Genomic DNA, 144,179 nt, shown 5'->3' with positions numbered 1-144,179 from the left:
TGGGAAGGCTTGCATAGATATCACTTTATCGATTCCTAGATTGGTGATCACTTTATAAAAGTGTCTAAAAATGGGTCATTCTCCACTGATTTCAATGAAATCAAGCTAATCTGTTTTAAATTTCCTCCTTAATTCGCAGTTGAAGGATCTTAATGCAACAAGTTATATGTGTTATATATATCTATATATTTCTATATATGTATTTACAATATATATATATATATTTCTATATATATATATTATATATATATGTATATATATATATATATATATATATATATATATATATATTTATACTTCCTGTATTATTTCACTCATACTATGGTAGGTATATATACTCAAACAAGTCTCCTTCAATCTGCAGGGGAAAAAAAAATCAATTCAGTTGTGTTTTATTTCCATCCAACGAAAGGTAATAGAAATACAAAGTACACATTTTATTTTATTTTTTTTTTTTTTTTACATTTTTGGTTATAATTAGTTAAGTAAGTCTTAATAAAATCTCCGGGCAATGTTTCAGGGTTTCAATGGATGCCAATTGTACAGACGTTACAGTGTCGAATTTGCCCCCTCAAAACGAGAAAAAAATCCAAACTGGCTTATACCATCACATGTCTTTTGGAGGTAGGGTTCTTGCTTATGTAAAACCTGAGCAGTTATCTTTTGTCAGGTTGTACGAGTAATCTCGAATTTCAGTTTGATATATGTCACTTCTTGCTTCTATTGGTACGGGGTAAAAATACAAAGAAAGCGCGTTCGTGTTTGCAGACGCCCATGCTCTGCCATGATATACATTTTTTGAAGTACGAAGATCTCTTTTTTTCCCCTAAACGATTCTTCCAGCTTTGTTTCCGAAAATCATATCTACTGTTAGAAAAATTAAGTTGCACACGAGAAAATATGTCATTTTATGTAAACAATCGCAAGTGCGGCAGCCATGAGAGAAACAGTCAAACCGTTTACCTTTGTGCAATTATCCCTGTATGAGCACGTTTAATTTCAACGATAACACACACACACACAATGGTGTGATACTATCTCCAGCATTTACATGTTTAAAGTGTAAATAAGCAAACTATTCAGATTCAAGCGTACGCGGCAGAACCATTGTACGGAGGGAAGGTGCATAGCAAGGGGGATAGGAAAGGGAAGAGGAGTACGAACCCACATTTCCATTACACTTACACTAAAACAAATTTACCTAGGAATCTTCAGCATATCACAACACAAAACACTCAAAGGGGATTTGACGAAGATGTAGGTCAGCTGAAAAGGAGATTTGAAAGGCCTTTTTTCCCCCTAAAAGTCCTCAAAATACACCTGTCCTTTGGTCACATGATACGCAGTGCAGGCACGGTATACAATGTACTAGAATTTGAAGCAATAGATTGCAAAAAAAAATAAACAGGTTTGTATTTTATATGAGGAAATTACCAGTTAATGCCGTTAACTCAAGTGGCTAATGTGAGAAGTAGGAAGGCCGTATCACTTTTTCAGTAAACCAGGGAGAAGTTTTGACAGAAATGTGTAAACAGCTATAAATGCTTTTACGACATAACCAATCATTCATGTTTTTATAACATTTTTACGATTGAGAAAGTGTTTGTAAATAACATACTTTCGTTTCTTTTCATGTTCTTTTTAGGACATACTTACCTTAATCTCAAGTGTTATATGAAATATTATGTCGTGACAAAGTTCTCTGTTTTACTCTAGTTGGTGTAAAATGTTTATTTGGAAGGTTAGCGATGAGTTACCTTCCCTCCTATTTTGCGCTAATGTGGAGTCTATTTCTGAACTTCAGCACGTGCCCTCAATGCTGTCCTTCTTTTCTGAGTTTTAAGTAATGGTGTTGTTGATACTATCTTTCAATGAAGTAAACATTACGTGCGAAGAGTGATAGAGCTACTTTATAGCATAAAATGTTCTTCATTAGGAGTCGCAGTATACAGTACAGGCGCGACAATGATGGATGCCCGCACCTTTCGTGTGCGGCTGGCAAAATAGCATCGTGAAAGCGTGCCGAGAATACGTCGAGTTGAATTCGTTTCTTTCTTTTTTTCTTTCTCTCCCTTTCTCACTCCGGCACTCCATTGATGACGTGACTTGGTAGCCGCTGTCCTCTAGTAGTTCAGTCCCAACTGACGAGTAACTCAATATAAACGATGAGGTGGAGGTGGGGTGGGGGTGGGGCTAGTTTTAGGCTAGAAAGAGAGAGGGAGAGATGAATGTGAGAGATAGCGAAGAAGGTATACGCGACGGTGCTCTGTTGCTACTTTTTAATTGAATGGAAATCTGATCGATCGGTAAGCAATGAGAGCACATCTGCTTCGAGGAATGAGCTACTTTTAGTCTGAAGAGAGAACCAAACAATACAGGAAGTGGCGTAACTACAATGGTATCGTTTTGTGTTAATGAATAGTGTATTGTCTTTCACTTGAAAGGTCAAACTTCATTCACACAAGGCGACAGACCTATAAAAAGAAAAGGAAAGAAAAGATAAACCCTATTTTGTCCAAAAGAGAATCATTTGTCCGCAAATTGCTCTTTCGTTTAGTTCGTGTCTTCAAAGACAGCCAGTGAATTCGAATTTCATACCGACGTTGTTATTATTGTTGTTCACAAATGGCGTCTATCCAAACCCTGATTTATTTTACAGAGATTTGTTCGAGACTTGCCAGACTAACACCAGTCATTTTGAGGGTTATCAATTTAAGCCAAACAAAGATAAATTGAGACAAACATAAAAAATACATACCGAGGACATTGATTACAGATATTAATACATTTGAATTGTGTTATTTCATAATCGTGGCCCTAACGTACGACCCCATTCATGTCCCACCGCGCTATATTTCAGCATCATCAATTTCTTTGTTACCTTTTCTGCTACTGTTGTTTTCTAAAGGAATTCGATGATTAGTTATGCAGTTACATATCATTGTCCATTGCACCCGCAGAGTGCTTTTTATCATCCTATCTAATACAATCCGTTACTTTTATATATTGTATGCACCAAAATGAGTTGTGCGAACTGAATTGTGTGTATGTGTTTAAGTGTGTTAGCTCGTAGCATGGTGTATGCACGTAAATAATAGCGTGTACAGAAGTCTACATAAATTTATAGCAATGGATATTTTATGCATAAAATGAAATAATAAATAATGAAATAATTTTGAGACGGCACCCTGAAAAAAAAAGCAAAATAAATTAAGATCCACGAAAGCATGAATTTACTTTTGAAAGTGAAAACTATAGCCAACCACTTGAATAAAAGCTCCACGGGTCTGCTGACTTGTTTACATGGGAAAACTCTTCTTTTTTTTTTCTGGGGGGATGAGAAAGAATATTCCGTACTTATATTCTCATAGTCTCTTTCCGTCTGGAACGAGAAACCTTGATGATTGTATCATGTGTAGGAGTGTTGTTGTTGCCAACAAAGGTCCCAGAACTCGAAATTAAACCTTCACTTTGTGGTGTAGCCCGCGGTGAGACAATGTGGTCGGTCAATAATCACCTACTCTGCGGTGATCACGTCCAATTATTTGTCTCATTCGGGTGCAAAACAGCTCAATAGCCGACTCTCCCTGAAACAGAAAAGGAAAGTACAGGAGACAGTCACACCATTCTTCACACACAGAGAGATAGTTATTTTACTTATTGCTCCTTTTCGATTATGATACTGAATAATCTCCTTCCGTAGATTAGTCAGTATCATAATCGAGACGCCGCCCTCGCAGACTCGCTTCCATTCAGTTCATTCGTGTAACAATTACGCAATGAGTTGTCATTATAATGAGTTGATTCAAGGTCTACATACGACTTTCCAGAAGATGCCGTCCTCTGCATGCATCAATGTTAATAATCCATGATGTAATAATTACGTCTTACGCAATATTTCTTTTTCATTCTCCCCCTCTCTCTTGTGTATATTGCACCATAGTAATTACAACATGTCTCGTTCTTCTTTGCCTTTTTCTTCAATTTATTGTTTATTTTTGAAAGGATTGCAACAAAATCACTTGTTTGTTCTTTTTCCTTTTATCTGGGAAGACAACTTTTGTGTAAATATTTTGTCTTTCACCATACATCAAAATGCTTATGTTTATGATGTCTACATCTCAGTCGTGAGAGGCATGAATTTTGTTGTCGAATGTCAGACTATTAATAGTTCTCGACTTTCTTTCCAGACTGCATCTTTCTTTTTCTCTGAGGTTGCAGCCGCAAGCTTTTTAATCATCTTATATTTCTCTACTAACACTTCAAAATACTCAAGCCATCTCTGTTTCCATACCTGCTTTAAACCCAACATCCTTCCTGTCGTATTCATAGCCCCAGTTGCTTGATGTTATCATGTTCAATGATTACTGGATTCACAGTGAAATCTGTTTCTGTCTTATCTCCCCCAATTGCTCTTCAATACCACTTAACTCGAGTATAAATCTCCCAAAGCTTTATCATTCTGATTCTGCCAATCTTAACAGGTCACTCCACTTGACAGGGGGTAACACGCTAAATCTGCAATTCTAGTCATGACCCTCAATTCGACTTAGATAGCATTACCATCGCGTGCGATTTCTTACACACTCCATGATATCCGTTCGTATACGTGATTCGTTCATGTGAAGTAGTTCGAGTCACGCGTACTTCCTTCCTAACGCGTTTTGATTTCGTTGCAAACTGTACTTCAATTTGCTGTTCAAAGAGAATCATGCATTTTCTTCGCAGTGAACTGTGCATATGTATGCGGGCATGTTGGCATGTAACCAATGAAGTATTTCCTCACTTTTGCTTTATCAGTCCTCTTAAAATCTGAATTACAGAGAAAATAAAGATACATGGGAATGGTTCCCGGCTTCTGCTTTTGTGCACAACCACTTTGAAGCTGCCTGTCTTTTTTTTTTCCCGAGCACACTACAATCTGTCCCTTCTGTCGTCATCATCTTGACAGTGAATTCGTTTGAAAAAAAAATATTATGCTTACTTTAATCATCATGGCACTTGAGTGCACGCTGTATAGGGTGGGGCGGGGGATGAGTGATGGACTTGTGTGTTTTGCTTTTATTGTTTAATCCTCTTAAGCTCGGATTTCATAGTTATTTTCTCATTCTGACGTCAGATACAGATTTACACATTAGTTTGCTTTGTGCAATTACAACGCATGAAGTAATCCAATGCATTCAAATAAAGAACGGAGAACAGAAACGGGTGCGGGCAGTGCAATACTTGAGAGGATGAAATGATTTTTTTTTTTTTGGTGTTTCCTTTTTAATTCTGAAAACACTTTATTTCGATTATAGGAGTTGAGGTACCTAGTCCTTTTATATGGTATAAATTTACCTGTGTCAACTATCCGTTAGAAATATGGGTTGTATATTTTTCAGAATTGCGCAAACCCATACACACAAAAATACAACGAAAGACACAGGAAAAACTGCGGTTGAAAATGATATTGTTTCTTATAATGATTTACTTTCAAAGACATTGTTCGAATGACTGTGTTTTTTTTTTGTTTTGTTTTTTGCTTTATTTTAGTATTTTCTAGAAATGAAGCTATGGAATGGCATGCAAACGTTGTAAATAAATAAACATTACCAAAATCCAATGAATATTTGGACATACAATGTTCATTTTCATTGGACTAATTTTATAAAACGTTATACATGTTTATCATGACTTGTGAAATATTTTGCCTCCTAAAAAAACAGAACAAAACAAAACAAAAAGCGTAAAGAAAAATGCAGACAGTACTAATAAATGACATATTTCCCGAAGCACTGGAACGACAATTAATCATTGTCATATTGATAAATTAAGGCAATGTTGGAATTTGTCATTAAATTCTGGAGTCACTTATATGCTTTGTGATTTTGCTCTCCACTAGGCGACTGTTCTTTCAAGTGCGCAATCATAAAATATTATAATGACGAACCGAGCAATTTCAGCTCTAGATATACAAGTGAAGCCATGCACCATTATGCCCTTTGTATGTGTGTGTGTGTGGGGGGGGGGGGTATTAGATCTTTCATCCAGTCGTTTTTGTTCGTTTGTTCCAAGATGGCGGATTTATGACTTCATTGTATCAACGATCAGCAGTTGTGACCTTCAAAATGGCAGTGTGTGCCATATACACTGTAAATTCTATAAATGCGATTCCCGAATCCTATCACAACACTGTGCCTTGGATTCTATATACGACAGATGAAAAATCAATGACAAGTATAGTCAACCTAAAGTTAATGAGGATGGATACCTTTACAAAATGCATTCAACCAGTGGGCTGGAGTGCCCCAGTTTTTTTAACAGTGACTCCGGGCAAGAACCGCGAATGCAAATCGACAAATCAAAAGGATATGACATTTTCCCTCCGTGAAACAATAGGAGTAGACATGCAATTGATTAGAAGTTTGCAAAGCACACGCAGTTTCCGCCTCTGACTGATTCAGCTGTTCTTTGCAAAACAGTGAGAAGAGTATATTATACACTGTGAGCAGAACTTTCCCAATGAAGCCATGCACACTTGGAACTTAATTAGTCGGTGATTGAAATCGAGGATAGTGTAGACAAAGCTCTTCTTAATCATCATTGCGACCTGATTGTAGTTGTGATTCTAATCACTTTTGATCGGTATGTATCATTCAGGACAATATAATGTTGTGGGTAAAACACGGGAATGAAAATGAATAGTGGCGCAGTTGTCAAACATATTATTTCTGAAAACGATACAACACCAGCAAAATATAATACACATTATGCATGGAACACAAGGTATACATAGGAGACGGAAAAATGAGGAATTCTGGACGATTCATTTCCATATTGTTATAGTTATTGATCTATCATGTCTACAAAATCAACATTATGATTGAGGTAATGTTTCTTTCCATTCATTCTCGTACCGCGTTTGGATCACAGTGTTTATTTAACATGGCAAATCATAGCTAGACCAATAACCACGATAACTGGGGCATTTTATTCAATGCTGGGATAATCATTCATTGGCGTTAGTAAATTATGCATAATCATGATCCCTCGCCGTGCAGTTCGGAACTAGCAATTCTCAAAATTACATTGGCTAATTATCATTCTTATAATGCGATATATTGAAGCGTTTGAGGGCGGTTTAGCAAAGATCGCACTGCATTATAGGACCTACAACTGAACAAGCTTGATTCCATGTATAGGCTCCGTCATTTTCTCCTCTATACTTTGTAAGGTGAAAGTCATCAATAGTGCTGTAAACAAACCATTATGCTAATTGTCGTATAGAGCCAGTGCTACATTCAGGTGAATTTGTGTACGATATTTTGTAATTCATACATTGTATAATTGTATCTTTTGTATGACATTTTCTTGGAAAATACAAAAATAAATCTAGATTGAAATCGAAATTTAAAATTCTACGATTGCATTGATCGTGCTCTTTTATGGGGCTGGAAAGAAATTGTGATTGCACTGAGAATTCTTAGATAATTTATATCGTCTAATTGCAGAAAATTAGCATGAATTTTCACAAATTTGTGCTATAATGCAACATTTCAGGGAAATAATTATTATTTATAATGATTATTTTCTTACAAATGTTATTCCTTTTTGCCTCTGAAACATTATCTAATTATTTCCTCGTTAGGTATGATGTCTGCGTTGCGCTGCCTCGGATATTACATTATACGACAGGTTAGATGTTAAGTTAGGGACCTAACGATAAAAACATTAATGCCATGCTTTCCTGGCTACTACAAAATAATTCTACACAGGGATGGTCAACTTAAGGCGGGTATTTCGACTCTACCATGGGACACTCTTTCTGTTGATGCATTGAGAGTCAAAAGATCGTAACTTCTTTCCCGTTACATTTCGCTCCAACTAAGCATTGACTCTATTCAGAACATGTGCCTCTTTAAGGTCAATTTCCCCCTTAAGATTCCCTACACGGCCGGCGCCTCTGAGGTTAGTGATTGCAATTTACCTGCTGGTATTTCGGCTTGTAGAGACTGGAGCACGTAATTGGACCTCTAATTACATCTGGAAACGGCTCGTGGTCGAGAAATCAAACTTGTTGCCGTTTGGACAGCACTCTGCGACGCAAAGTCATCTAACGAGGGAAATTCCATAGGCGACACTCGGCCTACTGACCAATACAATGGTGGACCTTGAGAATTGCATTTGGTGCAGGAAATGAGCGCGAACAAGTGAGTCGTTTGGCCATTTGTTTTAAATATGTTAACGACCTCTGGCGACGGTGTCTTGAGAAAAGCAATAATATGACATGCACCATCATGTCCAGTTGACCGCAATTGGTCATCATCAAACTGGATAAACGGTGACACTGACATTGATAAAGAAAAGACCTATAGAGCAGGGAAGATTTTCATCTGACGTTCTTTCTTTACGGGCTAATCAGCGAGCGAAGCAACTTTGTTTCCATCTTTTAAACATTAGTCTTTCGGCTATATAAAACATTGTATTGAGTAGCTTTGTTGATATATCCCATCAATGAAGAGTGACAAAAGTCAAGCTCTCCAATGATGAAGCGATGATGAAAGACCAACCTCGTTTCACAAATGAGCAATGGAAATAAATTCTGTTTCATTAGAGGAACGGTGGTTGCTTTCTTCTTTGTTTCTACGTCGTTTAATTTCGTTGGGACTTTGATCTATAGGCCTATACTCTTTTTGTTTTTCCTATAGTGTCTTATTTTGTTCGTGTTGATTTCTGACTGGGACATCCACTGAACCCGCCAGTTTCTCCCACGTGAGTTTTCTCTGAAACGAAGAAGGCTTGAAGTGATGAAAAATAAAGAAAAGAAAAAAAAAAAACTGAATGAGATGGGGAAAAAGAGGGAAAAGACCCTGGTGCAATAAGCCTGAGTGGAGGCCGGAGGGCGTGTTGCCAATCTTATAACTGTCCGACCTGAACTCAGGATACACCTTACACTTGTTTCTCCATCTTGTTTTTGGTTAATTGTTCGCTGGATTGAGTGCTTAGCGGACGATGCCGTTTCAGAAATTTCCCAGTGGATACCCGCTCTTTGACATCTACCAGTCAGCGATGAAACCTGACTATCTAATAAAGTAACAACAACAACAACAACCAAGTAGGGACAAATATAACATGAAGAACGCCCCCAAATGTCTTGTCGGCAAGTGGGATCTTCGGTTGTTTACTTCTCCTTATCAGATGAGTACAACTACAACAAATACTGGTTAGGGGGGCTTATGAGCGATTCGACTCGGCACGAAAGTGATGAGAGCTTTGGATTTGGTAGCAAAGAATGGGAATTGACCGGTAATGTCACTATCTTTTAAAGAGCGGTTTCTCTGATTGATGGCGGGCAATAGGCTATATCCAAGATTACGCTCGAAGAGTGCCCCGGGCTTCGTCGTGGTTTCCGATCGCCACGTAACCTTATGGAGATGACTGAAACGGGTGAGGGGAAAAATGGAAATAAAGAAAAAACATAATATGCAATCAGTCCAATCAGTTGAATAGAACACGGTCTATTTCTTACGAAAGTTAATAGAGTAGCTACATGAAGTGCATTGTCTTTTGAAACAAAACAGCTTTGAATTATAGTTTCGCGTATTATCATGAATGAGAAAGCCGTCAGCTCTTCTGTTCACTTATCCAGTACAAGTTTATTACATTGCATTTATTTTGTGTGTGCATGTACGCGTAGTGTATTTGTATTTGTGTGTATTCATGCGTGTATATGTAAATGGCGTCTCGGCAACAGGTGTCTGCATTCAGTCATGTCCAATCGGGAAAAGGGATGATTTGAATGACAGCTTCTTGAAAAGTCATCTCCTACTTTTCTGATCCCCTTGAACTCTCCAAAGTATTTCAGCTCTTAAATAGGTGCTACTTCCCAGCGCTAGGGTTTTTTGGAGCCTTGACACGAAAGACAACTGTTGATTGTATCTAAAAAGAAAGCAAAAGCAAATAAAGAGCATCAAAATTGAGAATCTGTGATAGCTGGGATTGCCTACTCGGTGGAATCTGTCGCGCATACAATGCAATCCGTCAGGATCAACAAGCGTACACTAGTAGACAATGACTGTATATCGATTGTTGGAAAATTACACGTGCCAATCTGTTGCCCACTTGGAAATAAAAAAAAAAAATGAATCGGAGGTGAGCGTGAACGTGGGAAGTTACAGTTGAAGCATCCATTGTCTTGCTCTGTTCTCTCTTTGGCTAGGCGAAAGGGGAGAGGGGAGAGAAAAAAAATACATTTATATCTTAGGTAGATGTGAAGTTTTAGCCCAAATATGGCTTATAACGATGTATTTCTTTGTCAAGACGATTGTCCGTGGGATTAGTTGCCATGTAACGATAAAATTTTTAATCTCCTAGGGAGGTAGCCTTGTTCCATTTCGTAGAAAATCCGTGAAGGAATTAGTGCTGATCACTGAAACAGCATGCCGAATTTTTGTGGTCTTTCGATTTCACTGGGGCCCAACTGACCTTACTCTCTATACGTTGGATGGAGACACCAGTAAGATATGTTCCGCACGGCAGCATCCTGTATCAATTTTGTTTAATGCTGTCACTTGCGATATATTTTTCTTTCTGAGATACTTACTTCTTTCTTTCTATTTGTAACATACTGACTTCTTGCATAATATATCTTGTATTTATGAAAATGCTTTGTTGAAATTGTGATCTGTGTTGTTTTAAATCTGTTTACGGATATGCGGAAGGTTAGTGTTGCTGAGGCAATTAACGTATATCTTATCACAAAAAGGTGAAATGATGGAAATGAAATAATGCGTGCTCAAAAGCACTATCTATTCCTTTCTTAAAAATAGAGTCGCTAAGTAGATTATTTTATTATTCATAAGTAAAAGGCGAGTCAAGGGATGGTATAGTATTGGTGGAGTCGAGGATTGGGCTGTTAACTTTTTAGCGAGATACCAAGAAACCACTTATGAAATGATAAAGAGCATGCCATTCTAAGAGGAATTCAAAGTTTAATAGATGAAAATTGGTTTGGAATGGCTGAGACATTCAAAAACAAAGTAATACAACGCAATCCTGAAAGTTGGGTCCCACCATTTATTAGGATTGCTCTGTTTTGGATATGCCAGCCATTTCAAAACCAATTTCCATCAAATGAACGTTGAATCCCTCTTGAAATTACATGCTTTTTCATACTTCGTAAGAGTTTTCTCATTATCTTATCCAAAAATGTTAGAAACCTGAAGCTAGATCCAAACCAAAACTATTAAATCCCTTTAACTCGACGAGGAATTACAATCTATGGAACATGACGGGTAGAATAATAGCGGTGAAGCTTGCTTGAGACAAGAAACAAACGAAACAATTCTGACTGTGTGCAGACGAGTGAAGGTGTAAAAAAAAATCCAATCTAACTCAAAATAGCAACTCACTTGTTGAGGCGATCTTGGCCATTTCTTTCAAATCTACCTAACACTAACGTTATTTCAGCTCTACACTGACACACGCTCTGTATTAGCTGTAAGACCTTCCGGGTATAACATTTCTGCTATAATATTGCTGGAATCGCTCGCAAACATATAAAGGGAAACTTAAATGAAATAAAGTGAAAAAATGAACAGTAATAGATCATACAAAGTTTCAGTCATGGGTCGTATGAGTGCCAGAAATTAGGATAAGTTTAGCATTAGTAACTAACCTATGGCATTAGCAATTTATGAATGACTTAAATAACTTGTGAACACTCATAACACACACTTTGGAATAACTGAAAGTGTGGTTCAGGTCTTGTCTAAATGATAGAATCCAAAGGTTGAGGTTGAGTCTATTATGTCCAAGGAGTCTCTGAAGTTCTCAGAATTAAACACTGTTGAAATATCTCTCCCTCAGGAAAATCAACGACTACCCTTAGTCACAGGCATAGCAAGGCGGTCAGGCATGCTGCCTCGAAATTATGGGGTAATGTCCCTGTGTTTGCAAGGCAAGCAGCTACAGTTAACGTGTTTACGACCAGATTAAAAACTCATCTTTGAAAAATGCTACTTAGGTTTCAATTATGTATGTCATCACTACTACTTTGTAATGCGCAGTTTATATACAGGGTGAGTAAACAAAAAAAAAATGCGCTCAGAAAATGGTCATTTATTAAAAAAAAAAAAAAATCAGCCATGAAGGAACGATTGTCATACATGGTTTGAAAGAATGTTTTGTCTCATATCATTTGGCATTGCTTGCGAGGGTGCAAAAATCGACTTGCCACAGCATAGATGTGTGCGTGAGTGTGTGTTTGTGTGTGCGCACGCACGACTTAACTTCTTTAAAAAAAAAAACCCAGCGCTTTTCAGTTGATAGGGTTCTACACTCAATTTGCTCTCTCACTCTAATAATATTGGCGCAAGATTATTTTTGCACCCTCGGAAACAATGCTTTCTGTTTATATAAGCGTCAAAACAGGTTTTAAATCATGTATGATGATTTTTTTTTTGTGTTCCCATTAGAATAAATTGCAATTTTCTAAGTGTAAACTTTTTTTGACTCACCCTGTTGAGTACTCATATTAGCAGCTCATAATAAATGTCCTTTATTATTAATATCATGAACATAAGGTTCATCTGGCACCTCGAAAAGGCGTTGATAGCTACTTCACGTAACTATGACGTCAAATGTTGTAACAGGCTCGTTCCAGATTCTATGATAGATCGTTTTTGGCATGATTCTTCGTACTTATTGCACATCGAGGTGGCTATTAGATTCACATCCTTAAAGATGGCGAACTCTGATTATCTTGATATTTACTATCATGGCTGATGAGGTGCTACCCTAATCATGCTACGGTGATATGCCGTAATGACTACATCTAGACAATCGAAACAACGATTCGAAAAGAAAAAAAAACACTTTTAAAAGGCAATTCTGTATGACTACGTTTGATAAAATTAGCGCTTTGAAGGTGATGAAGAATATAAAGAAGTAAAACAGAGGTTCAACGAAGAGGAAGACAAAAATCAGTTGTAGTAAAAATTGAGCAGGAAAACTGAATAATCAATTTTGATAATTTTGAACAGATTGCTCACACAACTTGTAAAACACAAAAGAATTGTCCTTACTGTAGTTTTTGATGTGAGTAACTTGAGCTTCAAATGATAATGCTGGTGTTTGCTGTAAATGAAATATTTTCCTGAAACATTTCAAAGATCTAACTTTCGGATAGAGAGAGTTTGTAGATCAGGAAACTTCTAGAAGTATATTCTTGTCAAATTAGGGGCACTTGTTTAACACCGTTCGTTCAGAAAATAGATGTCGACTTTTTTAATAAGTGCAAGAGTTTACAAAATTTACGAATGAATCGTTTGAGTTGTACACAGTCTTTCATTATACGGATCCTGAGGTATATACCAAACTCGATTTGAAGAGTTTCATTGCAAAATGAGCTAAGCGCCAGTTTTAAACACTTCAAAGTTCAGTAAGTCTATCATCAGATAGAGCAAAATTAAACCTTTCCAGTAATATCTCACTTGTAACCTAACAAGGAATATTCTAGAAGTTATTATTAAAAGTATCATGTATATTCTCATTATTTTCTTTGTGTTTTTTTTTAGCAGCTTTAATCACAAATATCTCAACTTAACAAGAATGGATTTAGCTCGTTTTGCGGTAAAGCTCTTCGTTTTCTTTCCCGTTGTTACAGACCGGGGTGACATGCATAACTATGAAATCTGCCAGCGAGCTTTCTTCAAAATAAGTCATTGATCAGCTGACTCCACAGTGAAGCAAAATTTGGTTTGTCTCCTTAACAGTTTCGCTTGAAAGACCTTCGTCATTCTATTCTCTGCGACAAATTAATGTATGTAATTAATGCCTAGGCATCTCCGATGACGCCATAATGTAGTGAGTAGGCAGGGTCTCGTAGCGCTTGGATATTTGATAGAATACTTATACCGCATTAGTTATTTTGTGTGTGTTTTTTTAAACAAGTTTTGCGCCATTGCGTGGAATCCTTAAATACAAGGTATGTGAATCACGATGAGCTAGTTTCTTTGAAACAGCATCGAAAGAAAACGTGGAGATAAAAAGGGAATGACAATTACAAAACCCCTGGTTAGGGATGGGAAAAAAGAAAGAAATCTATAATTATATTGATACATGTGGAATTTGAATCATCGACTATCGTTATGCGTTAAAAAGCTTTTATCTTTAACACAGAAATAGATCACCGACTGCCACCCACGTATTGCTAGAGGCCGTCGCAAGGTAATTACGCATGATATCCTCTTAGGTTTCACAGAATTTGAAAAAAAAAAGAAGGAAAGTACATTTGTATTCTGTTATAGTGTGGGTGGAATAGAATGACCTCAAAGATTGGGATACCCATCAGACCCTTGCGGACCCACCCTTTGCTATTCGAGTCAACGTTTGAATATAACTCCTAGTATTGAGAGATTTACCGAGATTAAGAAAAGCGCAATACCTTGAATATTTTTGAAATCTGAATACTTTATTACGAAAAAAAAATCTAATCGTAGTTGCAATACTCTTTAAAATCATCTGCTATAATTGCAACTGTAAATATCTATGACAAGCGCTGTGACATTTTTAGATTTTAGATTTTTTTTTTTCTGGTTTCTATATATTGCTACTGCCACCTTAGATATAATTTTCCCCTCCCAAACGTCTATCTAAAGTTTAAATTTTTGATTTACGTAGAAAGCTGCAACGTTATTTCTTGACACTGCCAACTTATAGAAGAATTCGTTGATATAATTTTATGAAAGTAAAAAGTAAATGAGAAAAATGGACAAACCGCAGTCCAGTCTAATAATCATAATATCACAAATATACAAAGTTGTATTTACTTTTATGATGCGATGGAATTCGATTTGGGGGCTTTTTACGCCATCTAGAAAAGAATATAGAATATCGGCTAAAGATACACACTGAAGTGTGATAAACGTATTCAGATATCCAGTTCAATGTATTCACATAGTAATTCCCCTGTTAAAGATGCAATATAAAGAAGAGTTGTCCCGAGTTAGGTATTCGCACAGGGCAAACTGGGATAATCGTCCCATAAATTTCTGGGTTAAGCTAAGTCATACTATAAGAAAGAACCTAAAAGGTATTGTTTACCATTGGGAGCGGTGACTTAAAAAATGTTCGAGTTATCACATTTGTTGCATATGTATAGGGCCAGTTGTATCACAAAATATCTGACCATACAAAAATTTAACAATAAAGCGTGAAATATAAGGAGATATTACTATTTTTCTCAATAAACCAAAACTGTAGACAGTATATCCTAGAAACAATCTTATTTGACTATTATTCACGTTTTGTATATTCAACAATACTTAACATTCAATATACTGATGAACATTTTAACATTGGTTATTTCTTTCCCTAACTCACATTTTAGATTTATTTTGAAGCACTAAAGTTGGGTTTTTGTTTCATCTGCGAATGGTAATTACTAGTAATGCCCTTAACATATAATTCCTTGGACACTCATACTGATAGGGAGGTCAACGTAGTTATAAAGGTCGCGAAACTTACTTACGAATGGGAGTTGGAGATCCTTAAAACTGAATAGGTGTTAAAAAAAAGGTTTACTTAATTGATACAGTAGATTTTCAAGAGGTCCCCTCCTCCTTCCTCCCATTCCAAACTTACTCAACCTCCTCTTCTGTCCTTCTATTTCTTACTTTATCCCTTCGTCCTCTTTTGGGTAGCCATGAGTAACCTATTTCGCTAACCATAGTGACCTCACGAAAAATAAATGAATGAATGTATGAATGAATAAACCCAACGGAGGAAAAAAAAAAACACCCTCACGAGGATGTTATGATTATTCTAATTATCTCAACACCTCCTTTGGTTTTGAAAGTGCATCTCAACATTCCAACTGCTACGATCATCATTGCGTAACATTTTACTGATGGCGGAGGAGAGATTTCTTTACATTCCACCTAGTGTATAAATTGATGTCTCTTCATTTCATCAGATGGAAAAGCGTTCGTTTGATACGGCCGTTAAGATATAACAAAATTGTATACCTGAACATTGTATTGGTGTGGAAAATATTCCTCGTCATTGCAGCTGATGCTTTAGGTAATTTTCAACACTGAATTGCAAATATTATATCTCAACATTCGATTAAAACTTTGACAGACATCTTATAAGAATCACTGTCTGTGCTTTTGTGGCGACAAGAAAAAGATTGTATTCAATTTCTCTCGTTCAAACCAAAGGGTAGTTTGTGCTTAATTTTGTTTTGACTTGACTTGACATGAATTTTGACTAGACATAAGGTGGAAAGATTGCAGAAGGTTTTCGTTATCAAAGCAAGGAACTTGTTTGCTAATTATCATCTCCAGCGGTGGGGGAGGGCGCACCGGGCGGGTGCCCCCTTTATTTTTTGTTAGCGTGGTTAGAATAAAAGAAAAAAAATGCCTCTTTATTTCATTTTATTTAGCACTCCACCCCCTTTCCTGGAATTCCTGGATCCGCCCCTGATCTCAAAGTATTTTACATGAGTTTGTGAAATCAGCAATCGGTCAAACCTGATCGCTCAATAGAAAAATGTAATATTTTGTCATTTTCATCCATTTGAAGCAAATTTCAAATGACATCAAACAATAGAATACTGATCATGATGTTGATCTATTATTGCTAGGGATGAAAAACACAAGAATAACATAAATATCAAGACCAATGATTTGCGACACACACGGGGATTATTTTTTTTTTCTCGATGTATAAGCCTCGTAATGAAACCGCAATTCCTCGAAATACCTGCAGGCAATAGAGCCTCACACTCAGGAGGGCTTTCTTGACATTAAACAAGCATGTATGAGCACTTGACTGACCCATATAATATGACAGATGATAACATCCATTGGCGGGAATAAGCAGAATGTGCTTATCCCGGGGCTTGAAATGCCATTCCTTCAAGAGTTTCAACATTTTCTTGACCAAAGCTTATTTCTGCTAATGAAGTTGACAAGTGTAGTGAGGGGGTTGGTGAGGGGTTTGGTGAGGGGGGAGGTTGCGACCATGAAGCACCTGAGCGTATGGCGTCCGCGTCTTCGGTTCCAATGAGCAGGTGCTTTCCCCCTAACCCAGTGAATGATCAATATCGTGTAACTGGCAGCGCACAGACCCAACTCTTGGGCGAGTTCACACACAACCTGATCGATGTTCGATCCATCCTTCTCAGCAATCGCAAAGGATGTTATTGCGTCTTGAATATTGGTCGAAGTTGCAGAGGCTGGTTTCCATTTTACTGATTTTTTTCTCCCCTGAGAATCAATAATGTTAAACTCCAACTTTGTGGTCAATGGATGTCACTTGAGAATATTTACACGTTGTGCTCGATGAGCTCACTGAGTTTCCTCTGGTTACTCTCTGCGAGGCATTGACTCCCACAATATCCTTTACTTTAAAATATGTTGAAGAAATCCTCCTACATTGTATTTTTATGAAGACAGAATGTTCAATAACATCTTACATCACTCAGAGCATTGCTAGCACCCTGATCTCTCCTTCCATGTCATGATTATGCACGAATCCGTCTTTGGAAAGTTGTGCGACAAGAAAATGAAGCATTTACCCTTTGATTACCTTGTGATATTCAGTGAATTTGTTAAGTAGGAAGTGAATGTAGAACATATAAACGGTATGTAACTTAATGTTTTACTTACATTCAACAGTAAAGAGCGTTTTAAGCTGCACACCTATGCGTAGAGTGGTCCAATGCAATGACAAAAACTACACAAAAACAGCTGGGACTATAGGCAGAAGCCGGGAAGTAAGATACAGTGTAGTGAGTCTTGGTGCTTCCAAATTCAACTTAAATCATACTCTAACTGCAATGAAACTTAAGCATATATGATAGTTTTAAAAAAGAACATCTCTATAATATTGCCATTTGAAGATAAAATGGTATTCTCTAAAAATGTTAAGACCCTCTATTATTTGAGTTACGAAGTAGCTTAATCTTATTCTAATCAAGTTTTTTCTTTTCCTTTTTCTTTTTTTACACAGAAATATGTGAAGAAAAAAAACCAACCCGGAAGTGCAAAGTAGGGAAAATGCATATGTCATGCAGTTGTGCTCGATAGTAACGTTCAATCAAAATAAGACATTTGACCGTGCATCATAAACTAGCAAAAAGTCGCATAACCCAATTTTCCGTGAGGATTCAAAGTAGGTGAAAACGGGTCAATCCATTCAATATTCAGTTTTTTCTTTTACATTTTCTGAAAGAGCAATTCTTCTTAAAATGGGAAATTGTATTTTTTGTAGTTTTTCTAGAACACTTTGTTTCTCTAGTAGCGTTACTATGTTTTAAGGGTTCCTTTTCGTTTCTTAAAACCCTTTACACTCTTCACTTTCAATTCTAACAGTTTAATAACTTTTGGAAAGATAATGCTACTGCGTTTAATGTTAGCATTAGTCATGGATAGAACGTGTTTAATGAGTGTGCTAGATTTCTGCTTTATCTAATAATCCCTTCGTTGCATTTTACATCCTGTTTTTGTCTCATTCCATGCATGCGAGCATTGCTAGGTATAATTAAGCACTTTAATAGACCCTAAAACATCAAAGCCTCCTTTTAAATAACACTTTTTCAGAGGGTGTATTTTCGTTCCATTAGTAAGATAAGTTAGGAAAGTATATTTGTTGTGAGTTATATGCTATTCTAAAGCTTAGAGTCTGCTCTTACAAAATCTGCTCTAATCAAAAACTCTATATATCTGGCGACTCTTTGTTGGTTTTGTGACGTAGGGTCACATTACGTAAATTTGAATTGTGAATGATTAATACCTATAGTTGGCAGGTATATGTCTGCAACCAATAGTATCCATTACGCATGTATCAGAAAAATTAAAAGTTTCAGATTTTATACCAAGTAGATTATTAGTATCAGGTGGTTGTTGAAATATAAAACAAAAACCAAGAAACAAACAAAATGTGAATTCCAAATAGATATATAAAAAGAAACGCGGTTTAAAAGAAATCAATGTGCCTTTGCGTTTCAATTTGATTTATGCAAATCGTTTCTTCGGTAATTCATTGAAAGCAGAGATGGCATTTTGCAAGGTCCCTTTATGCCTATCTTCGTTCCTAAGACTTTGTTATGGATGGGGGTTGGAAACAATTAACTTTTGGTCGTGACGAGAATTTTGCTTTAAAAGGATCGTTGCACTGAATCATGATATCGTGACTACGGAGGACTATCATACAAGAAAAAAGAAGAAAAATGAGGAAGTAAAGCAGCCTTTTCCCATCGCCGCGGTAATTTTCATTGAAACCTGACAAGCCATCAAAAAGACCGTGTGGGTATAAGACTGTTCTGTAATTTAAAGAATCAGGGTCTATGTAAGTGGAACAATATATTCAGATAGGTCAACTTTAATCAAGACAGGAGAAGAGATGCGAGAAACGGAGGCACCGACACGCCTTTACCTCTCTCAAACCCCAAAAGAGAAGGAAAACAAAACAGAAACACGTTTTTGTAGAGATTTGGGATGCTGCGGTTACACACATCTTCTCTTTTTTTTTCCAGTTTTGTATGTTAGCATTGCCTTCGTAGCATTTTTCTTTTTGACTCTCCTTAACATGTAACGGTCATCTTTGATTCTGACCATTACGTGACTGACACGTGGTTCGATGACCTTTGTTATATTAGTAGTTTTATCAGTGTTTTTGTTACCTGCTGTTGATCTAGTACAGTAATTTGAATGGCTTGACTACTTTCATTTACAAAGTATTCTCTTTCTTTTCTATTTCTAGGTCGTGTTTTTTTTATTTCACTTGTATAATCAGCAAAATACACATGTGCAGGATGGATCACACTTTTTAAGGGAAGAGTCAACCGCTTTGGATGTCGTTATTTATCGTGAGAGAGCTCATTTCACATTCACAAGCTAAAATTAAGGCTTCTCAGTGCATCTGTGCCTAGAAAAAGTGGTACATGTACATGTGTGATACCATCTACACGCCATCACGTTAGCTGATGAACGTTTATTGTGTATGTATGTGTGTGTGTGTGTGTGTGTAAGTGTGCGTTTGTTGTAGAACATTTTTAAAAAGAGTCTCTATTGTTTCTGCTTCATACTCATTTAAAAAGAATACAGTACGTAGACAATGAATTGAATGGGCACAAGGTAATTGAGAGTATCTGAAAACAAGTGCAATATAAAACAATTTTTTTCTTTTTTTTTTCTTTTTTTTTTTAGGGGCGCCTCAGTCAGCATTTGTTAAATGCATGTTATAGTACATTCATTATGAGGGTACATGTGGAATAACTTATTGTGGAAGTCAGTATATCAGTGCAAAGTGTCATTAAAGAAATACAAAGTACAAAAAAAACTTGCTCCACTCTACGCTTGTATTCGCGACGTTTCTTGGAAATTGAGTGTGGAAAAGATAAAGCGAAATACCAGAGTACACACCTCCGCAACCATTGATATCCGCTAGGAAAGGGGAGAAATTGGGGATGCTAGTTATGCTTGCACTTCGTATATAATGTTGTCTGCACTTTGTAGCCGTCATGTCTAAATGTCATTTTCAAAGATAATATCCCAAGGTAAAACGTTTCCTAGCTGCCGAACTGTAAGCCACGAACCGGCCAACTGGGAAAAAGAAAAAGACTCTAGGTCAGGGAATAACATCCCCACGTCGAGTGGTTGTAAGAGACTTCAGGTATTAGCTCATCAGCTAACCCCATTTCATTTTCGCTCATTTCACCTGTCTCTTTCCCTTTCTCACATCACTCTGTCTCCTCCAAAAAATCTCATTTCGTTGCAGATTTTTCCTCCCTTGAAGAAATGCCTTGAAATGAAATTCTGATGCTATGAAAATGGAAATATTCGGAAGAAATAGCTGGACTGCACGCCGAACTAACTCATGGATATTTCTGGAAGCTGTTTTGAGGTTTACTGTCACTAGAACGCCGACGGGGCTCCATTTCAGAGAAAGAAAAGTCATTATGTCAGAATTTTGTCTTGATACTGCGCCGTTGGTAATTACTATTACGTGGTCATATCTAAACTGCTAAGGGAGATGTATATTTGCTGCTTTAATTTTCATTTTTCTTGACTTTGTCGGTAATTTTTTGTCTGTCTGAAGAGGACACCGGCTTACTCTCCCACGCATCGAGCAGATATCTGATAACATTATTGCCAAATTGTTCAAAACATGCCAAGGTATCTAATTGTAAAGTGTTGTAACGTGTACTGCAGTGCTTTACCTTGGCATTTTCAACTCCCCGCCTACCCTTCAATTCCGTTTTTCTGTTTTTCCTTTTATCATGCTCCTTTCTTTAAGGCTAAAAAAGACTTTTCTGGTCATGTTTACTTTCATTATTCCTCCTACCCTTTTTTCTAATCTTTTTTTTTTCTATCTCATTTCTTATCCCTATAGCTAAATCTTGGTTCATTAAGAGTCTGTCGTGAATCTATTCGTGTGTGTGCGTGTGTTCAATTTTGTTTGTGAATTTCAACATTTATACATAGTAATATGACGTAATATTCTGTATATTTAATATCATATAATAATATGAAATTTACACATGCCATTAACTTTCTTAATGCTGTGTCACATTAACGGCGATTGACTATTATAGCGAAAACAACAAACACTGCCTTAAGGCATGTCGTTTGTCCAGAGATCTTGAAAATGTCAAACCTAATGGGTTACGATTTGGTTTTTATCGAAAAGGCCTCCATTTCCATTCAAAATTCAACCATAACAACGACTTCCACAATAACAACAACGACGCAAAGAAGTTGTGTTATTAACTAAAGCCATGTAATTTTACTGACAGAGAAATTCGAGTGCGTACACTATTTGATTTTTTTTTTCCATCGGCAAGTAAACCTTGATGCGAAGCATTACCAGTCAGGGTCTAGATTGAGTGCACCCTAGAAACGTCATCCCACAAAATGGGTAAACCGTGTTACTCGAGCAAATGAATGAACGGAACACCTGTTGTTTGTCTAGTAACTTTACAGTAGTTAGTCATGCTAGTCATGCATTGTTTTGATGTTCCTTTTGACACAGATAGACTCGCATTCATGAAATATACATCAGAACGTACACGTAAATCAATATTGGAATGACAGGAATCGAAAGCAAAATGTATTATAGTATCCAAGTGTAATGTCATAGCCATTCATTGCCGTGGAAACTGGTTCTAAACAACCTCACCTGGCAGGAGTGTTTATTGCTTGCACCTGGATCTGATCCAAGCTATAACAAAAGACTGCGATATCATGTATGACGTTGGTACTCTATTCCCGTTGCTCATAAGCAAGAAGAAAAGATTGCTGAAGAAAGATAAGCCGTTTAAAACAGAAAAAAGAAAACACAACAAAACATGTACCTAAATAGATGTTACCAAGCAAGCATTATACAGGAGGAATTATAGGTAACTAAACTTACATCTTTACATAAAATTATGCACTAACATAAAATGAACAATATTCAACAAGTATTTCAGTCGCTGAATGTATTGGACGGGCCATTTTGTGCTTTATCTAACGGTTTCAATTCGTAATCTTATTCGAAGGTGGGTTATTCCGCAAGATTCGTTAATTCGACAATTAAAAAAAAATCGTCATTCTAAAAGCTCGATAGTACGCCATCTTCTTTTCATTTTAGGATTAACAAACCTTATTTCATGAACCGTGGGTTATTTGATTTTCGAATTAATGAATCTTATGAATGTCAAGCATCACCCTTTTTAACAAAATTATTGTTGCAACGGTTGTTTCTATAGGTCTTCATGAATTTGTCTTTACCATTTTTCTGGTTCATGATTAAACTTGAGACTTTTGAAATATCTCTGTTCTACAGAACCGTTCCTGCTTCTCTATGCATCTGCTCAGTGCCTCATTTGAGATGAGTTTGTTTCATTTTCATCTTTTCTCCCCTCCAGACTGCAGTGACTGCACCGACCAAGGTTTCTTTGACATGAACCCAAGCCTCTGCCGCAATTTTTGCATGAGTAAGCATCAATTCACTCTTCATTTCACACTTCCAATAAAGAAAATATTAATTTTCAACAGAGATTTTCATTTTTCTTTGAACAGATACGCTGTAAATCACGTCTTTTTAAAGCACACCGTAAATATCAATTTTCGTTGTAGTAACTGATGGCCTCTATCCAATCTTTGATTTTCGTTAGCGCAATTGAAAAGGGTTCAAGGTGAAGGAAGTTGTTCGCAGTAATTGTTTTCTATTTATATATTTGACTTTAAGGTGCGATCACACGCACAAACACACTCACACACACATGGATACATAATTATTGGGAGAAGTGTATCATCAAAATCATATCTTTATCATGTTAACATGATTATTATCATTAAGTACCAAACTCCTCTTTTGTTTTGTTCTTAGTACACTTAGCAACTATCCTTTCTCTCATAGTTTTATGACTAATTCTATAGTCAACTATAAAAAGAAAATCCATTCATCTGTGCACTTGACCGATTATCTCTAGCAGATGAAGTTCAATGTTAAATTCCAGTTGCTGATTACCATTTTGAACAAAGTGTATAAGCAATATATACAGCCAAAAGTTAGAAAAAATATTTAAAAATGTTGGCTTTGATTGTTCATGAACAGGGTCAATGCATGTACCCATTATATTTCACTCCTGGCAGAGTGAAATTGGGACGCCATGAGAATTTCAACGTCTGGTTATTCTATTTAATCCACAAAAGAGGTGCAATCTTCATTTACTTTTAGATTTCGGTGCCCCGTAATCAGTTAAATGATTCTTCGACTTTGTATTTTTTTTTTAAATCAGAAGTTTATCTACGTTTTTATATTTTGCAGATAACTTGGTGAATAAGAGATCAAGTTGTGACCAGTGTTCATCGGTAAGGTGTACGCTACTCTGTTCACGTGAGTATGAAGAAGACCATGCGGTTATCCTTGTCCACTGGTGGTTACAGTTCGTTATTCCGAAGGTTCGTTATTCCGAAGGTTCGTCATTCCGAAGGTTCGTTATTTCGAACACTAGAATGCACATTCGTCTCATTTTTGGATTAACGAACCTTATTCCTATTTTCGATGTTCGGATTAACGAACCTTATTTCATTTTCGGATAAAGGAATATTCCGAATAACGACCCTTAATTTATCGTGGATTAACGAACTTCCGGAATAATGACACAAATGTTCGGATTAACGAACACTGCTTCTTTTTCGGATTAACGAATTGCTATGGGGAATTTGTGTGTTTCGGAATAACAAACCTTCGGAATAACGATCATCACCCTATCTTTGTCTGGTACAGAAACTGATGTCAATACCGACATCGCTTCGCAATTCGACCAAGGATCCTTCAGTTTGTTTTATTGAAATGCATTTTTTCCCCAAAACACTCCCGTTCAATCCTGCGCCATCATCGTGATATAATGACCTTCCTAGAGGTCTCATATTCTGTAGGTAATTCTCCTTCACTGACACACAATAATAATAATATATGAAAAATACAATATGAAAAAAAAAATCAAAGACAATACACGAACTATTCGATATATTTTGTGTTTCATCTTATCTAAGTAGACCAATTTATTTCACTCCAGTCCTTGCAAGAGAAGTTCATCTGCTCAAACTTCGCTCAGAGGTCCTTGAAGAAAGACTGACTCTAAGCCGAAAGAACTGTAGTTTCTCTGAATTTAAACAGAAAGCGTGTCCAGAGGGATTTACTCTCATCAACTACGCCTAATTACTTTTTGACAAGCTTCTGTGGATTATGTTTCATAGCTTTTTCCCCCAAAAGTTAGATTAGTATCTTTGGTACGAAGAAGTAATTGGGGCTTGGGCTACTCAATTCTCACTTGTGAGACCTATAGAGCCATTTGAAGTGTTAAGATACGGGGTTTTATCATGTCTGTTCTTTCTTATGACAAGTCCTATTATAGATGAGAGCGCAATGAGTGTTTTTATTCGTGTTTGTGTTTTTACGTGTTTGTATTTGTATGATAATATGCATTTATGCATTTTCATAAGTATGCGTAAGCAATGAACTCGCTTGTGTTGCGTGTTCAAGGGTTTGTTTTTGCGTATAAAAGTCCACACGTGGAGGAAAATTGAGCTGTGAAATACTCGTAGTCGCCATAGTCTCTAACATCTGGAGGGATTTGGAGGCGCGTCCGAGTCGCTATGCTGTCCAGTGATACCAAGAGCAAAGCGACCGGAACCGCCCCCGAAACCCTCCTCAGCCACGAGTCCGGTCACTGAATTTACTCCTGGCAGCGAGGTTGTGATCTGGTCTATCCCGGATAAGGGAAATGCATGTATATATACCTGCCTGCTTGTTTCACCAGTGATTTTACTATACATTTTTAGCACTATAGGTCCCCTACTTATTTTGTTAAAAGGCTCTTGAGGCCTTTTAAAAGGCAATGAATCCTAAACATAATTGTGGATTGAGTGAATGCAGCAATATTAGCAGAACACATTAGTCATGTCAGTGAAAGCTTGAGGAAAATTGGAGAATCCGTTCAAAAATGTTTGAGTTTTTCAAGTTTCTTTGCTGCCGTCGCTGGATGAGAAGACTAGTGCAGTTGGTGACATCATGTATGGAAAATGATACATAGAAAATATGAAGAGAAACCCACAAAATTTCATGTTTTTTTAGATAAAAAGTAAACATTCCCTCGACTTGTTACTGACACACTTCAGATGATATCATTTTCCCTTCTTTCTGAAAGAGGTAATTCAAGTGCTCTTTCATTATGCTAGAAAAATAAAGATATGTTGAATATTCTTGCATTTCCTAAGTTCATTATGTTTGGGTTTCATTCTTTTTTAAACAAGAGATCGCAGGTTCGAATCTCCGATAGGGGCGTACATCTTCAGACAAGATGATTGAGTCACTTTGTCTCTCTGGTATACACCGGTATGAATTGGTGATGGGGTAATAAGTATGGTCATAATGACCCTCCTGCAATATGACCCTGCATTAAGCCCATAAACTCAGAAACAATCATTACCAACGAGGGAACATTTCCACTTATGAAATGATAAAAGGTCTTAAACAATGCTCGAAGATGTTACACGCAACCGTGATGATGCTTACAATAGGTAATGCTTTCAAAATGTAGTGTCACTTGCAACTTTGTGTTGTTGGTGATATTTACAAATAGATGCAATGCCTACAATTTTGTAACGCCCAGGAATGCAGTGGCGTCTACGTATAATACTTATCAACTCAATAATTCTTTTTTGTCGTAATGATTCAGCAGACAGTTGTTAGAACATCTGAATAGTTTAATTGTTTTTTCGAAGTCATTTTGGCACTATACTGGACGATTAATGTATAGTTCAGTGATTCATGTATTGATTGTTGCCAATAATGCCAATTGTCCTATCTCAGTTAAAATTCTCGTAACTAGTCGTATTTTTCGGAAATACGTTGTACTTTTGTTATATATTAGATAATGCCAAGTTTCCAAGAGAATTCATCTTGACCAAATTATTGACCACTAAGTTTGTTGACTGACATCTCTTTTATTTTCTTGAACCAAAATCGCAATCTTTCATTTTCTCCTCATTGTTCTGTAATTTACCTTTGCAGGAAAAAGAAGTTATGATCCGAACCAGGAGAATCATAGGGAGGTTCAGAAGAGAACGCAAGTGGTGAGAAATCAAGAATTAATGCATTTTTCCGAGATTCAAGACTGGTATTAAGGAACCTGTTGTCATTACCTTTTCTTCCTGCACTCAAATATCAAACTTACGCGCACCCGTATGAATTATGCATGTGTATAATAAATCCAACTCTGTGGATCTCCCGCTTTCCATTCACTTCTGCTTACTCTAGTTGTAATGATGGATGCAACAAAAATAGGAGTAAGTGCTCCAAATTTCGACACGTTAACTTATCGAAGTGTATGGTTACCCATTTTCTACGACATTGCAATTTAGGGAATTCAAAGGAAACAAAGAACGTTTCAAGAAACAATTTAGTAGCAACCAAACAAATATTTTGGCTGCATGGATAATCATTTATCTATCAAATCCATGCATATAAAGGTACATGTAGGATGTGTCTTCATATGACGGATCACAACATACTAGCTCTTACAGTCCAGTTTTATAAGCACAGCAACAACGGACGAAGGGATAAACAAATAGCAAGAAATCTTTGCAGCAAAGTAGAACTTTTGCCACATAGCGCAGAAAAAGAACCATTTAGGTAACTGTTGTTTCATGATATACTCACAACATTGAGATCGTTACCTCTCGCTTTTATCTCCTTTCCTTCAAGTTTGTCCAGAATTTCCAAAGATATCTTAAATAAAATTTATGGCTAGATAATCAGAGTGTACGGACTTAAACATTTTGCAAAATATTCATATTTTCCACCTGCGCGCATCAGCATTCATTCATTACTTGATGTCTATTGGCGTATAGGCGATATGTCGCGCGCATTACCGCAGTCGAAATTTGCACATTCCATGGACTGATAAACGACCTTTGTTAATTCTGGCCTTTCAGTCTGTCTCATGTTCGTTTGTCTATTCATCCTGGATCAGATGTTAAAATTCTTTATTTCTTGTCACTGTTGCCTGTATGCCTTCTCCTGCCTCAGTATTCCTGCACTATATTTGTCCACAATGTCTCGTATAAAATGTGTATCTTTTTTTTCTCCTCTTTTTCTTCTCAGAGTCAGATGTGTATTCTAGACGATCTTTACCAAGACTTACCAGAAGAGGGCAAAACAGAAGTCATCAACGTAAGACGAACATAAATTCATAATTGAGCGAATACAAATAAGGCTATGACACTGAAACAACCGTTCGCTAAAGTTGGGGTGGAAAAGTTCTCTCCCATACCTCCCATGTACAATGATGTATGGTTAAAGTTAGGGGAGTTTGCGCTTCAAAAATAATATGATAATATTATACTGATTTACTTGGGTGTTCAGAATTGCTTTTTGTTTTTCTTTCTGGTTTTCTTCCCTCGCGCTTTAAAAGCGTGGATTGGGGGGGGGGGGGGAAGAAATTGAGTCGAAAGTACGATGGCCTACATGAGTATACGAACATGTTTTATTTGGCGTTCAAACGTTCGTCACTCACTCTTAATTTCTTGTCATGAGAAGTGTGATGCTTTTGTGTATAACCTGATTCAGAGCCAGGGAACACTTTGAGTATATATGTATGTCAGGAATGATACATAAATATTTTGGATTTATTCTTGTTTTTTAGATACATACATAGTAAAATCTAATTCAAAGGAACTTGAAAAAAAAAACACAACTGCTTCGTTGCCATAAAAGCAACCCCCATTGTTAAAAAACAAACAAGCAAACAAACAAACAAGCACACTATATAACAAACAAGTAGACACATACAATATTGCCGCCTAACTCAATGTTCCATATCCTCGCATGATTTTTTTTTTAAATTTCAAATATGACAAATATGACAAATAATGTAACATTGAATTGAAATACGTTCACTTCTTTCTTTCTCCCTCTGTAGACGTTCGCGCGATGGATACATTTCGACTGACAGTCCTTCCCTGTAGCATAGTAAAGCCATGCCTCGATAACACCAGCCTATAGTCATGTTGACTGCCTCCTCATATTTTACTATGCCCCTCTCTGGCTTCAGCAATCTCATCGGGAGAAAAAAAAAACACAATACAACAAAAACAAGCAAAGCGTGGTATTGTTCAGGTGCAATGAACTTTTTCCGGTTAGCGTCCATTCGCGAGGAGATGATGACCACTGGAGCGAAACATTATCGGGCACTGGTATGCAAATAACGTGTAAATGTATCCAATTAATCATGGTAATGAATAGCCGGTTACAGTGTGACCGACAAATCGTTTTACTCCATCCGGGACTTCGGACTGCGAGCCCGCAAAAGCCCCTTTACGCTTTCTGCGTGTGTGTGTGCGTCGCACACTAACACGCACGTTCTCACATTGTAGTGTCATTATATTTTGCTTCTTATTTCATGTTCATTTATAAAAAAATTAATCACCTTATCAACGGACATCGTGCTGCGATGTTCTTTACTCTATGTTGTTTACTAGTTATCATGATGTTCTTTACTAAACATGATGTTTTGAAAATTTACGATGATAAGGTCGAGAGCGACAACTGAGATTAGATTTTGTGACTACATGATCCCAATCCTAAGATATGCTTTCAGAGCTACCTGAATTGTATTATCCCATCAAATTTGTATTCTGCAGATTAAACTGTGGGGTTTTGTACTTCTAAAAATTCTTAGTCACCTACGCCACTTTAAAATGAAAATGTAATACCGTTCCTTTTTGGGGGTAATACGTTTCCTTCCTAGGTATATTCGGCTGTCTTATACACCTTTTACCACTATAATCCCACTTGATCACAATGTCATACTCGACGTCCTAAATAATTGATTTTCAATTTGTTGTAAAACCTGGTAGATTCTGTGAAAACAAGAAGAAAACAACGAGACTGAATACAGATAATGTCAACAATGAAAACCATGAATATTTTGATCGTTAACTGGTATGCTCGAGTGTTTTGTCCTTCGAGTGAAAGTAATAAATCCGACTGGAAGTCGTGACGATTATTAATAACAACTTGTCAACACTGCTGTACAAAACTATTATGCTTCTGTCAGAGGAACTCTATACGTAATCGGAGTTTGCATTTTGATCAGAGTTTATGACTTTGCATCAGTAGGCCTAAACAGCGGAAAATTTGTAGGCGGTGTATTCCAGAAAAAAGAAAGAAAAAAGATAGGAGTATAAACAAAAATACCTCAAATCTAATCGGGCTCAATTTGAATATTACGTAAATCATCTCCTTAACGGAAGAAGATAATTAGATGATACTGGTTATTGGTATATGATGTAAATGTCATAATGGGAAATCAAATGTCATTTTCCGGAAATAATTGTACGTACATTTCAGAATCGAACCCCAATAAGGAGAGTGGAGTGTCTGAATACTTATGGCTGGACTATTACTATTATTTCGTCAGTATATGAGGAAAACATTTAACTCTCACAAAACGGCATTATTATCATTCAGTAAGCATACAATGACTTAATCTAATTAAATCGCTCGTTTATTATATGTATCTCGTGACTTTAGGCATACTCATTCATTTACTGTGTGTCATCATAATTATTTTTAGTGAAGTGGTAAATATAGTTTAGGGAAAATTTTATGATTACTGTTTCATTGTTACGTATACGCATCGATGAATGGGTACCGAAAATCGCACTCCTCAGCCAGAAAAGAGGCAATTCGGCCATGCATAAAGTGGCTATAAATGAAGTTTGTCCAGTAAAAGATATGTATTCTGCTGATTTAAACATGAATATGGTGATTCCTGGGAATGAATGAGAGAAAGAGAGAGAGAGAGAGAGAGAGAGGGAGAGAGAGAGAGAGAGAGAGAGAGCTGAATAATGTGACTCTGATATGTTTATTTGGCTCCTCTGTTGTAGCATTTCGACTCAAGTTTAATTTCGTGTGTTTGTTGTGCGTCGAGTCTTGTGGATGATTAAGAACGATGATTCAATTCACAAAATGATTCGCATCTTGTACCAAGTGTATATAATATATCACCAGACGTTTGTGCGTAAATACTACGATGTCCAAATAATGAGAAGAAACCAGCATGTGATTAATTGGCTAGGGAAGGAGAGATGGATCTGCAATCTAACAAGGTTCTGTAGGATTCCAGTATATAGGAAGCAGTTTTATTTAGGGATGGAAATCACGACGATATTAAGTTTTGGCATGTGGTTAATAAAGTGACTACCGTCATGTATTGTGAATTCAGCGTCCTTTTCAGTTTGTTCGATTCGTCACGCGCACAAACACAAACAATACACACGCACATTCACACTCATACACAATTCACGAACGCATTATCAAATTTTCCCTACAAATTTCACGATTGCCACATAGTGGCGCTTGATTTTTGAATGGCATCCCAGAAGACTCTATTAATTGTCATGCCACCAAGTCAAACCCAGAGTAAAAGAGAAAATAAAATGGATCTACAACATTTAGGGCCATGTAGAGTGACAATCAATGGACTCTGTATTATTTAACGGAAAGTAGATCATCATGCCTGATAAATAAGTTCAAACATTTCGACGCACGGCTGACGAATATATCCAAGGATCTATCACGGAAACTTAATATTCAGTTGTTGTGTTTTGTTTTCTACAGAAACTGCTAGTGTCAGTAAAATCGTTCTATAGGGTAGCTGGCCTTTAAAAAAAAAAAAAAATGACTCTATCAGCGAGATTAAGTAAAATAAAATATTCAAGAGCATCGTAGATTTCAAAAAGTGTGCACTCCCGGAATCTCTCTTCTCCCGTTGGCAACCAATTACAAAAAGATGAATTGTCGATGTGCATCCACACTCTGAGCTGTGATTCTATCACGATGGATTCGTCAATCCTGTTGTGAATGAAGTAATGATTCAAATATTGATACTGGTGTTCGTCATGTAGTTGTGCTACTTCATGTAAAGTCAAATTTGCCATTAAAAAAAAAAAAAAAATGAAAGCTTTATTCCTCGTCATTCTAATGATTTTGCCACTATGAATAGGGCCAAACAAAGTATGAGACAAATTCCTCAATAAAATTGAAATTGTATGAAAAAAAGCCTTTTCCGTTTGATTTTGTGTGTTGATTTTCTTTACAATATACAAAGTTGGATAAGTTGACTGATGTACAAAAATATCGTAGTTTACAAGCTGTTTTGGATGTGTTATGATCTCGTTTATTTCCGTACAAACTACACATCATTATCATCGAAGAAATACGAACAGATGTAGCATCCACGTAGTGTTTATAATTACTTTACCTTGCAAATTGCAAAACAAAAGGTTATTGAAATTTCTGTGGAATTACTTCCATCTACCACGTAGACATCGCTTTCTATTCACAATATAACTCGGGTTATATAGTTTGACGCAAGATACGTTTACAAGATTTGTTTAATTAGAACTTCCTTCTATCGTGTTCTCATCTTAATGCTTTCTGCAGCGGTGAGCTTTCAACAAAATTCTTGTGAATGCAAGGCAGATTGAGAAAATAATATAGGTTAGATATTGCATCAAAGTAAGCAAAAAGATATCTATTGACATGGTATGCAGGAAAAAAACAACAACTCGACAAAATCTTCATCTACTAGCATTCACGGGTGTGAAGGAAAAAACCAACACATTCACATTTCAACTTTGTGGTAATTATTTTCCACACACATTAATACAAACGATATTTAGAATTATTTTAAGACATGGTGGTCTATCACCCATACTGCTTCTGGGGACTAAACTAAGATTTGATGCTGAAGGAGGGTATGTGACCTTTGTTTTTTTTTTTTTTTAAACATCATTCATATTGAAAATCCAATCTTGACAAAAGTGATACAAAAATTAATGCTACTCATCAACCGGTTCATAATCAACTTCAATGTATTTGTCAAACTTTTCTTCACATCAATTCTTTAATTCCTTTTATTGAGGTGGGTAGGTAATAGGCTTACGTACCTTAATGTGCACAAGTTACAATCTGCATAAATCTAAATCTTATGGTAGCTGCAGCATCATTGACGTAGGTTAAACAAATCTGAACTAGGCTCGGGGATACATCAAGATGGATATCTAACAGTACACTTATTATGTCAATATTTTCCTTTTCTAGTTGAGGAAAAGTCCAAGAGCATTCACTTATCTCTCTAATGATACCTCAGCACTGGTATAGGACAGCTACAAAGTGATTATACACAGATACAGGGAGTATTACCCTATGCCACAGGAGTTTTATGACCTCCACAATGTCTATCGTCTTTGCTTGCAAACGCCTAAATATACATATGAAATCTACTGAAGCAATGGATGTCATCCTCGGTACATATAGAAAAATCATTTGGCTTGATTCAATTCTACACAAAGTTTGTGAGCAAATCACGCCATTAAAAATAAAAAGATGAGGGGATAAAAGACACAAAGTTTAAACTTAAGAATCATATTATGATCTGGCATATCATGTACATACTCCACATAGCTATATGTGTATTCTTTGAGTATAAATCTCTCTGCAATTATAAGGTAATAAAGTCTCATTAGATAATGATCTCATAATCGGTCAACAAAAGCATACAACATACATTTATGCACAAATGCATTTCAATCAAGTCATATCTTTGTTACACATTTATAACACAAACTTCAGCTGTTTTTCTTCTGTTTCAATTAAAGTCATGATATACACATGAGATCATAGTATGTATGTTTTAATTACAATTATTGTAGGCACATTGGAGATACATAGAAGAAAAGATACACAGCATTGTAAGGTGACAACTTGGTGTGTGAGAAATGTCGCTGTGGTTTACTCACCAAAACACCACCATAAACAAGACTTGAATCTAGTAGCCTACATTGTAAGCAATGCTTGAACTACCACAGCTAGATCCAATCAACTTTCAGGATTTCTGCTTGTTGTTGTGTTACTTACTCCTACAAGTCTGTTTAGGTAATGGGTAACATGCAACCATCAGGTTCTAGGTTCAATACCCCTTTGGATCCACATCATCCCACAGCGACTGACACAGTGGTAAAGGTCACTGTACTCACCATGCTTGCATGAAAAAAAACATATAATTAATATGGACAAAACATCTTCTGAACAGGTATGAAAAAAATAGTCTTGACCAACTTTAACCCGTTGAGGACGAGTCCCGAGTATACTCGGGCAGGTGTCTATGGGAAATGCATGTTGTAGCAAAATCAGTCCGTCCTCAACAGGTTAAAACAGAAAAATGCCAAGAACCAGCACAACCTGGGCACATTTCATAAAAAGTTGCTATGACAACAACTCTTGCAGGAGTGACAAATGCCACGGTAACAACAAGAATCGAGATTTCTATCTGGTTGTTCTTAAAGTTACTATTCCAGCAAGACTTGCTATCTAGGCATCTTTTATGTAATAGGGCCCTGGCCTGCCTCATTCTACCAGCCTACAGTTTTGATATCGAACCTAATGATATATTCAACATTATATTCGGCTTCGAACATTTCACACACACAAACTTCTACACAGTAACAAATATATCCTCAGCTTTGCACAATCAACATGTGTCTGGGGCAAACGATTCTTGACAATGCGTTTATAAGAAACACATTATAGTACTAGCCTAAACAATAAACAACTTGATTTCAGTAATCTACACTAAAGTCTTCTCGTCTCTTCCAGTGGAAGTGTAAGTAATATTCTCATTCCTCAACGTTATCTACTTGATAGGAGATATTCAAACTGGTGTTAGTGGCATACATACAGCAGGCCAACTAAGCAAATCTGTATATTCAATTATTGCAAGACAATAATTACAAAGAAAAGAAAAAAAGATGTTACGTCCAACACTTGCAGTCCTTCAAATTAGCTCAGTCATTGTCTCACAATGAATGTATTAATGCTACTTTGATGAATTTCTATTCTTTCAATACCAGCACATATATAGAACATAGATATCATACTTGTATAATCACTTTGAGTCATAACGGTGCACACATTGCAAACCACTTAAAGCAACACTCATCGTATCGCACTTCAGCTAAAAACACACACCATCTATTTTCTCTGGTCTTCGTGCACAGCGTATCACTTTAATTTGACTCAGCAAGAGCCATTACCCTATCTAGCTAAATCAAGAGTGAAATTATGCTCACTTGGAATGTGTAATGATGATCATTTAACTCTTAATCACCACGTTCGCATGTCCGACTCAGTCGACGGCGTGCAAACTCTCAAACGCAAAAACCCACCCAATCTGATCGATAAATCGCCAAATGCAGCAGCTTGCATTTTATGTGGTGATTGACTATTCAGCAATGTCCCCTACTGGATTTGAATGTAAATTGTCACTGTTTTGTGTGTTAAAGTCATGCTTTTACAGTAATGTAGCTACTGGTCAATTGAAAGAAAAACAATCATAGATGTGTCATACAATTTCCATCAGAGCGAAGCCTGGCATTTTCTTTACAACTTTATTCACTCCTTGTCGAGCTTAATAGAAATCTATTGAAGTTACATAGACTTGAAAAACCGAATGTTTTCGCAAAGCATAACTACGTTAGTGTCTCAGAATAATGTGGCACACAGGGGGTTTCCCCCATGGCACATAAAGAGTTAAATGACAAGGAGATGATGCACATTGTAACCATGCATATGAAAAATCAGCTGGACAGCAAACAAATGAGTCTTTGTGAGAGTAATAATTCCTACTCCTATACACAGTTGCAAAGAGAGGTCAGTCTACTTCCTGGGTGCACCTGTCTTCCCATATACAAGTTTTTTTGGGCTACGCTGCAAAATAGTACACCTCATAAAGATGTGTAGATTAAATAAAAGTCAAGTTCAGGTACTGAAAGCAAGGTAGGTGGGCATAACCAATGACTCCTCACATCCTATCCTACCACATTCTGAAACTGTTACAGTTTCAATATCTGCTCTGTCACATTGCAAAAAAACTCCACCAAAAACAGTCCTTCGCAAAAGAAAACAGGACCAAAAATGACATCAGGCCACGTGTCTGATATTAATCTTACATTGTGGAGCGCCTGTGTATTTAGCTTTTCCTTGGATGAACCACAGACTCTATCTCTGCTGTGATTTGCTCTTTATACAGATTATATGCCACATGCATAATATCTTCTGTGCACAATTTATCTCATTTCTATCTCTACATGGGTCTGCTCTGTTTATTATAGCATCCAATACTTGACCATAATCCAGCATTTCCAGCTTTGATAGTCTGAGTTTATTCATTTCTCGTGTAGTTGAGCTAGATTAAAAGAATGTTGCTTTAAGAGCTTGACTCCAACATACAACAAATCACATGTAAATTCTGACTCAAAGCAGAGAGGATTCGCTGCAAAAATGAATAAGTGGAATTAATGGGGTGAAGAAGTGTCTGAACTATGCTTTCCTTATGGATTTCTCATTTCCACTATTTGGTGTTCAGACGATGTCAAAATAAAAAAAAAATAATTATGCAGAGAAAGACAATTAATGCGGAGGCTGCTGCCCGTAAGGGTTATACCCTGGCTGGCCGTATGGCTGTGCTGGATACCCTTGTGTGGGGTAGGCTTGCTGCGGGGGAGGTTGGGTGGGGTAACCCTGGGGGGCCTGTTGGTATCCATACCCCATTTGCTGTCCATAGGGAGGTTGAGTTGGGTACTGCTGGCCATACTGCCCATACGGTGTGGGCATTGGTGTGGGGGCACCATAGGAGGGGGCGTAGGAGGGCATGGGTTGGTAGTAGGGGTTGGCTGGAGGGTGCTGGCCGTAACCGCCGGGCGCAGGTTGTGGGGGAGGTGCGGAGGCGGCGGCTGCAGGGGGTGGGGCCTGAGGTGCAGCAGCAGGCGGAGCTTGAGTCCTGGGTGCTGGCTGTGGGGTGGAGCGCGGCGCTGGTACGGGCGGAGTCGGTGTAGGCTGGGTAGTCTTGGGCGGAGGTGGTCTCTCAGGAGGGACTTTGCCTGTATAAGGGTGGAAGAACAAGAGGATTAAAAAAATGGAATAAGCTTAACATGTGCTCAAGAAACCACCAGCAGTAAGAAACTGTACATTGTCTCATGCCAAGCAGAAGGGCGCTAAGCCTTGTGAGCTTGAAAAATCACAAAATATAATGGGCACATCACATGAATCACATGAATGAGCTTTCAAAACTCTGTTGAATTATGTCACAAACCAAAATTTCTTGCTTGGGCCTTTCTGCCAGGCAATAACACCAAAATTAGCAGCCCAAATGACGATGACATAAAGTACTATGAAAGGAAGCTTTCTCTTCCTCAAGACTTAGCCGGTTAAATTTCCTATGACATTCTCCTTACAGATACAAAATTATGTCCACAGATTAATCCTGTTGAATGAGATATAAAAATTTCATAGGATAGTACACACATTTCATAAACTTCCAGAATTCTGGAAAAAACAAGTTCTGTGATGACACGTTCACATGGAAGTTCTGCAGCTGAACCTACAGCTTTGACTTGCAAGACTTCAAACAACAGCAAATATTGAGAGGCTTGCTGTCTACTATGCTAAACAGAGAATATGGAGCATTTGCATGTCAAATATGCTACACTCGAAAACCAATTTGAGGAGAGTGAGAGGCAAGCTATTTGATTTACAGACAAGCTTACAGTCTTGCAGCAAATTACAGAATTAAGAGAAATTAGGTTTTGAAAAGCAGTTAAAAGAGACAAACAATTTACCAGAAAAGTTGTGTCGTAGAGCGACATGTACGTACATGTACAATGCTGTAGATTGACATTTAAAGGTAGGGGATACCTTTTACAGACCTCCCAAAATGCAGCAAAACATTAAATATGAACCTCAGGGGACTTGTTTAGGCCACTGGTGAGAAATTTGAAAGTCAACAGTTATCTACAATTTGAATAATGCACAAAACTCAACTACTCAGTAGTTCTGTGTGTCAGCCACCATTACGCCTTTTTGTTGCAGTCTTCTGTATTTTTTTTTATCTATAAACACAAATCTAAAAGTATAAGAGCTGATGTAATAACATATAGAGTGTGTAGCAAGAATGTATATAGAAATGTTTGTAAGTTTTGATGAACTTTCTTCACAAAATATACATGATGGACACACATGTACTGCATGGGTCTGCAAAGGTAGCCTAGTAATGTACTGGAATTTACGGTGAGCCCCCAAAAAATTCAATTCAAAATCTAACGGTCAATAAAAATGTACTAAATGTTACCTTCCACTTTCAATACTTTATGGGAGTTTCTAAAATGATACTCTCTTCAACATACCACTGTATTTATACAACTCTTCATTTAAGGCATGCAAATGGGATTCCCTACCTTTAATACTAACAAAACTACAGCACTTTGACCGCAGCATGGAGTTGACCAGAATGCCTCTACTTTCTAAAGCAATCACCATATGTTGTTAGAAGTACATGGCCCTTTATTTACATTTTCATGAAGTTCACTGACCTTGACCACTGACCTCAAGAATTGACCATACCCCTCCCCACCTTTGTTTGTACAAAGGAATTATTTCTTAATTCCATTATCTATCATGCCAAATCTTTGGAATTTCTTTGCATTAATTATTGCCAGAAAATGACATTTATGCCTAAATTTAGTTAACCTTTGATCTTTTTCAGCTCTGCATCTAAAGACATCTCACTGTTAATGCCCTTCTTGCCAGATGATATCACCATTGACATTCCCAGCTGAAGCAATGGCTAGTGAATGACATTTTCAGTTACTACGTATATAGCAATATTTGACCTGTCACGTCATGAAAACAACAGGCTATGCGTTACTGAAGTTATTGCTGGGAAATGGCATTTTCAGCCAAAGGTCAATGATCCACCACCTTTGACCACAAGGGATTGATTTTTTTTTTTTTTTTTTTTTAAGCGTCATAACAAAATGTTTACGTAATGTTGAATACCTGGCCCAGGTGTTATGAAAATCTATCAAAGAGGTTTTCTTCATCATGTTAACAGTATCTGAGGAGCATGGAGGGATGAATGTATAATGTATGCACCAAAATCAAGTCACTTTCATCACTTGATATTGTGGAGGCATACAAAAATATTGGCTCAATAAAACAGATTATGAGGATTGATACCAGTGCTGTATATCATCAGCAATAGACATACACATGCAGAATATATGCCACAAAACATAATACATATGTGACCCTGCACAACAAAACACACAAAAAGTTGCCAGATATGGATTTTTAGTTAAGGGCAGATTCTGAAAGAGCAGACTCTAAGCTTTAAAGTGATATGTAACTCAATTCAAATGGATTCTTCTAACCTACATAAATATTGGAGAGAAAGCGCACACTCTGGAAAAGTTTGAACTGAGAAAAGACGCTGTGAAGTACAGGGTCTATTCAAATGCCTAATCTTTACTAAGCCGTGCTACTAGTGCCATGAATGGGACAAAAAAACTTGATGTAAACCACTGTAGCAACAACAATGAAGGGATTATCAGATTAAACTGAAATTGAGCATACTCAATTAACACATTCTGTTCATAATAAATGTCAGCTTTCAAAGCAGTAGCATCATCCTTTAAAAGTTATTAGAGTTGAAAGTGAAGAGTGTGCAAAGGATTTTCAAGAAATTAAAAGGGACTTCTAAGAAAAACCTGATCACTTACTTTACCAAAAAAGGGTTGTAGAAAAACTGCTGAAAACCCATTTTCCCATTCACTTTATGATCCCAAACTTCAGGATAATGTAGAAGAAGAATAGCTCTTTCAGAAAATATGGAAAACTCAAAACTGACTCTGTTGACCCGTTTCTTGTGTCTTTCTTGTGTCCTCACATAAAATCAAGGGGTGCGACTTTTTGTTTGTTTTGTGATGCATGGTCACATATCATGTCCCTGGGACTAACCATGGACCTATAGCACAAATCAAATTACTACATAATACCAGGGACATGCAGATGAGAATAAGTTACATGTAAGCAAATACCTTGTGAGATACTACATACTCATCAACAAAGATACTCATGGGTATTGTAATGGCAGTTGGAACACCCCTAATACGTAGTGCATGTTAGTTTGTCAGTTGCTCTCTGGGCTGCGAATGCACATCTTTAGTTTATCTTGCACTGTGCACCTCCACAAATCTGACTTGTTGGTGCCTTTAATACCACTTGAAATAAGCCTAGCATTCAAAATTTGGTACTCTGACAATATAACTCTACACTTCCATTCTTCTGCCAACTGTTGGTTGACAGAGGCAGTAATTAAGATTTGCCTTTATAATGAACTTATAAGGCCCAGATTTCTTACAACTGAAAGGAAATGGAAAAAGGTATCAGAAAAGCCCATGTCATTTTTTTTCTCTCTCTGTGAATTACAAATTATAGCTGTAACTCCATGCAAAATGCAAATAAACAATTACAAAAAGAAGAAATGAGGAGAAGGTAAGGTCTTTCAAAAGGACAATAAAAGTTGTCAAAATATAAACTTCTTATCCCACTCTAAATTCTGATTGGAAAACTAGATGACAAGTGTCAGCATGAATTTAACTCCCTAATAAAGAATTTAGTGTAAACAGCGTTGACTGGAGATAGTCATAAGTAGGTTTACAAATGGATTTGAGCTTATCACTGGTAAGTCTGTAATGGAGCGTACTGTAGGTACACTTATTTTCTCCTTGTCATTCTTGTTGTCTTTCTACTGACGGTGTAAATACATTATCTGTCTGCCAAGCATATCAATTATCTGCTAGCTTTGTTTAATACTATTCTGGCACATCCGGATAATAAAACATACCATTCCCAGTGTGCCCAAATCATATCATGAAAAGATTTTTGAAAAAGTTTTTGAAAAGGTCATGAAAAGGTTTTTCCATGCACTGCCAGTGTATCTGCACCTTGTTACAAATCATTGATAAAGCAGTAGATGTACGAGGTGTGTCAGAAAAGTTCCAGGACTGGTGTCATAAAAGATTTATTTCAAATCCAAACTTTAAACTAAGAGGTTTCACCTTCAAAGTAATCTATCTGGAGTATGTAACTGTGATCTTAGCTCTCTGCAGCCATCAGATTTTTTTTTCCTACATAATTTTAAATACACATCCTCTGTTTCGGGTTGTTCAGCAATGAGCACAGAGCAATGAACAAACTTGAAGTTTCTGGTACAGTTGGGGAAAACTCCTTCAGAAGCACTAAGATTGCTGCAGCAAGTGTACAGAGATGAGATGATGTCAGGCACACATTTTTTTGAGTGGTGCAAGAGGTTTAAAGAAGGATGAAAGGACATAGAAGATGACCCCAGGAGCGGAATGCCCTCAACGACCAGGACTGAGGTCAACATTGAGCACGTCGGGCAGATGGTGCGTGGCAATCGTCGCCTGACTCTTCGAACGATGGCAAATGAGCTGGGCATGAATCGGGACAGTGTCTGGAAGATTCTCACTGAAGATCTGGACATGCAGAAAATCTGCACAAAGATGGTGCCAAAACTCCTGAGTGATGACCAGAAGAATTGATGAATGCAAGTTTTATGGCCAACTCATTTGCCATCATTCGAACAGTCAGCCAATGATCACCGTGCCATCTGCCTGATGCGCTCACCGTTGACCTCAGTCCTGGTTGTTGAGAGCCTTCTTCTCCTGGGGTCATCTTCCATGTCATATAAACCTCTTGCACCACTCAAAAACATGTGTGCATGACATAACCTCCACAGTTCTTTATAAACACTTTACAGCGTTATCTTTTCAGGACTAAATCAACTTCATTTGAAGACAGACAAGTCTTACACGTAACACTTCTTTACCTCAATATGAAAGGAGAGTGTGGTGGAAAGTAAAAAGCAACAGAACAACACATAACAAAACAAAACAAAATATATATTTGGCAAAGCTGTAGGGATTAGAATTCTAATAGTTTTGGGCATTTGCTTTGTCAGTGAAAAGTTGGCCTCCATTACCCGATTAAGTGTTAGAAATAGGAATGAAAGTGAGTTTAATAGTGATATTGTTAGGTGTGAAACAGGAGAATGAGGAAGTTATGAGCGAGACGTAGATAAGTGTAGAGTTCACATCCTACCTTATTTAGACATTTTAACTTCTGTTTATTCTATCCAGCCATTATTTACCTGAACGGAGAGCAGCATGATGGATAAAGATGCAAAATGATATCACATGTGATTGCTACACATTCGATTTTTTTGTTTTTGTTTTATCATAATTTTTTCAGCATCTGAAATGCCATGGTATAATGTTACAAGAACACAATATGACATACTTGTGTAGTATCCTACAAATACATTGCTTGGATTTGAACACATAAATATTGCTTAAATCAGCTTTGTTTTCCTGGGTTTGGGACAACATTTGAAATAGAAGAGTTACCTCCCTCCTGCTAAAACATGGTTCACTTATGATGCCGATGCTGTAATTTTAGACCGTAAACATACATTGTACGCTTGCATACATAATGAACAGAAATAGACGTCTGGTGACTAAATTCAAAAGGAAATGTAACTGCTAAAGATCTCCGAATAAGAAACTCAAAATCAAATCAGAAGAACAAGTTGTTGCCCTGTGTTACCTAACTCCATGGACTATATGTGACTGTGCACCTCAAAACGAACATAAAGTCGCACACACTGATTTTGCGTGAGGAATGAAAATAAGTGAAATGGGTCAACCTAGCCGAACTTGACTTTTTCAAATTTTCTGAAAGAGCGGGTCTTCTTTTACATTATGCTCAAATTTGGTAGCATAAAACGGGCAGGAAAGTGTGTTTTTTAGCAGTTTATCACAAACATTTTTGGTAGAATAGTGTAAGTGTGTCTTTAGAATCCCTTTTTCATTTCTGAAAAACCTTGTCCACACTCTTCACTTTCAACTCTAATAACTTTTGAAAGGATAGTGCTACTGCTTTGAAAGTTGGCATTAATTATGGACAGAATGTGTTAATGAGGCATCCTTAATTTCAGTTTAATCTGATAATCCCTTCATTGTTGTTACCCCAGTGGTTTACTTCCTGTTTTTTGTCCCATTCATCGCACAGCCAGCACGGTCTGGTAAAGATTAAGCGCTTGAATAGACACTGTACTTCAGAGCCTCTTTTCTCAGTTCACACTTTTCCTGAGGTTGTGCTTTCTTTCCAATATTTAGATACGTTAGGAGAGTCCATTTGATTTGAGTTATACATCATTTTAAAGCTTAAAGTCTGCTCTTTCAGAATATGGTATTAACTAAAAATTCATGTCTGGCGACTTTTTGTTTGTTTTGAGGTGCATTGTCACATATAAGGTAACATCTGATCAATACATCAAATCACAATGGGTATGTCCTACCTCATCATGTTACCTCATCATGTGTCTCCATAGACTAAAATTTTGTGTCACACAGTGAGTGCATCACAAGAGATGACAAACTATGGCTCTCCTCGTGTCAGTAACATTAACATTACCACCAACATGACATCAAAAAATAATACCTCTTGAGATGAATCAATAACAATGGGTTAGTATGCTCTCAGAATGTGTAAAAAATACCTGTCGCTTAACAATTTTATCCTTGTTTGATGCCAAACTATTTGTTTCAGGCTGACAAATTTGAAATTTAGTGTCTTCCTAGGCTGGACTAGTAGTGATATCTGAACTTCTGAATATGAAATATCTAACAGGTGCAATAATACAATATAATATGATCAGTGAACGTAGATGACAGTGATATATCACTGCACAGAAATTACTCTAGATACTACAAGAGTTCTGCCCTGCTCATGTGAAGAATATTCATACAGCACTTGCAGGAAGACCTTGCATTGGAAAATGGTGTAACATACTGCCAGTCACTTGTGTATGAAGACATGAATGAAATAACACTATCAGATGAATAACATTGTCATGACTGTTTCACATAGAGACAATGAAGCTAGAAGCTACGAAGACAAACTATACAAATCAACAGAATTAAAATAAAGCAAAGAAAGAAACAAGTGCAAAGGCTGGATGAATCAGTCCCAAGACAAGTCAGACATTCATCTTGAAAACACTCTTGGATTATAAGAAGCAAATGAGAAGAAATATGGCATGGATTGCTATGAAAGTCTCCAGTGGTAAGAGCAGATGGGTTTACTGTATGACTTGAAATTTTTGCGAAATGCTACATATCAGACATTTTCGCTTGTTGTTAATTTTGCGGTTGCAAGGGGGTTGCTGCTATACCTTTAACCCTAAAGGGGCCGGGCTTTTTTGGCTATGCTCAGACCGGGGGGGTGGGGGGGGGGGGGGCGGGATGGATTACGCCCATCTCGGCCATCGGTGGTGCGATCGCAATGAAATTTTGCATGCGTGAGACCCGCGTCATAATCTACAAGATTGTGTCATAAGATTTTTTGAAACAATCAATTTCTAATTTTAATTAATTAATTATGCAAATTAAGCTCAAGATGATATTTTAGCCTAATTAAAAGCATTGAGAGTCTAATTTTTAATCTGTAAATCTGTTTTAGCATATTCAACAATTGTACATCACAAAAACTTCCAAAACTCATTTTAATTCTTATGTATTTTATTGTTTTCAGAATTTCTTATGTATTTCTTTGTTTTTCAACTTTTGTTTTTTCTTTGTTTTTTCATTGGAAATTGTCACTGACCACTTTTCTACCATAATTAGCACAAAATTAATCAATGAAAGTGATTAATTGTAAAAATATCAGGTTTTTATGACTTTCATGACAGAGCACTGTTTTCCATAGGAAATGTACACAAAATCACAAAATTGTGCCCGTTTTGGGGCGACATTCCATTACAAAAATGGGCGTGGCTTCGCAAAAGTATGCGTGGACGTTGCAAATTTGGTCTCAAAAGTTGCGCGAGACTTGAACGAAGAAAGTCAAGAAGCCTCGCGACGAGGCCTTCTCGCGTTACAGAATTATAGCGCGAAACGTCGAGGGGGGGGGGCGGATTCCACCCCCCAGGCCCTTTTAGGGGTAACAAAATAAATAAGAATAAGTAACAAGTTGAAATACTAGTCTGAATTTTTTCACTTCAGCGATTCACTGTACGTAAAAAGCAGTGTGTTCTGCATTTGAAGTATTGTACATGGCTTTATTCAAGAATTCATTTTTTAGAGGTTTAGTTTTTGCACATTGTTGTTTTGCCATGTTTTTATATACGTGGGTTATTATTTTTGTGGTTCAAAGGGGATATGCAAAATTTGCAATAATAAAACCACCACAAAAATTTCAGCTCATACTGTACTATTCTGTGACAATGGAGCATTGAATGACACCTGACGACGAAGAGAGCAATGCAAGTAAAATCAAATTGACGCATTTCCTAACTTTTTCTAAAAATTTGCACTGCTGTCTAGAGGAAAAAAAAAAATCCACACTTCATAAATTCCAATAGCTCTTTTTGATTTATGAAATACTACTTCATAAAGATAACAAAACAACAAACAAACAAACCAAGAGAATAATAGTATTTCGGACAAATTCAATTGCAAAGAGCCTATAGGAGGGAATCAAAATGCATTGCAAAATGGGGGAGGGCAGTCATTTACATGCGAGACATATACACAATTACACTCTTCAGAGCTATGGACGTCGGTACGAGCGGACGTGATTAGGAGGAGCTCTGCGCAACTTGGAGCAAAATGGACTGAAATTACTCAAAATTGCGGATATTTTGTGTAACGTAGGTGGAACCTGTCATGTGTCTGTGAAATCTAGCATCTTGAGAATATTAACTGCAAAGAATAACCGAAGCTTTTGGTGGAATCCAACAAGAGAAATGACCGGGAAAACACAAAAAGGTAAACGCGGGGCGGCAGCTACCAACCAGCAACAGCCCACTGGCTCCCCCAGAGAGCCCGGGCAGGAACAACCAGCTCTCGCTAGTAGTGCACCGAACCAAGCCGAAGAACCACCTGTGTGTTTAAATTCGGCGCCTCTCGACACGTACGCTGATCACGTGACTCGAAACCGGCGCGTACAGAGTACTTCGACGAATGACTCGGCACAGATACCACCCGAGACGGGTCTGAACTCCGCTATAAGACAAGTCATCGAAAACCTCCTCAAAGATGATGTCTTCGTGAACGAACTTGTTCGTACCATACAAGAAAAGTTGCTCCACAATATGAAGGAGTCCATTTGCCAAGAGGTAACCGACTCGGTTAAATTTGACATTGACGAACAGAATGATGAAATAACGTCAATGAGGAAGCAGATCCATGACTTGCAAGACGCCAATGACGAGGCTGAGCAATACTCTAGACGGACATGTCTCATCTTCAGTGGCATACCCGAGACCCCCGATGAGAATACCGACACCAAAATCATCCAATTTTGCAGAAGTGACCTCGGAGTCGATATCTGCGAGGAGGACATTGACCGTACTCATCGACTGGGCAAGCCGAGCACGCACAACCAAGCCAGTGGCGTCTCCACCAGAGGCTCGTCGACGAAAAACGCTTCACGGACACCTACCCGGAACCTGATTGTGAAATTTGCCAACTACCGCAAACGCGAAAGTGTCTATAGTGCGAGGTTCAAGCTCAAGAATGCAAACAACATAGTGTACATCAATGAGAGTCTCACTAAAAAGCGAAAAGATCTGTTCTGGAAGATCAGGAGCAAATACAAGAAAATAATCAGCAGAATATGGACCCAGGATGGACGCATTTGTGTCAAGCTACGTAATGACATGGGACGTGTGATTGTATCAAGGGAAGACGACCTCACCAAACTAGACAGGTACTTAAACTCACCAAATTAGACAGGTACTCAAACTGAACTCAAGAATTTCTGCTTCAACAGCAAATTCTACAATACTCCACAGCCTTAAAAAAAAAGAAAGTAATATATTGATAGAAATATCTGCGCAATTTTGTATACGAATATATGCCAGTTAAGCTCATAATGTTGTGATTATTTAATACATTTATTTTGTCCAAGCTCCCTCTGTTCGCATTTGTATACGACCTTATAGTGATTAGTAAACTCTTGTATGTATTACATTTATTTTACTGTATATATCTATCTACCCTACAGATCATTTCAGGTAGATGTTAGTGTTTGTTTTTGAATGTAGAATTGTTTTTGTTTTTATTTATGGTTGAATCATCTTTTTGTAACGTTTGTCAAAAACCTGTTAAATGCAATCATAAGGCCTTACTCTGTACAAATTGCACTCATTGGATACACATTAAATGTGGATGTGTCTCGCCTAGACAGTATAATGATACATCTTATCAGTTCTTTAAATGGGAATGTCCCAGGTGTCTTTTTCAACAAATGCCATTTTGGAACGCTGATATGAATACTAAATATCAGCAGCCCCACCTGGCTGATTTGTCACAAATGTCATGTGATGACGACTCCTCAAGAATTTCATCTGAATTTCCAAAAAGTAAGGGATTAAAAATTTCGCATATTAATATAAGAAGTTTGAGAAATAAGGTTGATGATTTGAAATTATTTTTGAAGAATAACCCATATGAAATACTTTCAATCTCAGAAACATGGCTCTGTGAAAGTATATCCAACTCTTTATTACACATAGATGGATATTGTTTTGAAAGGAGGGATAGAGACGAAAAAGGTGGAGGAGTTGGTTGTTTTATAAAAGCTAATATTTCATATGTAAGAAGAAGTGATCTCGAAGACAGTGAGCTAGAAATGATGTGGCTTGAAATAAGACTACAAAATCACAGTTCAAAGTTACTTGGTATTGTGTATCGCCAGCCAAACAGTGGAAATACATTTTTTAATCGTTTTGAAATAAATTTAGAAAAAGTTAGTGACTTATCAAAGGACATTTTGATACTTGGTGATTTTAACTGCAATATGTTGACAAAGAATAATCTATCGCGGCAAATCTTTGATTTTTGTGATAACATGCAATTTACTCAATTGATCAAAAACCCTACAAGGATAACGCCAAACAGTAAAACTCTCATTGATTTGATTCTTGTTACAAATAATCTAAAATCATTGGAAAATGGCACACAGTCAATGGGAATTAGTGACCACTCATTGGTTTACCTTGTCTTAAAAGAAAAACCGCCAGTATCAAGATGTCCACTGATAACATTTCGTTCATATAGGCATTTTGATGAAGATGCATTTAAGCAAGACCTCGATACCATAAAGTGGGATGATCAGTTTGTGAGAAATGAAAACGTAGAACAGATGTGGCATATTTTTAAATGTAGAGTAAAAGAGGTCTGTGATCGTCATGCTCCCTACATCACTATAAAAAGAAAGTCTAAAGGGTCACCATGGATAACGAATGAGTATTTGAGTATAGCACGTGATCGTGATTATTTTAAGCGCAAATATGATAAGTATAAAAGTTTGCATTATTGGGAAAAGTATAGAAATATGAGAAATGCAGCAAATGTTCTGAACAAGAAACTGAAACGAAATTATTATAAAAATTTATGTAATAAGAATTGTGATATGAAATCATCATGGAGAGTATTGAAACAATTGTTGCCTAAAAAAGATTGTAGTTCTGAAATCAAGATTGTTTTGAATAATGAAATTATAGAAGAGAAAGAAAAAGTCGCTGAACTTTTTAATAAAGTTTTTAATAATGTACAAAATGAAATTTTAGGTAATACGGACACCCGAAATCTTAATGCAAATGCATTAAAGACGTTACATCAGACTGAAAATGTATTTAAGTTTGTTGAACTTAAGGAAGAATTTGTATTAAAGGAACTATCTCATCTTGATACGTCTAAAGCAGTTGGAGTTGATGATATACCTCCAAGGTTGCTTAGAATAGCTGCTCCTTACATAGCTGGTGCTTTAACAAAGCTGTTTAATTGTTCTTTAGAACATGGCTGTTTTCCGAGCGAGTTTAAGATAGCAAAAATAACTCCTATTCACAAAGGAGGAAATCGAATGCAACTAGGTAATTATAGACCCATCTCCGTGCTGCCAATATTGTCCAAAATTCTTGAGAAAGCTGTGCATACCCAATTATATACATACCTGAACGAACAATCAATGTTAAGCGAATTTCAATCAGGATTTAGACCTGGTCATTCAACTGTCACATGTTTAACCCATATAGTAGAGAAAATTCTTGACAATATGGACAAAGGCAGAGTCACAGGTGCCGTTTTCCTAGATTTGAAAAGGGCCTTTGATCTTATACCTCATCACTTGATCTTTCAAAAAATGTTATGTTACGGCATTAATGGAGTTGAATTGGCGTGGTTTAAGTCATACTTTTTAAATAGGCAACATTGTACTAGCATACAAGGGACCATGAGTAACTATCTCACAGTGAGATCTGGTGTACCACAAGGTTCCATTTTGGGACCGCTGATATTTTGTTTGTTCGTCAATGATATTTGTAATCTAAATCTCCATCCGGAGACAAATATCTCTCTGTATGCAGATGACACGGCATTGTTTAATCAGGCAAAGGATCAACAATCATGTGAAAACAATCTGCAAAAAGATTTCAATAATGTAGTTCAATGGTTACAATGCAATGGTATGTGCTTAAATGCAACCAAAACAAAAACGATACTTTTTGGCTCTAAGAGAAAAACTCAAAATGCTGACATTTCCATCAAATATAATAGCAATCTGTTAGAATCAGTAGATAAAATCAAGTACCTTGGTGTTACGATTGACAAGCATTTACTATGGTCTTCACACATACATGATATAGTTAAAAAGGTATCAAATACGATTGTTTGTATTCGACGAGTTCAGCATTATTTATCCAAGAGACTTTTAAGAAAGTTATATTACTTGTTGATACTGCCGCATATAGATTATTGTAACAGCGTATGGGGAAATACCTCTAAAGCAAACATCGCAAAATTGCAAAAGTTACAAAATAGGTATGCACGATTAATATTACGTGCAGATTATTCCACCCCACAAAGCAACCTTATCAGTATTTTGAATTGGCAAACAGTGCAACAAAGGATTAAGTTCCAACAGTGTTTGATGGTTTTTAAAATATTGAATAATGTAGCCCCAATGTATTTGAATTCATGTATTAGTAAACGACCAGTATATTATTTCACGCGATATGCTATTAATAGTCCCTTATTTATTCCAAGATGTAAGACAGATTTTAAGGTTCGCACCTTAGCAGTTACCAGAGCAAAACTGTTCAACAAACTACCGTTACTCGTTCAAAACTGTAAATCTTTGCAGTGTTTTAAACAGCAACTTCGGATTTTATCATTTTTGCTTTAAGGTTCAGGGTAAGGTGACATGGAAATCACACATACCATATAGGTTATTTCTGTGACCCTGCACGGGAAGGAGTGCGGGTACCTCTTTTGTTTGTTTGTTTGTCTGTTTGTTTGTTTTGTCTATAGCGGTGCCTTGATCGTTTTGTTTTACCCGTATTTGCATGTTGAAGGTGATTTCCCCATACCACTTTGTTCTATGAAGGTTTTAAGTACAGATCGTAGACGTGTGACATTTTTGTTTTGTTTTTAATCTTGCTATTTTATACACGCACATGAATGACTGTTATCGTACTGTATGTATAGAAAATTATTGTGTATAACACGCGAGCACGTGTATGTGTGTACGTACAGTGTAGGCGCACGGGTACTCACGGAGGTCTCACCTTCCCGCTAGTGTGTGTGCATCCCCCATACAGGTACACTATGTATCATGCATGAGTTCGCTATGCATTTGGAAGTGGAGTGTAAGAAAGTATGGGACGATGTATGAGTGACTGTGTGTGTTGTGTGTGTGTGTGTGTGCGCGCGCGCATGTGCGTGTGCGTGTGTGTGTGTGTGCATGTGTGTGTGTGTGTGTGTACATGTGTGTGTGCGCGCAGATGTGTGTGTGTGCATGTGTGTGTGTGTATGTAAATGTGTGTGTGTGTGTTTGTGTGTGTGTGTGTGTGTGTGTAACGGTATACATGTGTGCGTGCGTGCGTGCGTGCGTGCGCGGGAGTAATGGCAGGGTTAGATTTTCGGGTTGGTGCACCAACGTGTCTGCGCCAAGTGGCCTGCATTGTGTGTGCGTACGTAGGCGTGAGGGTTTGTAATTATTAGTTTTTGTTGGGGGGGGGGGGGAGGGGGATGGGTTATTCCACTTTTATTCTATGTAAAGAAATATATCTAGTGAGATGATTTTATTTCATTTTGATTGTATTATGATAAGTATTCATGTGTGTAGATTTTAATGTTTTACTGTTCAATAATGTACGAAGGTTAACTTTGTGTTACGATGAATGTTTATGTATTTTTATCATGGGCAGGGCTCTCTGGAAGAGCAGGACCTGCTGGTCTTGATGAGTCTACCCTGTGGAAATAAAACTGAAATAAAATAATAATAACCCATGACAAAATAACAAGAATGACATCACACAGACAAAGATTAGAACTTAGAAAAGAGCAGATAATCATGATTGATATATCGTGTAATTGCACTTTAGTACTACAAAATTAGTTGGTAGGAGTAGTATCAAAAGTGGTGGTGGTGGTGTGAAGTGGGAGGAGTTCTGGCATCAGGAGTGGTAATGATATACCAGAAGTGATAGTATTGGTAGCAGTGACATTAGTCATGTGGTAGTACAAGTAATTTGGTAGTGGTAACAGTGGTAGTAGAGGGCACACGCTCCTCTTTATTTTTCGTTAAAACAAAGGAAGTAAAAGAAGTAAAAAGAAAAAAGGGGGGGGGGGCATGAGCCCCCTTTAATTTTATAAAGGTGCCTCCTCTTTTACGAACTGAATGTTATTATCATTAACCTGTTGAGGACAAGGTGATTTTGTTACAACACACGTTTCCCATAGACACCTGTCCTAGTATATGCGGGACTCGTCTTCAACGGTTTAACATCTCACCTGCATTGTGGTGGCTGGGTGCAGCAGGTGGGGGCACAGAGGGCTGGTTGGCAAGGGACTGGGTCAGGTCACGGAGCAGCTCCTCCTTTTCCGTCTTACGGGCAAAGCACAGGTCAACGACCTTGCTCTGGAACTTGACCAGAATCTGGGTCAGGTCATTGTAGAACTGAGAAAAAGAAGCAAAGAAGAAGAAATCATAGAAATTCATTTTGTGATCTCCATTAAGAAACTGAGCACTTATGGATATTTACAGTCTGGTTTAAAAGCACGACATAGTATGGTAGGAAAAGAAAGCTTGCAATGATTACACTATTTATTATATTACTGCAAAACACAATATTTTCGCGGCATGAAATTTTCATGAATTGGAGCCAACAGCCTTTTTTGCGGCATGAAAATTTCGTTGCCTCTAACATTCAATACATATAGTGTAGACAAGAACTTTCATGTGCATTTTAATTTCATGATTCTTGGCTCTCGCGAAATTTGCAAAATTATAATGCATGTGAACGTTCCTTGTTTTACAGCATGCATTATACATTAATTATACATTACAAATGTTATGCATACAAAAAAAAATAACATAAAAATGAGGAGTTATTCTAGTGGCTTAAAAGTGGTTTCAAAAGTCACTCTAGCACCAAGGTATGGCATTCTGCCTTCTTTAAATAGTGATTTTTGTGGATGCAAATGTTACATCTATAGTTCCACACTTGATGGAACATGATCAGTTATCAAAGGGATCATATAGTTTTGTTTGAGACCTAATTTCAGCTTTCTAACATTTTTTGGTGAGATGAGAAACCTCTAATCAAATATGAAAGAGCATGTAATTCCCTGAGGAATTCAATGTTTATTTGATGAAAATTGGTTTTGAAATGGCTGAGATATCCAAAAAAGAGCAATTCTAATAACGTGTGGGACCCACCTTTCATTACGATCTCTTTGTTTTACTTTGTTTTTGGATGTTTCAGTCATTCCAAACCCAATTTTCATCAAATAAACTTTGAATTCCTCTTAAAATGGTATGCTCTGTAAGTGCTCTGTAAGTGTTTTCTTGGTATCTCGCAAAAAGTTAAAAGCCCAATTCTCATCTCCACCAATACTGTACTATCCCTTCATAAGCATGTCACATATCATAACAACTGACAATCATAATCATATTGTACATGATATGGAGCACAGAATTAGAAAATTCTCAATATTAATCTCCTAAAGTAAATAATTATGTTGGAAAAAACATACCACAACAAATATTCAATTCTCTCTTTTTGCAAGAATAGGCCAGTACAACACATGGCTGGGCCAACTGACTGTTGAATAAGCTGATGACAGCATCAGTACCTATTTTGTATCCCTACAAAAGTTATTTTAATAGTTTCATAATGTCGCCACTAATGTAATACAATCAGCACAGAGCAGTCACATTTAAAGGGATGGTATAGTATTGATTGAGGTGAGAATTCAGCTTTTATCTTTTTGTGAGATACTTAGAAATCACTTCATGAAATGTTGAAAAGCATACAATTCCAATAGGAATCAAAGTTTATTTGATGGAAATATGTTTTGAAATGGTTAAAGTATCCAAAAACAAAGTAAAACAAAGCGATCCTAAAAGGTGGGTCCCACCTTTTATCAAGGTTGCTTTGTTTCGGGTATGTCAGCCTGAGCCATTTGAAAACCAATTTTCATCAAATAAGCTCTGAATTCCTCTTACAATTATATACTTTTTCATATATCATAAAAGGGTTCTCATTATCTAAAAAAATCATCAAAAACCGTTGGAAACATCAAACCCCATCTCAACAGAGACTATATCATCCCTTTAATTCATTCTCTTAACTATCAAGTAGATGGGAATTGAGGAAGACCCTACCTTTGTTCCCTCCTGTAAGTTGGAAGTCAGCTCCATGTAGCTGTCAAAGGCAGTTGCTAGGTTACGCAGCATCTCCTCGCGCTCCTGGCCGCCCGCCTTCGTCTCCTTGGCTGAACAAAACCTGGTGTTGGCATCCTGTCATTACAGCACATGACCACAATAAGTGAAGATACTGGGTAATATAGTCAAACCTGTCTATAGCGGCCACCCAAGGGAGACGAAAAGAGTATAGTGGCCTTTATAGACAGGTGGCCGCTATAGAAAGGGTCTTTAACAGGGCTTGTCTCGCAGGGGGATGTTTCAGTGGCCGCTAAAGACAGGTGGCAGCTATAGCCAGGTGGCCGCTAAGGCAGGTTTGACTGTATTGTTAAATATTGTAACGGTTCAATATATATACAGTGCACTCCCGTTATAACGAACACGGTTATAACGAAATTCCGGTTACAACGAATTAAAATTTAGGGCCGCAACATTATCAACTCAATGTATTTTTATTGTTTATTCATTCGGTTATAACGAAATTTTGTTATAACGAAAGAAAACTGCCGGTCCCGAGGACTTCGTTATAACGGGAGTCCACTGTATAAAAAAAAAAAAAAAAAACTTTGTATAAACAAATTGACTGCCACAGTAGGAAATTCATATGACAACAGGTCAAAATTTGTAGTCATAGCTTCTTTTCCTGTGAAACATTTTTGCTGAGCTATAGTAGATGCAGTGACTTAATAACCCACTCTTGTCTTTACAATTCAGTTCAGTTCATTTTTATTTCTGCATTCTGCTTTCAATACAACATAACAAAATTCAACAAAGTGTCTGCATAAAAGTATGAACAATATAGGATATTGACTGAACATATTGGACTTCATGATACAGTAAAGGAATATAATTTGCCTAATTCTAACAACTCCATGTACTATTCTGACACATGGAATTCAGTAAAACACCTAGGGAAGAGACTATGATTGAACACATGACAGGGCACTGACCTGCACATTATTCAGTACTGTCTCTTGGCGACGCAGACTCTCCTGCACCTGCTGTATGAGGGCGCCATACAGCTGGTCTAGGCTGGTGTTGGAGATTGATTCCTCATTGATTGCACCGTCGGCTGCCAGGGCTTGCATAAATTTGGGCTCTGAGAGGGGAAAACAAAAAAATGGTCATTCCCTATGCTTACATTTAAACAGAGCATGGGAGTACATGCTGATATCGCTATACTGCAAAAGTGGAAATTTTTCGCGCATTTCCCGCAACCCAAAGCTAGCGTGAAAAATAAAAGCACATGAATATGTTTGGATGCCATATGTTCCAGTAGTTAATTTTCCGATTCCACAGAATTAAAAACACAGAAAATTCATCTTACCTGGCCGAGAGTGAAAATATACGTGCGTGAAAATATCCACTTTTACAGTAACGCACGTTTCGCAGACACTTGCCCGAGTATACTCAGGACTACATAGTCTTCAACGGCTTAATGGCCTACTAGGGAGCCAGAATTTTGTCAAGGAATTATTGGTAAGAGGGATCATGTGTACTTGACATTACCAAAGCCAGTTTAACCCTTTTACAACACTCCAAACAGCAGTCTAAGTAATATCATATGTTATTGTTGAATCAAACAGTAAGAATAATTAATCATATTAACTCCATTTCATACAGATGTGAATATTGTGCTCTTGGAGAAATGTAAGCCTCAACAGCAATCGTTTTTTTTTTAAAGTACTTTTGATGTACACAAAACCCTTGTGAATGCTGTTCTCATTCTAACCACCAATTCCGTTCATTAACGCTATTCTAACTGAGGGGGGGGGGGGGAGTCAATTTGACCCCCCTCGACATTTCGCGCCACAATTCTGCAACGCGCAAAGATTTTGCAGTGTCGTTTCATGACTTTTTTCATTAAAGTCTCCCGCATATTTTGAGACCAAATTTGCTACATCCGGGTACACCGTTCTGAAGTTACGTAATGTTTTGCATATATGCATGTCAACCAGAAAACAGCTCAAATTCATGATATCGTGTGCAAATCCAATACAAATTGTGTTTTTTTTTTGTTAAATTGACATAAATTAGATTATTTCAACTTAAATCATTGAAATTAATCCATTCTAATGAAGATAAGTTGAAAAGGTGCCTTCAACAAATTTGGGAAGAAAAGGTCAAAAAAGTGAAAAAAAAAGTGAAAAAGTGAATAAAATGTGTAAACTGGAGCAAATGCTGTCAGAATTTCTGTTGCAAAAATGTTCTGCACACCAAAAAACTAACTTTGTGATTTATTGGCCAATATACAAGGAGTGAACTTACTGATGTCAACTGTGGCACTCTTGATCTCATTTTCCAGGACTTCCCGCACAGTTTTGATCTCATCCACATCCCTCATAAGTTGTCGAAGCTCCTGTACCACAGGAGTTCCCTGGAGGGCTGAAGCCCCACTTGCTGAGGGGAGGTCGGCAGCTATCTCTGCCTGTAACATGAAGTGTATACAATACATAGCTTTCATTTTACATTTGAAGAGTTTGATAGCAAAACGAGTTACCTCCATTTGTGCCAATTTGAGATATTTGCTATTAGTGGGGGGCGCAAGGGATTTTTGGTTCAAAATTTTCCAAAAGCAACCAAATTTGGCACACATGTAGCCCAAACCATACTATTTCGATTTTTGATGGGCGCCAAGAAAGGCGCCCTCTGGGGCGGCCATATTGGCAAAATCCAATATGGCCGCCATATAGGTTTAAAGGTCACTTGCATTTGAAAACATCTAAGGGTTACAATCATTTAAAAAGTCAGGTTAAGAGGTTTTCAGGGTCAAGGAATTCAAATCTGAAGTTGTTTTTATGGTATGAAGTCAATTTTTCCTTATAAGGTCACCTTAAGGACATTTAGGGGTCAAACCATTCATTCATAACAGTTTATTGAAAAAATGGCTTGCCCATGGTCAATATTCCAGGAATGCCAGCCTTAGTAATAGAATTGCAGTTGTCGACGGCTGAAAAAGGCGTATTTCTTGTGAAGGGCGCCCTCCGGGGCGGCATATTTACAAAATCCAATATGGCTGCCACCTACGTTTAAAGGCCAGTATAACAATCAAAAACCTTTAAAGTGTTACAATAATTTGAAAAGTCAGCTATAGAGGTTTTATGGGTCAAGAAATTCGATTCTGAAGTTGTTTTTATGGTCTGATGTCAACTTTTCCTTAAAAGGTCTCCCTAAAGGTCATTTGGGGTTAAACCATTATATTCACAGTAGGTAATTTAGAAAATGGCTTGCCTATAGTCAATATAGGAGGAATGCCATCCCGAATACAATTGCAGTACGTGTTGTTGAGGGTTGTGGAAGAGGGAGAGGTGGGCTTCCTCACGAGTAACAACGTATCTGCTTTCGTGTTAAGATTTCAAACACTAGGTATACACTCATGAATTATAATAAGAACCCCTTTCTGAGAGTAATTATGTTTAAGGGATCTTACTCATATCCTTATTTCACAATTAAATTTGAAGACTTGGCAACCCTTCAATTTCATTTTTAATGATTACTTACGGTAATTTTTGTCTGCATCATTTCAATTATGGCCTGTTATGATATGGCTAAACAAGCTTTTAAGTGAGGTTCTGTCCAAAGCTATGGAATATTATAGTTAATGTCACAATCATTCCATTAATTATTTTTATATTACAGGCGCTAAGAGGAAATGTCCTCACCGACTGGTCATCTTTGCGGAATTCAATATTTTGCATTTGCTTTAATGACAGCCAAAAGTGCTAGTTATGGGTAATGCCCTTTCAAAGAGTTTTCAAGATTTGATTATTGGATTATTATTTTCATCTTCATCTGCAAGGAATGCAATAAAAACATACATATATGAGAAATAGAATCCTATTCCTACCTAATATATTAATAGTTTAGCAATAAGGGGGGGGGGGGGGGGGCTGTTCTCTATATTACCGGCGTCCTTGACGTTGCCACTAAAAAGAGAAGTGTCTTTATTTCTCTGTTGCAGTTCAGGGATCCTCAATCAAAATAGATATTCATAATCCAGATTTAAATTCAGTGGAATAATGATTATAAAGCTCACTCCTAATCTGGATGAAAAAAAGAACAAAATCTGTCGTGTTTAAGAGAGTTTTTAGTACATAAGGTTGGCATCAATTTTCGAACTTGTTTAAGAAAGTTTGATTCTAAAGTCCTTATAGGAAATTTTATGTTCCTCCACAGCTAAATATGCCGTTCAGAGAGCATGACGGTCCTGGTGACGCCATGTAGGGAACAAGCATATTTCGCAGGTGCCACAGTGACACCATTAACAGGGTACAGATTAGATATGCTATAGTACAACTTTCATGACACCTTCTAGGGTCTATTAAGATTCTATCCAAAGTGCTTGGACGCAAATTGGTATGATATCACAAGACTTTATAAGTTGGTATCTCGTTGGTCTGAAGTAACTCTACTCTCCGCAACATCTCTACGACGCACGTCTCCTGGAGACGAGCCCAATCTCCAGGATTCGCAGGAGAATCGAACATTTTCGATTTTTGCAGAGACTATTTCCATCTTCCAGCTGGTCTCCGAGACAAGTATATATGTTGATAAACCCTATCATTTTCGATATAACAATCTTCTTTTACCAAAACCTCGAACACATAGTTGTAAACGCACATTTTTTTTTATAGAGGTATAAGGTTGCATAATAGTCTTCCCATTTGTATTCGTAACTGCCCAACAATTGTAACATTTAAGCGATTATTGCTAAACAATTAGACTGAATAATAATAATAATAATAATAATAATAATACAATGCATTTATAAGGCGCTTAATACCGATGTTTCTAAGCGCACAGTTTACCGGAAAATTAATATCTATACCAGAATGATACAAAAATACCAAAATAAGACTCAACGGTGTCTATTTTATGAACAATTCAAAGATTTGTCATGTATGATGTTTATGTATCGATCTGTATATCGATTTTTAATTTGAATAAGAAGATAATATTGAATATCATTATTGTTATTACAAGACGATATTACCCCCTTTCCTCCCACTTTTTTTTCTATATTTTTCTTCTTCTTCTTCTTCTTCTTCTTCTTCTTCTTCTTCTTTTCTTCTTCTGGTCCCCATGGAAGACCAGTGACTCTACAACAGTGTCGCTGAATGTTGGTTTTCCGGCCGTTTTCCACTATCTCATATATCACTTTGTCTTTGTTATTATTGCTTAGGTTCTCTGTTTGTAAACTCATACTCGTACTGTTCAATGATATTAATTTTCTTTTGTTTGTATAGTTTGTATAACATTGCATTTCTGTAAACTCTGTATATTTGTAAAGTTATTTCATTTGTATGCTTTTTATGACGGGAAATAAAACCAAACCAAACCAAACACGTCTCTGCGAGGTCTCCATCACTGTGGCCATGTCGTGGGGACTAAATTTGTCTGCAACATCTTCGAGATGTCCCCGCATCTTGTGGAGACCGTAATAACATAATGGCGACGAAAGGGAGAAGTCGCTGTGAAAAGACGTCTCTGATAAATCCCTGCGACTGCAAAAGCCGTGCCAAAATCCCCGTGAATTCCAAGCAAATAAGTTGTCCCTTCGTTTGAAGACGTCTTGGACGTCACCCTGGAAATCGCGTTAGTTAATTTCTTCAAGACGCTGGCATTGCGACAATGTCTCCTCCCGTCAGATAGGCCCTCAATCCCCTCCCCCACCCCATTTTAAGTTTGCAGCAATATCAAACTACTGACTATGGCTCGTCTGACACCTGCTCTACATTGTGCATTCATTTCATTTCATTAATTTTTTTCCATTTCCATGTTTTCCACCTCCCAATGCGTGCCTTGAAACAGCTGTGGTGCAGGAGAATGAAATTTGGTACTGAAGCATTGCGGAGAGTGGCTGATAGTAATTGCCATGTACCTGTGTCATCTTTCCTCCAACTCCACTCCCTGAAGTCAGGGATCACATCATGACCCATGCTGTCATGATTCCAGTAGAAACTCACTTGCAGCAGCACTCATCTTCGAAATGTTGATACAGCGCCGCTTGAGCAGATAAGGTGGTTTCTGATGATCTGCTCCCACGTTATGACGAGATGATGCCTACCCTCGTTGACGCTGGCTGCCCCATAAACCTTGTTGCTCATCAGTCCTTGCTGGACATAAGCACGATTATTAAAGTAGTTAATGTGTCTGTGAGCTCTGGTTTGCTGACCCACCCATTTTGCATGCCACATCAAAGCAAATCTGAAGTAATGTCGCACCCTGTCAGTGCCAGATGTTGGGCTCTGGAAGAGAGGTATGCTGTACAAGAAAAAGCTGAAACATTCGGATTATTAAAGGATTATTAAAGTCCTTATCTTTTCAATACCACGACCCACCCGTAACTCCCTCAGATCAAGGGATTTAAAAAAAAAATGTGATGTTATGCTCATCCGTGCGATTGTATACTGTTTTCAGAAAATGCTTTCAGAAAATATTATGTCATCCTTTGTAAGGATATCTTTGCGTAAATCGCATCTAAGTTGTTGGACAGCTGAAGGGTTGTGAGATCACAATTCCTGTTGGATATTTCCGTCTTGAATCAGGTGCTCAGGATGAGTTGTCCGTCCCATTAATTCTTGGATATCTGTGCGCTGATAATTGAGGGCAGTTCTTTATTTTTCAATCTTAATTTTCAGGAAGCCGCTACGCTCTTCCAATCATAATTTGAGATTTGAGTGGTGCCATCACCATCTCTTGTCAGAGGACTGCAGTGTTGCTGCGCAAAATGTTAAGATTATTTTCTTCAGGATCAGTATACCATACCACATCAAAAGGTGTTCAGTTTCCCTAGTCATTTGCGCTTTCAGTAAAGAAACGGTTTCGTTTGATAAAAAGAGAATTAAAAAAAAAAGATTTAAAAAATCCTTCAGCTGAATTGTCTTCACCTACTCGGATAAGATACTGCCATTAAAGGACTTTAATGATTGAATTTAGTTAACTACCCCTAGAATACTGGTCTGACCTGGATTGAGGAGCTCGATTCCCTGGAAGCTTCTGCCATTGCTTCCTTCACTGAAGAAGCAGACGCTGTCTTGTCGAGGGAGAGCAGGCATACACCAATTTCAGCCGGAGGAGAATCATATCGCTTGCCAGCTGGAAAGTTATATAATTGACCATGAAAGATGACGAGGTGGCTCAGTCGGTAGCGTATGGCTTGAGGTCTAAAGACTTGTGTTCCGGCGCGGGTTGGAATCCCACTTATCTCAAGTCTAGCTGTGTTGTCATACCGTCCCCTCTAGTAGAGGCACAACACTTTGCACCTCATCACTTGGATATAAAAAGTGGAAGTCCCTTGTGTGAAAGAATCACAAACCCAGACACATGAAAAGATCCCGAATCGGCATTCCGTTATCGGAAAACTCAAGGTGCATAAACCGGTAAAGTGGTCCACCCCAAGTACATACAACTGACCAGCTTGTTGCATACGGGCTATCCAGCTATCTCGTCAGAAGGAAAAACGAAGACAAAATAAGATTAGGCGTGTTTATTACCCTCTTTGCCATTGCACCCTGATTCGGCACCTCGGAATAGGATGGCGGCCGTATTAAGCATGTATATTTGAAACAAAGAAAGGAAAAACTGACCAGAAACTATTGATATAATAGTGAAAACTTTGAGCAAAGAAAATGAGAAAAGAAAACGAAACCGATGGAAGCCCGTTTTCTGTGCTGAAAGATTTTGATATATATATATGTATACATGTATATATGTATACATATCTTAGATATATATTTTTTTCATTTGTCATAATCATTGATATGTAGGGGTGGACCCGCTCTTGGCCCTAATTGACCATTGATGGAGTACGGAAGAGATGGCAATTGGGACAAAACAGGGGTGCAGTGAATTGCAGTTGAATGCTCACAGACGCCATTTCGAAAAATGAACAAAATGCCTGATTTGACCCTTATTCTACCTTGAAAGTGACCTTGAGAGGTGATAGTGACCTTGAATTGCAGATATGACATTTAGAATCACATTCTCTGACCCTGTAAAATCTTCCACATGGGATTCATAACATTAATCAACCTTTCCAATTTGTAACTGCAGTTGACCTTTAACCCAGATGGCGGCCATATTGGATTTCACCAATATGGCGGCCCCGAGGATTTTTGGTCTTGGCGCCCATCAAAAATTGGAAGAGTATGGTACAAGGGACCTATGAGCCAAATTTGGTGCTTTTGGAAGAATCTGAACCAAACGACCCATTTTGAGCCCTTAGGCCCCCAACTATATCAAAACTATTAAAAACAGAAAATAATTAGAAATATGGGATATTGTTAATCACACTTTCAATATACAAATGATGCACGGGTCTGAGTAAGTCAGTAGGAATTGTGTGCATAAGGTATAACTATGGAATGCTTAAACTACGAGGTGAAGTCAAGTCCTGTCCCTCGGATAGGACATAAAATGGAGGTCCCGTGTATGAGAGAGTAACAACTCATGCACGTAAAAGATCCCGCTTCATTCATTCATGGCAAAGAGCAGGGTGTTTAACCCGGTGAAGTGGTCCCACCTCACATCCAACTGGACCCCATGGAAGACCAGCTTAACGTAGCTGAATATGGGCTATCCAGCCATCTCTCAGATGGAAGTGAACAAAGTGGGTTTAGGCTAAATCCCATAGTTACCTGATAAAATAACTGTCCTGTTTTTCCATCAAGGTTTATCTCCTTAGTCAACCTTTTGTCATTCAAGTATAAACATGTCTGGCTCATACATTGTACTATTCTTATGTTTTATTCCTATAGATGTTTTTGCACTGTGGAACAAAGAAACACTTTTGGGAAGAGTTGACTTAGGTATGCTGTTGACTTATGCCACGTCAGCTTATCAAGATTTGACTGTATCACACAGAAAATGCTTCAAAAAGCATTCCTAGATTTCTCTCGACTTTGCATGTAGATCACCCAATCACCCTCACTTTCCGACAACTTTGGTTTGGTACAGTCATTAAAGCCACAGCATTACCACTTCTTTTCACAGTTTTTTCCTTTGTTACAATGTTGAAATGGTTTCCTGCAAGTATGTATCATGCAAATGCTTTACTGTACATGTATGCATTTTTGGTTGGAAATGAAAATAAATAAATGAAAGGAGAGAAATGAATCTAAACCAAGGCCTACCTCACTCTTTGAGAGGATGATAATAAACGGCCGATTCTGGTTGTACTTCTCCTTCACGATGTGGTCAGCTTGGATGGCGTTGTTGAGGATAGTGCGGTACTTGCCGGCCTCTGTCCGCAGCGAGGTGGTCAGCTGGTCGGAAGGTACCCTGCTCCATTTCTCCTTGAATCTTTCTCTCATCTGATTATCAGAATCCTTCTCCTCGTCCATTTGTCGCACCGCCTGGGCACAAAACAATGTTATCATCATAATGACCATCAGAATGGTATACGCACAATCATCTGCTGTTCGAGTTGAACTAATCAAGAACTGTTTAGCATAAGCAAAAATTAGTTAAACTTCATAATTTCATAACTTAACTAATTTTCATGCAATTTCCATCAATTTTTTAAAACTTTTTGTTCTTCAAAAGTTTTGCTCTTTTTTAAACAGACTAAACATTTAACTGAGCCAGAACCCCCCTTTTAGAAACATATTTTCTCCAGTTACCCCAATAGGCATCTGGATAACAGCCCAACACTTTTCACAGGCAGGTGCTCATTCATTTCACTTGCTTCCCCAGCTTGTTATTTTGAAGGATGGTCCGAAAAATCTCAACAACAATGTTCGCCTCATACGCTCTTAAGCAGTCACGTCTGAACAGATAATGTTGTTTAACAGGTATATATTCAATTCAATACTAGAAATTAAATACAAATCTACTCCCACACCACACATCTAAATTCTGATTTGTCCTCTATCTGCAAAAAAACACGAGCTTCCTAAAAACAATGTATCCACTGCAGAATTCTGCTCTCAAACTATCAAAGTGGTCTCCAGTCTCATCACCACCTGAATGAGAAGGAAAGACGTCTCACCTCGTCGAGGATCTCTCTATTTCTTGTGAGTAGATCCGGAAGCTCGTTGAAGAGCTGGTCGATGCTCTGTAGGCCTCCCTTGTCCTTGATCGCCTGGGATTTCTCCAGGACAGACTGCGGCACGCTGTCTCCTTTCAGGTCTTCGATGGATGCCGGCAAGTTTAGCGATGCCAACACACTGATAGACAGGAAAAACAGAAGCGCAGACACTTAGATTTTATCTATCACCCTCTGGTGAGTTTGCTAATTTGGTGACCACAAAACAAAAAAAAAACAAAAAAACACACAACAAAACATCACTTGCTACATCTTATTGATTGACAGGCCACAGTTTGTATACAGCTACATTACTCTATCCTTGAAAACTGATATATGAATATATTTTACTCCCTGGCGTATAACAAACATAGATTAAGATTACAGGAACACAATGGATGGAAAGTATTGTAGACGGTTTTGAAATATGGCCTCAGACTTCATTTAAGACCACAAAAATACACATCACCCTGAATCCAGATCCTTTCTTTATTCATTCACTCCATAAAGATCGTTGAAGACTCCTCTTCAGGATACTGACTGAAGAATGAAAACACACTTTAATGCAAAAGCTGATATCGTACATGTCAAATGTACACCACAGCTTTTTGATGACAGATTACATCATTATGGAGCAACTTAATATAAAAGTATTTACAGTGTAAAGCAATTGAAATCTAAAGTTTTGTGGACTAAAAGTTGCTCAATTTTCACAACTGGCTACATGAGTTTACAACATATCTCACCTGTTCATAAGTTGTGTCGCCTCCCGTAGCTTGCCCACTTCTCTGTTGACGATCTCCGCTTTGCGGTTGTCGTAAGCAACTGCAGCATTGTGGACGCTTAGAGGGACTAACCTCTCAAACAGATCTGGACAGGATGTGAATAAACTCTCTTCATTTAGAACCCTGAAACTTCCATCTTTCAAATTCTACACAGAATTGGATGATTTTACTTGTCTTCCCTGTTGAAACTTTGGTAATTCAATACAATTTGCTACATTTTCTATTCTTTTACATGCAAAATCATTTAATATATACTGTATTAGATTCCCACAGAAGGGTGCTAACATATTCTAATGTAAGCTCAACGATACTACAGCAAAATAAACAAAATTGCATAATCAAATACACGAATTGAATTTCTCTGAAACATGTCAAATAGTACAACCATCAGCAGAATATAAAGAATTGGAACACACCAAAGATGAGGCCTGGCAACTTGAATAATCAAATTGACAAGATGCTAGCACAGTCTGTAAACAGGAAAGAAAAGTCTAACCGACAGATCCTGATGACATGGGTAAGGATAACTCCGTGAGCTTGGCGATCGGGGCTGTGCCCGTCTTCGGGAGTTTCTCCAGACTTGGGACGACATCATGGTAGATGAAGTCATTGTCCTTCTTGACCGCCGCAAGTTCTTGGGCGATGCGCTTGGCAAAGTCCTTGACATCGATCGTCTGTCCGCCTTTCCTCTCAACCTCTTTCAATAGGTCACTGGCGTGCTGGGAGGAGGGAGGGAGGGGTGAGTGGGAAAGACAGTAAAGAAATGCAATGACATGGTAAACATCAGCATATTCTCGCACAGAAAAGATACCAAGGAACAAGAAAATTAAACAGTGGTCGAGATTTACTTCACAAAAATTATAATGATGAATTAAGGTGAGATTATCCTACCCTTTGCCCCGACAAACAGTGATGTAAAGCAGGCGTAAAAAAGTCTGTTCATGTAAAACTACTCTTTTGTTCTGACCTCCTGCCCTAGACCATGACCTAATACCTCACTCTATAGTGTCATATAAAAAGGGTCTGAACTTAAAACTATTCTTCTTGTTTTAACCTTTTGCTCATGACCCATGACCTTCTTACTCGCTCTAAGGTGTGGTATAAAAAGTGTCTGAACATGAAACTAATCTTCTTTTTCTAATCTCCTGTTCTTGACCCATAACCTCTCTCACTCACAAATCTTCTGGGTTTTTTCATAAGTGGGCTTTCCCACACTCTACACTGACCACTGTACTACAAGCCAAAACAAAGGCTGTCCTGTCCATACAGTCTCAGATTTGTCATATTGTCTTCAATTTCCATGCCCTTCTGTATACTGTAAAAGAGGAGATTTCGGCAGTGTGGAAAGTCTTGTGCATTTGTGCGACCAAAAACTGGTGCAAAAATGAAAGCAAGCAGATATCTTTGCTTTGCTTGTTATACATGCAGCACTATTAAACGTCTTAAATGTCAGAATTAAAAACATTCATCCTACCTGCATGAATGTGAAAAATAACTTTTACAATGTAAAGCAATCCTAACCCTCCTCTTCCTTAACCCGTTGAGGATGGACTGATTTTGCTACAACACGCATTTCCGATAGACACCTGCCCGAGTATTCTTGGGACTCTTCCTCAACGGGTTAAGATATAGCAATGCAAGCTTTGGAGGATAACACTCCAGAGTCACACCTACCTGCAGTCTGGCGATCTCTGGGCCATAAGATTTGGCAGCTTTGCACACCATGGCCTGGTGGTACTCTGAGATGGCGTGCATGTAGTACTGTTTGCCCAGGACCGTCGGGATCCATTCCTTGGGCAACACCTCCTTCACGTGGGCCACTGCCATCTGCTTGGCAGCGTCGGCGTAGAACTCACTGGCGGACATGGCCACTTTGGACACCACAGCATCCTTCATTTTGTCTGTCAGTGGTAGAAAGAAGTATGTTCATGCATGAGTCTGCATCATACTGCCAGTTAACAACCCAAAGGACATACTGTACACTGTAAGCACCAGCCCTCTCCAAAGGTTTGGGAGTTATGCCATTTTGATTCTCAACCAGATATGTGAACATACATACTGCATTGTACACTGTTTACCCATCTCCTGGTGCAATGGTCAGGTAAGATAACTTGTTTATTAACCTTTCCACTTCATTGACGTTCAAATAAGAATTCACAAATTAATATTTGCAGCTTCTTGGTCCTAAAATCGAGCAGTTGTACACATAATTCAGTGTTGAATGCATTGCAGTTTTCTGGGACAGTGCAGTTATGGAACTCTATCATTTTGATAGTTCCAGCTGTGACACATTTACATATGTGCCCTTCTATCAGAATGTGAAATTCTACTGCTTTTGGCAACTTCCTGTAATCATTAAATTAATGGTACTATCTACAAAGTGTGTGAGAAATAATATCATCTCGAGAGTATTTTGTAGAGGTAAGATTGTATTTTATTATCTATTTACTAGATCATAACACCACAGTTTACCAATGCTCTGAAAAATACTAATGAATTCAACAAACATCATATCAAACTATATCCAACACTGCACACTGGCATTGGTTCAATGGTCACTAAACTGTAAAAATCACTGTGAAACAGTAACTTCTTCAGGAATCGACCAGTAAAACATGGAAAAACTGGGTACCTACTGTGCAGCCCTGCTATATTAAATAATATAATTGCACATCACATCACATCACATTGATCACATGACATGACATGACATGACATGACATGACATGACGTCACATCTCGTCACGCCACGCCATGCCACACACCACACCACACCACATCACACCACACACCATACCATACCACACTACTTCACACCACACTACACCTCATCACAACACATAACATTACAAATTGCATCACATATTAGCCACAACATCAACTGCACTGCCATGCAGCCCCATGTGCCGTGCTGCAGTGCTAGCTGCACACATCAAACTTAAATCCACCTTCAACCTCGGCCAGGATCAACCTCACAAACCTTGTCTGGCTTTCCTAAGGAAACTCTCCTGGGCCTGGGCCAACATGAGGGCACTCAGAGCTCCCAAGCAGTCAGGCTGCATGTCATATGTTCGGATCTGCTGCACAGCTGAGTACACATTGCTTTTCACGTAGCTGAAGAGACCAGCCGCAGCCTGGCAAGTACAAGAAATGAAGACTTGAGTCATGTAGAGCCGTAGATTTTTTTTTTTTTTTTTTTTTTGCAACCTACACAGTTAGGGGAAGGTCTGAATAACTGTTAATTCTTCATGTGCATATAGAGTTATAGAGTTATCCCTAACTTTCAAATCTGTTTTATCGGCATGCTAGCTTTGTCTTCCACCATTTACATTGTATAATTTGCTTGTAATATATCAAAAGGGTCTGCCAAGAAACTTGTCTGGCTGCAGCACTTTGCCAGGGTAATGATATGCTTTGGAGTATTTAGAGACCAAAAGTGCAAAATAATTTCGACCGTAGGACGTAGTACGCAACTTTTATTCCAGAAGAGTCCTTAAGTAGGAAGAATACAATGTGATGATCGATCATGCCCTAGCGATTGTATTTCCTAACAAGCTGCAGGGGATTCACTTTCGCACAGAAGATCAATGGATTTGGCTATGACCTGATTACAAAACATTCCATACAATGTAGCAACCATGATCGGATAGGTTCTCAGATCGCAATTCTATCCCCCTACCTTTTTTGGCTAGTATTTCTCGTTTTAGTCATTACCCAACTGAAATCACAGCATTTTTTCAAACATTTCTTACGCACATTTGTCCACTTTGGAGCAAAATTGAAAGCTTCTGCATGCACATGAGAACTACAAAATCTATGTGGTACATATATAACAATGAAACACTCTGACACAAAGAGATGTATAGTACCGTAGTCATCTCCTAAAAGACCCTTTCTTACCTGAAATTGCTTCGCTGCATTTTTGAGGCCCTCATCATCATCTGAGCTCTGGAGAGCACCGACCTGGCTGTTCATGGCGGCGATGTTGAAGACGACGCAAACCTTCTCAAAAGCAGCAGATGGAGCAGCTGTGAAACGTGGAAGAAATAAATGCAGAATAATAGCGAGTGAAGACAGCTTGGGAAAGAATGTCTCTCCACATCTACCATTGCTATCATTTCTTAGATAGCTTCAGTTTCACTCAATTCAATTATTCCACATGCTAAAAAAAAAAAAAAAACACCATAAATTCACCTACATAATGTATATATTACACTTCAGTTTTAAGGGAACAGATGAAAGAGAGAGAGAAAAAAATTAAGCACCCAAATCCAACCAGTGAAGGACATAATACCTATTGAGGCCTATTCCCTTACAAATTAGTAGGATGCAAATCACAGTCAAGAGTGTTTACTTCTACAATTACATCTCAATACTGTTTATCTGAAGGAGATACGTGTACTTCCAAGGCATTACTTCACAAAGCAAATTATTAATCTTTCTAAGATGTATAATGTTTGTTTTATATTAAGTGCTGTCGGGGCAAATTATTTGTATAGGGCCCCATTTTTCTTTCTCTTCTTTCTTTCCATAAAACAACAACAAATTATTAAGTTCAAAGATTTTTTTTTTTTCATTTTGGCTTCATTTTTCTCTTACTTTGTTTCCTTGCTCCTCCAAGGAAAGAACCTTTGTCAAAAGCATCTTGCCAGCCGAAGTTAACTGCAATCTAATGGAGACCAAAAAAGGACAAAAATATTAGTTACATGTATCAATGAAAATATGTCAGTCTTAACAGAACAAAAGTCTTGAATGGCAATCAGCACTTTGCATTCATCAGTCTCATTCATAAAGAACACTGACAACAATCTATGGGGCTGAGCAACCACCGACATGCATTTATCCTCAAGAGAAGTATTTACATAGAAGTATCTTTATCTTGCATGGTGTCCAGTTGTAAAAATGTGTTGATGTTGTTACACATTATGCCATAATGTACAAAAGACCCTTTACAAGACATCATTCTTTTCTCACAGTTGTTTACTAGTAATCTTCTTTTGCATGAAATTTTGCCCGAAAACAGTGCAATGTCAATGAAGCAATCTTTTGAGCATATTAAGCTTGTTTTGGGTTTATTTGTGTGTGTGTGTGTTTAAATATGAAGAAGTCATTCAAATCAAGTATGTATGTGCTTGTACTAATGTAATCTCTCTCTTTTTCTTCTAGCAGAATATGCATCTTTCATAGCTTTGCAGGTTAAACTACAGAAGTGGAGATATTAACTCGTCAATCACAAATTTAAAATGTTGGAAGATGCATAACCAAGCAAAAGAGATTTTATGTTCCATAATCTACTTACCTCATCTTATTTGGCTAAATATATGATTATCTTAATGACCTATCACATGTCAACATTGTTGAAATATCATTAGTTTTACTCTGAAATCTCTAACTTAAAACAAACAATCTATCAATACATGGCAGCAGTTTTAAAGGCCACCTTGGTACCCACTTTGTGTTGCTCATAACGATAAGAAAATGTCAAATTAAGTCCAAATATTTGAAGTGAGGTTATTCTTTTATCTGTGCAGAGAGATGGTAATGTTTGGGGGATGTCTCTTCAAATTCTGGAACATGTATTTCTACAGTCAGGCAGCTTGTCAAAGATAGAATGTATTACCTGTCCTTCCATGATGGGTAGCTTCCCATCAATTGCCACAAGCTGGTCATAGTACCTGCATAAAGAAAGCAAAGACTGATCACTTAATAGGGTAAACATGGGATGCATATCAGTCGGTTAATCATTATTAAATAGATCTACATCAATTATGTCAGACTAAGAGTCCAAGACCTCCTTGTTTATGACCTACTACTATCCCAATATGGTAAATGGGAAGCACCAAAAGCAAGCCGCCCATAACACCATCCAGGACTCAATTGTTGGCTACATCTACAGTGTACATGTATTCATATAGGACCTAACCTTGCTATGCCTTTGACATTGTGTGGTCGAATTTTGGCATTTAAGGTCGAACCTTGGTGCTTTATTTATTTTTTTTAACCTGTACATGCATGACTTATATTCTATCATCCAAAAAAGATATCACACAGCTTCCTCTCTTGAAAATGTAGACCCCTACAAATGTAATTTCATTTTGTAAATAGGCCTAGGCTATGTGTTTCTAACGAACTTTTTGAGGGTGACACACATCCATTTGGTTTAAATCAAGCTCTCTGGACCAATCCTGCTTTGTAACATGGATGGTTCTGCACGCACGTGTCGCAGCTACTCTAATTTACTTGATAGAACCCTACTGAAGTACTGGGGCCAATGGGGGTAGCGGTAGATGCAGCATGCATGATGATCATACAAATGTAGATCTAAACGTTAGATTCTATTAGAATACCTGACTAGGTAACGTTAGGCCTAGCACTAGGCTATGCCTAAGGTCAGGGCCAGGGCAGGGACAGTGACAGGGATAAACTAAACTTCACCTAGAATCCCCAGATTCCTGTCTTTCTTCTTCTAAGGATGCGTTTCCAACTTAAGATGTTACCAGCTAAATATTACTCAGGACAGAGAAGGTTCTAATACACTAGCTAACTGCAATGCCAAAATCAAAATGAAAATGGGAGTGGTGTAACGTTGTTTATTTACAACATATTATCCAGCATATGGGACTACACGATTACTTACTTTCCCAGTAGGTCGATAGAATTGGCATGCTTGTCCAGTTTTCTGCATACTGTGTTGGTCCTTTGCTTTGAAAATTCTTTCAGTTGTTGAGAAAAGTCTTCTCCTTCGGGTAGATCAGAATATGTGTTTTTAATAAAATTCTGAAGTGGTCTCTGAAGCTCCACTTCAGAACTATTCTTCAGCGGAACTGCCAAGAACGTCGCCATTTTGTAGTCTCTATCGTTCAGCCGTCGTACGTATAACGTGTTTGGATTTTGAACGTTGTTGGTCATGAGCGAGCATATCCGCAACTCTACGTGAAATTCAGCCCTCGGTAGACTACCAGCAGGTCTACCTTTGATGGCCATTGTTTAATATTATGACAAGAGCGTTTGTGGAATATGACGTCATTTAGGCCATCACGCGGGCTTTACTCAGTGCATACTGGAAACAAAACCAGGCCAAACAGACAAACGAATGACATTTGTGAACGTGTTTGAGAATATAATGACACTCAGGCCATTTGTTATTTAAGCATGCATCAGTTAGGCCTACTAGTCTGCACTAATCAATGGAAGCTAATATCACACACCCTCGGTGGGGTTATTAAAAGTGCAACGCGTATGATCTCGATCATGCTTTAAATAAAAGATAGGCCCTAAAATACAAAACTGGTTGTACATATCTTTTTTTTTTAACCCAACACTGACGATTTATCTACAATCTGAAGAGGTTATGCTTACACCGGAAGTAAAAAAAAAAAATACAAACATGGTTTGCAGGTGTGTTCGTAACATCTGGGACCCGTAACATCTGACAACCAGGAAGTTGCATCAATGTCAAACATAAATTCACACTTCAAAAATAACACAGTGCAAAAAAAGAAGAAGATATCAACAAACAAACAAACAAACAAACAAACAAACAAAAAACAAAAACAAAACGCCCCTTTATTGACACACTGCAAATGACATTATCGATAAATGAATCAAGTGAATGAATAATGGTATAAACACATCACCAAATTAAGAAATAAATAGGCGAAACCAAGAAAACAAAATGAGTAGAAAAATACCCCCCTTCCCTCCATACCTTTTGGCCGAACAAGATGCAGAGAATAATATGCTCTATTGGGCCCAATAGGCCTACTTTATGTGGAAGAAGTGAACAAGTCTGGTGGTTCCGTCCCACACCCCACACCCTCTTCCGACCTACGTCGACCTAAACCGGTCAGTCGCCTATCCCCCATACACTAACCTCTGACCAGGGATACAAGGTGGGAAGTCATCTATGTCACATGCGCTACTCATTTTTTAAAGATTCAGTTATATATCAGGGTCCTTATGCATGATATTCTATATCCCTAGAGAAATTAAAACATCAAAATCCATAAATAATTTCAAAATTAAATATAAACAATTTCTTTTAGAAGACTACACACATAGCTAATTCAAGGCGTATTTTGTTGTTGTTGTTTTATGTGTTGTTATCGTCCATGCCTCCGTAATTTTGTTTTGTAATGATTGCATTGTTTTGACTTGTTCTGTTTTGTCAACTTAACTGACATTTTTTTAAAAAAAATCTGTCAAAGGTATGTATGTTACAGTACATGGGTCAGCTACTCACAAGGGCTTTTTCCTTTCTTGCTGCTTCCCTCACCAATGGCATTGTCTTTGCATGTAGTCATATACCGCCACATTATTTCTAATTGTATGTTGTATGATTTATGAAATATTTTGTATTTGTATCTCATCGTGTACCTTCATGTTTTATTGTATGCTCTGTATATTTTTAATGCTTGGTGCAAAATAAACTAAACTGAAACTGAAACTGAAGTCTCTTCTCACAAACGAGTCCCTGGCCTGACATTGTTTGATAAGTATAGGCCTGCAACCTGTAGGCCTGCTAGAGTACTCCCCTACATTAATACTTAGTAACTAAATTATAATAAAATGGGGGATGTAGTTTAAAGGGAAGGTAAACCCAAAAAGCAATGTGGATTGAGTGAAAGCAGCAACATTAGTAGAACACATCAGTGAAAGTTTGAGGAAAATCGGACAATCGATGCAAAAGTTATGAATTTTTAAAGTTTTGGTGTTGAAACCGCTGGATGAGGAGACTACTAGAGGATATGACGTATGAGTGGACAACAATTCAAAGAAAATATAAAGGAAATTCAACAAAAATTCACTTTCTTAGAATTAGGAAAGAGCAATGGACCAACCTCTTTCAGAAAGCAGGGGGAATAATTGCTACCCCTAACATATGTCAACATCAAGTTGATGGAATTTGTAATTTTCATGAAAAATGGATTTTTGTAGAATTTTCTTTATATTTTCTTGGTATCGTTGTCCACTCATACGTCATAACCTCTAGTAGTCTCCTCGTCCAGCGGTTCCAACACCAAAACTTTAAAAATTCATAACTTTTGCATCAATTGTCCGATTTTCTTCAAACTTTCACTGATGTGTTCTACTAATGTTGCTGCTTTCACTCAATCCACATTGCTCTTGGGGTTTATCTTCCCTTTAACAGTGATAGTACGATAATCAATCAGGGAAGTGGGAGGACATGCTGAGCAATACATGTGAATATGAATGTCGTTTTTGCGATGTATTGTGCAGATCTTTAAAAAAACAAGAAGAAGAAAAAAAGAAAAGAAAAACGTCTGCAATTTGATTCATTGGTGGCGCCACGTTTTCAAAAGTGGGTGGGGGGGGGCACTTCTGGGTTTCATCAGCTAACAAGAAAAAAAAAAAGGCCTTCCAGCGCGACTTGTGATATGCCCACTTTCGAGTTTCTTCAGCTGACAAGCAAAAGAGAGAGAGAGAGAGAGAGAGAGAGAGAGAGAGAGAGAGAGAGGAAAAAAAAAAGGTTTCGGCGCAACTTGTGATATGCCCACTTCCGGGTTTCTTCAGCTGACAAGCAAAAAAAGGCCCTCACCGCAAAACAAAGGCCTCATATATCTGCGCGCCCACTTCCGGGGCAAAAAAGTGGTGGTGGTGGGGGCCCCCTACGGTTCCGCTGGCCCTATCACGTCGTTTCTTTTGCTCGTCTGGACATGGATTAAGTGCGCTAGTATTTAGAAACATTGTGTACAGTGTAGAAATTGCTTGTATTATCAATTTTTGATGGCAGGGCAATCAGTCGTGGAACTTTGTTGTAAACGTCTAAATTGAATCTTTTGTAATACTGCGTGAGAAATACATACAGATCAGAATGATATTAGTGAGGAAAATGTTTGAGTCTAACTCTCAACTATAACTCTTGTTGCTACTTTAGATCAGTAGATCCTATCTAGCAGGGGCGGAGCCAGGCAACCGCTGTAAAGGGGGGGAGGGGGCGCAACTAATATTTCTGGTGCCATTTCAGGGTTTCATTTCATTTCTTTTCTTTTTATTTCTCTTGTTTTTGATGAAAACAAAGGGGGCGTGCCCGGTGCGCCCCCCACCCCCTCCTCCGGATCCGTCACTGCTATATAGACAGGGAAGAATGCAGAGAGCACATTCACAATAGACTCCATTTGTTCATCGTGTGTTCATAGCAGTACCACTTGTAATGATTTTGAGTATCGGTGTAAGTGACGGATGTAAGCACTTGAGGGCTATTCGAACTTGAGATCTCTTCAATATACTCTGGCATTATCTGGAGCTTCTAAATGCATCTGTCTAAAGAGCGTAATGTTCCAAGATCTAAATCTGGAAAAAAAAAAATGAGACCAGAAAACAAATGATAGGTTTTTGTGCCATTTCGTTTGATTTATCCCATTACTCAGTAATACATGCACAGTGGATGATAGCAAACGCTGATTTGATATCTTTTGAACGGAAATAACAATCTGTTAATTCTCCATGACCTCCTAAATAAACATAAATCATTTTTTTTCCAATTTGTGAGCAATGGGAAAAGCAAAAGCTATTCAAGGAGAGGGATGGGGAGGGGGTGGGGGAGGGGATGTCATTCCGATAACATTAATATTGCCCAAATGAAAGAGACAATTTGATTACAATCTCACTTTGGTATAGGTGTATGAACGCATTATCGAATGCAGATCATCATTATAATTATTGGTACAGTGTGAGCTTGTGTCTTGTGTAAAGAGCGCCACCCTGCGGCTGCTTACGCTGATATTCTACGTGGAATCTTCACCATGTCAGTAATCAGTCAGATTAACAAAATAACAAAACTGAGCAATATCTTTAAAAATCATGAAATGTGCAGACTGGCAATTTCTTTATGCAAACCTCCTTAACATCTGTGAGAAATATTTTTGACTTTTAATTTCCTGTTCTGCCAAATGCGAAACGTTGGATATGCAAGGATTTCCGATCATCTTTCACTACCAATAGTCTTGCCTGTAATATCCTTGTGAGCGTGTGAACAGTCAATGTAGGTTCCTTTAGATAACATCATCTATGTTTCTGGTGATGTTGCAATGTCAGACTTGCTTCCGTTAATCTATATATTGCAGCGAGCTTTGATTTCTGTGTATTCAATTATGTATTATACATCTGTATATATAATATATAATACATGATATAATACACATATTATATTGATATATATATATACATATATATATATATATATATATATATATATATATGTTTATATAATACATACATAAATTATTATACATACATGTTATATGCATTATGATATCTCGATGGGTTAAAGGAGTTCCGTCTCTTTGTCTCACTTTATATTACTGTATTCACACACGGGCACACACACACACACAAACAAACACACACACATGCATACACAGTATTATACATACATGACGTATGGATATGCATAAGTATATTCAAATTGTTCATGCTTATGTCTGTATATATAATATGAAATCATGTTATAATGACGTTATAAAAAGCTGCAGACACTACTTTGCATTTCTATTACTTTATATTACTGTATTCACACACGGGACACACACACACACACACACACACACACACACACACACACATGCATACACAGTATTATACGCATATATGTATGTTATTATACATACATGACGTATATATATCATATGCATAAGTATATTCAAATTATTAATGCTTATGTATGTATATATAATATGAAATCATGTTATAATGACGTTATAAAAAGCTGCAGACACTACTTTGCATTTCTTGAAATTACGGGAATAACTATCAGAGTCATTTTTTTTTCTATCTTAATGTTTGTGTGAGGTCATTCGAAACCAAAGAGTACAACATTAAATACGCGTGAACCTGCAGTTCGATTATAGACAGGGCAGAGCCAGGCAAAAACTGCCTTTTTTTCCAGTCAAGGTTTTCTCACTTGATTCTGGTACTTTAGACCATACTTAACAAAATAAGCTCCTGCGCCATCTTGAAATTTGTCCCAAATCCAAGATGGCCGCCAAATATCCAAAATGGCCGCCAGAGGACCTAAAAAGTGCCTTCTGTGGTTAAGATTTGTCTGGGGATGGGTTTTTTTTACTCTATTTGATGATAAATGGTAAGAGGAATAAGATTCAGTGAATTAAAATTAAAATCAGTTTCTTTTTCATTGCGAAAATCCAACATGGCCGCCAGACGCAGCTCCCGAAATTAATAAATGTCATAATAACCGGAGGGCCAAACCCTAAAAACTTGCTTACTTAACAAGTGACTTCCACTCTCTCTACAAACTAAGTAGACCATGCTTATTTTCAAATTTTTATTGTAACAAACAACATTCCACTGGTCTACCTCAAAAAAATTGTTGCGGAAGCCGCCAAATCCAAAATGGCGTCCAAGATGGCCGCCATATTTACTGAATTTGCTATTTGAAAGATAGAATTTGATAAAAACATCAGATTTCAACAAATGTGATGTCATCTGAAAGAGAATAAAATTTCCTACAAGTTGATACCATTTTTGTGGGAGATTGTGATAACTGGATTGAGATTTTAAGGAAAAATACAATTTTTTTGATATTTTCTGAAAAAAGGAAAATCATGAAAATGCTTGATTCAGCATAAATCAGAAAAAGACTGAAGAATTTTAAGAATTTTTTTAAACATATAATTAATATTTGGAGAAAATTAGGGGTCAGTACCATGTGCGGTTCAGGAGTTATAATGTCTCAAACTTGAAAACTCACTATGTAAAAATTTCCACTTTAGCTGTGACAAGACCTTGTTGGTCGTAAAGAGAGTCTGCACGCGCCAAGACTACTACACGCACCACTGGCATTGACGCTTGCAGCAGTGCCAGTGGTGCGTGTAGTAGTCTTGATGCGCGCAGACTTTTTTTTTGACAAACAAGAGTTTTTGCCTGCAAACTAACTTTTCATACCAAGTGGTAGCTCAGGTGACGCTGATCGTTATTATTTCAAAGTAGATTGTTCTTATATGTTTTTATGCCTCCGCCAACGAAGTGGCCGGAGGCATTATTTTTTCGGGTCGTCCGTCCGTCTGTCCGTTCGTACGTCCGGACGTCCGTCCCGTTTTGTTTTTGTCGATATCTCAAGAACCGTGTGGTGGTTTTACATCAAACTTGGTATGAGGGTATATCCTGGGGGATAATATTTTTTTTTTTATTTTAGGGTCATGGGGTCATGGGGTCAAAGGTCACAGGTTATTTTGTGAAAAAAAAGGTTGAAATTTCATGTTTTTCTCCATATCTCGCAAATGGTTAAAGGTATCTTCATGGAACTTGTATATATATATATGCTTGTACCGATGGGCAGTGATTATCTAGGAAAGTTAGGGTCATGGGTCAAAGGTCAGGGGGGTCAAAGGTCAAGGTCAACTCCTCAAAATATCACTACTTATATTTATGCAATGCCTGAAGGTTTGTTTTTTTTTAACTTGATGTATGCATGTATTACCAAATATATATTCTGTGGGAAGTTTTTGCCAAAAGGTCAAAAGTCAAAAGGTCAAAGGTCAAGTGAAAGTGCTTAATTGCACTTTTTCCTCCATATCTCGAAAGTAACTCAAGGTATCATTATGAAACTTACATATTTATGCATGTTCTACCTGACAGTGATTCTCTTTGGAACTGTGAAGTCAAAGGTCAACGGCCAGGTTTAGATAATGCTATTTTAATATTTGATACTGAAATTATACTTTTTCTCAATACCTTGAAAATTACTCAATGCATAAACTTATAAAAGGGTCAAAAGTCAAGTAAAAATCATCAGTTCCCCCAAATACCTGCACTCTGACGTTTTAATCATTCATCCAATTGAACCTAGTTCTAGGAAAGTGAACATTCAGCACACTCTTTTGTGGCAAACCTGTCATTTTAATATTTTGCCAATTGTGTGAAACTGTCATCACACATTGTCAAGACATTGTACTATAGACCTATTAGGAGAACCATGCATTATGGCGGAGGCATACCAGTCGCAGAGACTCCAACTCCCCCGTTTTAGACGGGAGATCTCCCGCCGAAAGCCCATTTTTGCAAAATCTCCCGTTCTCCCGTTTGAGATTTGATTTCTCCCGCCCTGGCTCTGTGTCTCCCGGTGGAAAGGATTTCTTACTTATTGCTATTGTATGTTGAAAAAATAAGCCTTAGATAGCACCAGAGAACATCTAGAACCCTAGGAACTTCGCGCTCCGCACACATCAACTTGGAGTCTCCCGTTTGCTAGGGGTTTCGGGCGGGAGAATCTCCAGATCAGAAGGTGCTTGGGGTTGGAGTCTCTGCAGTCGCCGTAGCGACATTTCTAGTTTTTTATACTAAGCTGTCAACAGTTATCAATGTTATGGTTTCTTGAAAAGAAATGGTGATATATCCGTATGTTTTAGGCTTCATTATATATTAATATATATATATAATATATATATAATTTTTTTTTTTTGCATGGTAGAATGTTTTGTGATACAACTAACCTGCACATATAAATCGAATGTGATATCTCTTCCAATGGTAAACGATACCTTTAGTGTGTTGCGTCAGAGTCAAATCTTGATTAATAATTTGATATATTTTTAGAATTTATTGTATTGATGTCTATCATATGTATTGTCCTTGTTTAAACCATATTGAGGGTTTACTTATTTATTATTTTTAGGGGGTTGGAGCTCATTAGTGTTTGGGTAAGGCCCGATCTTTGATTTTAAAAAGAAATGAATGCTTCTGTATCAAAGATATGCTTTTGTACTTGTATGTTACTCTGCTGTTGTAGAAACGTGAATGATGATGGCATATGTGTAATAATATCTGATCCGTACATGTCCTTGAAAGCCCTTCTGATCCGAGCACCCCCCCCCCCCAAAAAAAAAAAAAAATCCGACATGGCGGCAATTCTCAAAGTTGCTTTTAAATGTGTTGTGCGAAATTACTTTCCAGTATATTGTTCAAATAACACTGTTCAAAATGATTTTTCATGCTGTATATTCACATTTCTGAGGGGCCCACATTCTGCAAGCCTTGTCTTTTTAGTGGGTCCCTCCATTTTTCGAATTATCCACAATGTTTACGTACTTCAGATCACTCAAGTTTTATGATAATCCGTAATGATTGTAAGGTGCTACAATATTAATGTATTCTTTTCATCCTACATAGTTTTGAGCACCTGATTTTCTGTTGCCAAAAAAGAAGAAGTGATGTTTATATGTTCTTGTCGAAAATGAAATAAAACATTGAATTGAATTGAATTGAATTGAATTTACAAATAAGCATGCTGAAAGTGTATTCACTGTGAATAGATTTTTCTTCCATCGTTTTAGGCTGATTTCATGTGGGTTATAGTGTCAAAATTGAATTGAACTAATGCCATTGGTAGATGCTTTCACCGATTTTTAGATATCAGGATCACTCGAGAGTGGAAATGTTCATTTTCATTCCTTTTAGAGTGATTTCAGGGATCACTCAGAGAGTGACGAGTGATCCCTAAGGTCACTCTAAAATGAGTGAAAATGAAAACTTTCACTCAAATTCACTCCAATTTTACTTTAAATTTACTGATTTCCGTTAATAACTCCTTCAAAAATGAAACTTCCACTCATTTTTTTTTCTTTTTCGGAGTAGAATATCACTGGTTTTAAAAATATCTCCATAAAAACCCATGACGGTTTGAAATAGCACTACAATGTTCAAAATATATAAAAACTATAGAGACAAAATTGTACCAAAATTAAAATAATGCATTTAATTTGGCGCAATAAACTATGTCAGCTTTGATGGCCTGCAATCTTGAAGTTTTTGAGGGATTGATCCAAATTTTGTTTTAAACTTTCTATAGCATGGTTGTTTCAAGCTTCTACCTCTATTTGAAAGACATTTTTTGCTTCATCTCATCTGCTCCAGAACAATCTACTCTGAAATGATAGCGATCGGCGTCACCTAAGCTACCACTTGCCATGAAAAGTTAGTTTGCAGGCATAAACTCTTGTTTGTCAAAAAAGTCTGCGCGCACCAAGACTACTACACGCACCACTGGCACTGCTACAAGCGTTAGTGCCAGTGGTGGGTGTAGTAGTCTTGGCGCGTGCAGACTCTCTTTACGACCAACAAGGTCTTGTCACAGCTAAAGTGGAAATTTTTACATAGTGAGTTTTCACGTTTGAGACATTATAACTCCTGAACCGCATATGGTACTGACCCCTAATTTTCTCCAAATATTAATTATATGTTTAAAAAAAATTCTTAAAAACGTTTCAAGATAATCCTTCAGTCTTTTTCTGATTTATGCTGAATCAAGCATTTTCATGATTTTCCTTTTTTCAGAAAAATATCAAAAAATTTGTATTTTTCCTTAAAATCTCAATCCAGTTATCACAATCTCCCACAAAAATGGTATCAACTTGTAGGAAATTTTATTCTCTTTCATATGACATCACATTTGTTGAAATGTGATGTTTCTATCAAATTCTATCTTTCAAATAGCAAATTCAGTAAATATGGCGGCCATCTTGGACGCCATTTTGGATTTGGAGGCTTTCGCAACAATTCCTTTTTTTTAGGTAGACCAGTGGTATGTTGTTTGTTACAATAGAAATTTGAAAATAAGCATGGTCTACTTAGTTTGTAGAGAAAGTGGAACTCACTCGTTAAGTAAGCGAGTTTTTAGGGTTTGGCCCTCCGGTTATTATGACATTTATTAATTTCGGGAGCTGCGTCTGGCGGCCATGTTGGATTTTCGCAATAAAAAAGAATCTGATTCTAATTCTAATCCACTGAATCTTATTTCTCTTATCATTTATCATCAAATAGAGTTTAAAAAAACCCATCCCCAGACAAATCTTAACCACAGAAGGCACTTTTTAGGTCCTCTGGCGGCCAGTTTGGATTTTTGGCGGCCATCTTGGATTCGGGACAGATTTCAAGATGGCGCAGAAGCTTATTTTGTTAAGTATGGTCTAAAGTACCAGAATCAAGTGAGAAAACCTTGACTGGAAAAAAAGGCAGTTTTTGCCTGGCTCTGCCCTGTCTATTATTCATTATTTCACTGAATGCATTGTTCTCAATTTTAGGGTGGTTGCGCCACTAAGCCTTTGCTATTAGTAAAACTCTGCAATCTTTGAACGCTGAAGTTGAATTTTGGCTTACCTTCAGTTACCTTCCCTATCAAACGCAGTGGACTGTCCTACCTCCACATAGAATGATTTCTTGTATGCTGATTTTAATTGTTGTTGTTTCTATGATTATTTGACCATCTCCTTGTTTGGTTGGTTTAGTTTTTATCTGATGACGGCAAACGAGTACACGGGTTCAACTTCATCGACAGAACAGCTTGTTGAGATCAGCTGGTGGCGGCTGCGGTTATGTGGCTGCTAACACAGGAAGGTAACATTATCCTCCACCCAAACGTGAAGGGAAGGACTCACAGTACAGCGATTCTCCTCTCTTTTATTTGTTTTAATTGTTAAGTTTTCTCAAGGGCATCCACACTTTATACCAGTGGAAATATGCCCTGTATAAGAATATAGTAATATATAGTAAAAGAGAGCTTTAGATCTGCGACACGAACGCTAAGACGACGCAGCCTCCCGGGTTGGACAAAGGGGACAGCTGTCTCGAGCATGTTGTGCAGAACAACGCACACACACACACACACACACACACACATTTTTACAATACATTTTACAGAACAAATTTATAACAATTTTAAGGAAAACGTACAAGTGGTCACGAGTAACAACAGAATTTCGTTTCTAAGGTATATACCTAATACAAAGATTAGAATGGAAATGGAGGGTCCCACAAAAGCAAAGCTTGTAGGGTATGGGACCCTCAAAAAATACGTACACAAAGTCAAATAAACCAATGTCAACTGACATGAAATTAACTTAGGAAGGGGAAAAAAAAAGAAGAAAAAGAAAAAGAAAGAAAAAGAAGAAAAAGAACAAAAAAGGGGGAAATGAGACTATGGTACAAGACACGCCATCGTGGACACAAGCATACTGTACTTCATGATGAAAATGCAATAACAAAACAATACAACGCTCCCTGGTTTGAAATTGCGATTGATTGGGTGCATATGCTGGTATGAATGCACAGGAACGGATATAAAAAAAAAGAGAGAAAGAGAATAGACTCACTGTTTTTAGTACAATAAAAGAAATATCTGAGGTAAACTTATGTTAGACAGATTGTTTTCCATAAAAGATGATTTCTGTGTGATATCTTAATACTTGTAAAAACAAACAAACGAATGACTTGATTGAGACTCGGGAGAGAATGAAACCGAACCTAATTTGGTTGCATATCATAAGATTTCAACAGAAAGAATTTTAATTTGTTCTTAAAAGAATTCAAAGTTTGTGCTGTTATTATGTCGTTTTGAAGTGAGTTCCAATACTTTGGCCCCTCGTAGATGAAGGTTTGCTGAGCCAGCAAAGTCCTAAAAAATGGCAAATGAAATTCGTTGGATTGCCTTGTAGGATGATTATGAACACACACACACACACACACACACACACACACACACACACACACACACACACACACACACACACACACACACACACACACACACACGCACACACACACACACACACACACACACACACACACACACATATATATATATATATATTTCACAATAGCGACTTCTGCAGTTTTATCAATATTGATAGCAATGACAATAGTAGTTATAATGAATATAAGAATTATCACATGCGACTATGATAAACGTTCAATTTATATTGCACTCCGACTATCGTTACTATACGATTAAAAAACAAATAATCTCTCAGTCTTAGCACTGCTGTCAATTTGAAAAGTAACGTAGACCTATTTCAATTTAAGTCTCTGAATACCAGAAAAACTTTGGGATCACGTGCTAATCTTTGATAAAGTTAAGGCTTAATGAAACCAGTGATTGGACGATATTGTATGCCCTCTGATGTGATAGGTTAGCGCTTTTACAGAAAAGACAAGAAACAAACCAACAACCTAAAAAGTCAGTGATTCATGACCCTATACCTGATGAACATCTTCGTGTGATAAACAAAGATCCCACAAAAGTTGGATGAATCACCTGAGGTGTCTTAAAGGTCATTGAAACAAAAAAGAAAAAAGAAAACAAGTTTTGCGGCACAATACTTGGAAATGATGATTCGTGAGAAAGGGCAAGGACTGTTCAAATAATATTGACTCATGCTGTTTCCATTAACGTTTATGTTATAATACAGTACTTGATCATGGTATAGTATTTCATCACTGAAACTTACTCAGAGCCGGAAAGAATATACACTATACACTGCTCTGAACTTTCCTTTATGCCAGCGCCATCAACGGTGAGAGGGTTGTAACTGACGCTCTGTTGGTAAAACCATGTGACGTCAGACAATGTAACAATACCAAGGCGGAATCAACAACATTCACAACCACTTTAAATGTCTGTTATAAATTTAGATATTCTAAGGATTTACGAGGTAACCACATATGTTGAAATGCTCCTTGTCGATAAGTGTCGCAGTATTAAAACACTACTTAAAATTGGGTCAGTAAGAGTTTAATTTTATCTATAATTTTAGAGGTTTTTTTCAGGACTTTTCTTTTTTTAGAATGAAGCAATTAAAGAGCAAGCAAGGTGTCATTAATGTTCAAAGTTAAACACCTTGGTATTTTCTTTTTATCTGTGTGACTACTTACCAGAGGACGTTGTTTAACAATTGTTTAATTTTCTTTAAAAATATTGCCATAATAAAGACGTAAGTATGGAAGCGATTCGATAAGAAATAATAATGGACTGATATATGGACTACTGCCAATATTGCTGATGCTCATGTATTGTTTATCTTTTGACATTGCGTTTCATGATAACCAAAGACAAGGAAGAAGAAGAACAGCGACAACCAAACAGGATATGTGAAATATGTACAAGTTTAATTTCCAATGGATGGACTATACAAATACAACGTCATCAGATGGCTGCATAACTCGAGGCACAAACACTTGGATTTAGAGCCGCAATCTTTTAATCTTACAGATTAGTATTCATCCTCAGAGATTGAGTACAAAACCGCAGAGTTAATGCAAGAAAACGTGATAGATAACAACTAGGTGGGTTTTTTTTATGACGATACACCAATAGGCCTACACATAAGCATTACGTCCTAATCCTGATCTAAAGGACTTTTTCTATCAGTACGGAGGATGTCAACAGATTATGTGACACTACCAAGGCAACAACAAGAGGTATGATGATTATTAAAAATACCTTTTATCTGTGTTCAGACATACTCCTTCTGTTGTTATCACTACCAAGTTATGCTTATTTACCCTATACATGGACGGCATAACTGCAGCTCTTGATGAAAGTCCTAGTTTTGCCCACGCTAATTTGACAACACTGTGCTATCATTATTTGATTTGATTTGATTTGATTTGATTTGTTTTATTTCTGCATTCAATCAAATACAATTTAAATACAAATTTCAAAAAGTACAAAGACAAAGAATAGCAAGTGCAGTGAAATAAATCGATAACAGTACACAAATAGATACACATAGGTGATTGCATTGAGCAGTGTACATACACAAAAACATAAAATAAAATATACAGTATTTTTCAGTAAATAACAGAGATCACTGAATGCAGGAGACCACCATCGCAAGCGATTAAGCTTGAAATGGATGGAGGCCTCATTATTAAGAGCAGATTGGTGTTCTTCAAACTTGAATTAAACAGTGAGACACACGTTCGTTACAATAAACCGTCAATACTGTTGACTTTTTTTTTTTTAGCACTGCGCAGCAATTTGCTGCCGATTTAAAAAAATAAAGATTTTGAAAACATCTCTCCAATTCAGTTATCTCGGCTCTACACACGACATAACTCGATTGTGTCTACCCTAAGCAGGGTATCGCTTCCGCAAACTCCACGTGGGTTTGCGTGAGTGTGGTTGCATGGCTGTTACCTTTGCCTCTTTCCTGTTAGTGGCCATGAGCAATACCAAGATATCAGTGTCACCGGGTAGGTCCTACGAGGTGAACAATATCACCAAGAGCCTTGTGAAATTTTATCAAAAATTAATCACGTAGAGTCAGAAAACCCAGGGAGAAATGACTTGTAATATTTACCACTTCTCTTATTTTGATAGCATATTGTATGGATTCTGGTTATTGTTCCAAATTTATGCTGTGAATTAAAAACGAACGAAAGAAAGAAAGAAAAAATATAATCCCTTATTTTTTACGTATTGCATCATACACGATAGTTAGTGGTGACCTTTTAAAAGGCACACACTGAACTCGATCTCCTGTTCTCTTTTATTTCACACTAAATATTGAATATCCGTCTTTCTTCTAACTTAGATTAGCTTACGCCCTGACATACTAGTACAAAACATACATATCATTTATAGCGTCTATGCTATCGATGCTGATAATATTCACTTTATTACCTTTATTGGGATCAGCCTGGCTGGCGAGAGTGGTTTACTAATACTTGTGAAATCATTATTAATGATATTTTCAAATGGATCATGTCTGGGAGATATCTGTAGCCAAGTCATCCAAGAATGCTCATATTATAGGCCCATAGCACCCCTAAATACACTTCATTTGATGAGGTAAGTGATAAACGGCCAGAAATGATACGTGATGTCACCATTCATCTCCTTAATTAGTTTTTCCCTGCAACGAAATGGCCACCTATTTCATCATTCCCTAGACCCATGGCCATTACTTCAATGTCACTCCCATTTTTTGGTTGTTATTGTTTCCTATTCCTTGTTCTGATCTCTTTGATTTAATCCATGAACCCCTGGATGATACTGCGTCACTGTTCCTCTGAGTTGGGCGGCATGTAGACGTGATCGAACGGCATACCGATCATGGGATCATGGGACGATTGTCTCTGGTTGTTTGCCACGCGACCTACCCCAAAGAAAGAAAAAAGAAACAAAGAGAGGGAGGGGAACGAAATAAAGGAAGAGAAGAAGAAGAAGAAGAGAGAAAAAAAAGAAACCTCATGAGTAAAACATACATAGACGAACGAGTGTTAATCTTGTGCGGTTTCTGTCGTTTGATCATGTCTTTCTTAAACATGCCGAACAATGATCTAACGTCTCATAGAAGAGACAAGTGAAATTTTAGTATTCATATTGGAGGGTATAAGGATGAATTGCATTTCTTCAAAACGTGCCAAATCGTGAACTTATTGTCATTTATAGCGAGTTTAGTTGAGCGGTATAGCTTGAAATATGGTTGAATATATTGTTCATTTAGATTATGACTTTTTCATGACTATGCTATATTGCTATTATATAAGTATGGGAAAGTCAGGACCATTTCTTTAAAAATGCCACTAATATTAGTTCTATATGCGCAAACAGCTTGCGGGTGGAAATGACAGAGTAATACGGTTGACAGCTTTCACACAAGTAAGAATCTTTATCTTTTTTTCCGTCGATGTTTCAGAAATTGTTCAACCCTGTCTTAGCTCAGCATCACTCACGATTATCTTGGCATCCTTGAGAAATTGCAATTTCCTTCTTTGAATGCTAGTGCCTCTGATATTCTCAAGGTTTGATGCCAAACTTGTCGCGAAAAGACTCAGTGTAAGGTGTCTATCTATAATATTTTACGATGGGTAATGAAGAAACCGCCACAAGATGACTTCTTTGAACGAAGACTTGTTTGAAATTGAAATGGGTATTGTTGTAAAGTTTTTCAACGTTTGATATTGCATGTAACAATGCTTGACGCCGAAACAACAGCATCTCTTGAAATCTTGTTAAAAATCTGAAAGGTGCAAAGTCATGTGAATGCGTCAATCAGTGAATTAAAGTAAGTATCAAATACATTTTTAACAACCACCAATGTATTCTCATGTTACGTAGATAAAACAAAGTATCTTTTCTTCTTTTCTCTGTCTTATCTTTCCACCCCGCGCTATTAGTGAATAAAAGATATAAAAAGACCTACGAAGTTTGCAAACTCTTACGACATGCGCTCTTAGATATTTTTGATGCTATTTCAAGATCTATACGGGCTATAATAATCTTCATGTGCCGGTCAACTAAATCTATATTCACAATTGACAATGACCTTCACGTTTTGGGAATGTACTTTGATATGTGCTGAATTATTACGAATATAGCAGTTCTCTATTGGTGGGTATGCGCAATAAAATTGTTTATCAAATTGATTACCATCGCAATAAAAGGCAAAGACTCGACCAAGAACAGACAGACAGCCAGACAGACAGACACACAGACACACTCACAAACATACAAACACAAGTTTTATAAGATGAAAGAAGCAAGAGACATTTCGTAGGAAACTTATAGCAGCAGCTGCGACAAGGTTTTTCCAATGGAATCAGTTAAGACAGCTCCCTGACGGATATCAATACAGGAAATTGTACAATTCATCGGCCAAGACATGTTGTCTGTCTGCGCTGGGGCTCGTACGCCAGGTACCGGCTGGAATCAAGCCAACCTGTCGCCAGGGGTGGCTCTAGGCCGCTGCGCATATCTCTCTGTGAACTTACAGCTCTTATCTCCGCCGTATGGTCAAGGTCATGGGGGCGCCCCTATTTCGCCAGGTACGTACTTCGAGTATGCTGACGGATCATGACCTCGTGAGAACACCTTTGGGGCGAAATGCTGCTGATTTCACGCCGCCGCAATTCATATCATAATCACATGCTATGCGAATAATCAGGTTGCAGTATACTTACTGAATGAACCTTAAATACATATTTTTTTTTTTTTTTTTTTTTAACAAGAGGAAAAGTTTGAGAACCTGAAGAAACGCAACTGATCCAAAGATGACAAGTTCTGAACAACATGGAAGCTTGTTATGTCAGATATCATACTCTACCTTGGTCTTCTATTGAAATTGTGATACCGTTGATCATTAATCTTAACACACCATTCATGTAAAGCAGAATATGTTAGTGCTATAACTGGTTATTATCAGGATTAAGCGGCAAGGCATTACGATTAAAGGCACAGTAAAGACAAACTGGAACGAAATTCAACGAATTCCATAGAAGGAAATTGATTTGATTTGTGGTAGGATAGATATGTCGACGTTTCATAATTACTGTTCTGTTCTATCAAATGTGCTTCATTCGCCATAATCATACATCACTCAGGCAATCAATGTTCTTTTGTTCATTTATGTATATGACTCATGAGGAAGCTATCTTGCAAATTATAATGAGCTGCACATCTCGAGTCATATTTCCTGTACCTGCATTTATTCATCATAATCATCATTATTTTTTTTTATTTAAACGTACATAAAGCGTATAAAGTCATTGAAATTGAAACTGCGCCTAATACGGTCTGGTTTCGTACTCATTCAAGGGGATCGAAAGTTTAGTTTAGTTGACGGAAAGGGGCTCAGAAATCATCCTCGTTTACTGCAATCGGTTCTTCTCATTAACCTTGAGACTAGGAGGAAATCACAGTTCGGCTAACCCACATGCCTTCCGCTAAATCTATTTTATCACATGAACCTTATACAGTATCCAAGCAACAGAAAATAAAAAAATATATAACTTGTATCGACACAATATACCGCAACGCAAGGGGATAACTTCATGAACATGTACTTTGAATCGATGTTAGTCATCAGTCACCTTCCAGAAAAATTGCAGGGGGATTTCATATGCTATTATAGACATAACAAGCTGCTGTTGATTATACACTTTATTGTCGTCATACACAGCAAATATTGCATCATTCACAAACTTATCCAAATGACGACAGTAAAGGTTTATATATTCTGGACCGGTTTAAAGTTAGTCTGGAAAGAAATAATAAGATTTGATAAGCACAACCACTCAAATTTGACTCCCACCAAAAACAAACAAGCAAAACAAAACAAAAAAGTTATGAAACTGTGAAGCTTCCCAAATTTTTGCGAAACAGTTCTCGAACAGTTCATTTGAACATGCAAATGAGTAAACTGATTATGTCACCATCCCATAATTTTCCATGAATACTGTACACAAAACAAACAAACTAACTAACTAACTAACTAACTAACTAACTAACAAACAAACAACAACAACAACAATAACAACAAAACAAACTTTTTTTTTTCTTCTGCTATAAAAGTGTGGGCCTATAACGTAATGTTATTCCGGCTGAATTACTTCAAAATATTGATCGGTCTAATCACGATATGAAACTGGGACCTAATTACACTTGAACAAAAATCTGGAAATGCTAAGATTTTGTGTACAACTTATATGAAAGTCATCAGGGCGATGACATCATCAACTCACTCATTCATAATGCGTATGCATATTGACTGTTCAAGAAGTGTTTTGCGAAAATTGGCGAAACTTCTTTTTTAATAATTTATCCGATTTTGATCAATTTTCAATGATTTGCTTATGCAATTTTACTCTTTCTTATCAGACTGTCAGACTATATGTTTTTATTTTTCTGGACCAGAATTGCCCTCTAACGAATTTAACGTTTGAGAAACTGTTCAAAAGTTCCTGGCTCAGAAAGGGTTGAGGGGTGTTGGGAGTTAAAGGACAAGTTCACCTTCATTAACATAAGGATTGAGAGAATGTAGCAATATTGGTAGAACTCATCATTGAAAGTTTGAGGAAAATCGGACAATCCGTTCAAAAGTTATGAATTTTTGAAGTTTTTGGCAGTCACCGCTGGATGAGAAGACTACTGTAGTGTATAATGTCACATGCGTACAACAATATAAGGAAAATATAAAGAGAATTTCACAAAATTTCATCTTTTGAAAAAAGTACACATTCCCTTGACTTGTTACTGACATGTTATGGGTAATATTATTCCCATTGTCTGTAGAAAGAGGCAAGTCAAGTGCTCTTTTATTAAAAAGTGAAAATATGTTGAATTTTCTTTACATTTTCTTTACACTGTTGTACTCATATGACATCACGAGCCTTAGTCGTCTCCTCATCCAGGGGTTCCAACACAAAAATTTTAAAAATTCATAACTTTTGCATCGATTGTCCAATTTTCCTCAAACTTTCACTGATGTGTTCTACTAATATTGCTGCATTCTCTTAATCTTTATGTTTATGAAGGTGAACTTGTCCTTTAAGAAGACCTCAGAGACATTTCTACGAACCCTTCTCGACAACATTGTTTGTGACAGGCGTTGTTCATACGACATGTTCTACAGAGTGGTTTCATCATGTCATCATGTCACGTGACAGCCTTTTTCTCATTGTTCCCTTAGTCATACCCTTTCGAAGATGGTGCTTTATTCGCTGGATTTTTTTTCCCTGTTATAGTTGGAGATTATTGGAGTGCAAATGGCGAAGCACTCATCAAGTTCAGGTTATATATATATATATATATATATATATGCATATATATATATATATATATATATATATATATATATATTTATCTATTTTTTTTATTCATTTTGCTCTCCTAGGTGTGAACCATTCTATTACGTCACAATTTCGCTAAGTCAGCACAAAGCACATGATTATATGGTATATGGAAACGTGGAGAATAACTCAGAAAGTCAATGTAGAAATAAGCGATGATTAGGCTTCTGCCCTATCTCATCCTTTCTCTCCCCCACCCCCGCGTCTATCTTTCTATTCATCTATTCATATACATAATGTCTATGTCTACCTACCTTTCTATGTATACATCTATATCCTTCAGATGATAATGGTATATCATAAAACTTAATTGGTATTCATGATACTCACTCACTAAAACGTGTCACTTTAGAACATCCTGTCTTATGATTCGCGACATTAATCCAGAGTAGCATCTACAGATATATTCTATTTTATTTTTTTTTTCACATTTCAGTTTATTCATGCCACTTTTTCAAGATTATAATGAACATACGAAAGCACATCTGCGTTTACTGAACAGGCATTGACAACTCCTTTTTTAACCTTTGGATTTCCATGGAAATCGTGGGTGAAACATTTTGTCGAAGGTACTGTACCACGCACGGAGCAGGATTCGAACAGGAGATCCCCTTGGTGAGAGTCCAAAGTCTCATACCACAGACTTCCCTACTATCAAAAGTATCGTAGTGGTAATACACGAGAGAGTGTCAGAAATGATTACAGGTTATGCGCATGAGTCAGCATGGTGCTTGGTACCCATGTTATAAGAGTTCCTTCAGTATTGCAATATCAAAATAATGTGATGACTTAGATGATTTTTGGAGCCCCACTGATTGACCTAAAAAGAAAGAAAGAAGAAAAAAAAAAACCGAACAGGGTGAACACAGACGAGCTCACATACACCGCCATGCGTAGGAAACTTTATGGCAAAGTTTGTGACAATCAAATGTGACACCGTCTACTGTTCTAACTCACAAGTGGGGGAAAAGAAGTCAGCTTGCCAACTGCTGAACATTTTGTGAGTTAACATTCCTTTTAAGTTTTTTGTTAAAATGGCATCCATGCCAAATATATGTCTTGCTTAATTCATCAACAGCTGCAGCTGTGACTTATAGTTGGGACTTCTAGGGAATGCTTTGGCCCCCACCCAAGAACCGCATCTTCATCGTCAGTGGGTGGGTCCTTTTCTAGCACGCCCTCTACACTGTGAATGTGTATATTCACATCATGTTTGAGTTGACTTTAAAACATAGAATAAGTGAAAAAGCAGACAAAAATTGAATGGAAGAAGATTATCATTAACAGGGGCGGATCAAGGAATTCCGGAAGGGGGGGGGGGGGGGCGGGCGCAAAATGAAAAAAAAAAACAAACACAAAACAAAACAAAACAAAACAAAATAGAGGGAGGCGTGCCTTGGTGCCCCCCCCCCCCCCGATTCGCCACAATCAGAGATAAAGAAAAAATTATGTCAAGTTTCATGTGTTTTCACTAATCAGTAGAATTATTGGTCGTACCCATAAAAGTACATTTTATGAGATAACGTTGCTGTCGTCCTTTGCACACAAAACATAATTAAATCATTGCTTTTGTCAATGATTGAATTCTGCAACCTTAATTTATTCCCATACACATGAATGCTAGATAATTTCAACTCTACAACAATTGTGAAGGATATAATAAATTTCGCCTTCTTGAATTCATGACTGAAAGGAGATTTAGTGAAAATATGTGCGCTAGTATAAAAATAAAAGACTTGAGTGATCTTTTTTAATCGTTATCTCCTCATCTTATTAGATGATTGGGACCAACGTCATCATTTCGTGCAAAACATGCGCACTTTTGATGTGTCGTGAAATTTTGAAAACAGAAATTATACCAGTTTGTTTGCTTGATTTTACTTTATTCAGAATGTTCGTGAAAGTCAGCTTAAAGATGTAGGAGGTATAAGCCTGATAATGACACAGTTTGCTGTTGTGTGTCGTATTGTTACGTTGCCTATTGTTAATGCAAGACACCCCCCCCCCCCCCTGCGTGGCTACCGTGGCTTTCACCCTCACGATCTGATATCACATCATGGTGAAATCTTGCCATTGATTGGTCTTCACACTGTGCAGCATAAAACGTGTCTGTTCCATAATTCAACTTCCTCCGCACTTAATATAAACGTTCAAAGTCAACTTTTTCTCCTTGGCGGAAGAAGGGAGAAAAAAAATTGAATGCCGTACAGCTTCACCTGGTGAAGACTGATGACTCAACGTGCAAATCAAATTACGGTTATAATTCTCGTTTGTTTGAATTTTAATAAACAACGAGCAAGGAACAACGGGACGGTTTATACAATAAGGGTTAATAAGCGCCTTGCCTATGGGCCTTACCGCTGCTTCTAACACTCGAACCACAGATTTCATATAATGAGAGTGTCGTTCTGTCTAGTTTCTTTTCCTCGAAAATCAGTTTAACATTGATCATCGAAACAGGTATATATTATGTGGTAGAGGTGCGTTTTAGGTATCACGTCCTTAACTAGACAAGACGATTTGGCGCTCTGACAGGGGGGAAAAGAGAAGATGAGATTAGAGTTCGTTGGCATTTCGGAAGGTCATGTGGGACCTGAGCCAGCTGCAAATTGATGTATGGATCATCTCCACTTTGTGTTCCCTAACCTTTAAAAACCCAGTATTCCTTCCTCTCCTGTTTTATTGCTTTCTTTCTTCATTCATATCTCTCACCCCTTCCAACTTACTTATTTCGTTTACACTGTCTGTTGCCATTCGTCAGGCTGTCTGTCTGTCCGTCAGTGCACGCAGTTCTCTGCCTACCCATTCCCCTCCCCTGTTCATGATATTACTTGCCATTTTGCTTGCAGAGGCTCTTATTTCCTTAAGAGAGAACAACATAACCACATTCCAAGTAGCGAGCTCACCACGAACATAATCACGAGGACATATTTTCGTCCCTCAGGAGGAAGAAAAATATATATCAGAGAGGGGAAGGGAAGAAAAAAAAAAGGAGGGAGGAACAACTTTCAAACTCATCACAGATCTTGCTGGTTCGGGGCAGAGGAAGGCTTTCCTTTCGATACGAACAATCAGCTGCCAAGATAGCTGAGCTCAATTTCCGCAAAGGAATATTGGGACGTCGCAACGGGTCCACTTTTCTTGCACGATTGCATTTCTGAAATTAAATGCGACAAGATTTCAAGGCCGCAGTCATGTTAACCTCAGTCGTCTGGCATTTTGCGCTGTTTTCTCTATTCTTTCTCAGTACTGGTAAAAGTGATAACCTTGACCCTTTAAAAAAAAGAATAGTCATCCATATCAATGATGATAATCTATTCTGAAAAAAATGAGTTATAAGGGAAGTTAGTGAATAGCAAATGATTTCTATCACAGTCCGATAAATCGTCTGGAAAACTAATACACAGTTTGTTCGCTACGTCACCTGCAGCCTGTGGTGATGTTATTATACATTGTCAACCAAGGCAGACTTGTTGCACTTTCTTTTGTTCTAACCATGGAGCTACCGCATGATAGCTCCATGTTCTAACCATACCGCACACCGGATACAATATTGCATCGGGGCCTACATTTCACGGGAATTTGTCTAAAGAACAAACATTGTATAACAGAGAAAATGTGTAATAACTATAGTAGATGGAGGAAAATCGAAGAAATAGAATGCAGTGGTTTCATTAAGATCACACTTTAAATATCAAAGTTATGATGCTCAATTGTACAGTCTTACTTTTGTTTTAGGACTTTATATTCATTTTGATAGTCCCATTGTTCAGCGTATTTTAAAGATTTTAACAGTCCTCTCTGTTAAATATTAGGCCATTCCATTGTCAATTTAAAGAAGATGTGATGGTATTTCTCTTGTTTCTCATTATATATAGTCACTTACCTCTTGATAATTGCAGTGTTCCCTCAGCTACGGCTTTATCAATGGATCGTTGGTAGAGCGGGTTCAGCTGCCCGCTCCGGACTCTACCATAAGGAAACCCCTGAGCTTGTCGCTGCTGCTGCTGTTGTTGCAGGTACCGTTGGTTTTGCTGTTGCTGCTGTTGTCGCATGTACTGCTGTAGTTGTCGCTGGTAGTTCTCCTGTTGTTGCATGTATTGCTGGCGCTGTCGCTCGTATTCCTCTTGCTCCCTCTCGTACTGCCGCTGCATCCGCCAGTTCGGCTGAGGCTGCCGGCGATACTGCTGTCCTGAGTAGGGCTGGTAGTATTGCTCCGTACTTTCATCCTGTCGCTGCTGCATCCTCTGCTCTTGCTCTTGCTTCTGTCGATGTCGACGACGAATCTGTTGTCGCCTTTTCTTTAGCAAAACTTCGACCTCGTTGGATGACAGTCCCGCTGCCAGAGCATTCTCCGACAGCGTCTTTCGCCTACTTCCCCGACGTCCCGGCCGCCGGATGCTCTGGCTGCCCGACGAACCACTGGAACCACCTTGCCCTCTTTGACCTGTTCACATAAGACAACAGTGAGCCTTGAGCCGTGCCGGTAATATAACAATCGAATCTCTCAAAAGGGCATTTGATTTGTACAGAATATACAACAACTTCAATTAGTCAAAATTGTGCTAGTATGAATGTTACATTGATGCTAATTTTTTCTATGGTTAATTGAAATTTAGATGATTTAGCCATTTCAAAACATCCCAGTTCTCTTTCTTATTCAGGACATCGCGGTCCCTGTAGATGATTAGATTTGATGGCTCTCCATAGAACTTCGTATGTTACACTATTGAGGGGGTTAATTATAAGGTCTCTACCTGAAGACATGGGTTTACAACATTGGAGAAAGGAACGAGACTTCTGCTATCATAGATTTGGTGAACTAAAACCTTGGCAGACCATGAAAAAAATATACCTGTTATGTTGTCCTGTCGACAGTCCGTGTATCAGGAAGTCGACTAATGACCAGTTTTTGGTGTTCATGCACACCTCAGCACTGCAAATTACTGGAGCCTGTGCTAAGTATACGATTTTCTTATTTTATCACTCTCTACCCATTCAAAATAGATTCATTGATTCTAGGAACATTTTGTGTGTTTTGATGTCAGCAAGTATACAACCAAACACACTTTGGAACATATTGTAGATTCATGTATAGGTCATGCACGAATGCCATGAATTTTCTGTACTCATGTCCTTTAGATCCTTTCATTATTTTTTCCTGATCTTGCTGCCCTGTTGAGCAGTTAAAACCAGTGTTTGGTGTGTTATAGACAAAATAAGGAAAGAGAGAACGTGAAATATCAATTTCAAAATCATTGCTGGTCATGTAGTTCCTCCAAGACAATTTCTATATCGATCAGCATAGAAACTCTTGAATTGTCCAATCCGAAAACCTTTACGATATGTACAGACCACTGCATCCAAAACGCTTTCCATTCCATGCCTATCACACGTCACACGCAGTTGACTTGTTTCAAGTGAAATATAGAAAATAATATCAGTATACTCTATGATTATTATATATATTAAATATGATAATCATACAGTATTATTCTTTATTGTACTACATTATATTATTCTATATCATATGATATTACATTATAATAATCTTATAATATAATATGATATAATAATATGATATGATATAATATGATATAATACAATATGATATCATCACACTATATTAGAAGAGTATATGATATAGATATCATTAAATGATAACAATGATAATGATACAATTATCATGTTTTGATAGTTATAGTCACCTCTCTGGTTCTGAGCTGTCTGGGGAGACTGGTGGACCATTTCGTTGGAGCCGGAATCCTGCGGCCATCCGCCCACGTACGACAGCGGCATTAGTGTGACGAAACTCGACCTCATGGTGAAAACATCACCGAACGGTTGTCGAGCCGGTGGTTGTGTCACTTCTGGCCTCGATGTGGATTCGACATAGGATGGCCGATTTGTCAGTCTGAGCTTCGGTCTTCTCGTTGGCCGGGTCGTTGGCGCGCTCGCCGTGGTGGCTGTCGGGGTCGCAGTCGCCGCGACAGTGGTTGTCGGAGTGGTGGTTGTTGGGGCGGTAGTGGTGGGCCGTGGAGGTGGTGGCTTAGGTTTAAGCTCTTCAAAAATTGTAAAGAAGGTATAATGATGATTCTAATTATTACTTATTACAACACGTGTAGGCCCTAAATAAGAAAAAGAAAACCTGTCCGAAATAATGTGCAGCGTGCAACAGAAATATAGATATAGGGCTTTCGAAGTAAACGAGAATTTTACACAAAAACAAAGAACACTACAGCAGGCACACTGCACCAGTAAGAACACAGACAATCCGTAATTTACATGTTGATTCAATCATTCATTCATTTTTATGGGAAAGTGCAAAGAGAGTATTAAATTTCAGTTATTTAGCTACAAGTAGCTAGAAACTGTTTCTCAACCCTTGTCACCAAAATCGGTGTAAATAACAGTCTGAAAAAATTATATATATATATATATATATAAGAGAAGAGAAGACGTTGTCAAGTCAAAGCAACCAAAATAAAGAAATAAATAAACCGTATCATAGGAAATCAAGCAAGTTGTAACTAATTTAGACGGCACCGCTATGTGGCATTTTGAATTCAATGTATTATACATATGACTTCAATACAGTGTTATTTCCCCCTCCAAACAAAATGCCGTGGATTATTTTTCCTGGTTACCGTATAGATGGTAACTGTTGTGTATCCCCGTGGTCTTGTGTTTGGTAACAGGGGTTGTGTAGTGGGGAACATCTGCTCTTGCATCGATGAGGAACGAAGGGAAATCAAGCTTCACAACACGTTTCCTACCATAAAGCGGCTCCTACGCTTCCCTATTCTGTCAAGCCTTGAGTAGTGAGGAGTGAGGAACGGCAATCATGTGGGAAGGGTTGCCGCGAACAGATTAACTACTATAATTTACGGCTCAGACGATTGGACCGGGCGAAACATCAAATCGAATTTTCCCGACCGGAAGTCGATATGTTCAGCGAGCCTTCTGAGCAGAAGCCTGCGTCATACAGGAATTCATGTCGTCATTTCCGGTGAAGTAAAAGGTTGTGGTAAAATGGCGGGAAACAGGGAGAAGACAACTGCCACTCACATCATGTAGGTGCCTTGGAAAGGACCCTGGGATTCGCGCCTTACTTCTATAAAGACTGAAAGGGGGACATGATGACCCCACTGAAATGAGAACTTTTGAGTGAGCTATAGGTAAAAGTATTAAATGCTAATCTACAGTGTGATCACAGCTCTATGGTCTGATGTTTCTGTACTCTCTTTGTACCCGAGATAGGCGGACACCCTTGATGTGGAATAATGATGTGGAGTTCCTTATTTTAAATTGGAGATGACTGTAGGTATCTATCAGCATACATTTGTCTGCTGGTGATGTAATAAATGACGTTTGTTTGTGATTGTGATGGCTTTCACATTTTATGACTTTAACAACTAGATTCTTTATGGCTGTGGATTTCGTGCCAACCTCCCTTCCTTTAATGATGGGAAAAACTGAAATCACGAGCCGTATTTGTATAGCACGATTCTTCCGTTTCAAATAAACTGTGGAGAAAAAAAAAAAAAAAACTTTCTTTTTTTTATCTCTCTCATTCAAAATATCATTGACAGAATCCTGTCAAAGAAATGTGCTGGTTAACTGCACTTTTGCACGGTAAAAACGAAAGCGATAGTATCATTCTCTGTATACTTTATTTTGTTTCAGGTTATCAGCATGCAGCCAATGGACCGTTCTCTTCATTATTGACTCCCACTTTGACCAGCGAGTATCTCGCCAGTTTACACCGTCACAGATTCATATACACAGTAAAACCAATGATACTGATCACTTCCACTTTTTCCATCATATAACCCGATAGGTCTCCTGATCGTGGACTTATAGAGAAAATCCACCGCAAAAATAAATAATCTTCACAGAAAGAGAAAAATATTCCCTCTATACAGAAAATGACAAATATCGAATAAGAAATAAGGAAGATATGACATTTTGAAATTTCACATATTTTGTTTTTTCGGAAAACATGTCTTGACCAGTCCTTATGAATATTCAAATGAGCGAGTTGATGATGTCATACCCTCACAATTTTTATGTTATTTTTATGTTTTTATGTTATATCAGGGAGGTGCTCACCTCCCTGGTTATATAATGAAAGTTTGAAAAAACAGGTTATGTTTAGCTAAAACAAGTTAATGAATGTTCCCATACAAAGAATATGAGAGTTAACGTTTGTTCTTTTTTATTCTATTTTTCATTCTTTATTTTGGGTGGGTTCAAGACAACGTTTTATATTCATGCAACTAAAATATGAGATTTTTGTCATTCCTGTATGTGAAATGAATAAGCAATTGTGAAAGCATGACATCGTCAACTTGCTAATTTGTAAGGACTGGTCAAAAAAACGTTTTCGGAAAAAAAAATGTAACTTTGAAAATGTCAAATCTTCCTTATTTCTTATCCGATTTTTGTCATTTTTGTATCATTTTGTGAGGAATATTTTTTTTTCTTTCTTTTGAAGTTTACTCATTCTGGGGTGGATTTTCTATTTAAGAGAGGAGTAAAATAATATCTCTATTGAATCGATTTGAGGGTTGACATGATCAACTTTTTCAATTTGCATCAATTACGTCTTTGCGACGAATGTCACTATTCAGTGAATACATGTGGAACTTGAAAATGTCCAATTATGAAAATTCTCGCATTTATTCAATTTCTTTCTCTTTGTGTAGAGGTGCGAAATATAAGTCTAATAAAACAACGTGATGACAAAAAATAGGAAGACGATACAGGGAAAACTAAATTTGTTTGTGAACATATTTTATACACGAGCACTTCTAATGAAAGTGATGAAATCAAAACATATGTATTGTCAGGGAGAAATTATATAAAAGAAAACAGATAAGAGGGTAAAACTCGTATACAATTCCTTATTCCGAAGGTTCGTTTGTTAAAAATTCGTTCACAGTTCGTTATTCAGAACGTTCGTTTATCCGACAAAATGAAATTAAGTTCGTTATCCTGAAGGTACGTTAATTTCAAAATGAGTGAAAACGTGCGTTATTCCGAAGTTTCGTTGAGACGCACCTTCTTTTCATGTCTATATAGGGAATATATAGGGAATACCAGAGGGTTTATTTAGTTATGTCATGTTTGCTATTACTGGTTGTTATGACAATTGCTAACTGAGACTCATGTTAGTCATTTGTGTGTTTGTGTGTGTGTGTGTGCGTGTGTGTGTTATTTTGAATTTTCTGATATAAGCTATATATTTTGTAAATTTAGAATTGGGGGCTGAGAAGTAGTTTGATTTATATAGGGTTATAAAGAATTGATATATTGTATATGTAATAGAGTTTTAGGGTGTTGTTTGTATTCATTGTGCTCATCATAGATGTAATTATGTAATTGTGATGTAAAATGTGTTTGTATTGTCATGATCATTTTGTTGTAATGTAATGCCAGTGGAAGCCAAATTTCTATGTCTGACATAGACCAATAAAGAAATGAATGAATGAATGGATTAACGAATCCTGTTTTATTTTCGAATACAGTAAACGAACCTTCGGAATAACGGCACTAATGTGCAGATTAACGAACATGTCGGTATAGGGAATATGTGTGTATCTGAGTAACAGACCTTCGGAATAATAACCATCACCCAAACCTACAAGGGGAATAACGGATCATACCTTAAACACGGCAGACGCGTCATTGTCCCCAAAACCCGAAAAAAAAATATGGTTCAACTAGAGAGCGAGCCAGTGCATAATCACATCATTGCGTGCTGCTCCATAAATGAGTCACTTGCCATTTACTTTCCTCTAAAGGTCTAAAAGATATTGTACTTTTAATTGATTAGTATAACTGCAGTTGTTTCCGTGAGTATTGTAAATATTTAGCCTTCCTTCCCGGTAGCTCTTTAAAAATTGTTTGTTTGTTTTTTCTGTAAAATCATCCTTAAATGGAATGCGGTTGCCGTGTTGGTTTGCTGGAAAAAAAAGGCATTTTCTTTTCGTGATCTGCCATGCACTTCTCTGACAGATTCAGGGTCTTACTAATTCATTGCATCATATGTGATGTAATTCTTATTTGTTATTTGTCGGGTTTAATCATACCAGCTATTTCTTTCTCGAAAGTGATAGGACAGTTCGGCAATCATTTCCCATTTTTCCTTGGAAGGAAATCACTTACCTGCAACAGTCCCATGGAAGTTTCAGCAAAGTTGAACAAATCGCTTCACTGTGCAAAATTTCTTTTCAAATAGGTCTCCCCCAACATGGTACACTGACTGGTAATATCTCTGTCTCTGTCTCTGTCTCATATGTCGAGAAATTTTGTTTCGTGTTCTTTATTCAAAGATTGGCATTTTATTACACATGTATTAAAAAAGAGTAGATGCTCGAGTATTCATTGAACTTACATGAAGACAGAAATTTCCTACTCTCATTAACATGATCACGATGATTGAAGATTTGTATCATTGCTTTCCCACTACTCATCATGACGAAATCATGTATTCGAGAAAATACGCAATCGGGACATTTCGAGGTCTAAAACAAATAAGCAGTACTATACTGTGTTACTAAGCAGGCGTGGCAAACGTAATTTTCTGAACGTGCCCACTGACATGACAGATGTTTTTGTTGTTGTTGTTGTTGTCGTTGTTGTCCCTATGACTTCATAGTCACCGCATTCTTATGCATCGTAGAAGTATAATTATGTGTGTAAGCAAGGAGGTGAGATGAAACGCACCTCCCTGGTGTAAGTATAGATATAAGTTGATCAAATGTATTAATTTTGTTAAATCGCTCGACATGTATATACGAAAGATGTATGCTTTCTCTTTTCCCTTTTACTGATGAACACATGGGTCGGGATAATCAATCTATCACGGAATTGCTTTCCGTGAAAGGAAGGGAAAAATCCTGGCAGAAGTAAAGCTTACTTTTGCATCTTGGTGCGGAGACGCATCCGGTGAGCGAGTAATCATCCGGGTATCCGCCGAAGAAGAAGGGGACGTACTCGTAGTTTTCGTGCCTCGGCTTATCCGCTTGGTCAAAACGCACGCAGATGAACCGCATGTCATCGCAGGTCAGCCCGGTGGCGTCGAGGTTGAACGGGATGTTCTTGAACTTTGGGAACGGCTTTCCCTTCCGGTACTTCTGGGCTCGCTGGTCGGAGGTCAAGACATTCTTGGTCACGCTGTAGGCGAACCCTTCACCCTGTCTGTTCTCGCTGGCCCATACCGTCATGTTCCAAAGGTTGTGGCCATGCACACCAGTGGATCTCTTGTTTTCCTTGAAGATCATGGAAACGTTAAGGCTGAGTTTATTCGTTTGCCCCGGAAGTATTTTAGGGGTCGACAATATCTTTACCGTGGGAGACACGCGGCTTACATTGACATCTGAGAGAGAAAAAGAAAGAAAAGGAAACATGATTATGAACAAAATTATTTTGTCAGCAAATTCAGAACAATATTGGTGTAGTACGTTATTGTATATCTGATTACCGTTGTCGACCTAGATCGGTCCAACCTCATCTACAGGAAATCAATCAGCAACATGAAAAGCGGATGAGAGGAAACCAGGGCGTGCTTATATATAGTGATAAACTGAATTCATCATTTATAACATTGCAATGAACTAAAGCAAATATGTGGGTATCCTTCCCAAGAATCATGACACAAAAATTACATGAACTTTTGCATAGGAACGTTATCAATATATCTCTCTACACATCAGTCATGAATGCATTATTGACGCGATGGCCAAATCTATGATCGCATGAAACAGTGACGTGATTTTATGTATCTACGTGTATGACTTGAAAGAAAAAGAACATCCAGATTGGACAATAAAGATAAAATTGAAAATGAAATTGATAATTTGGAAGCTCCCTTCAATTAGCAAAAGCATAAATGTTGTTTTTTATACTTTCTTTGATCCCCTCGAATATACCGAAACAGTATGTATGCTGGTTTGATCATTTTAAAGGAGAAACGCTCATGAGTACGGATATTGGCAGTCAGGAAGCAGATAATGTGATCGGATGCTGCTCTGAAAGTGTGAAATATGATGATAACATCAGAGAGATGTTATTACGTATATCAAGAATGTGTATTCATTAAGGAGAACATCAGAAGCAGCATGCTAACGCAGGACTTACGTACAAGCATGTCCGCGAAGAGGAAGAAAAAACTTCCTATATCAGAGCTGAACCAAATGACTGTGACATTTAATGTGTCCTCCGCAAAGACTAAGAATATCAAACTGTGCCTTTAAGTCTGATAGAAGGCACAGGGAATACAGCGGTACGTTTCACATAAGATTTATTAATGAATGCATTTGGTCTATAGACACTGGGTATGACTAATTAACTCTTCATGTGCCGTGGTGGAAACCCCCTTTGTGCCACATTATTCTGAGACACTAACGGTTTCATGCTTTGAGAAAACATTCCGTTTTTCAAGTCTATGTAACTTCTTTAGATTTCTGTTGGGCTGGGCAAATAGTGAGTAAAGTTGTAGAGAAAATGCCAAGCTTTGCTTTGATGTATTATTGTATGACAAATCTATCATTGTTTTTCTTTCACATGACCAGTAGTTACATTAACAGTGATGACACAAGAAAGCTGATAGAACAGGTCCCAACAATACACCTGTACTTCAACAAATCCATTTCTTGTAAGCATGCGCTCTTTTATGATGTTCATGGGAAGAAGACAAACAAACAGAATTGATGGAGGAATCTCAAAGACGTTCAAAAATTCGTATATTTTTTTTTTTTGCAGTGTATTATTATGAGTTATGACTTCATCCAACTTCAGTTGTTACCTTACTTAGCTGTAGATTATGTTACTTTACTCTTCTTTCTTAATTCTTTTTTTACCTTGGCTCAACGATGTGACATTTATCTATGGGCAATTGCCTTGTCCTAACACTTAAATTTGAGAAACGATTTGGATTATGATCAAAATGATGGATATGCTTGTATTTGCCATTAATCACGTTTATTAATTGAATTTTGTAATTGACTCTATTATCTGTTCGTGTATATTATTATTCATTCATTCATTCATTCATTCATTCATTCATTCATTCATTCATTCATTTATTCATAATTTATACATTCATTTATTCATTCATTCATTCATTCATTCATTCATTCGTTCATTCATTCATTCGTGCATTCATTCATTAATTTTTATTCGTGCATTCATTCATTCATTTTTATTCATTCATTCATCCATTCATTCATTCATTCATTCATTCAGTCAGTCAGTCAGTCAGTCCATGTAGCCCAGACTTTACGCGCTGAAATGGAGGTTCTCACGACGACCACGATTCTGGGGTGGTTGCCAACGAATGCTCCAGCGGGGAACAATGACTTCGCGAAGCAAGAGGAAGCGAGGATTGAAAGTGGCAAAGAAGAAAACGGGCCAGGTACGACAGAAGACGGCGTGCATTCAGGATCAAGCGGTGTACAGGACAGGCCGTATTAACCCAGATTATGATCGAAACCTCGTGCGTTTTGACACAGATCCGTCCGTCATGGTCTCGCAAAGGATTCGACTATAAACATGATAAAGAGTTGAAAGAATGAGGCCGCCTAATTCCGACACCGGTCACAACTTTCTTTCAGCGTGACTCGTGTGTCGAGCGAAATTCACTGAGAAGCGCAGATTCATGGCTATTTGCTGACTTACCACAATTTGACTTCATACTTTTATTTCCTCCTTGGAAGCAACAAGATTAACTCTGTCTGACCACCTGCGACTGTACGGCATAAGATTCCATTGGAAATTTGACGATAATCTAGTCTAGACTTGAGGCAAAAGTAGGTTGCTGCTTAAGGAAGCTAGGAGCTTGAGTGATAGAACTGGGCAATCAAGACAACTTGCATAATACTTATACAACATGCGTTTGCATGGATTGTTTGAAATGGAAAAGATTAATTTTGCCCCAAAATTTTATACTTTCATTTTTCACTTCAGGCATACTTTATCAAAAAGAGTTGGTTCCATTTCACATAGTCTCCAAGTAAGTAAGTCACCACTCCTTCTTTATCTCGCAATTGCTACTCATTTTTCCGTGTTTGTTTTCCTTTTTTTAGCACCCACAATAAAGTATGCTGATAAGAAAAAATGATGTTGATACTAATGAGAGGATCAATTTCGACAACATCAATGAAGTAGTAATGATATCGAGCATTGATATATCTGAATGAAAACAGATTGAAAAATAAAACTCATAATCATTTCAATAACAAAGCATTATCATTTTACAAAGATAGTGGATCAACTCTAATATCCTGTATACTATTACGGCTTTAGGGGAAGATGGAACTACTTACTCAAGTGAACTTAAGTGTTTGAAGAGTTTGATTGCAAAACAGATTAAGCACCATTTCTTGACAATCTGAAGTCCGCCATCAGAGAGCAAAATATAACCCCCCCCCCATGATATACCTCACTTTTTGTATAGTAAGGACTATCCTTGAAGTAATGATTAATATTCCATATTTTCTTATCATTATCTCCGTTATTCTAAGCAGGTTTAATCGCGAATATCTCAAATTGACAAGAATGGAGTTAACTCGCATTACCACTAAACTCTTCGTTTGCGTCTCTGCGTTTTGAATGACGAACGTCGACGGATCCATGCAGTGGCAGCTGAGAACATACTGCAGTGTATCTCATTTTACAGACACGATTGACCAGGCGCGTGCATGTAAGTGGTAGATCGTGATAACATGAAATTTTTTGATTGAATAATGTGAGATTACGTGATAAGGCTCACCTCCAATTCATCTGCACGTAAATCAATCAGAGATGCAGCCACATAAATCGTGACTCAAACCTGTTAACAGATCCTGTTCATGAAGAAAGAAAATATCAAGCTACGGAGTCATTTTCAACCTTCTCATCTGTCTACCCACTCCCCAATGAGTCTTTTTAGCTTTATTTCCATCTATTAACCTATCTCCCCCTTATCCCACCCTCTTCCTCTCTCGCTGTCTTTCTTCCTTTCAGTATTCTCCTTCTCTATGTCTCTTTAATTCTTGCAGTCTGTCTGTCTGTCTGCCTCTCCTCTCTCTCTATATATATGTATCTTTTTATACCCATCTTTCTATCTGTCTATATATCTATCTACCTATATCTTTACCTGTAATATCTGTCTATTTCTATTTATCTATCTACATCTATCTATCTATCTATCTATCTATCTATCTATCTATCTATCTATCTATCTATCTATCTATCTATCTATCCGTATCTTCAAAGCTGTCTGTCATGCTGTCTGTATATTAATGTCTCTCCCACGTTTGATGCGATCCGGATCGTGAGGGAGAAGGATCCATGATTTTACACCCAAACAACTCCTCGTGTCCCGGATGTTCGAATTACGACCCCTCCCTCTTAAATAATGTGCGACCTTAACGCTAGATGTCACTTGATGTGTCGCCCGTCCTTTAAAGTTCAAAACCTTAAGAGTATAATGTTACTCAGAAGAGGGAAGGGGGAGGGGGATGAGGGAAGTGATATTTAAGACACCCTTTGATCTTCTGCTCTATTCCAACATGTTATAGGGCCTATAATGGCATGCAGTAACCATGGGGACGGAGCTCGTACATATAAGACTGTTCAATAAGTACGCACGTACGCGTATAGTAATGTACAATTTGTTATATCAAGATTAATTGGTTGAAGTTGTATAAAAAGAGGGACAGAAGTGAACGCGAAGAGTGTCTGTATATTAAAAGGGGGGTTTAAAAAGGGACTTGTTCTGGTAAGAAAAAGTTAAGATATTATAGGCACAGCAGTGAAAATTTGAGTGAAATTAGGTAAAGGTAACGAAGTTATAAAACTGTTTCACTAATTTTCACCAAACAGTTCTCAAACAGCCAATATAAATGCGCAAATGACTAATATGATGCTCAATCGCCTCACAATCGCCACATATAGTAGTTTGTTTACAAGGTCTTGACATTTCTATTTTTTTTTTATCATCCCCTGTATCAAATCATTATAATGTTTGACTAATCATGATTAGAAGTTGTTTAGACATGAATAACATTATATACTTTATACTTTTATAGCAAAAAAAAAAAGTTAATGTTTGTCCACGACCAATGCAGGTCCCATATATACAAGCTTTGATTTTTAATGAGACCCTCCATTTCAATTCCCATTCTTAAAAAAAAAAAAGGAAAATTGTGAGGAAACGATATTATCAGTTCACTCTTTGCAGATCCATATAAACTGTTGAAGAACTGGTTTGCCAAACATGTATAAGTGAAATTTCACAACACTCATAATTTCCCTAATTTCATCGGATTCTGATCAGATTTTCACTGTTGAGCTTATGTAATTATATTCTTTCTTTCCAGACTACTTTTAACAGGTCCGAAATTCCCCTCTTTACCACTATATATTTACTAATCTTTGACATTAGTTCTACTATATTATTTATGAATATTCCGCTTTCCCCCGCCCCCTCCCCCTTTCAATTGAACCCCAGCCCCCTCCCATTGACGTCCCTAAACCCCATAGCGGACATCCTTTTGGGATATAGAAATACATAGTTTGATAATTCACGGCCTGCACTTGCGAGATAGAACAAGAGGAACGCAGCTCAGTGCCCGTTGTAAACCATGTAACAGCACGTGTACACACGTAGTCCAGGCTAGGCTCCATAGAAAGTGCACCTAACCTTGTTTTTTAATATATACAATGTTTTTTGATGGTTTCTTGTCAATTCGAGGGTGCTGATTCCAAATCCGATTGATGCCACTCGCGTAACCTTGAGCATTTTCGGCAAAATGCAAAAATCCAAAATGGCCGCCTGATATGCTAATTTGGCCATTATAATCCCAGTTATGTCAATTTAATGACCAATTATTCCATCAAAGTTTTTAAAATTTTTGTTCCTTGAGTAATTCTTCTCGCACATGCACGAAATTTTTCATTTGAAGAGGTACATTTACTATTTCAAGCTTATTTTCAATTCAAAATGGCCGCCACTCCTATACTCATGTACTATATGAATGGCAAAAAATATGCTTAGAAATAGAAGACGAATTTTCAGTCACATACCTACGCTTTTATCAAGTTTTGCATGTGCAATGCAAATCTGATGAGTGCCACTAGCAAAACAAGCAAACAAACAAGCAAACAAACAGAAAATTTATTGTTTTTAGGCTTATTATATTCTTCTTTATACAAAACTTCTAAATGGATCCCACTCATGTACCCTTGCACAATATGAACGGCAAAGTGTACATGGAAATAAACAAATTTTCTTTTATTTCTGTCACTCAGGTACACTGTTTATCAATTTGTGCGCTGATTATAAATCAGAAGGTTGTTAGTAAAAAAAAAACTGTTTTATTTTTTGATGCAAACATCCAAATTTGCTACCTAAATCTGAATTTTCCCTAGGAATTTGGAAAAGTCACCAAAGCTTGAATTGACGCCAACATCAAAATTGTTTATCAGGAATCATTACATATTATGAACATTTGATACCTACTTGCCTTGAGATGTTCAACATCATAATATTAACTCTGATTTACTGCATTAAAAGGCTGAATCCTAAATGATAACACAAATGAAATTTCCAATTACTTGTCCTGTTCTACATTATCTAAAAGCGATATTATACAAACTTTTCAGTCCCCTCATCCAAGAAGGAACATGAGGCAGGGGAAAGTGGAAAAAAGGAACCACCTCACTTCCTGTCGTCAAATCTTTGAAATGAAAACAATGCCGAAAAGTTTTTCATGTTAACCCAGATGAATTATTTATGGTAGATGAATTTTACCACCATCTTTTTTTTTCGGAGTGATTGTGTTTGCGTATATGATGTCAAGGGAGACTCTGAGATCTGTACAGTGCTGCCTCATTCTGAAAGCAGTGTTATAACAACTTCACACTGCTTGTCTTTAATCTTCAGCACTTGCAGATTCAGGATTGCTCTACACGTAGGTAACTAGACCAGCTGTGTTAGGACTCTGAATGATGGCCTCCTTAATGGTGGCTGTAAACTAACTCCACTAGAGCTCTTTTTACATGGTGACATAACATTCACTTCACGTAGGAAGTTTGCAGATGATCTTGACTTTACGTCTCATAGAAAGTCCTTGGATGACATCAGCCGAGTACTGACCCATCTGAAGACAATAGAGGAGTACTTCACCTTCTGGAGACTTTGCCCCAACCTTCATAAGATTATCATCAGACCCATGCCTTCCATCTTACCAACGCTATGTTCAAGGTAGCCCTCTGTGGCAAGCCTTCCAAGCATAGGCTAAGGAAGTCTACCCTCCTTCACTGGCACTCGATCATTCTCCCTCACGCTGGAAGGAAATGATGGCAAGTGTCACCAGTGCCGTCAACGCATACCCTGACCTTCTAAACACGATAGCATGGGGGCATTTCATGAAGCGTTTTGTCTGACAAATTTGTCTGACAAAGTTGCTCTCAGCCAATCAGATGCAAGAATTTTAGTAGCTTATAACAGTTTGTCAAAAAGAAAAGATCTGACCAAACGCTCCATGAAATACCCCCCTTGAACAACCTGCCATCAATGCGTCTGAAATCCCACAAGCCTAGATTTCCCTCCCGTAACTTGAAAGCTTTGACCCCAAAACATGTTGGTGCAGATGCTGGTCGGATGTAATCTCTGATACCACCCAAGTTACCTACAACTGTCTCTGGCCTGGTACAAAGCCATAGGGCTTCAACGGGTGGTGATCAAACAAGTCTTCATGTCTTCATTCTGTTTCTATGGCAAATACTCGTCCTCTGACCCCTGAGGAAGTGCTGAACATCACCAGATGTGGTTGCAATTAAAGCAATTGCAGGACTAATACATGCATCTGTAGCCTGATAATTCTGCAAATTTGGGGCTGATGTCGCCTGCTGCCAAACATCCAATTAAAGGGTTCTTTAAAGACAATAAAGATAACGCAGTTTTAGTTTTAAGACAAGACTGAATGAGATCATGATGTCAAAGTGTATATTATCAACACCTGGGAACTGTGAGAGAACTGAAAGAGGTATCTCACATTGCTCCTTGGTTGATGTTTAATGAATAGTTTGTACGGTATTGCGTTTGGACAGTTTCGTTTATGTCTTCACCAGTTTTTGTTGTTTTAATTCAAGAAGAAAATCAAGTTTGCTCGATAATATGAAGGCGGTACTTCTAAATTATATCATATCAAAGTGATGGAGGTTATGATCCATTTCAAACTCGCCTCAGGACTCCTCCCTCCCACACCCCCCCCCCCCCCCAACTCCTTGCTGGAAAAAAAAATACATTGAAAGGGTTTTTCGTTACGTCTTGAATGCCCGATGTGTTTTTGTCTGCAACCATAATATCTCTGCACTTACTATGTAGGATTTTTCTGTACTGTGTTGATATGGTTTTATGGGAATGCATACTAAGTATTAGAAGCTTTGCTTTCTAGCGGCTTCCCCTCCATTTTCAACATTATTTGATAAATACCATGCATCTAGGCTTCTTAATTGTGTTAGTATAACATTTTTATATTCAACCTCCATGTAGAATATGATGGTATATTGATTTCTTGCGAGACGTTTAGTGAACTTATAGTTGTTGTTGAGACAAAATGAAATATATAAGAAATTGTGTTAAAAATCGTAAGGTTTATGAATATTAAATGCTCAAATATACATGTAGGCCCTCTATATTGTAAGTGACACCCAACATATTTGTATTACACAAGCAACACTTCATGACAGCGTAGGTACGGGACTGGAAATACAGTAAATTTGTTCTTATATTTTCCATGCATATGTTTTGCCATTCATATAAGCATAGGAATGGCGGCCATTTTGAATTAAAAAAAGAGCTTTAAATACTAAATGAACCTATATGAAATGAAAATTCTCTTGCGAATGCAGATGGCGTAACTCTAGGAACATAAATGTACAAAGTTTGGTGGAATAATTTATCATATAATGCACATTATTGTGTTTATCACGGCCGAATTAGCATATCAGGCGGCCATTTTGAATTTTTGCATTTTGCTGAAAATGCTCAAGGTTATGCGAGTGGCATCAATCGGATTTGGAATCAGCACCCTCGAATTAACAAGAAACCATCAAAAAACATTGTATATATCAAAAAACAAGGTTGGGTGCCTTCTAGCCTGGACTACACGTGAGTCAGAGTACACCAAGCTTTCCAAACGCTTTCTCCATATAATCCTAAAATTGGCAATACTTCTAGACAGAGCAACTAGTGGCCAAAAATAAAATGTATTTCACCTAATAAAACAAAATTACATGATAGTCATTCTCTACATATAGGGCCACTCGGCACTTTCCTGGCTACTTATGAAATCCCTTATGATAGATTTATATGAAAATATTAATGTTCATCTGCCAGCACAGAGTTATCTCGGCTAATACATCACCTTTTTCAACTACAGGCAAACTCTTTCCGTAAGCTCATTCTTGCTGATTTCTGTCTTTGCAATTTAAGTTTAACATGGGGCCTATGGTGAACCGAGGAGATATACAGTCCTGGTTAACATTTAAAGAGGAAATCCACCTAAAAAATGAATAAACTTCAAAAGAAAGAGAAAAATATTCCCTCCAGAACGATACAAAAATGACAAAAATGAGATATAAAAACATTTCTTTACCAGTGTCTATGAATATTCAATGAGTGAGTTGATGATGTCATAATTATACCCTCACAATTTTTCATGTAATATGTTATAGATGAAATCCGAAAAAAAAGTTATTTCTAGCTAGTACAAGTAAAAGCATGTTCTCATACTAAGATATAGCGGAGTTAACATTTATTCCCTTTTTTTTTGTGTTGGTTTTAGGGCAACCGTTTTGCATTTATACAGCTAAAATGTGAGTTGTTTTTTTTTTTCATTTCTGTATATGAAATGAATAGAAAATTGTTAGAGAACGACATCTTGAACTTGCTCATTTGAATATTTCCGAAAAAGAAAATGTGAAATGTCAAAATGTCATACCTTCCTTTTTTTCTATCCGATTTTTTTTTTTCAATTTTGCATCGTTGTGTAGGGAATATTTTCTCTATCTTTTGAAGTTTATACATTTTTGGGGTGGATTTCCTCTTTAAGGCCTGAGATATATTGTTTTCGTTTCTGTTTCTTGTATTTGGAGAAACAAGTATCTCGGGGTTTTTTTTTTGTCATGATGTCCTCACATATTGACATTACCTTAATTTCAACACTTGCATGCATTCAGTGTTAAAATAGCAAGGGGCCATTGTAATGAAGTCTTATTATCCCCAACCCAATATGATTAAATATAAAATGCCATGAGCTGATAGCATTTAGAAGTCCATACTTTTAAAGATCTTGTGTTCTGAAGTCATCCTTGATAGTCGATAAACTTGTCTTATCTACACGATCTCCATACATATTACTCAATTTAATGAGTGGGCCTACCACGAGACGAACCGAGACGGGCTCTATGGTCGACATGTGTAGTTTATTTGGATACTATCATTGGAGATATCAATCTGATGTTGTTTAAATGTGGGGCGACGGGCAGGAAGACACAGGGAAAATATGACTCAACTTTTCTGTATTTCTTCCACAAGCGTCTGCCAATAATTTTCCCCGTAGCGGCCGGACGGAGCTGCGCTTTGGTCAGACAAGGAGCAGCTGCGGCTGCCAAATCGAGCCTCGACCCCTCGTCTGCATAGGAACGGGTGGAATCATCTCCATCTTAACATTTTCTTTAAGATATCTGCCGGACATTTCCGCCTACGAAATTCCCTTGACAATCCTGTCCTCTGTAGTGATACTTTAAGATTTGAGTTTTTCTGGAAGACATTTATGATTATAGGCGAGCTATAAGAGATCTCCAGATTATCAAAAGGTCAAAGTATGTCCCGACTCAGAAGACACTCGAGGAGGGGGTTATAGAATCTCAAGTCAACTGACTGGATGACTAGCAGGTTTTAAAATACGATGATAAAGGGCACAGGATGGAGTTAACCTGAACCCATTGTACCTTGTCTGTGCTCGGGTATTCATTGAGTTTAAACTCACGTTCAAGTTTATTTTCATTTACGGCAAAACATTATCAAAGAATGACATTGAAGAAGTATACTCGTAACAAAGACCAATTAAGTTACAGTCATATTATGACGATACTAGTGATAATTTATTACCAAAAGAAAACTGAACAGCAAAGTGATGTATTGTAGACAGGTAGAGTAATCCTCCATTTCTACCTTTTTAATTCCTTGTAAAATCTCACTGTCACAACACTTATATACGGATAAACTATGGCATACCACTGTGTATATCTCTTCATGTCCACAGAAGTACTATACATATGTGCGGTTCGACTGAATCTTATTGCAGACTGATATACGGTGTTATGATGGAGAAACCTATCATGATTATCACTCTGCATCGCCACGCATCTGGTTCAGGTGATGGGTGAAGGGAATATCATTATAGCTATATCATCTTGGGCCTGTTTCATGAAGAGTTGCAATTGATCCTACTCTTGATTTTTCGAGCGTAACTCAGCGAATCGAAAATATCAGGCCTGATCATAAGTCTGTTTCATAAACATATTAACGCTTGATTTAAAGCACATATATAATTGCAGATTGAGCGTAACTTTTTTTTTTTTAGATACTAAACGAGGGAAGTGTTTATCACGTGATCAGGATGGTTGAAGTTTCGGTTACCGTTGTGTCATGAATACAGTATGCAATTGTACAAAGTGGATGTGGCCTGTTCGGTCTACATTGGAGCAGAGGGTGAATCGAGACTGGGACGATGGCGCTCGAGGAGAGGGGAGCAATAAAGTTTTGTTGTTATATAAGTTTGATATCTTGGTGGTGGTAACTTTTTGTTGTCAGAATGTGCGACATGCTGTTGTGCCACCAATATTTCCTCTTATCCCTTCCGTAGGTTGGTTATTCCGGTTAGTTATTCCGAAAATGAAAGGAGGTTTGCTATTCCAAAAGATTCGTTAATAATAATTAAAAAAAAGAAATCTTTGATCGTCTGAGACACACTTCACTTGTTTGATACCTATGATTGCCAGCTTGAGCGTAGTGGGGTTGGTACTATGCTGTGTGATTAGTGTATTGACTATAGACCGTGACATAACCATGGCGTCGAATATGGGATCGGTAGACCTCATGTGTCAGGTCGGTTGCCGATGATGACTGCCCCGGGAACAGAAGCCTGGTACCGTACAGCTGTAAGTATTGTCTGTTCCTTAACCCTTTCACTCTCACAGGCAGGAGTAGCTCGTGCAACACCGCTTTGGTTTCAAGATAGGACTCTGCGAGGGAGTTGATGAGGTCATGAAACAGATAGCAGACAACAGATAGAAGTGTGTTCAGGAACACACACGGAAATACGTTTTGACAATGCCCACTTCGTATGACTCATGTCAAATTGTTTAAAATACAAAAGGCTTACCTGGATGGAAGAGTGCATTGTTCTGAGTGTGTCGCCAAGAAAATGAGAGAAGACTTAAAATTTTGACGGACTTCTATAATCATTGTTGATATGACTAAGCAAAACTTCAAGTGAGAATACAGAGCAACAAAAACAGTCGGGAGTGTGTTTGAGTGATGCAACACACAGATGCCGCGGAACTTACATGAATCCCCCCCCCCCCGGGGGGGGGGGGATTCATGTAGTTCATGAGGGCTTGGTACTCGTGGTTGAGTGGGTCAAGGTTCAATGCCCCCCCCCCCCCCCCCCCATCGATGGAAAGATTCCCCGGGAACCCTCGAAATGGTTTATTCATTTATTTGTTTCTTTGTTTATTTTCTTAGATTTTTCGGATTTTTCATTCTGTGTGTGTGTGTGTGTGTTGGGGGAGGAGCAGGGGTAGAGACTGAGCCCCCCCCCCCCGTCTTTTCGGCTACGCAGTCTCTCTCGCCCCCCCCCCCCATTCCCGATCAGAGGCCACTGACACTGTCACATGTGTATGGGTAGAGACAGTGGTTATTCGACATAATGTCACAAACTTAAAACTGTGCATCATCCGCTTTTTGCTCAGAGAACTATCAGCTGTATACTTCTAAAGTCTCATCGGCACGATGTGCCACACATTCATGCATAATCTCATTAGCATTCTAAAATGGTGGTTCTGGAAGGGTTCAAATCAAATAAACCTGACAGCAATAGTAAAACAGTCTATCCGTCGCACACCACGACGATGTAAAGATTCAGTGCACAATATAGATCATGACAATAATCACCTCTATTTGATTAGCAACTGGGATTGTGCCGGATATTATTGTACCCGGAACCATGATCAACTTCAGAATCGTCTAGCCCTCTCTAATCAATCTACCACCTCACCCCCCCCCCATCTCTTTTTCTCTGTCACGTTTCTTCTATTCTTACAAGAACTTTTGCCGGTGTACCGCAATGTTTACAATAATGCCTATGACGCTTTTACTTCTTCGATTGATTGGTTGTTTCTCTTCAAGAGCAAAGAGCTAGATAATTATCAATTTCAGTTTCAATGTTCCTGAAGTATGGCCCTGAAATCAGGGCCCGGTGCGTTCCCCTGAATCCACCACTGTATTGGTTCGTTACTAGGGAAAGAAAGATCGCATTGAATCAATACTCAAGAAAGGGGGGGGGGGGGGGCGTCGTTTTGGTTCGTTACTCGGGAAAGAGACATTGACTGTTTGTTTGGATACTCACGAAAGGGGCACATCGGACAACATGCGCCCGGCGGGTGAATGGCGTCTTCACACTCGTGCGGCGGGCATCCCTTGATGGTGCACTCGATGGTAGCGTTGGTACATACACACGTACTGCAGTCATTGATGACCCACTCTTCCCCGTGTTCATGGGGGATGCCCCGGTAGACGCAGGGAAGCAGATAGCCTTCCGAACTCATGAAACTCACGCTGGAATAGTCCTCTGTGTTGAGATATTTGGAAAGATCCTATACCAGTAAGCCAATTCACAGTTAGCACTAGCCTGCAATGACCTCTGGAACCACAGACTTAATTGAATAATCTTTTAGAAGAGCATTTTGCAAACAGCCGAGCAGAAAGTGTTAATTTGATACAAGTATTACGTACTGCATGAAATTATTTTGTTCATCTTGTTGAAAATAATTTCATTTGTATATTCAAATATATACCTGGTTCATACATGAATATCTATAGCATAATTTTCGTGAAGACCTATGCAGTGTATTGAATACTCATACAGTTACTCTTTTGAATAAATCAATTTCAAGAATGGTCTCCAATGACCTTTATCAGCACATGCTCAGATTATTTAAGTATGTGAAATGGTTTACTGTATAAGTCTGCGTTTCAATGATGAGCTTGATGCAACGCTACTGCTCGGACTGTTACAAGCTAGCTACAAACTGTTACAAGCTAGCTACAAACTATTACAAGCTAGCTACAAACTGTTACAAGCTAGCTCAAAGTGTTCCAAGCTAGCCATCACTAGCTATAATATCTATTACAACTAATATCTACAACAACAATAACAGCACACTCGACTGCTGCTACTATATTCTATGATACAAGTTAAAGGGATCGTATAGTTTTGGTTGAGACCTAATTTCAGGTTTCTAACATTTTTTGTGAGATAATGAGAAACCTCTTATGAAATATGAAAGAGCACGTGATTCCACGAGGAATTCAACTTTTATTTGATGAATATTGGTTTTGAAATGGATGAGATAACCAAAACACAACGATTCTAATTAAGTGTGGGACCCATACTTTATTACGATCGCTTTGTTTTACTTTGTTTTTGGATGTTAAAGTGATTCCAAACCCGATTTTCATCAAATAAACTTTGAATTCCTCTTAAAATGGTATGCTCTGTACTATTTCATAAGTGTTTTCTTGGTATCTTGCAAAAAAGTAGAAGCCCAATTCTCATCTCCACCCTACTGTACTAATGAAAATAATGCTTCTGGAGAAATGATATATATGACATCGATGACGATATCAATCTTAGTGCTAATATCACTTTTGTATCGTCCATTAATTTGTTGTCATATTCAATGACATGCCACTGCTTTCCTACATCACAATTTGTTTTCCTTTATGACAATTTGCAATGGATTAAACATGCAGAGAGGAAATATGGATAATGATTCCTTTACATTTCATTGACACAGTGATTATTTTTTTATTTTTTATGTAGAAGTTGTTTGTTTCCATCGTGATAGAAGTAGCAAAAAAAAAATCCAAACACTAGCAGGTTGCAGTAAGTCAAGGACATGCAGTGAGTGCGGTAAAAGTTTCCATGTAACAACAGCCATCGATGTTATATTCACAAATTTCACCTGCAGTTAATGATTCGTACCAGACAGGCATGAGCCAAATTGAAGATAAATTCTCCCTCTGGCCCTTGAACATCGATCATTCCCAACATGTGTCTATGTAAGTATTTCTGTCGCCATGCCAACACAACCGTCTGCCAGCAACTAATGTTCTATTTTCGGAAGTAGAATCATTTCAACACACAACATTTTCCTCATCTATATCGTAAACAAACACGAAACTAGTTTGGCGCTGACAGGTGGTTTTCTTCCATAAAGTTCGATCCTTTCTTTTATTTCGAGGCCCATACTGCCGGAAAGGGTTATGTTTCGTTTCCTCTGTAAATTGCGTCCTATTTTGTTTGCGATTCCACACACTTTCATGTAAGCTAATTACATTGTCTTTGTCCTGCTTAATTTGTATATTCCACGAAATGAGATTCTGTCCCATTTATAATTTTATGTGATCAATAGGGGATTATTAAATGAAGTGAAACATAAATTATGTTTTGTCGAAAAATGAAATAAACTTTGAATTGAATTGAATTGAATTAGTTAGACGTTGTTAAGAATGAACAACATATAGCACCACAAGTTTAGTATCTTATTTGATTTCCCATTCAAAATGTTTGGATACAAACTTTGATATTTTGTGCTATTTGGACGAAATCGTTATCTTTACGCGGAAATAAATGGCGATTTAAAGGGCTGGTGCAAAAGAGGAAAAGTAACCTTGAACGCGCTTTACGGACAGAATGAAGTGTTGGATTGATTTTGACGTTTACACATAATTATGCTAATGTTGATTTTGGTATCACTTCTGGAGAGTAATTACTTTGAACACTGAGTAGCTTTGTAGTAAAAAAAAAAAAGCAAACCAAAAAACATAAAAGTTGGATTATTGTCACGAGAACCCGAGTTGGCTGCTGTGGTTCTGCTTGTAAATCACTCTAAAACGAACGATTTCCTCCCTTCGACAACAACTGGCTTCTCGTATGTCTTCATCATCACATACCTAGGACTTAAAATTCCCGTAGTTAAAAAAAAAAAAAAAAATCTATTAGACGTAAAGAATGACTCGATAGGAAGTGTGTTAACAATCTAGGTTCATTAGTCGACACTCTCATTTTATTCACGGCCAACTAAATGATGATGGACTGGTTTGTTTGAAGAGATACTGTTTAGTCTGTTCAAGGAGCTTGAAGCTCCTTTGTGTGTTTTAGTGCGCTAGGCGATTGAGCGAGAGTATTTTTACTTAACGAGACTGTGTAAAGCTTTGTAATCTTTACATATTTTACATAGGGATCAGGAACTGTGTAACGTCATGTGTAAGCATTAATAAGTAAATCTAATGACCTTGGTGTGTGTGTGTGTGTGTGTGTGTGTGTGGGTGGGGAGGGGGAGGGGTGTAACCCGGCACTTTGGCCCTTTCACTTAGGGGTGTAACGAATGTATACGTTGCAACATTGGCAGCTACCATAGCATCAGCAAGAAATTAAAACAATTTCGACAATCTCTGTTGGAGGTGTGGTAGCTGTAAATATGGCAACATACAACCATTGCAAACATGTTTATGAAATTGACCAGTGAAATGTGCAATATTCATTAACTAACACTGCATTCAATAGCTGTGCCATTAACTAGCCTATACACCCCCTCCCCATATGAGGTATTAGTGGATGTTGGTCCAACTTGGTTTATTCTGAGGAAAACTTTCATCAATGCCCTATCATGGTTCACCTCGTATGATGCTGACCTTCGCTCCTGATAATTATTCACAGGTAGAACAGCTGAGAAGCTAGGGCTGTCGACCCCTGCGCAATTTGGATATTACTGTTGCTACCATCATGTCTAGGCATACTTACATTTTAAATGTTTTCAGCAGGGCCGGTGGAGCTTTTTCAAAAGTGTGGGGGCCCACTTCCGGGTCCTCACGGTTCCGCCGGTCATGTTCAGTATTATTGCTCTCACAAAAATTGGTTTACTACTATTCAGCATTAGTTGTGAATTTTCCTAGAAGTTATTTAGGAGTTATTTCACTGCAAAATTTGCATTTCCGTGTAGGATTTGATTTCAGGTAAATATGAGCCCGAAATTTACAGTTCACGTGCAATACTGGATAGGACTTATGTTGTTGAACGTATTTCCACAAGTCATAGAATACAAGTTTACAAAATATAGATTGACGTGCTACATTAACACAAGGCAAAACAGAAATTAAGAAATAAAAGTAATTTAGAAATAGGAAAGTAAGGAAAATTTAAAGAAAATGTAGATGTCTAAGCTCAAACCAAAATTTACGTTCTGGCAAGCATTTTGTATTTCGAATGTGGCGGGAGCAATAGAAGGTTCTGTAAGCAACTATAGCATGTAGGTTAATTCTTTATTCCAAGGGGATTGTTTACACTGGTGTATTACCAAGTAAGAGGTATCAACCTTGTCGGGTAATCAGTGATACGCGAAGTAGGGTCTACATAAATTATTTGATAATCATTTTTCAATATCCCGGTAAATGAATTGTACTTGACGATTTTTTGTTGTTATATATATTAGAAAGCTATTTCTTATGATTATCTGAGGTTCCAACTTAAACACATATGAGACTTCTAATGTAGTAACATCTAATGTAATAACTAAGTTACAGTACATCTGTGTTTAAAGGGATGATATAGTATTGGTGGAGATGAGGTTTGGGCTTCTAACTTTTTGTGAGGTACCAAGAAACCACTCATGAATAGTATAAAACATACTATTCTCATAGGATTTTAAAGTTTATTTGATGGAAATCGGTTTTGGAATGGCTGAAACATCCAAAAACAAAGTTAAACAAAGCAATCGTAATAAAAGGTGGGTCCCACCTTTTATTAGGATAGCTCTTTTTGAATATCATAGCAATTTCAAAGCCAATTTTTATCAAGTAAACATTTAATTCCTCTTAACATGTGATTTATGCATGCTATTTCATATTTCTAAGAGGTTTCTTATTATCTCTCCAAAAAAATGATAGAAACCCAAAAGACATGAATTATGGATGAAAATAGATAAATGAATTTGAATTTGAATTTGAAATCAAGTGATAAAAACCCAGCGTTATTCGCCTTCTGGAGAACTGAACTGACAAATCATTACGACAGATCTGTGGAAAATAATTGAAAATTAATCGTGGTATTCTCTAATCAGTAGATTGAAAAGGTGAGTCTTCATACAGTCCAGTGTGATTATCTGAAATCTATGGTCATAGGCAGGGCTTGTGACGAACTTTTCAAAAAAATAATTGTTTTATTGTATTGAAGATATCCATACCCAAACAAAGGACTGTCATTCAGTACTTTCACTTACCGTCCTGAGCCTGGCACACAGAAATAAAGAAGAAAACTGTAACCAATGCTCCAGTGAGCATGAGGACTCGGAGGCTATTGTCTCCATGGTAACTCCTTATACTCCTCCCTGCCGCCATTTCCAAATATTTCCTCTCGTAGGCTTCTCTTGAGCCGCCGTAGCGAAATCAGTCTAAATGTACTTAGCTCCTTAGCTGTTATCCTGTAATTATCATCCTCGGATTCCTCCCTCCGCTGTTCACAGAACCTCTCTTCATGACCTCACGGTGCGATCTAGCGATGGTGTTGCCTCTACAGTCCCCGTGACACCCTACGCGCCGTGGTAACTCTAATCCTCTGCACAACATCCCGCACGCAAAAAGGGGGAAAAAACGGTTATCCGTGCGCTGAAAAAAATATATGGCAGCTGGCAAGAATCCAGGGACCAGTGTTTGTGTCCCTGTTTAGTCTGAAAAGTTTTCTAAACTAAACTGCACTAAGTCACAAATAAGAGGCATCCTGTTTTGGATCTTTGAGGTGTTAGCTGGAATTCTTCCCTTCTGTCTATCATCCATCTACCTATCCATCTATCTGTCTCTACGTCTATCTATCTTTCCATCTTAGTCCATCAGTTAATGTAGTTATGTTAGGATAGATGATGTGAGTGGTTATGTGTACATAAGTCTCAGACTGTTCCACCCGCAATTTTTTATTCACAATACTTCAAAGTACATCTAACAAAAAATGATTGTAAAAAAAAAGATTTGTATCTTCGAACTAGATTTTTCGTTGCGTTTCAATTAGATACTGTAAAACCAGACATTTTTCGCGTGCATGAAACTTTCGCCCACCTTGGGAGGAGCCAAAATTCGCGAAATTAAAATGCATGCGAATGTTCTTGTCTATACACCATTTTGTCTGCATGGAATGCCAACGGCAATACGCGAAAATTTCATGCAGCAAAAAAAGGTTTGTTTGTTTGTTTTTGTTTGTTCATTTTTCCATCTGAGAAGATGGCTGGATAGCCCATATTCAGCTACGTAATATAAGATGGTCTTCCATGGGGTCCAGTTGGATGTGAGGTGGGACCACTTCACCGGGTTAAACACCCTGCTCTTTGCGATGAATGAATGAAGCGGAATCTTTTACGTGCATGAGTTGTTACTCTCTCATACACGGGACCTCCATTTTATGTCGTCGGCTCCGTCGGCTCCAATTCGCGAAAATTTCATGCCGCGATTATTTCGGGCTTTACAAATAGCGAAGATGACTGTGAAAGGGAAAATTCGCAGTCGCTATTTTTATTCACTTAAAAAAAGAAAAAAACCCAAATGCGTTATCATTATGACGTAGGGTCTACTTACCCACAAATCAATATGAGAGTCGCAAATTGATTAAATCCCCTCAGGTAAAATAATGACTGGACTATCTCGACCACTATTTTTACACGACGAAACATCTGAATCTCTCTGTAGTTTTTTGGCTCTTTGAATTTTTATCTTTATGGATTATTGGTATACTACTGTCTGATCTTACACTTTGCACTTTATATGAAAGTTCAAGAGGTTGCAGTATGGTACACAAGGTTAGCTTGGTTTATCTTAGATTAAATAAGTTATTTTTCACTAGGTTTTCGTCGTATTTGTTGTTGGTTTTGATTTACAACACTTCTGAATCATCTTATTTCGGTTTTATTTCAAAGGTTGTGATGTGGTTTAAGGCTGAACTGAATCTAAATTTTGGTGCCAATAATGTTTAGATCTTTGTAAGTAAGATGTAATCGAAGTTATGGCCCGGTCTTATTCATTTCCCGTTCTTGATTGTTTATTTGTTTGCTTGTTTATTGTGCCATCAGAACCAAAAGGGTGTTATACGTAATTAACTGACTTCTTTTTTTTTACGATTCTGGCAACACTCTGGGTTAAGCATTACGTCATAATCATGATTATCATTCAAGGTGAACGACAATGTAACCGAAATGCGCACATTGTTCCACGTGACGCATATTTTCTTGTCTCTATTCATTCACCAAACTAAACATAGATAGCCTCGGTTATATCGGGATAAGGTATAAAAACATTTTAAAACTATTTCAGTAACCGCACTACATCACTTCTTACTTTGTTTAGTCGACGCCGGAATACATTAGCTTTCATTTCATTTATTTCCACATTAAAAACAACAATCATTACATTTCAAGTCATAGAATAAACATATTCATTGTGGGGGACCAATTAAAGCCTTTCAGGCTTGTTGGGAATAGGCCCCAAAGTAAATACAAGACTTTCTCAACTTACAATATATAGGTACGAAATAGATAGAACACAAATGGTGCACAATCAAAGCAGGATGAAGAAGGAAAAAAGAAAAGAGTAAAATGCTGGCAGAATATACAAAACCATGTTGCTATTACATACGGAAAGTGCGTCTAAAATTGTTTCTGAACTGCTGTAATGATTTGCAGTTTTTCAGTTCCTTTGGTAAAGTATTCCACAAAATGGGACCTTGATAAAAAAAAAAAATGTTGACTTGGGTAGTTCAGTTCGGTAGAGGGGAGGATGAAAATTTTGTTGGTTTCTTGTATTATAAGAGTGAATACTGCTGTTGAGATGAAAACATAGTTGTAAGGGGGCTGGTCAGGTAATGCACCAAATAAATACTGTTGCATAAAAATTCCTGTTTGGAAGCAGATTATATCTTGAATTGGTAATATGTTCATTTTTTTTTTTGGAATAATGCAGAAGTTTGTGACAAATAATGTGAGTGAGTTATAATACAAATAGCTTTCTTTTGCAACAAATGAATACGTTTCACATTCTTTTTAGTTGAATGGCCCAAGACGAGAGTACAATAACTCAAATGAGATGAAATGAAAGAATGATATAACAATTTCAACACATGCTTAGGTAAAAATTTCAGTTTTCGCAATATACCAATATTTCTCGACAGTGTGTTGCAGAGCATATTAACATGACTATTCCAAGACAGTTTATCATCCAACATAACACCCCAAAACTTTATATTTGTTACACGTTTGATCATATCACTATCATAATATAAAACGAAATTTTCAGCTTTGATAAAAACCGGAGTACATTAGCTTTGATAATCATAAATCGTTTATCTAATATGTGACTGGACTGACATCGCGACGTCTGCGAAGATATGCGTCACCTGACAACAGAAACGTATACTCCTAGAAACATCACATGATAAAAGTCGGTCTTTTTTCCTTTTTATCCCTCCACATGGCATTCATTGACATTATTTGTATACTCACCTGGTCTAGTATTGATCAGTACAATAATAACAGTTAACAAATGAATAAGAATTAATGACAAACATACTATAGTCACGTGTGTAAAACTAATGATGACCAATTTCATATCTGCCGTAAATAGATAGAAATCACATCATGCCAATAATGCACACAGTAATATTATTCATTTTGTACACGAAACATATTTGACAGATAACCTTACCTTTTTTCCCCCTCTATTTTTGATTTCTTTATATATATATATATATATATATATTTTTTTTTTTTGAATGCTCTGCTCATGGTACAGTCATACGTAATTATATAGTTGACAGGAAGTCAAAATGTTCGATGTTAAAACAGCCGTAAAACAGGGCTACTCATAACCTTCATTTTGTAATGTTTTACCAGACATTCTCCAGCTCCTGAACTTAAAAGGAGGAAAATACGTCAGGAAAGTGGAAGTGGCTACAACTAGGAAAAAATGTGAAAAGCAGATGAATGGCACAATTCACCTCAGTGCCTGTATTAATCCCTCCGTTGGCCTTTAAAGGGCATGATTTTCTGATTTCACAAAGTTTGACAATTTTGAAGGGTATCCATGAGTACAGTATGTAAGATATCATTTGGATATTTAAGTATGTATAGGGCCTACACATTCACAAAACACACACAGACACACACGCCTAGACACACACACACACACACACACACACACACACACACACACACGCACACACACACACACACACACACACACACACATAACATATACCAATCATTCGGGTATGTAAAAGTTCTTTATGCAAAAGTATCGCCGTAGGCACTTCAGGAATGCAGGAATAAAGGTAATCTACTTGCTTCTCCCTGCCCTAACTTCATGAGTGGCCCAAGAGAGTCGGTTTCCAGGATTTTAGCTGTTATTTTGCCGCAGCGATCAGTGTGGTTAGAGATAATCCCTGCGGCAAATGATAAGTATCCTGTTCTTCCTCCCCATGCACTATTGGCCAAAGAGACGATGAGGGCGCACTTTAACTTTCTGTAAAGCAGAATGAATTCTGTTAGCAGAAGATGTTGAAGAAGTGACTTTAATACTTTCTATATGCATAACCAAATGAATTAACCTTACAACTTGCAGTGTATAAACAAATGATATTATTTGCCGGATATCCGACATTTTCAATCTATTTCTTACCAACTCTAAAGTTTTCACGTGAAAGTGCTCAAAGCTTTAATTCATATCAACTATTTATGGACCACAAACTGAAGTATCAAACTGAAATATCACGTCATTATTCAGCCATACTAAGTGTTGAAAAGTTTTACCACACAAGACAAATTATTAAAGGCTATCAAGATTAAGGTTCAATGAGTGCCTTATTGGACTTCTGGGAGAAAAATGGAATTCATGCCCCATCCCGGTTCAACAAGGTATACATTGAAAGCAGAAGAATTATTTCCGCAAAGCACAATTCATGTCAATTATTATTCAACGTAAAATTTAGTAGTGTCCACTTTGAGCCATCATAGTATAATCGAGAAATTATTGCATAGAGATAGGTCTATAAAGTATGATGCACTAGTTATGCAGTCACAGGAAATCAATTTAAGATTATCAGTGGTTTTGATTGAATAGTCTATACTATCAAACTTCATCTTTCACCGGATATTCTGATAGAGTAATAGATATAATCAATATCTCAAAGAATATTCAGTCTTTTCTACACAATAGGATATTTCATTTTCAGGATAGACTGCCTAATCTGAGGCACAGCTAAAATGAAATGTTCAAGATTAATGTGTCCATGACCCTTCACATTGATTCTCACTTTGTAATAGCATTCGAACACCATAATTCACGATGGGTATTATTCGTCTGGCTGTTTCGGAGTATGTATGACACGACATGACAATATAGGCCGATCTATTCAAGGAGATGATCTCGGCAGGCATACTAATGTCTGTTTTGACACCAGTCACTGCATTTTTGGTCATTTTCCCCCAGTAGGAATGCTTTCTTTCTCATTTTTATACCGGTATATACGTTGTAAATGTTTATAAGGTAATTTTGTGTGCTAGATTCTGTCCTTTTTTTTCTGTCAATTCATTTCAATTCAGATCAAACTTCATTTCGAATATCACATTTTTTTTTTGAAAATAATAAACTTTGTATGAAACGATTTGTTGAAAATCATTGTATCATTAGACTAGAAATGTCGCTATGGCGACTGGTATGCCTCCGCCATAATGCATGATTCTCCTAAGAGGTCTATAGTACATGTGGACAATGTGTGATTACATTTTCACAAAACTGGCAAAATATTAAAATGACATGTTTGTCACAAATGTATTGAATGTTTACCTTCCTTAACTATGTTTAATTGGATGATAGGAGAGCATGTATTTGGGGATTTAAGAACTTTAACTTGACATTGACCATTTCATAAGTTTATGCACTGAGTAATTTTCAAGGTATGGAGAAAAAGCGCAATTTCTGTATTGAACAGTAAATTGTTATCATTTTCATCTGGCCTTTGATTTATAAGAGAATCACTGTCAGGCAGAACATACATAAATTCAGCTTGTACTAGGTTTCAAGATAACTTGATCCACTTCCGAGATATGGAGAAAGAAGTAAGTTCAGCACTTTCACTTGATCTTTGACCTTTTGACCTTTGACGTTCTTGGCAAAAAAAAAAAAAAAATCCCAGAGAATCTCTATTGGGTTATACATGCATACATCGAGTTAAAAAAAAAATCCTGCTGGATTGCATAAATATAAGGAAAATAGTAAAATTTTGAAGTATTGCCCTTGACCTTTGACCCCTGACCTTTGACCCCATGAACCCTAAATTCCCTAGATAACCACTGCCAGTCAGTAGATGCATATATACTATGTTCCATGAAGATACCTTGAACAATTTCCAAGATACAGAGAAAAAAGTGAAATTTTAACATTTTGCTTGACCTTTTGACCTTTGACCTTTTGACCTCATGACCCCAAACTTTCACCAGAGAATCTTAATTGGGTAGTACATGTATACACTAAGTTTCAAGAAAATATCTTCAGGCATTGCATAGATATGGGGGAAATAGTAAAATTTTAAGCATTTGACCTTGACCTTTTGACCTTTGACCTTGAGCATGTGCACCCAAAAGTTGATAGGCACAACTTCACCCCCTATTACACATACATGCCAAGTTTCATTAGGATACCTCAAAAGGTTTTGGTAGTTACCCTGTCCACAAAATTCATTACGGACGGACGGAAGGACGGACGGACGGACGGACGGAAGGACGGACGGACGGACGGACGGAAAGACGGACGGACGGACGGACAACCCGAAAACATAATGCCTCCGGCACCACTTCGTGGCGGAGGCATAAAAATAGAGGCCAATGTAAAAGACATCAATCTTATCAGGGGCGGATCTAGCTTTTTATAAAGGGGGGGGGGGGAAGGGTGTGGGAGGGGGGTGTCACCCCTCCCACAGTAGGGAGAATTTTTGAAAATCTGTGTGTGAAAATGGCGTTTTCTTGCATCTAAAACACCACTATTTTTGGTATAGAGGTCATTGCCAAATTAACCCCCCATGAAAAAATAAAATTACAAGTTAAAAAAAAAAGATAAGATAAAAAAAATGGTCCCCGGATTTTCTTTTTTTTTTCTTTTTTTTTTGGAGGGGGGGGGGGTTGCAACCCCCCACCTCCCCCCCCCCCCCTCTAGATCCGCTTCTGCTTATAGAGATGCGGCGTTGATATACTTTCACTTTGGTATTTGGTATAGCTTACACAACTCATGTATTTCCCCGATTCATAAGGAATGTGCTAATTGTTGTGAATCTCATTTATCTTCTATACTGACAGGTGCATTGCACCTGTTTGTAGAGACAGGTGCGATGCACCTGCTTGTAGACACACTCTTTGTGTTTTGGATTTCGATATGATTTAATGATTCCTGCATTATAATTGTACATGCACAGTACCCATGTACATGCTATACATACACATTGTTGGTACCATACATAAAATTGTTTACAAAGTACTTTTGTCTACACTGGCTTTACAATGTGTAACAGCGGGTATCAGCGATAGTATGCAAATAATGATTAACACAGAAGGGCTACAGCATAAGCGTAGCTTGATTTGCCTGCAGCCCTCATTATAAAATTATGTACAATAGGCTTACATATGATACAGAAAAAAAATAGAAGGGAGGGATTTACTTTCGTAGAGATAGGATAGAAGAATGAAAACAGGAAAAGAGAGGTACGTTTGCTTTCATCAAGGTTTATACAAAGTTGTATCCCCCAGATCACTGATCAGCAAGGCATGACAAAGTATTTTCTCCCCCAGGTACATTTATCGTTTATTGTTATTCTTGTGTATAGCTTGGAAACATAAAAATGTACTGTATTTATTAGAGTTAAGAGATTTAATGTTTATGCAAGTACCTCTTTAAATGATTATGAAATTCAAGAACAGATTAGTTGATTACATTGAGTCATGATATAATCAGAATCAGGCAGTTTTTTTAATTCTCAACTTGCTGATCAAGGAACGCTAATCTTTACCCAGGAAATACCCTTCAAGTGGTGTCAGACTATTGTCTGGAGGCCTGTTGTGCGTTCATATGTACTTTTAATGTGTTAGAATTCATATTTAGCAGATGCAGTCTGCACAGGAAATGTCATGGTGAGGTTGAGAGACTCATTGATTATGACCTTCGTCAGGCCGTCATTCAACTTTCTGCAAAGGTCGAACACTGGGAATGTGAGGGAGCTTTTGCCGTAGGAGGCGCCCTTCAAAAATAAAAAGGATGTGGGGGGGGGGGGTGGTGGTTCCTGTCATGCCTTCGTAAATGAGAAATCCCCCCAAACATCCGTCCTTCCCTCATCGCGATTGAACAAATGACATGGTGATTTGGGAGTGACGCTCATTTGACCCGGAAAGAAAGGAAGAGTGAGGGGAGGAAGTGACGTCACAGCGTTCACCATTCAAAGATTAAAGAGAATACTTTACGTCATGTTCACGTCGATTTTAATGAACTGAGTAAAATAAAGCAAATTGGATAGTTAAGATTCCATACATCATATATGAAATATAAAAGACAATTTTCCATTTCATTTGTACAACTTAATTGAGACGACGACACGCCATCATTTTGCTATTGGTTTTTGCATAAAAGTATAAAGGGACATAACATTTATCGAAAGGTTCCCAAAAGTCATCTGCTTAGTTACATTTTATAAATTAACATTTTTTTTCCTTTTTTGTGTTTCAAGATATATTCTATTTCATTATCATAACCCAAATCTACTAAGAATTCGTGTGCAGGTGAAAGTATGTCTTATGAATTTAGATGGAATTGTGGATTTTACTTTTCTTTTTCCAAATACAAAATATGAAATAACAGAACATATAGGAGACATTGATATGTCATGCTTCCTAATAATAAAGCCAAAATCTTTATATTGTGTTTTCAGGGGAAATCGTCCTTTGTTTACATTTTGTCCGTGGTTACACCGTCAGCAAGACGCTTTATTTCTCGTCGGTCATGTCTGTTAATACTCGAAGCTATGCGGCAAGGTAGTACCCATATACGACGAAAAGAAAGCAGTTTCCATTCTTACACACACACACTTTTTTTTTTTCAATGATATTTTATTGATTTCATTCAAATCATTCATAAATCAACCCATTTTGGGTGTAACATGAACATAAAACAGTACAAATGCCATTCAAAAATACAAATCCATTTGTCAACTTATACTGCCGATCATCTCTCTTCAACATAACAACTCGATTATAAATCAGTCCTACTGACCATTTCTTCACGAGAAAGTATTGACATGTACAAAAAAAAAAAAAAAAACTTTGACTGTACTGAATCATGTTACTCACACTTACAAAGGTATATACATAAAAAAGCAACAAAAATACGTTATACAAAACTAGAATGAAATCATTTCATTGAAAATGAAATCCCCATCCCCACCAACCCCGATTCACTAAAACCTACCCCACACCCACACCCACAACCACCAAACACATACACCCACAACCACCACACACATACACACCAAACACCAACACACCAAACACATACACCCACACACCACACACACACACAACCATACAGCCCACACACAAAACACCCGACGCGATACCACCTTCCTTCCTAATGAAAACGACTTCCACATGTTAATTGATACGTAAAACATACAAGCGTGTAATGGACCGTATGCAGAAAAGCATCGTCCGCCCGCACCCAAATACCGCTCCAAATTCACATTCGAAATCATCAAATAAACCTCATCAAACTCCTAATTACTGATAAAATCCTATAACCTTTATGCCAACAAAAAAAAAAAAAAACAAAACAAACTTACCCCTCCCCGCACGCGGCCAATAACACATCAACTACGCTGTACTAAAAAAAAAAAAGAAAAAGAAAACAAAACAATACTTAAGCTCTTGTTCCAGAAACATTTTCCCATTTCAGCAAATGTAATCCCAACTTATTTCTTTTTAAAGCAATTTCTTTTTCTTCATCCCGAAAACTCATTATTCTTTTACAAATTTCCTCAAAAGTAGGAATTTTTCCCTCCGACCTAGATCTAAAAATAATGTATTTCAAAATGAAAATTATTGTATTATGTAGTTTTATTTTTGGATCCCTTCCCATAACACCAAAATGAACATCTCTCCATTCTATATTTCGAAGATCTACCATCTCAAACCTATCTATCATTTTCAGCCACAAATTCCTAACATACACACACTCCCAAAATAAATGTTTATATGTTTCTACCGATTGCTCACAAAAAGAACACCGGTTATTTGCAACAAAACCAAACTCAAAAAGATTTTCTTTTGTATAAACAACTCCATGTAATAATTTATACTGAAATTCCCTAAGTTTTGTTAGAAGTGTTGTCATTCTTGGTCTTAAAAATATATGTGTAATTTCCTTCTTCGAAAACGAATAATCATTTTGGCCATCTTTTATTCGTAAAATATACGATTGCTGTAAATTTGTAACTAAGAGTTCATATACCTTTCTAAATGAAACATCTTTCAATAAAATTACATTTTCAAAAATTTTCAAAGAAATATTATATTCCTCTTTATCAACAGAATAAAAATCATATATATTTCCCTCAAACACACACACACACACAATCATCATAATCACGATTATCTCTTTTGACCTCGGGACTGTATACGAAAATTAGATGTCAAGTGGCTAGATATAGAATAAATGAATTTCATGAATAATTTATTACTTACGACTTAGTAATCATTACTGTAAAAGTGGATATTTTCGCGCGACTAATTTTTCGCGCTTGGCCGGGTCAGAAGAGTTTCGCGTGTTTTTAATTCCGCGGAATCTAGACATCACGCACAGGAACATAGGGCAAGCAAAAATATTCGCGGGATTTTATTTTCGCGCTAGTTTCTGGTTGCGCGAAATGCGCGAAAATTTCAACACCGCGAAAATTTCCACTTTTACAGTAATCTTCTCTTATACGTGAATGCTCGCAATTTTCATGAGAATCCATTAGACAAAGAAAAATAACTGCACACTTTCTGAACTCTCATTCGTTGCTAACGCATCCAATTCAATTAATGAGGAGGTGCACTTACACAGATGAAATGAAGTAATTCTGTATTTTATACAGAAGTTAGGAATTCTCTATGCCATATGTCTCTAGATCTGCATTCAATCGTCATGAATTGCCATCCTCGGGCTCAACGATTTAATCATGAGCGATTCTCAACTGTACGAATTTATGCACACAGACGTCGAATATAAGCATGATCATTCGAACATTTTGACAGCAGCTCATTCATAAATTCTTAACTTTGCGATGGATTCTTCGATTTTCTATAAAATTCATTGATTCGTTTTAGTAATAGTTTTGCATTTGAATCCTCGTTGATTATGGGTTTGAAGCGAACTCCCCCCTTAGGCAATGAAAATCCAAGCGCGTTTTTTTTTTTTCTCGTATGAATTCTATACATAATAGATTATGAACACCTCCAATCACAAATGCAATAGGCAAATGCAATATACAACAACATATATAATATTATCTACTCAGATATAGTCAAATTAGTTGTATATGTGAATTTTTTGCGTGTGTCAGTCCTCATCATTTGGAATACTCGTATTCATCGTAATCATGCACTCAAAACATTTTCATGCATCATTCTCACAATATTTTATGTAATTCTTATATCTCTAACAATCAAGAAACCTGCTTAACCATCGATTAAGCACGGTATTATGCGAATGCGTGCACTGATGGTGTAATATGACCAGTATCGCTCTGGATACAGACAATAAAATTCACCGGTATCATCAATATCATGACAGATCTTTTTTTTTTAACACACAGTCATCAACAAAGTATGTATACACGCTTCGTATCTAACCAGAGAGAAAGAGAAAAAGGCAAATATGGCCAGATGGCGAAGTATACTACTTTAGTGTTTGCATGTTGAATATAGAAATTGGTTATGATTATACATATTATTCCTTATAATTTATACGAGATACAGCATTTGATTTTGTGACTTATTGTGAAGCGCAGAAGGAAATAGCTAGAGCGAGTTCATTATAATGACATGTGAATGAGATATCATCATGAAAGTTGATAAATATACAAATGAAAACAAGAAAGGAGAGATGAATATGCATGTACATTGTATAATTATGATAACTATGTAGAAATATGTATACAATAATTATGAACAAGTCTTAGAATATTCATCTAATTAAAACCCCATAGGAAAACGGCATAGAGATAACAAGAAGGTTAATTGGAGATAAAATCGCAGTCTCCCAGGTTGCATCCTGACATGTCTGAGATATTTTTTTGCAGATTATCTCTCGAAAGAAAAAAAAAAGCATTGTCAGGGCGTGTCTAAAAATCGAAATATTCTATCATTAAATCCAACCTCTCACCTCAACGAACAGACGTCAACGTCTACAATAAATTCGAGCAACTATATTACTAAAAAGTAGCAGCTACAATTCGTCATTTTGATACACAGGCTCGTAGTAGCTACATCCTGGGTCAACCTCGAAATCTCCAGGGCCATCGTCTTTCGTACCGCTGTTCAGCTCGCATACATCAGCTTTATAGTTGAAAGATGAACATTTGGAATTCTTTAAGCATTCTCCGGCGCACGAGTTGGAGGTATCGGTTCCGCTTAAGAAGTTATAGAAATGAAGCAAAGAAATATTTTGTTTAATTCAATTTTGTGTATCAAAACTAAACATTTAGACTATGGCTATTTCACTTTAATCACAGGAAGTTAAGTGATTATTATTTTTCTTTTAACAAGTTTTTTTTTTTTTTGCGTTTCTGTATCCATGTTTTCCACACGAGCATCGATAACAAGGCGTGCAATCAATGATACATGATGGAATTTTCAAATGAAGTTTCAGAGTCCCCTCGCTTTAACTAACATGATTTTTTTTTTATCACAAGGCCAATGCGGACTTTTTCTCAGTCAGTTAGGGGCACTTCACTCGTTTTCAGAGCAACATAATTATGCATAAGCTCTACGTAACAAATGGGATTCATTAACTCTGTTCAAACAAAGAATCGATTTGCGTTTCAGACGAGATGACCAGAATGATCCGTAAATTAATGGTTATATGGGACTAACTATGATAAGTCGCTTCAGAACCAGATGTGACGTTACTGTCAGAGCAAAGGTGTTGGAGGACTGTGGCTTATATACGTTTCTTGTTTTTGTTTTTGTTTTACAACCACTCTTGAACATTCTGTAAGGATCTCCAACCTCTTGGTTCCAGAGCTTTACCACACACCCTGACTTACTGTCTATATTTTGTTTGTTTGTTTGTTTGTTCATTTCCATCTGAGAAGATGGCTGGATAGCCCATATTCAGCTATGCTCAGCTGGTCTTCCATGGGGTCCAGTTGGATGTGAGGTGGGACCACTTCACCAGGTTAAACACACCCTGCTCTTTGCGATGAATGAATGAAGCGGGATCGTAAACTTGCATGAGTTGTGACTCTCTCATACACGGGACCTCCATTTTATGTCCTATCCGAGGGACAGAGTGCTTTGCCTCTCGCTAGAGGGGACGGTATGATTACACACAAAATCGCTCAGTCCATACTCGGGTTCGAAGCCGAGTCCTTAGGATCGTGAGGCAGACGCGCTACCGACTTAGCCATGTCACCGCCCTTATACAAAATGTATTGTTTGTAATGTCTATGTGCATGACCTCATTTCTAAGAACTTCCAACAAAGAACACTTGGCCACAAAATTATGACAATTAATTTGTGCTTTACAATGTATGTATCAACTTCATTTCATTTCATTATTCATCTATTTTCATTATAACACAGAATATAGGGGTAGGCCCTATACAGTATAAATCATATTATTAAAAGATGTCAAGATAAATATTCTACACATCGAAATTTTAAAATATTGACATAGGAAATTAAGATGTCTAGATATCAGATATTTATCACGTAACGTTGAAAATGTTGAAAATGTTGGAAATGGGGGAGGGGGGAGCTAGAAAGCAGAAATTAAAAACCCTATACAAAGTCCTTTTGATACACACTTCCAGTGTGTCTTAAAAACATACATGATACATAATACAAAGGAAGTATCATACACACAAATGAGTCATAGACACATACAATGTACATGTGTGACGGGAACCCTCCCCCCCCCCCCCCCGTATTATCAATGCATGTTGTATAACAGTCAGTCGTCACGCCGTATGCAAATTAGGCATAATGAGGTTCCGTGTGCCAGTGTTTACTCGATGCGCATGACCGTCTCGCGAATTTGAGGTTTTACGGGATTTTGCGAGACTCTGTACAAGCTCCAATACAGTTGCCATGCAGTTAGCGCTAGTGTATACGATTTCCACATGGTGGGGTGAGTCCAATTACCCGTTTCGTACTCTTCATTTTGATATAAAATTTGTCCATACTTAAAAATATTTTCAATGTTTAATCTCTCGTGAAATTTACCTTATATTTTGCTCGTAGTTTTGATGTATTCGAAACATAAACCTCTATTTTGCTGGATCCTGGCTGGTATTAAACTTTTCATACTCTAATTTTTTTTAAATTCGGCAGAGGAAGCATGTACCGATACTTGTTTTAAAAATCGAAAAGATGCAATATCTGTAAGTTACTTAAAAATTCGTTCAAAAACTGACTAAAAAGAGACTTGCACCGGAAGTTGCGATCGCCGAAGTCAAGAATTTTCCTACATATGGCGCGAAGCTTGGCGTGTCCTTGAAAGTATTTTGTTTGCATTCATAACATAGAGCTGCCAACATTGAAATGCAATTATCAGGGAGATTGTTCAGTGACATGCTTCTGATTCTATGCTGGTTCATAATTGTTAATTTCCAGAGTGTCTTCTGTGGAATCGGGAGTTCCCCCCCCCCCCAAAAAAAAAAAAAAAAAAAAAAAATGAAGGGGAAATTAACATTTTAAATAATCACCCTGAAAAGAAAACGAAACTGCTTGCTTCATGAATCCAGGCCTTCGGGCTCTAGAATGATAATAATAATAATAATAATAATAGTAATAATAACAATAATAATAATAAAAACATGTGGCATGATTAATAGTTCATCAGATTATTTAAGATTAACATTCATGCAAATCACCAGTAGTCCCCAGCTGCAGCTTCCAAGTTCCAGTTAAAAAAAAATAACAATTAAAATAAAAAATAAATGGATAAATCATAATCTAGCGGACATATCATCAAAACCAAAAATATACACATGCAAACAGTGCGTTTAAAACTCCGGGAGGGTTGAATCGGGAGCGAAGGTGGGATATACAGTACATCTTTTTTTCGAACATTAGCCCGGTGTATTCGTGCATCCAAATAATAAATGACGCTTTCCCTAGGACTTTGGAATGAAGTGGGTTTTTTTTTCTTCTTATTTCCTTGTCACCTTTTTGTAAGCATGGCATCTAGTTCACATACAGCTATTGCCCCGTCTGCCCCTGCGAGGGCCGTCAGTATTATTATATTGTTCACTCATTTCAGCAGTTGTCCGACATTTGTAATGTCAGCATATTATTTTAGCCTCATTAGTTATGCCCCTTGTGTATAATGTAAAATGAATGTGAGACTTCCGGGCCTTGATAATATTATGATACTACATAATGATCGAAGAAATGAAAGGGGTTTTATTTTTATTTTTATTTTTACACGCATTTATTATCCATTTTCTATATTTTCATCCTATAAATCAATAATTATTTCCTATAAATAATGAATGATCTTTCCAAATTCGGGAGCTATCTTTATCTCCATGTCCGTTTATATGCTTTGCACTGGTTCTGTCAAAGTTCTTTTACAGGCTTTGACTATTTGTGTGTACGCTTTCTTCCTGTGTTGTTTATGTATTCTATGTTCTTTGATTATGTTGCCTAAAGTCTATGTTTTCGTGAATTTGCCTACTCGCTGTACTATCCGTGAACCCGGAATTGTCCGTGCATCTTTTGTGCCAAAAATTTTCATTCCTTTGCTAACTCGTCAGTTGACATGCCTCCATATACGTTATGCCTCTTTTTATGGCTAATCGACTCAATGTAGCATTTGATTCCCTAGATGATGATGAACTCTTTGATCTGTTTAGATGTTCCCCTTCGGAATTAAGTCGGAATAAGTCACAATCGTCTGCTTTTTTTGACGATCTTATTGTTAATAATGTAAACTCATCTTCAAAAGATATATATAATGATTTTGATTTTGAATATGACTCCCCTCAAATTCCTTCTAAATATGTAACTGTTGATCAGTTTAAAGATTATACAAAAAGTTTTTCACAAAGCATATTATCTATGTTATATTTAAATATAAGGAGTATTAATAAACATTTTGATGAGTTGCAGATATTATTAGATAATCAAAATAAACAACAAATTTCAGTAATAGGTTTAACTGAAACATGGTTATCATTTGACGTTAATTTGCCGTATGCATTAAATGGTTATGAGTTTATTGTTAAAACCAGAGTAAACAGGACGGGTGGTGGAGTCGCTTTTTATTTATCTGAAAAATTTGAATTTAGTGTTTGTGATGAATTAAATGTAATGAATGAAATTGTAGAGACTTTGTTTGTGGAAATTTGTATTCCGCAAAGTAAGAATATTATAATTGGTATTGTTTATAGACCCCCAAGTTCTAGTTCCAAGGATTTTTTGAATTGTATGACAAAGTTATTAAAAGGTCCTTTGTTTATCAATAAAAGCGTTTTCATAATGGGTGATTTTAATATTGATTTGATTAGGAATGATGATATCACATCTCAAGAATTTCTTGAAATGTTTTTGTCAGCCTCTTTCTTGCCACTAGTTTCGAAGCCAACTCGTGTTACAAATCACTCCGCAACCCTCCTTGATAATATTTTTTCTAATTCTGTGCAGATTTTAAATTCTGCTATAATTTTATCTGATATAACTGATCATTTCCCTATTATAACATGTTTTGATCTTAAACATTTGGTTGATAAGTTTCAATTTTCTTCATTTAGACGTACACCGGAAAATTTGGCTAGCCTTGGTGCTTGCTTAGATAGGGCTGACTGGTCTAGTGTTTATGATAATGATGACGTAAATGCATCATTTGAAAATTTTTCAGGGATTATGAATAAATATTTAGATGAATATATTCCTAAAATAAAAGATAAGTTAGTTAATTATAAAACGTCTCCTAAACTTCCATGGATTTCAAAATCTGTTCTTCGTTTAATAAATATAAAAATAGGTTATATTATAAATTCAAAATGAAAAAAACTGAGAAGTCAAAAAATAAATACACTTCGTATAAAAATATCTTAACGAAGATTATACGGTTGGAAAAGAGGAAATATTATATGATTCAGTTAGAGAAATATAAACACGATATAAAGAATACATGGAAGATATTGAAGCAGGCTATGAATATATCAAAAAAGAAATTAAATATTACGAAGTTAGAATATGATAATAAAATTGTTGAAGATCCTAATGATATAGTCAATATCTTTAACTCTTATTTTTCAATGATTGGGGAAAATCTGGCAGAAAAAGTATTACAGTCAAATATGCATTTTTCTACATTCTTAGGTCAACCTAATTCTAGTTCAATTTTTTTTTGTTCCAACTACCAAATATGAAATAATAGATATTGTTACTGCAATGAATAATAAACGAAGTGCCGGTTATGATGATATAAGTAATCTTATTTTAGAGGGAATTATATCATCAATTGCTGACCCACTTTCATATATTTTCAATAAACCTATACTAAGTGGTGTTTTTCCTGAAATTATGAAAATAGCTAAGGTTTTTCCTTTATTTAAAAAAGGAGATGAACTTGATGTAAGTAATTATAGACCCATTTCTTTGCTTTCATCCTTATCTAAAATTTTGGAAAAATTGGTGTTTGTAAGAACAATTAATTTTCTTAATTTTCATAATGTTTTTACAAATTCTCAATTTGGGTTTCGTCAGAAACACAGTACCATTCATGCCCTTTTGAAGTTTATTGACCACGCCGCGCATACTATTGATAATCATTCTCATCTTATTGGTATCTTCCTGGACTTCTCCAAGGCCTTCGATACGATAAATCATGACATTTTATTATATAAATTGTCTCATTATGGAATACGGGGGAAGGCCTTGGAGTGGTTCAGGAGTTACCTACAAAATCGAAAACAATATGTATCTCTGAACGAGAATGACTCAAATTTAGAATTTATTAAATGTGGCGTCCCACAGGGTAGCTTATTAGGACCATTACTTTTTATTATTTATATTAATGACTTTTGTAGATCATCTGATATACTCTCATTTATACTTTTTTGCTGATGATTCCAATGTTTTCTTTTCTCACCGAAATCCAGATACTCTCGTAAGCATTGTTAAATCTGAACTGAAAAAAAGTTACTCAGTGCATAAGAGCTAATAAATTATCACTTAATCTCAAGAAAACTAAGTATATGCTTTTTAGCAATTCTGTAGAAGCTTTGCGCACAAATATCATTTTTGATGACACTCTGTTAGAACGTGTATCTCATATAAAATTAATTGGTATCACAGTGGATGAAATCCAGATACTCTCGTAAGCATTGTTAAATCTGAACTGAAAAAAAGTTACTCAGTGCATAAGAGCTAATAAATTATCACTTAATCTCAAGAAAACTAAGTATATGCTTTTTAGCAATTCTGTAGAAGCTTTGCGCACAAATATCATTTTTGATGACACTCTGTTAGAACGTGTATCTCATATAAAATTAATTGGTATCACAGTGGATGATAAACTTTCATGGAGACCGCACATTATCAACATTAGTACAATCATTTCACGTAATATTGGTATCATAAATAGACTCAAGTCTCATATTCCAATGTCCTCTTTGTTGACCTTGTATTTTTCTCTGATTTTACCGTATCTTAATTACGGACTCCTAGCATGGGGTAGTGCCCATCAAACTTTATTAGATAAATAACTTACTGAAAAAAAAGGTACTTCGTATCGTATGCGGCGTCCCGCCACGTTCCCATTCAGAGCCATTGTTTACTAAATATAAGATTTTGAAAATTAAAGATTTGTATTTTTTTCAGCTTGGTCAGTTTATGTTTAATTACAATGCAAATGCACTTCCCAGTATTTTCAATTCAATGTTTCCACGGAATCAGTTTTTCATGATTATCCGACTAGACAATCTAATGAGTTTCATTTGCCCCTCCTGAGAACTTTATTAGCTAAGAGTACATTTATAATCATACACCGGTCCTAGATTTTGGAATTCATTAAGCTGTGAAATAAAAAATTCCCCTTCTTTGCATTCTTTTAAGCGCAAGTTGAAATCATTTCTGTTAAATCCTCTTTGATATATTTCGTCATTAGTTAGATCTCATCAACCTCAGGGTTCATCATCCATCCACCAATCTTTCGTTTACTGACTTCATTATTACGTAATGGATTACATGGATCATTATGCAATAGCCATTAAATCCCTGCACAGCTGCGTGCAGTACCAGCCCTCTGAAGCACATTCTCAATCCCCCCTGTTCCATTTCCCTAGTTCAGCGTGTAGGCATTCTCTTATTCTCTTTCTCTTTTTTTCTTTTCCTTTCTCTCTCCCCATTCTTTCCGTCTTTTTTGTCAAGTCGTGTCATGTCTTTTGTATTTCTCCTGTCTTGTTCCGTTCTGTCGTAAATTATAACTGTGATAAGTATTTGTAAATAAGTAATTCATAAGTTTGTTCATTTTTTGAGTGGTTCACAACATACAAGCTTGCTTTTTAGTGGACCTCTCAGTTCTTTTTTTTCTCAACTGAAGCATAACTTTGTACTTTTTTGCCAGTATGCATTCTTTTGTTTATTTGTATCATTTATCTTTTACAAAGTCGAATGTTTATGTTTATGATGTAATTCCAAATATATATGCGTTATGTTTTGTTGAAAAAAAGAAGAATGAAAAATAAATGAATTGAATTGAATTGAATATAATTTGAAGGAGTGAGAATGTCCAAGGAAAAAAACAGACACAAGGTTATTTTATTTATTAAACCGTAACTTGCAAGACAACTTGATGTAAAACTAAACATGAAAAGAGAATCACAATGGAACATTTCAGAAAAGAAAAGGCATGAGAAACATCGTAACACAAATATTAGTATACGGGACTGAACCCAAGTGTTTTTTTTTTTTTTTTTTACAACGTGTGAAATTGCTGACGTGCTCGTATCTGCAAGTAGTCAAACAAATGACAAATCCATATGAACACAAAGTGGCGATAACGAATCCTTAAATAATTATCTACGAAATTTTGACAGAATATGACAGAATAAACCTATTATATACACGTTTAAGCCGAGTTTCAGTCTTCGAGACCCGACACAGGAAGTAAAAAAACCACAGTAGCAGACGACGTGATGACGTCATGCGACCGTCGTTTCTGACCAATCACGATCCAGCATTGTACGAAGGTGTGACATACTGTTGTAATTTGCTGGATCCCATGAGGTATAAAAGATAGAGTGACTTGATTTTTCCATATTTTGAAAATAAGATAATCAAGTATCCTACTTATTTAGTTTGAAAGAGATGCAAGGTGGTTAAGAACGTATTTGACCCACTTCTTTCGGGTTTAAATTGTGTATTTTCAACGCGTGAAATTACTCGCATTTTTACCCTAATTCCCTTTCCAGTATTATCAAATCATTGTCATTAAATTAGACCTTGAGCTTTCTTCTTTCATTTAATGTAAAAATGAGCTGTAAATGTTATGCTGGGGCTGCACAACGATAGTTTAAAAAGAACACTGCACAGCTAATTACGTATTCATGACCGCTCCGAGCGTGCATACGTCCTCCGCGCTCTGTGCGAGATTCGCACGCCGTGACGACTGACTGATAAAGAATACATTGTAATTGTAGTGTAAGGATTCATGAGAAGGGTGTGATTTTATTTGCAAGGTATTTTTTTTTTTGTCGTACACTGACTAATGAAGGTCATCGACCAGTTCTGCACTTACTTTCACAGAGAGCGTAGGTGAACAAAAAGTTAGGCGTACACTGAATGTTACTTGGGACTTGCAAAGGGAAAGCAGGAGACTTGGTAGCGCAGTTTCGACTTGTGTCGTTGCTCCATCCTCCATTCCAGTGAACTGTCAATGAGAGAATTAAGATTAAACGTGGATTATCATACTACAATCACCACTGGTATAGACAGCACAGGGAACATGCATACAACACACACACACACACACACACACACGCACACACACACACGCACACGCACACACACACACACACACACTTTTTTATTTGTCTTAATAACGCTGTTATGTGTTTACTACCAATCCTTGTCACGCGTATACCTGTTACATTTCATAATATTGATCTGAATTTTTTCAGTTCTCTTTATCTTTTTTTTTTAAAACACAAAAGGTGAACTTGTCCTTTGAACTTTGGTAATTGACAAATATCCGAATATTTCATTGAAAAGTGCGCACCACATCCTGTCATGTGGGTGGGGATATCTTCTTTTCCAGATCCATAGATTTATGGTACACTTCTTTCAGTTGACAAAGTAACAAATCCAATTCTTCATATGTATGCGAGGAACATTCAATTCCGTCGTTAAAATGCAAAAGCTCCCTCGTTTGGAAGGGGTTGGGGACGTCCCCTCCACACCCCCATGCTATAATATTAGACCCCGTTTACAGTGCGGGGCTGGGCCGTGCCGCGGCCGAGCCGCGGCCTGAATTGCGAGGCCGGGCCCCGCAATTTTGTCCGTTTACACTGCCGGGCTTGGCCGCGCTTTTGATTCAAACCTTTCAATATGTTGTCGTAGTGGCGCTCTGCTTGTAAACAAATGCAATTTGGTATTGTCTGGTTTTCAGACCCTTTGCCAAATAAATTCCGTCGCCGTTCGGGCAAAGGCCTTTGCCGAAGGAAAACATCCTTTGCAGGACAAAACCACCTTAAACTATAGTAGTTATCGACGTTGAGGGGGTTAATATCCTGAACAGCGAAATAGTACAGACAGAGGGTTTGGAAGTCAGACTAAAATTGGCCGAGCATATGGCCCAGTTTACGTTTACACTGAGAAAAGGCGGGGCTCGGCCGCGGCTAGGCCGCGGCCGAGACCACCTCCAGAAGCGAGGCCAAATGCGATTTTGGCCTCGCATTTGGCCTTTTGCGCGTTTACACTGAAGCGGGGCTGGGCCGAGCCGCGGCCGAGCCGCGGCCGAGCCCAGCCTCAATTGCGAGGCCGGGCCCCGCAATTTTGTCCGTTTACACTGCCGGGCTCGGCCGCGCTTTTGATTCAAACCTTTCGATATTTTGTCGTAGTGGCGCCCTGCTTGTAAACAAATGCAATTTGGTATTGTCTGGTTTTCAGACCCTTTGCCAAATGAATTCTGTGGCGACGAAGTCGCCGTTCGGGCAAAGGCCTTTGCCGAAGGAAAGAATCCTTTGCAGGACAAAACCACCTTAAACTATACTAGTTTTCGACGTTGAGGGAGTTAATATCCTAAATAGCGAAAGATACAGGCAGAGGGTTTGGAATCCAGACTAAAATTGGCCGCGTAATTGGCTGCGCATTTGGCCCAGTTTGCGTTTACACCAAGAAAAGGCCGGGCTCGGCCGCGGCTCGGCCGCGGCCGAGACCACCTCCAGAGCGAGGCCAAATGCGAGGCCAATTTTGGCCTCGCATTTGGCCTTTTGCGCGTTTACACTGAAGCGGGGCTGGGCACGGCCGCGGCTGAGCCGCGGCCGAGCCTCGCACCGTAAACGGGGTCCTACTCTCTTGTTTGGGAGAGGGATGCCTCCTCCAATATCGTTTCCCCCTCTTGGTCTCCCTTCATTGATGAAAGACTTACGACACTTTTCTGACAATTGTCATGTCTGATAAAAATTGCCAGAAATTCCACCAAAACTGCAATTCTCCCCGCTCCCACGCACAGATCTTCCACTCCAATATTTGCACCCCCCCCCCCCCGACGTGAAAACGGATCGACGCCCTTTGAATGAACATCGGCTAAGATTTGCATTGGTGAACGATGTAGACTAAACAACCAATGGTAGTGATGAGTCATTTGATTTGATGTTGATGACGAAACTATTGCCTGACAAGAACATCTTAGGGGTACAGGAGGTACTTTAATGACTAGAGAGTTTACCTTTTTTATCCTATAGAAAAGCGTTGCAAAAGAATTCAGTTTTAACACGGCATCACAATTATATCCAGAATGGGTGAATGGGTCATCGTAAAAGTAGCGCGGCTCTGCCATAGTTACTGAACGCATTTTTTACTGCTTCGCGCGGGCTAAATATTTAGCTCGGACCAGGGGCTGGCCAAAAATGCATGAGAAGAGACGTCTCTAAACATGGACTGGTAGGTTATGCAGAAGTCTACCACAGTAAGCGCTCACAACGTCTGATGCCCAAAGTAAAACCAAAAACGGTCTGAATGCTGTGTACGTTCAAACATTTCCATCAATGATGAAACATTGACAATAAGGTAAGTTTAGCCTACAAAAGCCAAACAAAACATTTTGAAGTTCACCTTAACTATTTATATGTACATTCGCAGTCGATTGAAAACTCATAATTTCCGCTGTTACAGTACAGTCTTTTCATACACAAAATGCTATTGGTTTTCCGCTGTAAGAAGACAGTAAAGAAAATACACTTTGTTTGTGTCAATGCATACTCACATCGATCATATGAAACCTTTCCCCTAAAATTACACATAAATTTACTCAATTTAGGATGATACTATAAGCCCGCAAATGTTAATTCAAAAATTAATTTTATTTTAAGCTTGCTTGACGTCATCTCGCAGATATTTGACACATGAGTATGCAATACAGGCTTCAAAATCAAATCTTCCATATACTTACTAATTGTTATTGCAATTACTGTCAATCAGGTCTGGTGAGAAACACACACACTGGAATGAAACTGTAACATTCTTTCTTCTTTTCTTTTTTTTAAATATAAAAATGTCACATGCTTATACAACGAAGCACTACCCAAATCCTACAGATACTCTTTTTATTTCTTACCGTCAGCACCTTGATATTGTGATCCATCCTCACACTTGAAGGTTCCTTCGACCTCTCTGTCTGTACAGCCAATCCAGATGGATTCCCAGAGCTGCTTACCGGCTGTAACGTAATCTGAACTTAGTACTGCTTTTGCCTCCGCGTTGTCGTTCATCACCCACGGGTAACCCCCTGTGTCACTACAGTCTGCCACGGCTGCGTCATAATCCACGTAGGAGCTGGAACCATACTTGTAGCATCCCTTGCCTATGCTTTCCCATCCATCAGGACACGTACCACT

General features: G+C 37.4%; 3 protein-coding genes across 3 annotated transcripts; 1 reads left to right on the top strand and 2 right to left on the bottom strand.

Moving 5' to 3' along the window:
* The first annotated feature begins 22,235 nt into the window (after nt 1-22,235).
* LOC140237823 (uncharacterized) lies at nt 22,236-28,564 on the top strand. Its single transcript, XM_072317751.1, has 6 exons — nt 22,236-22,248; nt 22,901-22,969; nt 23,806-23,874; nt 26,557-26,618; nt 27,649-27,717; nt 28,466-28,564. The coding sequence occupies exons 1-6, from the start codon at nt 22,236-22,238 to the stop codon at nt 28,493-28,495; spliced, it is 312 nt and encodes a 103-aa protein (XP_072173852.1). The 3' UTR covers nt 28,496-28,564.
* Nucleotides 28,565-35,300: 6,736 nt separating this feature from the next.
* LOC140237466 (programmed cell death 6-interacting protein-like) lies at nt 35,301-70,896 on the bottom strand. The gene is made up of 15 exons (XM_072317393.1): nt 70,691-70,896; nt 69,674-69,728; nt 68,653-68,722; nt 67,954-68,081; nt 67,034-67,187; nt 65,728-65,954; nt 64,550-64,772; nt 64,015-64,138; nt 63,233-63,410; nt 62,376-62,597; nt 55,510-55,669; nt 54,192-54,340; nt 53,203-53,337; nt 51,327-51,492; nt 35,301-36,488 (listed from the first exon to the last, which is right to left on the bottom strand). The coding sequence occupies exons 1-15, from the start codon at nt 70,894-70,896 to the stop codon at nt 36,019-36,021; spliced, it is 2,667 nt and encodes an 888-aa protein (XP_072173494.1). The 3' UTR covers nt 35,301-36,018.
* Nucleotides 70,897-85,765: 14,869 nt separating this feature from the next.
* LOC140237822 (uncharacterized) lies at nt 85,766-120,249 on the bottom strand. The gene is made up of 6 exons (XM_072317750.1): nt 120,061-120,249; nt 115,128-115,349; nt 101,363-101,821; nt 96,147-96,500; nt 94,325-94,885; nt 85,766-85,964 (listed from the first exon to the last, which is right to left on the bottom strand). Exons 1-6 carry the CDS (start codon nt 120,176-120,178, stop codon nt 85,867-85,869), a joined length of 1,812 nt encoding a protein of 603 aa, XP_072173851.1. The 5' UTR covers nt 120,179-120,249; the 3' UTR covers nt 85,766-85,866.
* Between the last annotated feature and the right edge of the window lie 23,930 nt (nt 120,250-144,179).

Source organism: Diadema setosum, chromosome 14, assembly GCF_964275005.1.
Source record: "Diadema setosum chromosome 14, eeDiaSeto1, whole genome shotgun sequence".
In the NCBI taxonomy this organism is placed as follows: Eukaryota; Metazoa; Echinodermata; class Echinoidea; order Diadematoida; family Diadematidae; genus Diadema; species Diadema setosum.
This window is presented reverse-complemented; position numbering and strand designations above follow the sequence as displayed.

What these genes read in the sequence shown, in the direction of transcription:
- LOC140237823 (XM_072317751.1), top strand. An exon ending in TTCAGAAGAGAACGCAAGTG is followed by an intron (nt 26,619 to 27,648) that starts GTGAGAAATCAA and finishes TTTTCTTCTCAG; the next exon opens with AGTCAGATGTGTATTCTAGA. An exon ending in GCAAAACAGAAGTCATCAAC is followed by an intron (nt 27,718 to 28,465) that starts GTAAGACGAACA and finishes CTCCCTCTGTAG; the next exon opens with ACGTTCGCGCGATGGATACA.
- LOC140237466 (XM_072317393.1), bottom strand. Translation starts at nt 70,896, where the DNA reads ATGGCGACGTTCTTGGCAGTTCCGCTGAAGAATAGTTCTGAAGTGGAG. An exon ending in TCTATCGACCTACTGGGAAA is followed by an intron (nt 69,729 to 70,690) that starts GTAAGTAATCGT and finishes TTCTTTATGCAG; the next exon opens with GTACTATGACCAGCTTGTGG. An exon ending in ATAGAGAGATCCTCGACGAG is followed by an intron (nt 62,598 to 63,232) that starts GTGAGACGTCTT and finishes TTTTGTGCCCAG; the next exon opens with GCGGTGCGACAAATGGACGA.
- LOC140237822 (XM_072317750.1), bottom strand. Translation starts at nt 120,178, where the DNA reads ATGGCGGCAGGGAGGAGTATAAGGAGTTACCATGGAGACAATAGCCTC. An exon ending in TGTGTGCCAGGCTCAGGACG is followed by an intron (nt 115,350 to 120,060) that starts GTAAGTGAAAGT and finishes ATCTCAACACAG; the next exon opens with AGGACTATTCCAGCGTGAGT. An exon ending in AACACTGCAATTATCAAGAG is followed by an intron (nt 85,965 to 94,324) that starts GTAAGTGACTAT and finishes TCTTTGGGGTAG; the next exon opens with GTCGCGTGGCAAACAACCAG.